The sequence below is a fragment of the Oncorhynchus gorbuscha genome, linkage group LG11, assembly GCF_021184085.1.
Source record: "Oncorhynchus gorbuscha isolate QuinsamMale2020 ecotype Even-year linkage group LG11, OgorEven_v1.0, whole genome shotgun sequence".
Classification (NCBI taxonomy): Eukaryota; Metazoa; Chordata; class Actinopteri; order Salmoniformes; family Salmonidae; genus Oncorhynchus; species Oncorhynchus gorbuscha.
In genome coordinates this window covers 43,892,605-44,036,783 of record NC_060183.1, presented here as the reverse complement: position 1 = coordinate 44,036,783, position 144,179 = coordinate 43,892,605, and the positions used below count along the sequence as shown (strand labels likewise).

Below are 144,179 nucleotides of genomic sequence, written 5' to 3'. Positions count from 1 at the left end.
CAGGACAGCAACAGTTTAGGCTACATGCAACGTCACGTCTTCATTTCGGGGCCTGCCGACCCACTATTGCTTATGTTCAGTACAGCTATATGACATCGTAGCATGGGATCTAGATTACACAATGAAAATAAATCATATCAGAACAGCCACTAAGCTCTACTAAGACTTGAATTTCCATTTGGACAATTCACATAACCCGCCCAATAGTCAAGCTATATAAGATTACATCAGTATAAACAGTGTGGTACTGCCTGTAATAAATGTATTTCCCATAACCATGTCCTCAGTCACAGGTCATTGTTAGCAGCAGGAGTGAGCAGTTACCTCACCGACGCTCCAAAATCTATTGGCCTATTAGAGAGGCGTTGAGGACCATGGGAAATGGAGTCCGTACTGCAGAGACAATCCAATACAACAAGAGTTCATACATGTTTGAGGTAATCGGTCTAAGCCCTGTGCAGAATCACTGATCTACAAATCATTTTGCACCTCAACTATCAGCTCCCTCTGTGATCAAGATTAGTGCAGTGTTTTGCTCAGACCGAGCTCTTTGGACACACTGATTATTTATAATTTAATGGTAGACTTCACAGTTTATATACGGGTAGAGACCATATACCGTCTATGGAAGACTGTCCACAGGCCACAGCATAAGACCAGAGACCTTCGGATATGGAGTCAATTTCTATTGTAGAGAAGTATTGCCCTCTAGTGGTGAAAAGTGACATACACTGGTCTCAATACACTAATGTATGCATTTCATTGGCACCGAGCCCTAACCAATACAATATTGGTCTTAACCAATAACGTAAATAACGCAGAGACGTATATAAACCCTGGATTTCTGACGCTATTTATGGGCCACTGACAGGCTTTGAAGCCACCAGTCGGACATATTGCCTCACCGCAGAAGGCGCAGATCTCCATAAGAATGAAAGGAATTCTACAGTATTTTAAATAAATGTTAAGGACAAAATTACAAGTATTTCTTTTGCTGTTTTGTAGTAGGGACCGTAACATTAGTAATATCCATAACATTTCATACATACGTTTAGCTCACACAATTTTAAAGTGTGCATTAAGGTGGCTGTAGTAGAATAAATGTGGTAAAAATAAATATAAACATGAATGCATTTCTAGAGCTTCCAAAATATTTCCCACAATGGCGGGTCCAATGTAATTTACACCCTCATGGCAGCTACTGTTCTACTGGTACTGGTCTGCTGGTTGTTGCTGATGCATGTCTAAATGACTAAACTTCTACCACCATCATCATTCACAAATCACTTTTTATGCCAAATAACTACTCATGTGATTAAGATTGGTGAATTTGTGCAGTGCCTTGCTGGTTGGGGCGGAGACTGACGAGCAGTTTCAATGGGAACGGGGTGTCAAACGTGATTTCTTGACCTAAATCTCCTAACCCGCTACAACAACAAAAAAAGAGAGTAACTTCTGATCATAGCTGTACTCCTCTAGTCAGAACCTTGAAGAGGCCAGTGAGCAACGGCATGAAGAGCAGTACTTCCTGTCACATGGACAAACCGTCTGCTAAGTAGACAACATATGAACAAAACATTTCATCGTAACCTCTCAAAGAAACAAAAGCAAGTTCAGTCAAACATTTTTTTGTTCCCTTTTATAACATCTGGACCATTGAATTGGTGACAAACTGATGTTTTATGGTAAACTTAAAAGCTAGTTCCACAGAGTAAAGTGCAACATAGGCAAAAAAAAGAAGAAGAAATATAAAATAAACATTTCGCCACACCTGAACCTTGATGCTTTAAGTGTTTTTTTTATAATTTTGTTGCTTTTGGGGTTGATTTTTTTCTGTTACATATTTTAGTGAGGGGAAGGAGTGAGATGAAAAGGGTTAACAATCAGACCACAAGTTGAGCATTTACCAAATAGTTTTCAAAACACTTGATCATCTTTATACAGAGGTCTGCACCAGCACTTCTGTGTACAAATTGAGTATAACATTTCCATCTAGATCTTTCTTTCCATTGTATTGGTTTTGTTCCCTCTTTAACAAGCTGCTCTCTTGGGCCCAATTCCGGCATTTTTATAATTTAAGAATTCAGTAGAAAGTTAGTAACAGCCACAAGCTGACACCCAGAGGTGACCAACTTGCCTGATTCACGACACAGTCCTGTTGCCAGGGAGAAGTGGAGCTGAGATATATCGCCCCAGGAGGAGGGGGGCTAGAAGGATGTGTGTACGTGTGTGGGGGCATTTTCAGGAGATTGGGTAAGAGCAGAGAGGGGTGTAGGGGGGTTGGAGGGGGAGGGGGAGGAGGGAGTAGATAGAGGAGGCCGGGGGGTGTGGGATAGGAAGAGGGAGTCACACGTTTGCGTTCTCAGTCCACAGGTCGTTTTTCTCCATGTTTCTTTGTAAACTCTTCTGCGTTCTTAAAGAATTTTTTACGGTCCTTAGAGTATTCCTCTGCTAGGTCTGCCCTGAGAGGATGCTCTGGCTGGGGGTCGTTGACCAGCGCAATCAGGGACTGGATCACTGCAGGGAGACAAGCAGAACAGAAGAGGAGACTAAGAATTATGTAAAAATGGAGGATGACGTCATGTAGACCAGGTGAAACAGATGAGAAAGACATTGAAATCCATAACCACGTAGAGGGTGCAGGATGGAAACCTCTCCAGCCAAATAGACAGGAGCCTCCGAGGGAAAGGAGACTGGAGGGTTAGGGTACAAGGCGGCATTTCAATGAGAAATTACAAAGAACTGCAATAATAACTACTACTTAAAAAGTTATGAGAAGGAACCACTGTCTATTGTCTTTGTCTGAGTGTGCGTGCGTCTTTCCGCCGTACCTTGGTCAGTTTTAGTGGCTGGTTTCCAGTTCTCTGCGCTGATCACAGGCAGACACACCTGTCCCTTCTCGTCGATGTTGGGGTGGTAGATCTTGGTCTTGAACGTGATCTTGGGGGGCTTGAAGGGGTACTCTGCTGGGAAGATGATCTCGATTCTGAAAGCACCTTTATCGTATGGAGGGTTGTCCTTTTAGAGGGGAGAGAGACAATGACGTTTAGTTAAAAGGTGAGCTGATGTCCTACTGAAGATGCCATAGCAACAAAGGAATTGCAATATCGCGGAGAGTGCCTTGGTCCTCCTTGTTATTATGGTCATGTTCATGTCTGTCCAGAGACAAGAGTAGTAAATGGTGACTTACTGGAACAATGAGGCCTTGCCAAGTCAAAATATTTGATTCATCCACTTGAATGTTACGAAAATTTTTCATTCCAGACTTGCGGATTTCATCAAGTTCCTGAAAAAGAGGATGAATACATCATGAGCAAGTTCCCCTGTACAGTTAGTTAATCATAACCATTACAGGAAGCAGAAAGGTTTTTTATCAAACAAGAGATAAAGAACTGATAAAACATGTTTCTGTGTTGGCTGAGTCCTAGTAACCACTAAACAACATGTGCCCTATAGGTCAAAAACAACAGAATGACTACAGACACAAAAACACAGGGTGACATACAGAACTAGAAACAAACGGGGCGACATACGGAACTACTCACACAGGGTGGCAGGTAGCCTAGCGGTTAGGGCATTGGGCCTGTAACCGAAAGGTCGCTGGTTTGAATACCCGAGCCGACAAGGCACTAAACCCTAATTTACCCCAAATTTCAGTGAATTAAAAAAAAATGTTTTATTGTCATACAAATAAAAGACTGGATGACTAAAAATACTAGGGATTAACATATATGTTAACATATCAATTGCCAGTCTCATCCTTGGAACCAATCAGCCACACCCCTTCTCAACCAGGAAGTGATCCAGTGCATTCTCACACTGATCTCACTACAGAACACTGCATTCTGCCCACCAGAGGACTGATTCATAAATCCCACCTTTCACTGGAAATCATGAGATTGGGGGTATTGTTATAGTGACAATGACCTTACAGTTAACACACCCATACATATTAGAATTAAACATGTGCACAGCTTCCTGATTTCATGTATTATCAAATCAGAGCGCAAATGTAGCCTTATTCTATGTTGCTCTGGATAAGACCACTGCTACAGGATTACAATGCAAACGACTGTCAAACTAAGATGTGTGGAGTTCAAAACATTGTATTTATTCTGGTTGACTTGATGGGGACTGTTTACTAGGAGTACTTATCCTAGGCTGGGTCAAATGGTGGCTGACAAATGCAAGGGAAAAGATAAATGCCAATTATGATAAGGCCGGGTTGTTGACACAGTGTTGAGAACATGATTTAAACCCGAGATCGAATGAATGAAATTAAACTAAGTTAACTAGCTAGCTTAACGGTACTTGGCAGCCGCATGCTCAATTTCACTTTCGATTCACTAGACTACTCAAAACAATTCAAAGCTAAGAAACCAAATCACAGGAAGTGGGTTTGGCTGTTTACCGGTAGCTACATCATAACGTTAGCAAGATTGTATATACATCGGGTTAACGTTAGCTGGTCAGCTTCCTCGCCTCGGTTTCACATTGAGAAAATAAACTTGCTAGGTAACACTAACCCGAATTGCTAACTCGCTAGCTAGCGCAACGAACCACACTGCTAACGACCTATGTAACAGTTGTGCGTAGCTAGCTAGCACCATTAACTCCCTGCTAAATTAGTATTAAGCTAGCTACAATACGTAGCTAGCTACAATACGTAGCTAGCTAAAGTTTTTGTGCCGAAGATCAAAAATGTTCAAGCGCGATTATCACCCAACTGATGACACCATACTGAATTGAATCTTAATTTATAATGACACATGGTTAACCTTGTTAATCAATTTAGATTAACAAAACGTTGAAATCGAATCTAGCCTATTAATATGCCGGTGCTAACATGACCAAAAAACAACTGCTAGCTGGTTAGCTTAGCATACTAACGTCATTTTCCGCCTACCGAGTTTCATGAGGTTTCTGACACTGTGAGGCTAAATAAAACAAATTTAACGACACATTTAATTTTATCTGAGCTTTGGGAGTCCGAATGTTTTACTTTCTTTAACCTAACAAGATAAAATCCTAATTGGATTGATCAGGAAATATACCTTGTGCAGCCTCCTGCTCGCCGCCATCGTGGAATTACTGTCTGTACCCAGAATACACAGCGATATCCAAATGTTGGCTCTTACTGTCTCCTCTGTACAGTATGTACGCACGCACTCTTTCCGAATGAAAAACAACACTGTACTTGGAGTGCACGGCTACTTTGATTTTAGTATATTTATCCGGAAGTCATTTTGTCAAATGAGAGTATTCGTCCATTTATTTAGGCTATTTTGGGAGAATCCTAAACATGGTCCACAATTTCTCACTTGATTGAAATAGTAAAAGGGTATTCATCTGAGGCAATATAACATCTGAAAACACACTGGTAGCAGGTTGATGTTGAAATAAAAAGATAAGATCATGACGTTACAATGGTTTCAATGCCATGCCCCCTGGTGAGCCTAATCAATAACACATTCTGAAGCTACAAGAATACCAATGTGCTGGAGTTTATTTTTCAAATCTGTTTATGCACCAGGAACAATATAAGGTGTACAAATAATCAAACGTTTTGCTTTATAGCTATTGAATAGCCTACTACCATGATATGTTATACTGTAGGTTCAATACCTAAAAGTTGCTTGGCAGATTTAAACTGAAGTAGATGTTATAAAAGTGTATACTGTGTCCTCTAGAGGGAATACTTGTCCATGTGGAACATGTAATCAGTTAAATCTAATCTAATTTGTGTTTACTGTAATGAGTTATGTTACCAGCAAAACTATTGTATCAGATTACAGACACTTTTGAAAAACTAGATGATTACTTCTTGGATTACTTTTAAAATCAGAAAGGTATTTTTGCAGAAAATAAAATACATTATGACACCTTTCCGTTTTATCAATGACATTCAATTCAGCATTGGAAAAAGGTGGAAGTTCATGTTGGCTCCATCTGCTTTATCTGATGAAAGTAATCAGATTATGTTACTGAGTTTGGGTAATCCAAAAGTTATGTTACTAATTACGATTTTGGACAGGTAACTAGTAACTAACAGAGACGCGGGAAGTTGTTCTTGATAAATCCTTCTCATGTTATTGATTACATTTAGAAAGTAACACACACACACACACACACAGTACGTGACAGTATTTAAAGATTAAGTGGCACGTCTCCTCTTTTCACCTCGTCTTGCTGTGACCCACTCTTCATACGGATAGATGGAGAGAGGTGTCCATTAGTTACAATGAGTTGTCTAATTTATTTATCTTTCTGCTCCTTGTCACTTGTATAAGCATTACAGTTGAACTCATAATCAGAATGCATTTATTAACAATGGCTTTTAAACCACAACTTTTCCATGATTTATTAACCCTGTCAATTTCTTGTCAAAATGTTTCTTTAAAATGTATATTTAAGAGGTCCACTAATTTGGGTGCTCTTTTTATCTCACACGAAATGTCATATTGACAGTCAAATATTGGCAACGTAATCATTATTGGCACAGTCATAATCAATAAGACATGTCTAGGGATGAAATAATACTGAGCCTTCATGTCAGCAAGCTGTAAGACATGAAAGAATTGAAGTCCATTCTCTGACAGAGACATTATGTAAGCCAGTGGTTCCCAACCTTCAGAGTACCCCTGAAGTTCCCCCTCACGTGCGTTTTACCAGGGGAGGCAGGGTAGCCTGGTGGTTAGAGTGTTGGACTAGTAACCGGAAGGTTGCAAGTTCAAACCCCTGAGCTGACGAGGTACAAAATCTGTCATTCTGCCCCAGAACACTGTTCCTAGGCAGTCATTGAAAATAAGAATTTGTTCTCAATGGACTTGCCTTGTTAAATAAAGGTAAAATAAAAATAAATAAAATACCAGTAAACCTATGGTCTCATGAGTCTTCTCAAGTACCCCTGGTTGGGAAACACTGATGTAACATATTATCAGCCTGCACCACACCCTTTATTCACCAGTGCTTTAACTCATCAAGGAGCTATGCTTGACTTGGATGCCGGTACTGTTTACATTTAGGTGCAGGAGCTCCACAATACTTTTGAGCTAATATTCTATAAAGAGGAACAGGAGCTCAAGCAGTAGAACATTTGAGGTGCCAAGACTCAGCTCCGGTGAGCTCCTGCCCAAGTCAAGCACCCTCAAGGAGCCTGTTTCAACAAGCAAAGGATATTTCAGTTCGTACAATGCCAGGGGGCAGGGGCCCATACATACAGTGTGGCAGAGGCAGTTGTTATCTTTGTCGATTCTGGTCAACTTATCCGGCTTGTATCCTGGTTGTTCAGGTTAAACTGACACACAAAACTTTTTCCCTTGGGCACATCTGTGCATCAGCAGCTGGTCTGGCAGGGCTAAGGAGAGGCTTTTCTCCTCTCTCCCCTTTCAGTTTGCTTTTATTTAAATTTGGGTCAAGGGGTTAGGGTTCCATTACCATTCACCTGTCTGCAGGAAATTATGCTGGCAGCACAATCACAGATTTATTTTTGTCAAAATAAGAGTCCCCCTACAAATAAATGCTAATCTTTGTGGATGTCATTGTTTTGCACTCCAGTGCAATAGAACTGTTTTTTTTACAGCATGGCAACAATCTTTAAAAAAAGATGTATGGATAATTTGCCATACTTTTATATTTATAACAGCATTTCTTTAGAAAGTTTACACCAGTATGTAGTATGTTGAAAGCTAGTGTGTAGGCTACATGTATATGCAAAGAAATACACTTAATAAAATATAAATATATTTAGGCAATTCTCTATGTCCAGTATGAAGGAATTTAGAGGTAGTTTTGCGAGCCAATGCTGACTAACATTAAGGCAATGACTGGGGGTCTATGGGTATCTGCTAGTCCCACAGCATGCTCGCAGATCGCGCAATGACTGGAAGTCCAGGGGTAACGCTAGTTGGCATCTTTTTTCAAACTGCACGCAGATGTACAATTGGTATCCACAAGTTCATCTGACACTGGGGGAGTAAAGAATCCCTTTAAACATTCTGTCAGATACGGAGTTAACTATCTAGCTACTTAGTCGTTTCATTTCTACTTGCCATCAAAACCATTTCAACAGCAGAATATCAGAAAAATACTTATCTTACTCTTGAAATATATAATATTACAAAAGCAGAAGGTAATTATAGTGCAACTTAACTCTGATCGCGTCTGGCTAAGAACTGACAAAAAAATATCCTCAGTAAGACTTGATGACAAGCTATTTTGAATAGTGAATGAAAATCATTAAACATTTGGAGAGATGAGGTTATCTGACAGCAACGATATAATAATATAAATGTATGTAACTAAAGTAATTTGATCAATTGTAACTGAGTACAAAGTAAGTTACTTGAGTAAGAGTACAGCCCACAGAAAGTAACTAAACAAGTACTCGTTCCTCCAAAAATTACTTAAGTACATGTAAAGACTTGTAGGGCGTTTTACTACCCACCTCTGATTGTGGCCTATGGAATGGGTGTGGTAAAAGGCCAGCAACACTCCATATTATTCAGTGCCGTATGAAATTACACAATATATAGATTCTACAGAACCTACGGAGTACCCCCAACCCCACTTTTATATCGGCACGTTTTTTTCACTATAAACCCAACATTGTCAACATTCTAGCCTGAACATTGTATTTTTCAATGGTGGTGTCAATGGTGGTGGTCTTAAAATTCCTTCGTGCAGTTCTTATAAGCACAATAAAAATCTAAATTGATTCAAATGTATTGTAAAACTGGTTGTTTGGCTCCTGGATGCTGATTGGAGAACATCTTTTTAGCCTGCAGCTGATTTAAAAAGGGCTTTATAAATACATTTGATTGATTGATTGGACAAGCAGCGTTCCAAGCCGCGCTGTATTGGCCGTCACAGGCACACCTATGCCTGCTATCAGTTACATCTGAGAAGAATCACTTTAATTTTGCTGTCCGAACCACCGCTTGTATTTATTTCAACTCACACATTATTTCCCCTTGCTTCCAACCGAGCATTTCGTTTGGTAAAGCTAGGGTTAACACATGCCTTGCAGTCTGCCTGTACTACCTGAAAAACAATGTTTCACTTTTAAAGGTGCTACACATGGGATTTATTTTTCATTGTAATTTAAGAAAATGGCCATAGTATATCTGGCGCTAATAGAGCTCTCCAATTTCTAGTCCTAAAACCCGGAAATAAGTTACCTCTGGTTTGTTCAGCCATCCCCATGGGAAAAATGAACCGGGAAAGAATAGGGTTTTGGAATAAACGCGAAAACAAGGTCTGAGGTTAACACAGGTTTAGGAGATTTTATACGTTTTGTTCTATGAGATAATAGCAGTCAGTTAACATAACTTGTATTAATCATAAAGCCTTTATGTGATTTGTTTTTTTATTATTACATAAATTCTTCAAAATTCACAAAGTGCCGTAAAGCTGTTGAATATGAGCTCATAGAACAAAACGTGCAAGACCTCCTAAGCCTGTGTTTACTACAGAGCACATTTTCAGTGTTTATCCAAAAACCCTGCAGAAATTATAATATTTTTCCACATAGGCTTCGTCCGACGAACCATGACGGAGTTAGTGCCTACAAAAAGACGCCATTATTATTTATCTATGTATATGTAGCTGACCACGCCATGACAATTATGTACGCGCTTCTATGTTGCAGAAGTCAGCATGTTGTTGTGACTCTGGATGGCCAGATTGCTAGCAAGAATGACAAGAAACTGCCATGTGGGAAATGTTATTTGGCTCCTTTCAGCTTGTTCATGATACCATCTATTGTTTTGACTGTTGGGTTTTGTTGCTAAGCAACCGACAATTTCCTTTCGTATCTTCTTTTTTATTGTATTTTTATTGTTGTTTTATTTACAAACAAATATCAACAAACAAAAGAGGAATAGTTACATGCAAACAAGCATACATACAAACTATTGACATTGCCACGATTCATAAACAAACCAATCATATTCATACCAACAAGTGAACGACAGTGTTTCACCGTATTACTTACCCGCCAGTGTTGTGATTGGCTGTGATATTGCTCTTGATTTCTCCGACTGGAGCCGTATCTGTTGTCATTCTGGGAAAGCTGTTCTGACTTTGTGGCTGGGCTATCTAGTGGAAATCGCCAAATCGTGGAAATCATTTCCTGGTTGCTAAAATTTACACCGTTCGCTCAATTTTCGTTTATGTGAAAAACAAGCACTTAATAATGTAGGGGATCATTGTATCATCTAAATCACCATCGAAAATATATTTTCAATAACAAAAAAATTGGTTTATAGAGCTGTACAAAAGAAAAAGTATTGTTCCACCAGCTTCGAACAACAGTTTTGGTCCATCCAGTTTCAAACAGCTGAGCCTAAAAATAATATTTTTTGTTATTGAAAATATATTTCACAGCGATTTAGATTGGTAGAATGATTCACTATACCAGGGGTACTCAATAGCTATTTGAGAAGGTCTAGTCACACAAATGTTTTAGGTGGCAAAGGTCCGAATGGATAACATAGTAACAAACCCCCACTCACACACCTCTTGTTTCTCGAAGAGAAAATTGTGCATTTTCAAAGCTAATTCTAGACATTTTGCATTGCAGCAGTTTTTTCTTCTTCTGTTTTAAGCGAATTTCCTGCAATTCTACACATTGTTCCATGTCTTATGTGTGTTTATATGATACCAGGGATTGAAGCCCGTCCGTATTGACTCCGTTATGGGTCCAGATCCTGTCTGCCAGTTGAGTATGGGGGCCCTACACTATTCAATGCTTATTTTCTCACATAAACTGAAATTGACAAACAGTGTTAAGCAGGGGTAGGCAACTGTCTGCCCTGCCCCCCTTAGGTTAGTCTCCAGACCAGAAGGGGTCTCAATTTACTGTGCAATTTCAACATTTGTTTGTCCACTCAATTGGGGAATGGTAAATTAGTCTATTGGCCAGCTATCTAAACTTGTAGTTAGCATTGTCCAATTACTGACAGGGGTGGGAATTGCATGAAATTAGTTATAGAACTGACCCACGGTATGCAGACCCACGAGCCACTGCGGCCCCACATGATGAGTTCCGTTTTTTTTTGTGGGCCCCACCTTCCAATATTTTGAAATTCAGGCGTTTATTTTGAAGGTTTCCTCATTACCATAGAAAAGTGACGTCATCGCTAGTACTGCTAGCAGAATAGTAGTGGGGGAGTGCGAACTGAGGGTAGTGAGGTAGGAGAGAGGATGGTAAATTAAAAACGCGATCATCGATGAATTAAGGTAAATCTATATTTATTTTTTTCAGTTCCTCGCATGTTTTGTGATGCAACTTGGTGTGTGTAGTCGTGTTCAAGGAGTTTGCACTACGTTGTTTGAAGAAATACCAGAAACACCTAACATTTGGCTCGTAGCATATGCCCAGAGGGGTCTCCCAGTGTGTAGCCAAAGTCAGAGCTAGTATTACCAGCTTGGCAACCACCTCAATACCTGCACTCATTTTAACCCGTGGATTGCTGCCTTTGGTTTATTTTTCACATCTTTGGAATAAGATAAATAACTTTATGATGTAATAAACTTATAATAAACAAAAATATGAACTGAAATCTGATGCAGGGCAGGCGCAGCAATGTAGGTTAATTGAATAAAAGGCATTGTTTGATTCCTTCCTTCGCCCTACCCCTTCAGCGCGTAGACCATTATCTCTTTTGTGGTAGACGAGTATCGCCCATTTAATGTTTTTTTCCCCTCTTATTTCTCTCAACTGTGTGTCATTGAATCAGATATTTTAAATCATGGGATAGAAACACTGGTTTTACAATCGCTTGTGTGATGATGGATACTGCAGTGAATTTAAATGTTTCTCCAATATGTGAGTGGCAGCATAATGTCAGGCTTTCGCAACATTATAAACGATACTAATGATTTGACGTTTTACTGCGCAGGTTAGACCAAAATTCATCAGAATTAAAACGAAATAGTGTAAATAGCTCAAATAAAAGCATGGTTATGGGGATTTTGTTATTCAATTGTTTATTGTGGTTTTTCAAATTCATTTTCTGATATCTGCCACAATCTCTTAGAATATTTCCTGCTGTTTAATTTCAATTCGTCATAATGATTTGATTCCTGAAAAATATATCATAAAGCATCATGGTTGTTTACATCAGGTAGTACAACTGTCTTATCCTAACACAAAATAGGCCTACGGTTATTTTACTCCAATGTTTGTTTTGTTGCCATTTCAGTCTGTAAACAAACAATGTCTGGGAATATGTTTAAAACGGTGATGTTAAATCAATTTTATGCTTGGTCTTTGAGTTTTAGTGGTTACATTTCCTCAGCCACATCCCTCAGTTTTATACCAAGTGGTAGGGATGCTGTTTGTTTGAAACACAAACTCAGGATTGTGGCTGTAAAAACCTACTATCCTTTTTTTGGTTTAACCAAATGAACACAAACATGGACGAAACAAAGTTCCCTTCCCATAATATCTGGAAAATCTATGTATAAAACAATTCTTACACCTAATTATGTTAGGAGTTCGCATGTGTTTAGTAATAATTAAGTTAGCTAGTTAGGAGGGATCATGCGTGATGGACTAACCTTGGGGTGGCCTTTCCAGGAACACTGTGGGAACCTGGATCAGTAAGAGTCACACTGGGGACATCGTTTTGAGCCAGGTTAATAACTCTGTGGCTAACAGGGTTCTCGCTAATCTGTGACCTGATCTGCTCAGGCCAACTCTACTCCGTATTGGCACTCTGGTAGGAAGGTTATTGGTAACTCCACTTTGTATGTAAAGGACGAAAAGCGAGTTATTCGCTGGCTCAAGTGGGGATACAGGCTGAGGACAGAGTAAGTTTCACACATCCCCCATGTGCTGTACTTACTGTGGCAGTCTCATTTCAGGTATCGGTGATTAATGCAATCAAGCCCCCTCCCTTCTCACTCACCAGGTGGCCCGAAGGTGGAGTGGAACATAACATTAACATGACACGAACCACTATGAACCAGAACGTCAGTTTCTGGTTATAATAAACTTTGTCAACATTAACACTGAGGACGTTTGATGATCAGAGGCTGGTCATATTTAGAAAATGTCAACAATGTATGCTCACATTGTCTTGCTCACTTCAAATACCTCTCTCTACCTCTAGTGTGTGTGTGTGTGGGTTTTAGCCCAGCAATTAAACGTTGACCCTGCTGCTATCTTAGACCAGGTCTCTCTTGCAAAATAAATTTTTATCTCAATGAGACTAACCTCAGGTTATGTTGAATCGATTGGCTTTGGTACTGATTAGGATTAGACCCCTGGTAGTTTTCTGGGACAAGGGTGGCTGACTTCAGGTCTAAACAAATCTCCTGTAGAAAACAGTGTATTTGAGTTAACGAGCATTAAGGAGAGTATATAAAGTGGGCCGGCTCAGATGATCAATATTCTGCAGGTTTTTACCAGAGGGCCAAGCTGCTTTTGCTCTGACATGCCTAAAACCCAGCTAAATGACCAGATCTTGTGAATTACTGACAGTGATCTCTGCCAGGACGTCAAGATGAAACACTGGACAAATGAACAGGACACAGGCTAACACAACACAGGAAATAACAGAAAACAGGTTAGAACAGACACAGGCTAGGCTCGAACACAGGCCAAACCAGAACACAAGACTAGAACAGTTAGAGAACAATGTAGGTTAACTGAACCTACATTGAAATGTAGTAGTCTTCTTAAATAGGCATGCTGATCAGAAGCTAGCAGGGCAAACTCATTGATGCTGTAGGTCAGGCGCCCTCTCCGAACCAGACCACCTGGTTATATGGCCTGCTCTCTGTTCTCTTTCTTCCAGACTGTGGTTACAGCCTGTTTTATGTAAGTCTATGGTTCTCCCTTTTGAAGCGATGAGGTTGTTTTTGAGCAGGCAGGGGAGGAGGGGGGGCAGAAGGGGCCTGTAAGGTCCATAAAAGGACCCTCAGCATCTTATCACCATCGGTGTGTTGTGCAGTCGTTAGATAGACAGATTACCCAAACGTCTCTTTTTTTCCCTGTGTGTATTTTAGGAGGGGGGGGGGGGGGGGGGCGTGGGTTGTGTGATACTGCATCGATGTATGGCAAGACAGATGGGATGTGTTGTTATCAGTAGTACTATTTCTAACTTTCTATCTCCCTGGTTTAAAAGCAAAAATTACCCCCGGGGTGCTGCCACTTGTACAGATGTAGGGCAACAGATTGGTGGAGATGGAGGATCAGAACTGAAGAGTAGTTCGGTCTTAACTTTTGCCGAAGCTCAGTACCTTCATTAGAACTACTGTAAAATGGTCCAATCCAATTGAAAATGAGGGTGGCTGGCATTTCAATCATAGAAATAGAATGGACCCAACCCATCAGATCACTTCAATTTAGTTGGTACAAGTAGTGTCCCCTGCTAAGACAGTATGCTCTGATACTTTTTGTGTAGGTTCGCGTCCCATACACAACATTCTTTTTTGATTTTCTAATTTAAAAAATCTCCTACCGGTGCTAGTGTCAAATAACACATATGTGACGAAGTGGATGACTATAATAATGCATCCAAAATGTTGTACATTTTAAGTGTACACGTCTATTTAATAAACATGATTATTAGCCGTTTTTTTGTCCACGAGCTGGGAGAAAGACGTTGTTCCTCATTAATTGTGTTCTTAATCTTCATTTTCAAGGTGTTGGCTGCACTTCCCTTTGCAACACACTAACAACACACTGGCAGCTTCATTAAATAGTATCAGCAAAATACCAGTCTCAACGTCAACAGTGAAGAGGCGACTCCGGGATGCTGGCCTGTAAATAAAAAGCCATATCTCAGACTGGCCAATAAAAAGAAAAGATTAAGATGGGCAAAATAACAGACACTGGACAGAGGAACTCTGCCTAGAAGGCCAGCATCGTGGAGTCGCCTCTTCGCTGTTGACGTTGAGACTGGTATTTTGCGGGTACTATTTAATGAAGCTGCCATTTGAGGACTTGTGAGGCGTCTATTTCTCAAACTAGACACTCTAATGTACTTGTCCTCTTGCTCAGTTGTGCACGGGGGCCTCCCACTCCTCTTTCTATTCTGGTTAGAGCCAGTTTTCGCTGTTCTGTGAAGGGAGTAGTACACAGCGTTGTACGAGATCTTCAGTTTCTTGGCAATTTCTCGCATTGGAATAGCCATCATTTCTCAGAACAAGAATAGACTGACGAGTTTCAGAAGGAAGTTCTTTGTTTCTGGCCATTTTGAGCCTGTAATCGAACCCATGAATGCTGATGCTCCAGATACTCAACTAGTCTAAAGAAGGCTAGTTTTATTGCTTCTTTAATCAGAACAACAGTTTTCAGCTGTGCTAACGTAATTGCAAAAAGGTTTTCTAATGATCAATTAGCCTTTTAAAATGATAAACTTGGATTAGTTAACACAACGTGCCATTGGAACACAGGAGTGATGGTTGCTGATAATGGGCCTATGTAGATATTCCATTTTAAAAAATCAGCCGTTTCCAGCTACAATAGTCATTTACAACAACAACAATGTCTACACTGTATTTCTGATCAATTTAAGTTATTTTAATGGACAGAAAATGTGCTTTTCTTTCAAAAACAAGGACATTTCTAAGTGACCCCAAACTTCTGAACAGTAGTGTGTGTGTATGTATGTATGTATGTATGTATGTATGTATGTATGTATGTATGTATGTATGTATGTATGTATGTATGTATGTATGTATGTATGTATGTATGTATGTATGTATGTATGTGTGTGTGTGTGTGTGTGTGTGTGTGTGTGTGTGTGTGTGTGTGTGTGTGTGTGTGTGTGTGTGTGTGTGTGTGTGTGTGTGTGTGTGTGTGTGTGTGTGTGTGTGTGTATATATATATATTTATATATATATATATATATATATATATATATATATATATATATATATATATATATATATATATGTATGTCCATGCTAAAAATGTGTTGTAAGGCTGTGATTTCTGGCCAAACCCATGGAAAAGGCGTCTTAGAAAACATCTAGCAGAAAAATTCTTAGAAGGTATCAAAACACAATAATGTTGAAGTCAAGACCCCTGCCAACTAATATTAATATTTAGTTTTCCAGAAATTAGTTTCCTTCTGTAAGTTTAAGAAATATTGCCTCGTGTCTTGTCAATCTGTTACCAAAATCCCACATCTTTATGATATTTTATCCCGCGTGAGGAGGGAGGAAGGTTCAAAGAAGTGAAGGCAGACCTATCAGTTAGTTATAGTGTTTTTACTGATCATTTGGTTTATGATTCATTAAAAGGCCAGTGCAGTTATTTCCTGTTTTAAAAAAAGACATTTCCACACTATGAGGTCAAAATAGCACTCTGAAATTGTGAAAATAATGCCCCTGAAATACTGGGAATTTCAGTCTGTTCTGGTGGGGTGGAACTTTTGGCCCACATCATGGTGTAGGTACGCTGGCATGTGCATGTATTGCTTTATGCTTTGATAATGAACAGACTGATAGATCTCATTCCTCAGAATCTAATGCTGCCAGAGGAGCTACAATGCGCTTATCCTTCTCCGCTTGCTAGTATGTTGTTTGGGCTTATGTGAAGAAACCACTGCGATGGTTGCAGGGAGAGCAGAGAGGTGTTAAGTATGTGGCCATTTGTGGGCGATCCTGGGCATTGCAAGAATTTCAGGAACACATTTAGGCCAGCAGGACTTTAAATTAGTCTAGGAATATCAGTGGTTGGATTCTTTGAGTTCTCAGAACGGAGTAACTGACCTCTCCCTATTTCCTCCTCCCTCCCATGTGTGTTAACCAAAGTGTGTGTGAGATGGAGCAGCAAAACCATTTCAAGCAGCTGTTGCTGCAGCTCAACCAGCAGCGAGCCAAAGGGTACCTGTGTGATGTTATCATCGTGGTGGAGAATGCGCTGTTCCGCGCCCATAAGAACGTCCTGGCGGCCAGCAGCGTCTACTTCAAGTCGCTGGTCCCCCACGATAACCTGATCAACCTGGACACGGAGATGGTCAGCCCCTCCGTCTTCAGACAGGTGGGTCACCTGACAGGCAGCATCTCACTGACCGTAGGCACATATACACAGATATATTTGCATTGGACTCTGTCATTCATCAATTTAGATTCCACATCAATCGTTGAAAGCTCAGCTGTTTTATTTGTATTCTGATATCAACTTGCTGTGAAACAAATTGCTCATTGGAAAAATATAAATATTTCACTCGCTACCCCCCCTACCCCCTCTCCTCTAGGTATTGGACTTCATCTATACAGGTCGTCTGTCCAGTTCTGACTCTGTCAGTGACCACAGTGTCTCGTCCCTCCTGACCGCCGCCTCCTACCTCCAGCTGACCGAACTAGCTGCTCTCTGTCGGAAGAAGCTCAAACACAACGGACAGACCCCCTCCAGCTCCAACAAGTTGACCATCTCCTCCACCTCCCCAACCCCCAATGGACACACCCCTGGCCCCCTCCGCCTCTCCTCCACCCCCTCAGAGCAACCCCCAGCCACCATAACAACCATTCAGGGTCCAGGAAGGGCAACCTGAGGAGCCAGAGATGGGGCCAGGAGGGGAGGCTGAGAGAGGATCTCTCCGAGGAGGAGGTGTTTATTTCGGGCTCGCGGTGTGCTTCCCTCAGCCCCTCTGGAGGAAGTCGGGTTAATGGGCTGGCTCTAGGACTGGACCTGTCCAAGAGGAGTCCATCAGGAAGCACCGCCACAGAGGAAGTGTCCCCCAGCAGTCTCCCCCAAAGCTCCTCCCCCCACTCCTCATCTGTTTCTCCCACTCCTCCCACCAAGGCAGAGCCTAGGGAGAACCAGAGGCAGCTTCCAAATACCTCCACAGACCTCTTGCCTAGGGCCCCTTGCAAGAGACCCCGACCCCACAGAGAAGCCACCAACCTGGGAGAGACAGGCAAGGCACTGCACAAGGGCCTAGTGAAGAAACCAGGGGCCCCAGGGCACGAAAAGCTGGTCAGAGGGGATAGAGTGACCCCAGAGCTGGAGGATGGGGAGGTGGATGGAGAGGAGAATGGCCAGGACCAGAGTGAAGAGAGTGGGCACAGTGGGAGTGAGGGAGGAGGAGGAGGAGCTGGAGGTAAGAGAAATGGGAACACCAACTATATCTACCGTCAGCCCCAGCCAGGGTTTGAGCCAGGCGTGGGGGACAATCTGTACGTCTGCATCCCCTGTGGGAAAGGCTTCCCCAGCTCCGAGCAGCTTAACGCCCACGTCGACACACACACCCAGGATGAAATCTACCTCGAAGAAGAGGAGGAAGAAGAGGAGGGTGGTGGATACCGGAAGGATGAAGACCCCGACATCTATGCATCACGGGGGGTGGAGCCTGGCGATGACGAACCTCGGCATCGTTGCACAGTCTGCAGTAAGACCTGCAAGGACGCGGTGTCGCTACGGGAACACGAGAAGAGCCATTGGCTGAACCGGCCGTTCCCCTGTAACATCTGTGGCAAGTTGTTCACCCAGCGAGGCACCATGACCCGCCACATGAGGAGCCACCTGGGCCTCAAGCCCTTCGCCTGCGAGGAGTGCGGCATGCGCTTCACACGCCAGTACCGCCTCGCCGAGCACATGCGGGTCCACTCGGGGGAGAAGCCCTACGAGTGCCAGCTGTGTGGCGGAAAGTTCACCCAGCAACGCAACCTCCTCAGCCATCTAAAGATGCACACCTCGCCCTCATAGAGGACACTTCACCATGGTTACTGCAGCTGGAACACAGCTATCTGGGCTCTATTAGTCTGTCTGCCTCATCTTCAGATGCTATCTGCTGTTGATGTTACCCATAGTACCTCCTCACCCTTGTAAACACACCTGGGTTCTACCTCAACTTCAGAAACTCACCTTGAAATGAATGACCCCACCTTTATAACCACTCCTCCTGAGTAACTCTGCTCCTTTACTTTATCTCAACCTCTTAACAACCTTCACCCATACCTCAAATCAACCATCACCCATACCTCAACCTCATAACAACCATCACCCATACCTCAACCTCATAACTACCATCACCCATACCTCAACATCATATCAACCATCACCCGTACCTCAACAACTGAACAACCATCACCCATAGCCTCACCCATGACAACTGTTCCTCTGACTTGCCTCAACCCCATCTTACTAATACCAACCATTATGTCATTGTCAGAACCCCATCTTACTAATACCAACCATTACATCACCCTCAGAACCCCATCTTACTAATACCAACCATTACATCACCCTCAGAACCCCATTTTACTAATACCAACCATTACATCACCCTCAGAACCCCATCTTACTAATACCAACCATTACATCACCCTCAGAACCCCATCTTACTAATACCAACCATTACTTCACCCTCAGAACCCCATCTTACTAATACCAACCATTACATCACCCTCAGAACCCCATCTTACTAATACCAACCATTACATCACCCTCAGAACCCCATCTTACTAATACCAACCATTACATCACCCTCAGAACCCCATCTTACTAATACCAACCATTACATCACCCTCAGAACCCCATCTTACTAATACCAACCATTACATCACCCTCAGAACCCCATCTTACTAATACCAACCATTACTTCACCCTCAGAACCCCATCTTACTAATACCAACCATTACGTCACCCTCAGAATCTCATTTTACTAATACCAACCATTACTTCACCCTCAGAACCCCATCTTACTAATACCAACCATTACATCACCCTCAGAACCCCATCATAAAATCCACATAGCCAGCCAGCCAGCCAGATGTACTGGCCATCTCAGGGTTAACACACCACACCTCGCCATCTGCCAAAGACTCCTTCCCATCCCAGGTGGCTCAAATGTGTTTTGATGATAGCTTTTAGCATCCAACCAAACTAGTCCTCAGTTCTGTGCCTCCAGGCTGCTGTAGCTGTCTCTCGCTGGTCAATGTGTGACCTCAATGCCTCTACTACCTCATTATAAGACACATACTGGACCCCAGGCATGACTGGCTAACAGTCAGTAGTAATACTTTGTTCTCCAGCTAGATGGAACAGGTTAGTCAGCCTACCCTCTGTGTATATAATAATACATTTTCACCTCCACATACACAGCCTGTTTGAAACTTGCCGTTATTAGAAATTGATCAGGGGTATTCTTAACGCAATGATGTTTACTTTACTGTTGGTTTACAGGTCAGGGTTTGTATTTTATGTGAAGTCTTGAAAAAGACAAACTTGGGGGGGTTAAATGTTTTGAGAACTTATTGCTACGCTTTTGTGAATGTTTAAACTGGGTATTTCTACTTTGGGCCTGGGAGGGGTGGGGATATTTTCTGTGAGGCATCATACTCTGGTGGTACTGTTGTGTTTTGTGTGTAGCGTTTTTTTTTCCTTTAAAGGGCTGGTCTACTGAGACAGGTGGCCAGTATCCCTGTATTAAGTTTGCTTTTGGTTTTCAACAAGTTCCTCCTATCTCTTAAAGAGATTCTCCGGTACTTTTGTATACTTTTTTGGCTAGTAGTTCTAAAAGTCATGCTCAATAGCCAAAAGTGGTCGCTGAAAAATGCTTACTACGTCACTGTATGTGCAGATATGCTCACCACGTCATTGCTCTCTTGCTCTGCTGTGTGTGCATCCTGCAAGCTGTCACTCAAATGGCGAGGGACTGAAGCTCATTGGCTAGAACTCGAATTGCAAGCGGGCTGGCCCACATGGGAGAAAATGTAGGGAAAATGGCACAGCACAGTTTCCAGAAAAACAGTCGCGTTTCAAACTAGGGATTTCGTGGCAAATTGAGGTAAAATAGTATTTCTGCTCATAGATTATGCATGCATGAACTACATATTGACACGTCCAGTCCAAAGCTGGAGATTTAAAAAACGCTTAGCCAAAGTTCCAGAGCATGTCTTTAATGCTGTGAGGAGAGCATAGCTTTCTGGACAGTGTATTACTAGTGTATAAGAGCTGAAAGAGCTGAAACTGCTACGAGATTGTATATTGACATCCAAAGAGAACGAATACAAAACCAACAAACTTAACAACCAAAGTCTTTCAGTGTCAAAGTGAAGTTGTACCCATGTTATTATGTCTACGGTATAGTCCACTCCTAGTTCCACACAAACAGCCATGTGGTTGGAATTACCAATGTTGACTGGACCAACCTCCACTTTATGGTCTTACATTATCTTTACTCTGTCCTCAGGAGGACGACATTTACATGTCATTTCAGACCAAAAATCGAAGACTGTTGTATGACTCTGTTTTGGACTATTATTTCAATCCTCTTTCCTCCATGTTTATCGCTCAATTGTTGAAAGAAAGTCATTTCTTACACCAGAAACATGTCTATTACTCGTCAACTCAGGAACCATCGCTGTCAGGGTCTGGCATCTATACAGTCCATATCAACACTCTCTCTGGTTGTTTTGGTTGAGGCCTTTAGAATGTAATATGTCGACAAGTGAAATGAAAGAGGGCCGAGAGAAACATGTTTGAGCCGTGACGGGGATACTTCTGACTCATATCCCCAGGGAGTGTTTGTTGTGTTGTCAAACAGTCTGCACTGTCAAATGTCTGTGCGGAAAGCATAAACACTAGCTTCCTACACAAGAGATTTTTCTTTTACAGGGAGAGGGTGGTGATTATCTTCTTTCAAATAACCGCGTGATGAAGTATCAATTTGACTATTTTAGCTCTTGGGTGTTATATCAGCATGCATTTGGTCAACAAAACCTTTATCTCGTAAGATTGTTCTACTTGTCTGTTGCTGTCCCTCTGTTTAGGAAGTTGTTGCAGAAACGTAGTGTTGATGTCTATTGATTATTCACGAATGTGCGTATTAGTTGCATCCTGTTTTAAGCCTCTTTATGATAACTCAGTGGATGATAGCCATGGGCTTTGCTACTTTGTTCCTGCTCACCCAGAAAAGAATATGTTAAGTAGCTGCACCGTCAGCGTCTCCGCTGCTGAACGCGAGCGGATTGACTAGCGAGGAAACGAGCGGTGTTGCGCTAGCTTAGTTCATTCAATTCATCAGTTCTTGATCTGTCCTCGGCTGCTAATGATGTGATAATAGCCTCCTCGTCAGTTCACCAATGACGACGAGGCATATTGAATGAATGGTAGACCTGAACTGAGAAGGAAGATTGACTAATTAAGTCAAGGATGGAGATCTGAAACAAGCTCGTATAGGGGCGGCAGGTAGCCTAGTGGTTCGAGTGTTGAGCCAGTAACCGAAAGGTTGCTGGATCGAATCCCCCGAGCTGACGAGGTAAAAATCAGTCATTCTGCCCTTGAACAAGGCAGTTAACCCACAGTTAACCCGCCTGAACAAGACCGTTAACCCACTGTTCATTGTAAATAAGAATTTGTTCTTAACTGACTTGCCTTGTTAAATAAAGGTTACATTTAAAAAATATATAGGCCTTGTTCAGGTGTTCCATGATTATTCCATTTACAGTAGACTAGGTCTACTACATTGCATCTAGTAATTGAACTAGGCCTATTCAGAATTTGATGCCCCCCCCTCCCCCCCCAAAAAACCTAGGACACCAACTTACATTTTCACTATACTATCCATATAATGACAGCTAATAGAATAATCATTACCCCTAAATTGAACCTATTAGAAATGTTACAAAGTAATTGAGAACCACTCAAAATTCAGTCAGGATCAACTACTGCGTTGGCTACATTGTATTGATATAATTGAATTCTCTAAGTTTCAGAAAATTGCAGTTTTTCAAAAAAGCTAAACGCTCCAACTTTCAGATGGGGTCACCTCCCCCTTACCTGACCTTAGGCCTACATTAACACCTCCTTGTCAGAAAATTCTAGGGAGATCCCTGGTTTGTAAATTAAACTTCTTAGCCAAAACCAAGCACCGATGAGTCTATAGCCCACCATTCGTACTGAGGCAGTCTTCTGCCAACGTCATAATCAGGCAACAAAAAAAAAAAGGTACATTTGTCTCGGATCTGAGCGTGGTGTCGTGGGGTCCCGGGGCATCGCTGTCTCGCTGAAGTGTAACTCGTAAAGATTCTTCAAGGTCGGCAGGTAATATATGCCATTTATCAGACGCTTTTATCTAAAGCGACTTACAGTCATGTGTGCATACATTCTACGTATGGGTGGTCCCGGGGATCGAACCCACTACCCTGGCGTTACAAGCGCCATGCTCTACCAACTGAGCTACAGAAGCTACAGAAGGACCAGGTCTGGGCTAAGTTAACCCCAAACAACTTGATGACTACATTGTGAGAGTGCCATAGTACGATATCTTTGGTGAAATGTCCCTTTTTAAAACATGAAATAGCCATAAACCACGTCAAGCTCCGAGCCCAAGACACTGGAGACGGGGGGGATCTAATGTACTGCTCCTGAGGCGTTTGATGTGTTTTATACCACTTTTATCCCAAAGTAAGAAGAATACAAAGATGACATGTTATTACTGTGCTGCATTGTTTTGTTTTGTTTTTTGAGAATGTGATCTGTGTTTTATTGTCATGTCATCTGTTTTATATGCTAGTTTATCCATTGGAATGGGAACCCCAACTCGTGGTAGACACTATGTATTGTATCCTACAGAAAGCATTGTTTTTTTTCCCAAAGCAACTTCTGTTGAAGGCTGGTATTGTTACTAGTACAGAGATGCTTCTTGTTTAATCTCTACCAGAAAACCAAAGGTGTCTATGGCAGCTTTAATATGTACGTAGTAGTCACACATGACACTACAAATCCAAACCAAGCCACGAATGAATCCACCCAAAAGCAATGTAATTCCTAAGACTACTGGGCTAAAACCATGTCAAAGCTGCATCTATGTATTAATTTACTTATGTCTGTTTTTGTAGAACAAGTTTCTCTGTTCTACAAAATATTTGCTCAATTATATTTTCTGTCTTAATTGAACATGCTTGCAGACAACTCCAAAGTTGTTTTAATTCCTCAGTTTGTGTTCAGGAGTTTCTTTATCCGTGTGGCTCACACACTGCACCGTCACTTGATTCAGAATCCACTGGTCAACCTACAGTCTTAATGTACAGATATGGGAATGTAATCTAATAACAATATTTTAATTAAACTTGATTAGAAAGAACTGAATGATTCTTTTGTTTTTTTTGTGTGGTGTGTCGGGGGGCTTCACTGGTCACTGGTGGATATTATGGGGGAGGGGATGGGTTCAGACTCGGGAGGGGGGCTGTTCCAGTTGGGCATGGTTGAAGAGTCGAGTGTGGGGAGGGGCATGGGGCAACGTCTACCATCTGTAGGACGGCCTATTGTGCCCAAGTCAAATAGGCTTTCCTTCAATCCTTCAACAGACTGACTCCTTCTGTCTCTCTCTCTGCCCCCCTCCTAGTTTTCAGTTATCACAACGGTGAGGATTGGAATTGGAGAATTGGTCTGAAGATAGTTGTACACTCCAAAGCTTCAATAGACATTTTCAGTGGGAAGCATAGCAGTCCTTTTGGTCATAGCCTGCCTGTGTTTGTCTGTGTATGTGGTAACCTGTACACCCCACTTACTCCCCCAACACACTTAAACACACACCCTAGCCCCTGGGGGAGCGGAGCGGTTGATAATGTGAGGCCCATGTAAAGCCCCTCCCCTCCTGGTGTCACATGCCAGTTGACCCTTAAAGGGGTCAAGGTCCAACACAATAGACTGCATTTTTATTCAACCCCCTCCCTCCTCCCTCCCTATGTCCTCCTTTCATGGCCACCGCACCCAAATATGGCAGCAGGCAGGGATACATAATTAGATGCGTTTCAATCTGAGGGTGGACGTGAAGGGATTTGCATTTTGGAGGGGCAGGTTGAAGGTGGACTGGTGTTGCTGATTCCAGAGATGAGCAGTTAAGGCCTGCCCGAGCCAGTGTTCATTTTGACACTCATTTTTTGTTGCTGTTGATTTAGTCTATTCTTAGTCATTTTGACTCAAATATAATGAAGTCTTAGTCACATTTTTGTTATTTGGATTATGATTTGGTTTAGTTATTGTCAAAATGACACAAACAGTGGGCCTTTTTTAGTCCACTAAATGCCTTTTCATTTTAGTCACATTTTAGTCACATCACATTTGTATTGCTTCATTTTACCTTTAGTAAACATAAATCACTCACTTTCAAACATACATAGCCTTGTCCTACCAACACATTTGTCTGCATAACCTCCTCATTTCTTCCCAACAGCAGAACTATGACAAACATATATAAGAATATATAAGAGTAATCTGACCATGTCAATTCCTTATCAGCATACATAGATATTGCACAATACACACAAAACAGACACACAAAAGTGCAGAACGAGCGAGAGTAGCACAATCATTAGATGGTGCCCAAAGTATTGGTAAGTAGTATGGGTTGCACCTCCATCACTAGGTCGCGTCCTTGCCATTGTTATCACTGTTCCACAGCCACATTTGTGTCCAAAAGCAGAACAGGGGCTAATGACTGTTTCGTCCAGTGATGTCATCTAGTTACTAAACCTTGAGTCCGAATCGAGTCCCAAGTCCACTGTGCTCAAGTCCAAGGCAGAGTCACCAATGATTGAGTCACAAGTCGAGTCCCAGTGCTCGAGTCTTGGTCAAAGTGCTCAAGCCTGAGTCACTGGGTCCCCATTAACTTGCGGTCTCTCCTTCACTGCAGCCGAGGTGAGTAAGACATTTAAACGTGTTAACCCTCGCAAGGCTGCAGGCCCAGACGGCATCCCCAGCCGCGCCCTCAGAGCATGTGCAGACCAGCTGGCCGGTGTGTTTACGGACATATTCAATCAATCCCTATACCAGTCTGCTGTTCCCACATGCTTCAAGAGGGCCACCATTGTTCCTGTTCCCAAGAAAGCTAAGGTAACTGAGCTAAACGACTACCGCCCCGTAGCACTCACTTCCGTCATCATGAAGTGCTTTGAGAGACTAGTCAAGGACCATATCACCTCCACCCTACCTGACACCCTAGACCCACTCCAATTCGCTTACCGCCCAAATAGGTCCACAGACGATGCAATCTCAACCACACTGCACACTGCCCTAACCCACCTGGACAAGAGGAATACCTATGTGAGAATGCTGTTCATCGACTACAGCTCGGCATTCAACACCATAGTACCCTCCAAGCTCGTCATCAAGCTCGAGACACTGGGTCTCGACCCCGCCCTGTGCAACTGGGTACTGGACTTCCTGACAGGCCGCCCCCAGGTGGTGAGGGTAGGCAACAACATCTCCCCGCTGATCCTCAACACGGGGGCCCCACAAGGGTGCGTTCTGAGCCCTCTCCTGTACTCCCTGTTCACCCACGACTGCATGGCCACGCACGCCTCCAACTCAATCATCAAGTTTGCGGACGACACAACAGTGGTAGGCTTGATTACCAACAACGACGAGACGGCCTACAGGGAGGAGGTGAGGGCCCTCGGAGTGTGGTGTCAGGAAAATAACCTCACACTCAACGTCAACAAAACTAAGGAGATGATTGTGGACTTCAGGAAACAGCAGAGGGAACACCCCCCTATCCACATTGATGGAACAGTAGTGGAGAGGGTAGCAAGTTTTAAGTTCCTCGGCATACACATCACAGACAAACTGAATTGGTCCACTCACACTGACAGCGTCGTGAAGAAGGCGCAGCAGCGCCTCTTCAACCTCAGGAGGCTGAAGAAATTCGGCTTGTCACCAAAAGCACTCACAAACTTCTACAGATGCACAATCGAGAGCATCCTGGCGGGCTGTATCACCGCCTGGTACGGCAACTGCTCCGCCCTCAACCGTAAGGCTCTCCAGAGGGTAGTGAGGTCTGCACAACGCATCACCGGGGGCAAACTACCTGCCCTCCAGGACACCTACACCACCCGATGTTACAGGAAGGCCATAAAGATCATCAAGGACATCAACCACCCGAACCACTGCCTGTTCACCCCGCTATCATCCAGAAGGCGAGGTCAGTACAGGTGCATCAAAGCTGGGACCGAGAGACTGAAAAACAGCTTCTATCTCAAGGCCATTAGACTGTTAAACAACCACCACTAACATTGAGTGGCTGCTGCCAACACACTGTCATTGATACTGACCCAATTATTAAAGCCACTTTAATAATGGGAATTGATGGGAAATGATGTAAATATATCACTAGCCACTTTAAACAATGCTACCTTATATAATGTTACTTACCCTACATTATTCATCTCATATGCATACGTATATACTGTACTCTACATCATCGACTGCATCCTTATGTAATACATGTATCACTAGCCACTTTAACTATTCCACTTTGTTTACTTTGTCTACATACTCATCTCATATGTATATACTGTACTCGATACCATCTACTGTATGCTGCTCTGTACCATCACTCATTCATATATCCTTATGTACATGTTCCTTATCCCCTTACACTGTGTATAAGACAGTAGTTTTGGAATTGTTAGTTAGATTACTTGTTGGTTATCACTGCATTGTCGGAACTAGAAGCACAAGCATTTCGCTACACTCACATTAACATCTGCTAACCATGTGTATGTGACAAATAAAAATTTGATTTGATTTGATTTGAACTTCAAATAAAAGGATTTACATAGTCCGATATAGTGTAGTGGCAAGAGGAATTTAGTCAATAAATTGTTTGCTATCCCTTTTCCTTTCTTTCTGTGCCATATAGACTACTGGCAATGTTACCAGTGCCACGTTCAGTTGCTAAATGTTCTGAACATTGCAGATGGAAATACCATGAATAGAGCAGATGTTTCTTATTCAACATGTCAGAGAGGCATGTTTGTTCTACCTAGCATATTTCTATCTGAACGTTCCAAAACGTTGTGTCCTGCTGAACCCGCCCCAGGTTGTATTTTTTTATATTTTTTATCATTGATTTATTTTTCTTTGTTTTTCCCCAGGTTGTTACCTCATTAGCTACATAGGCAATATATATCATGACTGAACAAGGTGTAGCCTAAACAAATGGTTAATGGTACATCTGCAAGTAGTCTAGTTTTACAGATTGGTCTCATAGAGTAGACGTAACATAGTAAATGTAAATCCAGACACTCTTTTAGAGTGATATGTTAAGTTTAGTATGGTTACGTAAGACAGATGGTTACTTAAGGCAAAAAATGAAAATAGGGCAGTTGGTCGGGTTGGAGGGGTGGACATATAACGCGAGTTCAAATCTCATCAAAGACAACTTTAGCATTTGAGCTAATTAGCAACTTTTCAACTGCTACTACAACTTTTTATCTACTTTGCAACTACTTAGCATGTTAGCTAACCCTTACCCTAACCCCTAGCTTACCTAACATTAGCCAGCTAGCTAACGTTAGCTACCTAGCAAGAAATCATAACATAAAAAAGTTTAGCAAATTGGTAACGTATTGTACATTTTGCTCATTCGTAACATATAGCACGTTTTTCAAATATGTAACATATAATATGAATTGTAATTCGTAACATTAACTACCAAATGGGCAATGGACATCCACAAACGAATACATACTATATGACACGTAACATATCATACTAAATGTGTTTCTGATTTTACGTACAAAATAATATGACATGCTCTGACACCAGGTTGCAGCACATTATAATTTACCATACACTGCAGTCCCATGCATCCCCAGTACATTTGTAGTTCAGTCTAAATTCTGCTATTGCAGTCCTTGGCCTTTCTATATAGCCTGCAATGTTTCCAAATATTCGATTTTGAGCTGGCATTGGACGTGGGAACCGGAGAACCCATTTTCTCTCATTTGGGATGATATTTCTTCAGAAATATATTTATTTCTATACATGCCAATTTTATTAAGAGCTGGACACGGTATTGGGCTTTGGCAACTGACCACAGTGCAAATAGGCACTTGGTTTCTAATTCAACTGGCCAGTGTCATTTTTTTGAGAGGGCGGGACAAACATGACGTTGGCCAAATTCATACGCATCGTTGTCTGGACTCATTTACACTTCAAGGATGTCCTTACAAGATGTGTCTTCGACTAACTCTGAAGTTGGTCAAGAAAATCTAATCACAGTCAGATCCCAATGTGTGTTTTGATTATCTACTCCTGTCGACAAAGTCTAATCTCTCCCTGCCAGTCATCTCATCAGGTCACCACGATTAAGGCCGATTAAATAACAGAGCTCATTGTTCATTTTTTTATGTGTGTTCTAGAGATGGGATGTGATCCTAGCTGACAATGGGCATGACTTTGTCTACATATCATCCATAAACCATTAGCATACAGAGCAAGAAAGCAGCAGATGCTATGAGTTTTCGTCCACTGCTCTCTCCATCCTTCTGTTTCTGTCTCCATCCTTTTGTTGCCTTCTGAGGCTTCCATCCACCCTAACCCCAGATGCCCGACTCGACCAACCCCCCTTTGTCCTTTAGTGGTGGGCCTGGGTACCGAGGGGGGGGGGGGGGGGGTGGCAGAGGTCCTTTAAGTCCCCGGGGCCAGCTGTGATGTTCAGAGACCCCCCCTCCCCAACACAACACACACGTCTTTGTGCCCACAACTATAGAGTGAGCGGTCATTACTTTTACATAACATCCTTAAACGCCTTACTTTAAGTAGCTCAGAAACAAGCTTAACTGTCAAACCAACAGGGCTCTTAGTGACCAAAACAAAGACGAAATCGGGCCACTGTTAATTTCGTCAACAAAAATTGTGGCTAAAATATTAGTCATTTTTCAGTGGCAATTGAATGGACTATAAGTGAGTAAATAGACCCAGAAAATACATAACTAAACGCAAATGAGTTTTCATTTCAGTTGACTAAAACAAGACGAGACAATTGTGCACCTCCCATAGTTTGTTCTGGACTTGGGAACTGTGAAGAGACATCTAGTGGCATGTCTTGTGGGGTATGTATGGTGTCCCAGCAGTGTGCCAGTGGTTCAAACAGACAGCTCGGTGCATTCAACATGTCAATGTTGAACCTGTCAACCTCTCACAAATACAAGTAGTGATGAAGTCAATCACTCCTCCACTTTGAGCCAGGAGAGATTGACTTGCATATTATCAATATTAGCTCACCGTGTACATCCAAGGGCAAGTCGTGCTGCTCTGTTCCCAGCAAGTCGTGCTGCAAAGTCCCTCTTTGTGGCACCTGACTAAACGACTGAACAGTAGACCAGGTGCGACAAAACTAGGGCCTGTAGGACCTGCCTTGTTGATTGTGCTGTTAAGAATGCAGGGCAGCGCTTAATTATAGAAAGACCTTTCCCCATCCTCATAACTGTTGTATCAATATGTTTTGACCATGACTTGCTCAATTTCCACATTATTTATTACAAGATTTAGTTGAGTTTAGTGAAAGATTTGTCCCAAATACCATGCTTTTAGTTTTTTAAATATTTAGGACTCATTTATTCCTTGCCATCCATTCTGAAACTAACTGCAGTTCTTTGTTAAGTGTTGCTGTCATTTCAGTCACTGTGGTAACTGACGTGTGTAGTGTTGAGTCATCCGCATACATAGATACACTGGCTTTACTCAAAGGGAATTCCTGATTCTACCTGGATTATGTTGGAGAGGCTTCCATTAAAGAACACCCTCTGTGTTCTGTTAGACAGGTAACTCTTTATCCACAATATAGCAGGGGTGTAAAGCTATAACACATACAGTATCAGTCAAAAGTTTGGACACACCTACTCATTCCAGGGTTTTTCTTTATTTTTACTATTTTCTACATTGTAGAATAATAGTGAAGACAACAACACTCTGAAATAACACATATGGAATCATGTAGCAACCAAAAAAGTGTTAAACAAATGAAAATATATTTTGTATTCTTCAAAACTACTTCAAAGTAGTTTGCCTTGATGACCGTATGGCACACTCTTGGCAGCTTTGCACACTCCCAAGACACCTTGAGTTGAACCAGCACCTCTCCCAAGTACATTTTGATCTGTTCCTTAGCTACCCTTTGCCTGGTTAAGAAACACAAGATGCTTTATTTACATTTACATTTAAGTCATTTAGCAGACACTCTTATCCAGAGCGACTTACGAAACTAAAAACAATAGCAGTATTGAGTTTAATATAAAAACAACAGTTTAGCTATGTTTTCCTCTCTGTTGAGTATCGAGAAGTAGGCTGACTTTGAACTGGTAGGCCAAATTTGGCTAATTCCACCTGTACCTTTAGATCTAGCCAGAATTAACCTGGGTAACTGAGCGGTTGGTGAATAGTCTATTTCAGTTGATATGTCTGATATGAAAATTATACATTGAGTGCCTCCCGAGTGGCGCAGCAGTCTAAGTAAGGCACTGCATCGTAGTGTTGCTTTGTCACTACAGCCTTGGGTTCGAACCCAGGCTGTGGCTGGGAGTCCCATGGGGCGTGGTTAGAGGAGGGTTTGGCTGAGGGGGCTTTACTCTGCTCATCGCGCTCTATCCTTGATAGTTCCAACTGTGCCACTGGCTTTAATTCCAGTTTGTCTACACATTAATAGTTGACATTTTGAATTCACATCTCCACCACCAACCAAAAATCTAAGTTAAAGTATAGGATCAAATCAAACTTTATCTAACATTTGTTTTGATTTGATTTAGTCCTATTCTTTAACTTAGATTTGTGATTGAGGTTGAGACATATCAATTATTAATGTGTAGACAAACTAGAAATAAAGCCGGACTAAGTCAATGGCACAGATGGAACTATCCAAGCAGAAGATAAATCTCTTTGCGTTGACAACCAAATACAATTCAATATCACTTTCGAAATACAATAAATAGCCTTCTAACTTGGAGATTCATGTCTCCAACCCAACAAAAATAAAAGTTAAAGGGCCAACCTCATAGTGTGAATATATATATATATATAAAACACAAAAAATCTACTTTTTGACTGCACTGGGCCTTTAAAGAATGGGATTAAGCCAGTGTCTCAGATTTAACTATCCAAGCAGTAGATACTGTACATCTCCTTTAAATGTTAATATTTAAAGAAACTCTCAAAACATACTGTCCAACTGTATACATGAATACCATTGCTTTACAATAAACATATTTGAAACAAAATGTTGATATTTGTTTGCGTTGTCAACCAAACACAAATTAACATAACTTTAGGCTGTTTACTATATTACAAAAGTTAAGGCTATCTTACAAACTCATGTAACATTCAACATTAAAATGAGAAACAAGTCAGTGACCATTGTTAGTCACAGCCTTTCAAAGTGTGTTGCATTATGAGGATAAAAATTGTCTAACTAGCACCTACATTGTGATCAAAGGTCACATTGTTTTGACTACAGTCGACTGCAAGTTTCTGCAGTTGCTCGTCACCAACTTCACCCTGCAGCCATCGCCTGCACTGTGGGAGGCTCTGTCAGTTGCTCGTCACCAACTTCCCCCTGCAGCCATCGCCTGCACTGTGGGAGGCTCTGTCAGTTTCTCGTCACCAACTTCACCCTGCAGCCATCGCCTGCACTGTGGGAGGCTCTGTCAGTTGCTCGTCACCAACTTCACCCTGCAGCCATCGCCTGCACTGTGGGAGGCTCTGTCAGTTGCTCGTCACCAACTTCACCCTGCAGCCATCGCCTGCACTGTGGGAGGCTCTGAGCAACTCTGTCAGTTGCTCGTCACCAACTTCACCCTGCAGCCATCGCCTGTCAGTTGTGTGTTTTTGTTTGACCCACCTGAACGTGAGCAGAGACTTAACCTAATGTTGCTAGAGTAAAATAACCACCTGAAACTGGCTCTCTTTCCATTTCCCCTGAAAACCAGAACATCCGGTTGTTGGGGATTTGGGCAGAGGCTTCCAAAGACGTGACTGAAACAGGAACCAACTTTGCTGCAATTCATGTATACAGTGGATATGTACAAATGAATGTGATATTTGAGTCTCTCTCTCACCAATTGAGTGTACATTAGACTGGGAAAACAAACAAAATTATTGCTTGATGATCTTCTGAACTTCCCAATATCTTTCAGTCAGTTTAAGTCATACAAACCTTACTTCCTTCAGCTTGAAATACGGGCCAAAGTACTGTCAGACTGATTTGTAATAGACTCTCAGAGCACCAATTTTAAAAAGTCAACATTGGCTGTTGAGTGCATCACTTCTTTTTTTTTACATGATGTGATCGCACATTTATTTATATATCAAAATGGGTTTGCGGTCCGAAAAAGTTTGGGAACCCCTGTTTTAGATATTTGAAAGCATCGTGATAACAAATTGTAAATGTAACCAATATAGGTGGTAATCTTATTGACCAACGTCTCAACCAAACGTTATCCAACTATCCACGGTGAAATTACGTGGTGTGCCCAGCGGGAAGTAATCTTCTCTGATAAGCTGACTGGTAGAGAGAATATAGGTTTAGAGGTAGAACAGGAGGCCCTGCCTTCAGTGCCCTGGACCCAACCCACTGATCTCATACTGAGAGGTTTAATTTAATCCCCGTTTCGTGACCGAATTAAAGCAAATGGTGTTAACAAACCATTAGCTTTTCTTCAATATTTTTGACCAGCTCCGTGATATTCTGCACCGTTCCTCCGCAGGACAGCAGCACTACATCTCTGAATAGCAAGTGGCTTAAACGATCTATTCAATATTGATGGGAAATGTAATGAACGATTGAATTGCAACTAAAATTCCATGAAAACGATAGAATGTTAAAGTAACTAAATATGTAAGCTATAGCCGCCTATACATAGGTAAATAGTGGTTTCTTCCCTTTCTCTCTCTGGCACCAAAACCACATAGGCAGGATATGTGAACGCATATATCCTGCCTAGTGTCGAGCGCTGTTGAGTTGTGTCTTTTTTTTTGTGCTATTGAGCTTCAGATAAGAAATGACCGAGGATGTGGTTTTGGTGTGACATATTTTAGGATTACCAGGCTACAGCATATGCAATTATATTCAGTTATTATTATGTAAAATACTAACTAATCATTATTTGATCTTGCAAGACATTGATTCAGCTTTGATCTAACTTTACTAAACCAACACCATTGTGAGAAGTGATACTCTTATATTTGTAATAATAATAAGTGATTAGTAGAACTATTAGGCGTAGAAAACAGAATGATGAGGGTTATTTTAAGCGATTTGAGCGCCCTTTGAATTATGGCACTGGACAGCACCTTGACGTATCGTTCCGGATTCCACTGCGCAATAGGCGGTCAGTGTTTTTTGGCAGACAGGCGGTGAATTTGGATCCTAGATTTCATTGGTGTGACGATAAGGGTCATGCGGTGGATCAGTTTGTTTACATACGTAATAGAGGTGGTAAGGTTTCTGTAAGCACTCGGACAGAAGGGCGGGTCACGAGTCCCACCCCAAGTCCATAACGAACTGTTTGGAGAACAGCCGTTTTAGAAACTCCTGGTAGAATTGTCTGTCTTTGGCGTTTCTTGTTTCATCGGATTTGTCCTGCTTGAAGTGGTCAAGCGTCCAACAGACGGTACTCAGAACACGCCTTTAGTTATTAATTATTCCCACCACCGCCAGAGAGAGAAAGGGAAGAAACCACTATTTACATATGTATAGGCTGCTATAGCTTACATATTTAGTGACTTTAACATTCTATAGTTTTCATGGAATTTTAGTTGCAATTAAATCATTCATTACATTTCCCATCTATATTTTTACCAGCTCCGTGATATTCTGCACCATTCCTCCGCAGGACAACAGCACCACATCTCTGTATAGCAAGTGGCTTAAACTATCTCCCAAAGAAAGCATCCGAGCAAGCGAAACAGCGCCCCTCTGTTTTACTATATGTAGCCCATGTACACACACTGAGACAGATGGGCGTTGTTTCGCTCGTTCAGATGCTTTATCTGAGATTGATGTGTCTTTTGGTCGGCACGAGTCTCCTCCAAATAAAGTATCTGTATTTCAATATTTTATTTGAATGAGGAAATGGCAGGGCGGGCCATGGCCCCTATAAGGCCTGCCCATAACGCCGGTCCTGGGTTGAGGTCTGTCATAACAAGAGCCTATTATTCCGGGAGATAAAGAACCAAGCGGGTTAATTGGTCCTTAGCCTTGCCCTCTCTCAGGTCGAAGATTTGATTTGATTTATTAGGATCCCCATTAGCCGACACTAATGGCGTCAGCTAGTCTTACTGGGGTCTAACGAAAAATACATTACGGACAAAATACTTTATAATAAAAAGATTAAGGTGTAGTGTGTGTATCTATCAGTTACACATACATGTCAGTACATACACATGCTTTGTTTTTTAATCTAGGCTTTCTGTTCACTTGTGCTATATAAAGATGGGAGTTCCATGAACTCACTGCTTTGTATAATACTGTACGTTTCCTTGAAGTCGTTCTGGACCTGGGGACTATGAAAAGACCCCTGGTGGCATGTCTGGTGTAAGTTGAACAATTTGGAATTTCCAAGAAGTGACAGTCAGTCTTTCCTCAACTCTTAGCCAAGAGAAACTGTTCTGGGCCAGCTGCAGCTTAACTAGATCTTTCTTTGCAGCACTTGACCTTATGACTGGACAATAATCAAGATCAGATAGAACTACAGCCTGCAGGACTTGATTTGTGGAGTGTGGTGTCAAAAAAGCAGAGCATCTCTTTATTACGGACAGACCTCTCCCCATCTTTACAACCATTGAATCTGTTTTGACCATGACAGTTTACAATCTAAGGTAACGCCAAGTAATTTAGTCTCCTCAACTTGTTCAACAGCCACACCATTCATTACCAGAGTCAGCTGAGGTCTAGAATTTAGGGAACGATTTGTACCAAATACAATGCTCTTAGTTGTAGTTTATTACTGGCCACCTAAGATGCTTGTGGCAGGCAGTAATCTGGTGGATCTGAGATCAACCAACTGATTCCTCGAGACTACATGCCGTTTAATCTAATTCACCCACTTTACCCCCACACAGATCAGCACGTGGGGCAGAAAGGCCTGATTTAGAGCCGCATGGGGCAGGAAGGCACAGTAGGCCTTGGTAACGTTGGTAACCAATAGTCTAAAAGGTAAGCACTGGAGCATCTGAGGACCTATTTTAATACTAGTGGGCTTCCCCCCCCCCCTTCAGCCCAGCACACCACGAAATGATGTTTGAAGTCATCAATTTAAAAAATGTTACATAGGCCAGTTGGCAGGGGATGGGAGCAAATGCTTGGAAACAGAGTCGCCGCTGCCTGAAAATCCTCATCGTTGTTTCTCTTTTGGACAAGTGCAAAATGTTTAAGTGCAGTAGAGTAGCACCTGTTCTGGCAAGGATAATCCCACACCCAGGTCTTAATGATAACGTTTCAAAACCGCAGAAGTAGATCAAATGACACAGACATCAAGTGTTTGTAGCTGCAACTGGGGTTTATGTCTCAGTACTCGATCACAATTATACATTGGGGGGGGGGGGTGTAATGTGCTCTCTACTAAGATTCTAGAAACATGCACACACACACACAGAGAGAGATTGATATGGTAGAACTTAGACCGGTAACCACAAAAAAAAGGTGCAGACAGTGGCTGACAACAGAGGACAGTAGAAAACAGACATTAAATCAAATGACAATAGTCCAATTAAAAGACTACAGCAATGGACTCAGGCGTGTACAACTAGGGGTTAATAATGTAACAGCTCTTATTGGTCTGAAATGCAAACAAACATACAGCCCTCTGTAATTTCCTTCATATTACAAATCTGTAATACATACATAGGTTATTTCATCTTATACATCCAAGTAAAATACCCTTACGTTAATTATAACATATCCATTCAGAACAAATATAATACATACCATTCTAAACTAAAATGATAAACAGATGCAAGATTCATTATCTTTACAGACTATCAAGTAAAACATCTTCATAAAGACAGAACATTTAGTACAGCAGGGTTTTTGAAGGGATAATGACAGCAATCTCATATGTTGACACACATTAAGACGGTAACATCTTGCATAACGTCAGAGGAGAGTAGTTATGTAATTACACTTCTGTTTGTGCCAAGGATTAGAGAAATGGCTTTTTGGGTCTTCATAGTTATCATTATCATCACTACCATCATCATAATACTAAACCCAAATCCTGGAGATTCAAGAAGAGGGTCAAAGGTGAAAATCTTTTTGTACAGAAAGAGGAATGTCTCCAAATAGAAATCACACACGTTTAAGACAGCTAACTAAATCCATGTAAGATGTTAATACTAGTAAAGGTCTGGTCTTAAGACATGCAGAGTTAGTAGGTTAGTAGGTAAACAAACAACATTGGTTTATCCTAAACTGGACCCAACCACCTTGGAGCTGATACACACGCACACACACTGAGTGTGGTACAGCTAACCTTGTGGGGACACAATTCAGTCCCATTCAAAATCCTATTTTTCCTAACCCCTACTCTTAACCCAAAAACCTAACCTTAACCCTAAAACTACCCCTAGCTCCTAACCCCCCTAGAAATAGCATTAGACCTTGTGGGGACTAACAAAATGTCCCCAGTTTGTCAAATATTTGTTTGATTACTATTCTTGTGGGGACTACTATGCTTGTGGGGAAAACTGGACCCCACAAGAATAGTTAAACAAGTCCACCCACACACACACACACACACACACACACACACACACTGTTATTGATTCAAGACAGATATAGTCACCAGCGCCACCATTAGAAATGTCCCCCGAGAGAAGATCTACTCTTATCGCTTTTGACTACTAAAACACACACACACAGCATTAGTATATGATTGATATGTGGTATGTATTATGACCGTGATATTTGCTGATTGTATTGGAGTTCAGTAACCGGTTGTGTGATTGCCTTTTGCAGGAATCGACTGGTTGGTTGGTTGGTTAGTTGATTGATAGGTTAGTGTGAATTCTCCAGTCTGGTGTAACAACTCTTGATCAGGGTCCAATCAGGTGGGTGAAATACAATGATCTATAAAGTGCGCAAGATGCTTGATGCTAGCTAGCTGAAGAGAATGACTTTGTACAGGACAACCTCTGACCTTACAAACAGGATAAAAAGCAGAGGTTACTGCATATATAGGGAATAAGGACTCATATCAGACAGGTCCAAGTATGTGATAATACTGCAGCAGGTCTTTAGTATGGGATCTGGTTCTGATAATACTGCAGCATATCGTAGGTCTTGCTCCTGAATAAAGACAGAGCACAGACAGTTAGCATGTGTATAGACAGTTAGTTAGCATGTACAGTTGAAGTAAGAAGTTTACATACACCTTAGCCAAATACATTTAAACTCAGTTTTTCACAATTCCTGACATTTAATCCTAGTACAAATTCCCTGTCTTAGGTCAGTTAGGATCACCACCTAATTTTAAGAATGGGTAATGTCAGAATAATAGTAGAGAGAATGATTTATTTAATATTTTACTTCTTTCATCACATTCCCAGTGGGTCAGAAGTTTACATACACTCAATTAGTATTTGGTAGCATTGCCTTTAAAATGTTTAACTTGGGTCAAATGTTTCAGGTAGCCTTCCAAAAGCTTCCTACAATAAGTTGGGTGAATTTTGGCCCATTTCTCCTGACAGAGCGGGTGTAACGGAGTCAGGTTTATAGGCCTCCTTGCTCGCACACACCTTTTCAGGTCTGCCCACACATTTTCTATAGGATTGAGGTTAGGGCTTTGTGATGGCCACTCCAATACCTTGACTTCGTTGTCCTTAAGCCATTTTGCCACAACTTTGGAAGTATGCTTGGGGTCATTGTCCATTTGGAAGACCCATTTGCAACCAAGCTTTAACTTCCTGACTGATGTCTTGAGTTGTTGCTCCAATATATCCACATATTTTTCTTGCCCCATGATGCCATCTATTTTGTGAAGTGCACCAGTCCCTCCTGCAGCAAAGCACCCCCACAACATGATGCTAACACCCCCATGCTTCACGGTTGGGATGGTGTTCTTCAGCTTGCAAGCCTCCCCTTTTTCCTCCAAACATAACGATGGTCATTATGGCCAAACAGTTCTATTTTTGGTTCATCAGACAGAGGATATTTCTCCAAAAAGTACGATCTTTGTCCCCATGTGCAGTTGCAAACCGTAGTCTGGATTTTTAGTGGGTGTTTTGGAGCAATGGCTTCATCCTTGCTGAACGGCCTTACAGGTTATGTCGATATAGGACTCGCTTTACTGTGGATATAGATACCCGTTTCCTCCAGCATCTTCACAAGGTCCTTTGCTGTTGTTCTGGGATTGATTTGCACTTTTCGCACCAAAGTACGTTCATCTCTAAGAGACAGAACACGTCTCCTTCCTGAGCGGTATGACAGCTGTGTGGTCCCATGGTGTTTATACTTGTGTACTGTTGTACTTCTGAACGTGGTACCTTCAGGCATTTGGAAATTGCGCCCAAGGATGAACCAGACTTGTGATGTCAAGCAAAGAGGCACGGAGTTTGAAGGTAGGTCCTGAAATACATCCATAAGTACACCTCCAATTGACTCAAATGATGTCAATTGACCCATCAGAAGCTTCTAAAGCCATGGCATCATTTTCTGGAATTTTCCAAGCTGTTTAAAGGCACAGTCAACTTAGTGTATGTAAACTTCTGACACACTGGAATTGTGATACAGTGAATTATAAGTGAAATAATCTGTCTGTAAACAATTGTTGGAAAAATTACTTAGGACATCTACTTTGTGCATGACACAACAGACTTGCCAAAACTATAGTTTGTTATCAAGAAATTTGTGGAGTGGCTGAAAAACGAGTTTTAATGACTCCAACCTAAGTGAATGTAAACTTCCGACTTCAACTGTATAAGCATGTGTATGCAGACAGTCAAGCATGTACAGTGCATTCGGGAAAAGCTTTCAGACCCCTAGACTTTTTCCAAATGTTGTTGTTACAGCCTTATTCTAAAATAGATTAAATGAATATGTTCCTCATCAATATACACAGAATACCCCATAATGACAAAGCAAAACAAATATATATATATATATTTTTAAATCAAAATGTATTAAAAACAAATAACAGAAATACCTTATTTACATAAGTATTCAGACCCTTTGCTATGAGACTCAAAATTGAGTTCAGGTGCATCCTGTTTCGATTGGTCATCCTTGAGATGTTTCTACAACTTGGTGTTCCACCTGTGGTCAATTCAATTGATTGGACATGATTTGGAAAGGCACACACCTGTCAATATAAGATCCCACAGTTGACAGTGCAAAAAGAGCAAAAAACAAGCCATGAGCTCAAAAGGAATTGTCCGTAGAGCCACGAGATAGGATTGTGTCAAGGTACAGTAAGGGAACCAACAAATATTTGCAGCATTCAAGGTCCCCAAGAACACGGTGGCCTTTATCATTCTGAAATTATAAACGTTTGGAACCACCAGGACTCTTCCTAGACCTGGCCGACCAGCCAAAGTGAGCAATCAGGGGAGAAGAGCCTTGGTCAGGGAGGTGACCAAGAACCCGATGGTCAATCTGACAGAGCTCCAGAGTTCCTCTGTGGAGATAGGAGAACCTTCCAGAAGGACAACCATCTCTGCAGCACTCCATCAAATCAGGTCTTTATGGTAGAGTGGCCAGACGGAAACCACTCCTTAATAAAAGGCCCATGAGAGCCCGCTTGGAGTTTGCCAAACAAAAGGCACCTAAAGACTCTCAGACCATGAGAAACAAGATTATCTGGTCTGATGAAACCAATATTTAACCATTTGGCCTGAATGCCAAGCTTCACATCTGGAGGAAACCTGGCACCGTCCCTACGGTGAAGCATGGTAATGGCAGCATCATGCTGTAGGCATGTTTTTCAGCGGCAGGGACTGGGAGTCTAGTCAGGATCGAGGGAAAGATTAACGGAGCAAAGTACAGAGAAATCCTTGATGAAAACCTGCTCCAGAGCACTCAGGACCTCAGACTGCGGCAAAGGTTCACCTTCCAACAGGACAACGACCCTAAGCACACAGCGGCTTCGGGACAAGTCTCTGAATAACTTGAATGGGCCTGCCAGAGCCCAGACTTGAACCCGATCGAACATCTCCGGAGAGACCTGAAAAAAGCTGTGCAGATACGCTCCCCATCCAACCTGACAGAGCTTGAGAGGATCTGCAGAGAAGTATGGGAGAAACTCCCCAAATACAGGCGTGCCAAGCTTGTAGCGTCATACACAAGAAGACTCAAGGCTGTAATCGCTGCCAAAGGTGCTTCAACAAAGTACTGAGTAAACGGTCTGAATACTTATGTAAATGTGATAGTTTATTTTTTATATATTTGAAAACAAAACAATTTTTTTTGTTGATTTTTCATTGAGGTATTGTGTGTAGATTGATGAGGGAAAAAAAATATTTAATCCATTTTATAATGGTTGTAACATAACACAATGTGGAAAGAGTCAAGGGGTCTGAATACTTTCCGAATGCACTGTATAGCATCTGTATACAGTTAGTTAGCATGTATAAATAAGCATGTATAGCATTTGTATATAGACTGTTAGCCAGCATGTATAGGATGTGTATATAGACAGTTAGCATGTATATAGATATTTCTGGTTATTGAGATGGGGTTATAGGAGTGAGGAAAGGCGCTAGAGACTGGAAAGGGACAGGGCCATAGAGTGAGGGAAGGCGCTAGAGACTGGAAAGGGACAGGGCCATAGATTGAGGGAAGGCACTAGACTGGAAAGGGACAAGGCCTCTGGTGTTACCTGCTGCTGAGGAAGCAGCTCTGGATGACCTTGATGATGTAAGCAGCCGCCTCCTTCTCACTCATACTGGGGTTGAACCGCTGCCTGTGAACCCAAACACACATGTTCAGAAATGGTCAAAAGAGACTTTGCAAAAATGTAATCTATGCACCCATGTGGTTTATTGATGTATTGACTTGAGCAGTTTGATGGTCTGTCCTCTGAAGCATGGTAGTCCAGTGTCCAGCATCAAAGTGACCAGAGACACCACCGCATCCATGTAGGGCCTAACGCAGAGGAGAAAAAAAAAATCTGATTAACCCAAAAGAACGACAGTTTAGATGCAAATAAGATTGAGACACACCCACTCTTACCTGACGGCCAGGTACCCCCTGACACACATCTCCATGAACCATTTGAAGGGAGTGGCTTCCATCTTGCCTCCCATGATCATCACCATCTCATCAGTCAGCTTGATGTCCGGCTCCCAGCCCAGGTTACCACCAGGAGAACTCTCAAACATGAAGCCAAAGTCTGAAAGTAGATTTTTTTGTTTTTGTTAGACAACTAATATACAGTGGGGGACTAAAATGATTGACACCCTTGACAAAGATGAGCAGTAAATGACTGTATAAAATAAATAACTCAAATACTGAGCTGTATTGAATGTAAAAAAACATTTGGAAAATTGTATTTTATACTAACACAATTACTCAGAGAAATAGATTTAGTTTAAACAAGTAATATTAGGTTTTCCTAAAAAAAGATAGGAGTCTAAATTATTTACTTTCCCACTCACCATTACAGGAGGTTAGCAGGTCTTGGGGGTATGATCTGTGACCCTTTCTCACTCATTATTCACAATTAATTCAGGATTATCCATAATCTTGGTAGCATCCACATTAATTTAGAAATGTTAAGAAACATTATGTTCTTATTTACAATAAAAGTGACTCCAAAATGACACAATACATGATTTACCATTCATTTCGATTGGGCACAAAATAAATCAGAGAAACAACCTAAACGAACCGCAAATGCGTCCAACAAATATTAAACTTTTGACTACTTTATTTATAAGAATCTTTAGCGGTTCTAACTTGAAATATACTTATTCCAGTCACGATATTAGAACTTATTGATTTCGTCACATGTACATGTTAAAATTATATTGGTGTTAGGGGTCAATGAAGAGTGAATAGGAACTTTGGGAATGGAAATTTACTGTGAGAGAAAAGGAAAACAGTATACGACCCCGGTCTGTTGAGTAAAGGTGAACAGGATGTCACTGATAAACGTCATGGAGAAGTGACAGGAAAAAGAGGAACTGCTACCAGACTGTTTGACCAGAGCAACAGTTGGGCAACACAGAAGAAGTTCCAAGAAGTTGTAATCCTACTCTCGTCATGACATATAAATGGTTGGTTGATCATGTGCAAAAGTGTGCTTGTAGCTGAGGCACGCAGTGGGTTGAATTAAATTGGTCTGCGCTTTCACCAGTCGTTTGTACAATCATTTTGGCCCCTACCTTTTTGATAACATTTTCTCTGTTTCTCTGAGAAATTGTATTAGTATAAAATAATTTCCCCCTTTTTTGCCTACAATATACCTCAGTATTTTAATTATTTATTTTATTAATATGGCTCATCTTTATCAAAAGGTGTCCATCATTTCAGACCCAACTGTAAATTAAATGAATATCTTTATTGTCCCAAAGATAAATAATGTGTCCCTTGCTATATTAAATGAATGATTGTGTGGGTGAGGTTAAGGGTGACTGATTGTGTACCAATACGGACTATGTTATGGATGATTTTGTACCTATGTGGATGAGGTGTCCCTTGCTGTCCAGCATGATGTTCCCGTTGTGTCTATCTTTGATTTGCAGCAGAAAGAGCAGCAGGCTGTAGGCTGCCATACTACGGATGAAGTTGTACCTCGCCTAGAAAGTGTGGGCGACGGAGAGAGAGAATAGGTTGCGCCTTCTGTGCACAATGTTGGTGAGGTGATGTATATTAAGGCAACTGTTCCATTTTAATGACAAGAGACATACAGTGCCTTCAGAGAGTATTCAGACTTATTCCACATTTTGTTGGGTTACAGCCTGAATTCAAAATCGATTAAATATAATTTTTTCTCTCACCCATCGACACACAATACCCCATAATGACAAAGTGAAAACATGTTTTTAGACATTTTAGCAAATGTATTGAAACTAAATACAGAAATCTCATTTACAGCTGTGAGTCTTTCTAGGAAAGTCTCTAAGAGCATTCCACACCTGGATTGTGCAACATTTTCCCATTATTATAAAAAAATAATATTCATGCTCTGTCAACTTGGTTGTTGATCATTATCAATGCTAGACAACCATTTTCAGGTCTTGCCATAGATTTTCAAGTAGATTGATGTTAAAACTAACTCGACCACTCAGGAACATTCACCGTCTTCATGGTAAGCAATTCCAGTGTAGATTTGGCCTTGTGTTTTAGGTTATTGTCCTGCTGAAAGATCTCCCAGTGTCTGGAGGAAAGCATACCAACCAGGTTTTCCTCTAGGATTCTGTTTCTTTGTTTATCCTGAAAAACTCCAGTTCTTAACAATTACACAAGCATATTCATGACATGATGCAGCCAAAACTATGCTTGAAAATATGGAGAGTGGTACTCAGTAATATATTTGGAGCAAATCCAATACAACACTTTGTATTCAAGATAAAAAGTGAATTGCTTTACAAAATATTTTGCAGTATTACTTTAGTGCCTTGTTGCAAACAGGATGCATGTTTGGAATATTTGTATTCTGTACAGGCTTCTTTCTTGTCAATCTGTCATTTAGGTTAGTATTGTGGAGTAACTACAATGTTGTTGATCCATCCTTAGTTTTCTCCTATCACAGCCAAACTCTGTTTTAAAGTCACCATTGGCCTCACGGTTAAATCCCTGTGTGGTTTACTTCCTCTCTGACAAATTAGTTAGGAAGGATGCCTGTATCTTTCTAGTGTCTGGGTGTATTGAATCCATGCAACTTATTATGTGATTTGTTAAGGAAATGTTTACTCCTGAACATATATAGGCTTGCCATAACAAAGGGGTCGAAGACTTATTGACTGAAGAGATTTCAGCTTTTCATTTTTTATTAATTAGTAAAAATCTCAAAAACACAAATTCTACTTTGACAATATTGGCTATTGTGTGTAGGCCAGTGACAAAATAAAATCTAAACGGTCCTTCTGTAGCTGGTGGGTTCAATGGGTTCAATCCCCGGGACCACCCATACGTAGAATGTATGCACACATGACTGTAAGTCGCTTTGGATAAAAGCGTCTGCTAAATGGCATATATTATTATTATATTAAACATAATCCATTTTAATTCAGGCTGTAACAACAAAATGTGGAAAAAGTTAAGACCTGTGAATACCTTCTGAAGGCACTGTAAGTATATGTCCAAATACGTGAAAAAATACCACAGTGGGTCAGGTCAGGGATGAAGGTTCAGGGGTTGGGGGACAGTCATCTCACCTTCTGAAAGGCCAGAGTGGACTCATCTCCGTACTGGTTCCTGAAATAGTCGTACATCCCAAAGTCAGTCTGTCTGCCCAGCTGGTCACGGGACTTACAGTCGGGAATACACTCGATCACACCACACTGGACACCGAGACAGATACAAGGAAACCATTACTGTGATGCTACACAGCACAGAGTAACAAGACAACGGGTAAGGTCTAAGGGCTGGGGTGTAGACCACAACCAACTTGTGAGCAAAACATTTTAGCGTCCCCCCTCTTGACAGCGGAAAGTAAAAATTGAAGTTTTAGAGCAGATTTCTGAGATTCTACACATTTTAACAGAGAAGATTTGACAAATGTACAACTCATTTCATGCAATTCTACTCATTTTGCCATGGGGCAGAGAGAAGATTTAGCAAGTTTCTAACTCATTTCATGCTAATCGAAAAATGTTGATATGGGGCAGAGAGAATAATTCACATTTTATTGGGCACATACACATGGTTAGCAGATGTTAATGCGAGTGTAGCGAAATGCTTGTTTATATAACTGGCCAAGACTAACTTACCAATAAAAAAAAATCTTAGCTGACATGCTGATGCACGACAAAATGTTGAAATTGCACCTGGTGTATTCCACTATTCTAACTCTGAACAGTAAGTTGAGATAGCTACAGGGTAAAAACGGTCTCAACTTACTGTTCGGAGTTAGAATAGTGGAATACACCAGGTGCAATTTCGAAATTGATCCGTGGGCCTGCAAAAAGGGGTGTAGAGGGTATTCTTACCCCGGGGGCAGTAGCAACCACTCTGTAGGGAAACACAAACAGGTCCAGTCCCACCAGCTGGAAGATGTTCTTAAACAGACCAATGATCTGGAGAGCCAGCATGTCCTGGAGGGACAAAGAGAGAGGAGGTAAAGAAAAGGAGGTATGGAGAGAATACAATTATCAGAAAATGCTGATGACATTTTGTGCTGTTTATAAAGTGCTGAGTATGTAAAATATGCGTGTGGTGTGTGTGTGTCGTACCTGTCTGCAGTCGTCGCCCACTTTAAAGATGGCAGCTTGCCAGACGATCCTGCGAGCTACTTCTTCGCTGTCCTCCCCGTCCTGAGAGTCTGACTGACAACGCAGACCCTCCTTCTCCAGTTCACTGACCCCACAACGCTTCACCTTGAATTTAGCTAGGTACGGGGCCTTGGCAGCACTGGGGGAGACCAGAGACAGCAGTCGGATATACAGTGCATTCAGAAAGTATTCAAACCCCTTCCATTTTTCCACATTTTGTTACGTTACAGCCTAATTCTAAAATGGATTCAATTAATTATTTTCCTCACCAATCTACACACAAAACCTCATAATGACAAAGCGAAAACAGGTTTTACGAAATGTATTAAAAAAACTGAAATAGCTTATTTACATAAGTATTCAGACCCTTTGCTATGAGACTCAAAATTGAGCTCAGGTGCATCCTGTTTCGATTGATCATCCTTGAGATGTTTCTGCAACTTGCTTGGAGTCCAGCTGTGGTAAATTCAATTGATTGGACAAGATTTGGAAAGGCACACACCTGTCTATATAAGGTCCCACAGTTGACAGTGCATGTCAGTGCAAAAACCTGGCCATGAGGTCGAAGGAATTGTCTGTAGAACTCAGAGACAGGATTGTGTTGAGGCACAGATCTGGGGAAGGGTACCAAAAAATGTCTGCAGTATTGAAGGTCCCCAAGAACACAGTTGCCTCCATCTTTTCTAAATGGAAGAAGTTTGGAACCACCAAGACTCTTTCTAGTGCTGGCCACCCAGCCAAACTGAGCAATCGGGGGAGAAGGGCCTCGGTGAGGGAGGTGACCAAGTACCCGATGGTCAATCTGACAGAGCTCCAGCGTTCCTTTGTGGAGATGGGAGAACCTTCAAGAAGGACAACCATCTCTGCAGCACTCCAACAATCAGGCCTTTATGGTAGAGTGGCCAGACGGAAGCAACTCCTCAGTAAAAAGCACATGACAGCCCGCTTGGAGGTTTTCCAAAGGGCACCGAAAGGACTCTGACAATGAGAAACAAGATTCTCTGGTCTGATGAAACCTAGATTGAACTCTTTGGCCTGAATGCCAAGCGTCACGTCTGAAGGAAACCTGGCACCATCCCTACGGTGAAGCATGGTGGTGGCAGCATCATGTTGTGGGGATGTTTTTCAGTGGCAGGGACTCTGAGACTAGTCAGGATCGAGGGAAAGATGAACAGAGCAAAGTACAGAGAGATCCTTGATGAAAACCTGCTCCAGAGCGCTCAGGACCTCAGAATGGGGCAAAGGTTCATCTTCCAACAGGACAACGACCCTAAGTACTCAGCCAAGACAACGCAGGAGTGGTTTCAGGACAAGTCTCTGAATGTTCTTGAGTGTAGCGTCATACCCAAGAAGACTCGATGCTGTAATCGCTGCCAAAGGTGCTTCAACAAAGTACTGAGTAAAGGGTCTGAATATCTATGTGAATGTGATATTGCAGTTATGTTTAAAAACCTGTTTTAGCTTTGTCATTATGGGGTATCATGTGTAGATTGATGAGGGGGGAAAAAACAATTTCATCCATTTTAAAATAAAGATGTAACGTAACAAAATGTGGAAAAAGTCAAAGGGTCAGAATACTTTCCAAATGCACTATACACATCCTGTGAGATAGGAAAATAAACCTTTCTTGAAATAGCCGAAGAAAGGAATAGATATCCACATACCATTGAATGCTCCTGTGTACTTTATTGCAACGTTTCAACTGGAAGGTCTTTGTCAGGCATAAAAATCATCAATTAAATCAATCGAATGAATTAAATCAATTCGTCAGTACCTTTGCATGGGTGTTCCAGACTTGTAGTCGATGTCTAGTACGATGGCCTCTGGGTTACTGGGCAGATAGCAGCCTGGAGGATGGCCACCGGTAGAGGACAGACATACAACGGTCAGACACACACATACCTTACACTACTGCTTCCACGTAGCTCAATCACAGATATCGGAATCAACTGCTTACAGAGGTCGAAACACCTTGGGTAAAACTATTCATACATTTACAATACACCTCACTGTAATCGAACACGCACCCGCACAGACATAGGTATTTCATCATTTGGGAAAAAGTCCGTCCTCCACCCTCAGTCCTCTGTGATCCGGAAACCGACAAGTGGTTGAGAGGTCAAGGAGAAGTCAATTTGTTAGTAGGCGAACGGGAAAGTGTCCTCCCCTCGAGGAGGATAGTCATGTGTATCCTACCTGAGCCCTTCGCGGAAGAGTTGAAAAAAATCTACCACACCCTTTGAAACCAGCTTTTGAAAGCATGCACACGTTTAAAGACAACATACTATTTATTGTTTTATCTATAAAATGTCTTGCAGAAGTAACTTCACTTGTTTTTCATCACTTCACACATTGTTTTTGTCATTTGCCTGATGACGCGCGGGTGGAGAGGGAGTCTCGTTTCATACAAGGTCATTTTTCACACAGGTTCCCTCTCCTCGCCTCAATTACCTTTGACCTGTTTTTTTGTGTTTTTGTTTTTGAATAAAAAATAAATACATTTAAAATGGAGGAGAGAGAGGACACAGGAGTTGAGCAAATCCAATTAAGGAAAGGCTGTTGTACCACAGATGTGTCATAGCTGTTGTTACCTGGCTGGACTTTGATGTCAGACAGAGCCTTGAGACAGGCCCTCTTCCTCTCATCTCCCTTTGGGGTGGGCCTGAAAAACACCAACACTTCAATGTCCAAAAACTGAACTGGTTAAAAGTAGTGGACTATATAAGGATGGGTGTTCGTCTCACTTAATGATTGCAGATACGTTGGTGATTTTGTCAAAGAAGTCAAACTCTCTCTGGAAGAAGTCTTTAGCTGCACCAGACTGAGCACCTATTATCTCCTCAACCATCTCCTCCAACAGATCCCCGATGTCAGCTACACGGAGAAACAGAGAGAGAGAGAGAGACGGTGACAGAGAGAGAGACAGAGGGGGAGAGAGAAAGGAGTGGTAAGAGTGAGTGTGTACATATGCGCGCGTGTGTATAAGTCACGACCAACATTATTGATAAAGATGAGAAAATAAAAGACTGTATAAAATCAATTATAAAAACACTGAGCTACAGTGTATTTTATGTTCTAAAATGTTATGTTCTTATTCTATACTAATACAATTGTCTTGCTGGAAGATCCACTTGTAAACAAGCATTAGCCTCCTGTCAGAGGCAACCAGGTTTTTGGCTAAAATGTCCTGGTACTTGGTAAAGTTCATGATACTGTTGACCTTAACAAAGGCCTCAGGACCAGTGGAAGAAAAATAGCCCCGTAACATCAAAGAACCATCACCATATTTTACAATAGGTATGGGGTTATTTTCTGCATATGCATCCTTCTACCAACACCAAAGGGTGCCAATAATTTTGGTCGTGACTATGTGTGTGTGTGTGTGTGTGTGTGTGTGTGTGTCTCTCACGGTCTTTGTGGTGTGCCTCCTCGTCCAGGTAGATGTTCGTCTTCATATTCCAGATGAACTGGTGGGCCAACAGCTGAGACTTCTGGGCCGCCCACAGGATGTACTCTCTCACATAGCCCATCTGCCAATCAACACAAGCTTGTTATCTTTCACACCACACACAGGATAATGTAGAAACACAGCAGCTAGTTAGTAGTGTCACTCACCTTGTCATAGCGCAGGGCCTGAACTATTTGAGGAATGTAAAACAGGATGGCATCCTAGAGAAGAAACAAATACATTAGGATAAGTGACAGTATAAAATGTGTGTGTGTGTGTGTGTGTGTGTGTGTGTGTGTGTGTGTGTGTGTGTGTGTGTGTGTGTGTGTGTGTGTGTGTGTGTTTCGTACCGGAGGAAACGACCGTAGTACTTTGACCCCGTACTGAGCGGTGAGGGGATGCGGGGGGTACATGGAGGAGAAGTAGGACAGGCCGGTGGGAGGGTCAGCAGGAGCCCAACACAGGATATGACTCAGCTCTGGAGAGTCTGCATCAATGGTGTGCCACGTCACCAGGAACTAGAAAACACACAATTATTTATTTTGTTGAATGACAAAAAAACCATTCAATTAGAAACACTACCACTTTTGAACCTGAACTTCGTGGCTCTGACATAAAAATAAAAAAACACGTTCTTCAACAAACATCTTTGAGGTATGATGAGCATTGGCCACTCCTGTGTAGCAGATGACTGCCGAACTACAGGTTGACTCACCTTGACGGCCTCAGGTACGTCACTGACCGCTCCAGGGTCCAGCCTCACCAGCCGAGTCACCTCAGCCACGATCGCATCGTTCTTAAACCTAAATACACACACACGCGAGGGTTAGTACTAACATGACACGATCGCATCGTTCTTAAACCTAAACACACACACGCGAGAGGGTTAGCACTAACATGCCACGATCGCATAGTTCTTAAACCTAAACACACACACGCGAGAGGGTTAGCACTAACATGCCACGATCGCAACGTTCTTCAACCTGACAACAACAGTTATTATTCAGGTGGAACCAATCTAAAGCTTTCCACGTTTCCCCTACAAGTGTCTGTGTGAGACTGTGTGTGTTTACCTGGCAGGTAGCTGCATAGCCAGATAAGGAGCTATACTCCAGGCCAGGTTGACGTTGTCTTTCCACTGTTTCTCACTGAGGCTGATGTACTTGGACCTCCAGTTGGCGATGCTGGTCTCCACGGACTGTTCTGTAGCGATGGCCAACTCCTGGGTGCACAGAGGGTTGTACCAGGTAGTCAACCGCTCAATCTCACTGGCCTAGAGGAGGGGGGGGAGAGGACGTCAGTCCTAGCAACAAAGTGGACGGTCAGAATGTAGGACTAACAGCAAATGAATAGCAAGGAGGGAGAGTCAAAGGGAATGTTTCTGTCCGAACAGAAACCTTCCACAGTAAAAATCCCCACTGTTGCTCTCACCAGTAAGGCCAGCAGCAGGGTCCGACGCTTCATGTAGTACTTATGGAGCTGAGTCCCTCTGTTACTCTTCTTAGACATGCCTGGGGACAGGAAGGACATGGTCAGATCTCGCCGCGTGTGTGTGGGCGCATTGCGTCTGTCTGTCTTGTGTGTGTGTGTTGTGTTGTGTTACCTGACTTCTTGGAGGCGGTGGACATGCCAGAGGACAGAGGGTAGGTGTTGATCCAGCCACTCTGGCCACTCTGCTGGGAGCGGGAGCTGGAGTCATGAGACATGGTGCTCCTGGGGTCCTGGGCCGTCATCACAGACAGACTATTCAAAGACGGGTCCTGGTTGTCTACACACACACACACACAGGCAGGCATACAGTGCTTTCAGAAGGTATTCACACCCCTTTACTCTTTCCACAGTTCGTTGTGTTACAAAGTGGGATTCAAATAGATGTCATTATTTTGTTAATGATCTACACAAAATACTCTGTCATGTCAAAGTAGAAGAACAATTCTAGCATTTGTAAAAAAATAAATAATTACAAATAAAACATTATTACATCTTGATTAGATAAGTATTCAACCCCGAAAGTCAATACATGTTAAAATCACATTTGGCAGCGACTACAGTTGAGTCGTTCTGGGCAAGCCTCTAAGAGCTTTGCATACCTGCATTGGACAATATTTGCACATTGTTCTTTTGAAAATTCTTCAAGCTCAGTAAAGTTGGTTGTTGATCATTGCTAGACAGCCCTTTTCAAGTCTTGCCATAGATTTTCAAGCCAATTGAAAGTAAACGCTGTAACTCGGCCACCCAGGAACATTCCATGTCATTTTGGTAAGCAACTCCAGTGTAGACTTGGCCTTGTGTTTTAGGTTATTGTCCTGCTGAAAGGTGAATTTGTCTCCCAGTGTCTGGTGAAATGCAGACTGAACCAGGTTTTCCTCTAGGATTTTGCTTGTGCTTAGCTCTATTCCGTTTCTTTTGATCCAGAAAAGAACTCCCTAGTCCTTGCCGATGACAAGCATAACCATAACATGATGCGGCCACCACCATGCTTTAAAATATGAAGAGTGGAACTCAGTGATGTGTTGTGTTGGATTTGCCCCAAACATAACACTTTGTATTCAGGACAAAAAGTAAAGTTCTTTGCCACATTTTTTGCAGTTTTACTTTAGTGCCTTATCCACAATATTACCCTAATCTGTCAATTAGGTTAGTATTGTGGAGTAACTACAGTGTCGTTGACCCATCCTCAGTTCTATCATAGCTATTAAACTTTTTAACTGTTTTAAAGTCACCTTTGACCTCATGGTGAAATCCCTGAGTGGTTTCCTTCCTCTCCAGCAACTGAGTTAGGAAGGACGCCTTTATCTTTGTATTGACTGGGTGTATTCATACAACATCCAAAGTGCTCAAAAGGGATATTCAAAGACGGTAAAAATACAATTCAAACATCTACCAATAGGTGCCCTTCATTGTGAAGCATTGAAAAACCTCCTTGGTCTTTGTGGTTGAATCTTCACTGCTTGACTGAGGGACCTTTCAGATAATTGTATGTGTGGGGTACAGAGATGAGGTAGTCATTTAAAAAATCATGTTAAACTATTACACAGTAAGTCCATGTCACTTATTATGTGACTTGTTAAGCAAATGTTTGCTCCTGAACTAATTTTGGCTTGCCGTAACAAAGGGGTTGAATACTTATTGACTGAAGACATTTCAGCTTTTCATTTTAAATTAATTTGTAAACATTTCTAAAAACATCATACTCCTTTGACATAGGGTATTGTGTGTAAACCAGTGACAATTTTTACATTTTTTAAAAATTCATTTGAATTTAATTCATTTTAAATTCAGGCTATAACAACAAAATGTGGAAAAAGTCAAGGGATGTCAATAATTTCTGAATACACTGTAGGTAGGGATAAAGTACACACACACACACACACACACACACACACACACACACACACACACACACACACACACACACACACACACACACACACACACACACACACACACACACTTTCTATCCCTTATTACATTTGCATTTGCATTTAAGTCATTTAGCAGACGCGGGCCCTGGGGTTTTCCGACTGTAATCTACTTCCCAATTTAACACTCTCTATCCATATCTCTTTGTCCCTCCCTCTTTCCACTACAAACTCAACTATCTCCTGCTGCAATTATCTATGTCCATCTAACGCCTAATTCCTTCACATTCTCTAGCTACATCTTTCTCCATCCCTCAATGCATTCATCTAAAACAACATTGGCATGCATCCCTCACCACTCAATGCATTCATCTAAAACAACATTGGCATGCATCCCTCTCTCTACCACTCAATGCATTCATCTAAAACAACATTGGCATGCATTCATCTAAAACAACATTGGCATGCATCCCTCTCTACCACTCAATGCATTCATCTAAAACAACATTGGCATGCATCCCTCTCTCTACCACTCAATGCATCCCTCTTGGCTCTCCCTCTCTCTACCACTCAATGCATTCATCTAAAACAACATTGGCATGCATCCCTCTCTCTACCACTCAATGCATTCATCTAAAACAACATTGGCATGCATCCCTCTCTCTACCACTCAATGCATTCATCTAAAACAACATGCATTCATCAATGCAAAAAACAACATTGGCATGCATCCCTCTCTACCACTCAATGCATTCATCTAAAACAACATTGGCATGCATCCCTCTCTCTACCACTCAATGCATTCATCTAAAACAACATTGGCATGCATCCCTCTCTCTACCACTCAATGCATTCATCTAAAACAACATTGGCATGCATCCCTCTCTACCACTCAATGCATTCATCTAAAACAACATTGGCATGCATCCCTCTCTCTACCACTCAATGCATTCATCTAAAACAACATTGGCATGCATCCCTCTCTACCACTCAATGCATTCATTCCTAAATCCACACGGACATGCATCACCATCCATGGACAAGACATCGTGAAATATAAATGAGGCGACGAGCATCGTCTCAGCATTCGATGGAGAGGAAGGAGCTTTTGAAGAGCGATATGATGAGCTTTATAACGTTAGTCCTGTATTATATGAGATGACCATGCGTTGGTCCCACAGGCAGTGGTAGAATTTACCCCTAACCGCTGATACAGTCAGACATTATTTCACCCACCTGATGGTAAAGGGTTACCATTGAGGGTAGAGTAATCTGATTCTAGATCTGTGGTTAGGGCTAGTTTCTACCCGGCGCGATCCGATGTGTTATGAAGTGAGATCATGTTGTTCTTGGGGTCGCCAGGGACGGACAGGAGGAAGGAGCGGTGTGGGTGGTGGAGAAGAAATACGGCTCTCAAATTTCTCAATTTGTTTGTTTTCTTTTTGTTGACAAATTGACAAATCGAGCTGAGGGGCGGATCGGCATGATATAATGTGTAGAATAATAATAATAAATAATCAATCATGCATTTTATCAGAGGTGGCAAATCTGCGCCTTGCTCCGCAGCAGACAAATAGATGGATAGAGTAAAATAGATATAAAGAAAGAGACCGAAAGAAAAAGAGAGCGAGAAAGGAGAGAAAGGAGAGAAAGAGAAAGAAAAAGAGCGAGAAAGAGAGAAAGGAGAGAAAGAAAAAGAGAGAGAGAAAGAAAGAAAAAGAGAGAAAGAAATAGATAGACAAAGAGAGACAGAAAGAAAGAAATAGATAGAGAAAGAGAGACAGAAATAAATAGAGTGAGATCCTACAGACTATAAAGATTTATCGATCTATGAGCAACGTAGCAAGGAGCCTGATCAGGCGTCAGATTTGACCTGTGTAAAAACATGCTCTTGTAGTCTTGCAATGCTGTTGTTAATCAGCCGGTGTTTCCACCGCTGTAGGCTTACTTAGCATCGATATCGGAGAAGTGCTGGACACGATTAGTGATCCGAATATCCCGGCAGAGAGGGTGCTGGGGGTGGGCACGGCGCCTAGCTCACCGGGAGGAACCAGCTGGCACGCCGCCAGGTACTTCTTGTCCGACAGGATGCTGGCGTAGAAACGAATCATGAAGCTGATGTCCTCGCGCAGACGCTTGTCCCCCTGAGTAGGGAACTTAGGAGGGGCACTAGAGAGGGAGGGGGGGGAAAGAGAATGAGGGAAGTATACAATTAATTAAACAAGAAAATCCTGACCTCTGGATCATTGGCCCTTTTGGGCCAATGACACGTGTTACGAACAACAACATTCTGCATAATAAATACCTTTTTTACATTAGTATTATAATTTTAGCTTACGGCACCTGGTATTCATAGGCGGTCTCCCATCCCAGTACTAATCAGGCCCGACCCTGAACAGGTGTTCAACAGGTGGTATGGCCACAAGCGTATTTCCTCCCTGCTCCAAAACCGCCATAAAAAAGCCAGACTACAGTTTGCAACTGCACATGGGGACAAAGATCATACCTTTTGGAGAAATGTCCTCTGGTCTGATTAAACAAAAATAGTAGTGTTTGGCCATAATGACCATCGTTATGTTTGGAGGAAAAAGGGGGAGGCTTGCAAGCCGTGAAGCACAGCGGTGGCAGATTCATGTTGTGGAGGTGCTTGGCTGCAGGAAGGACTGGTGTACTTCACAAAATAGATGGCAGGAAAATTATGTGGAAATATTGAAGCAACATCTCAAGACATCAGTCAGGAAGTTAAAGCTTGGGTCTTCCAAATGGACAATGACCCCAAGCATACTTCCAAAGTTGTGGCAAAAGAGCTTAAGGACAACAAAGCCAAGGTATTGGAGTAGCCATCACAAAGCCCTGACCTCAATCTTATAGAACATTTGTGGACAGAACTGAAAAAGCTTGTGCGAGCAAGGAGGCCTACAAATCTGACTCAGTTGCACCAGCTCTGTCAGGAGGAATGGGCCAAAATTCACCCAACTTATTGTGGGAAGCTTGTGAAAGGCTACCCAAAACGTTTGACCCAAGTTAAACAATTTAAAGGCAATGCTACCAAATACTAATTTAGTGTATGTAAACTTCTGACCCACTGGGAATGTGATGAAATAAGTAAAATATTAAATAAATCATTCTCTCTACTATTATTCTGACATTTCACATTCTTAAAATAAAGTGGTGATCCTAACGGACCTAAGACAGGGAATTTTTGCTAGGATTAAATGTCAGGAATTGTAAAAAACTGAGTTCATATTTATTTGTCTAAGGTGTATTTAAACTTCCGACTTCAACTGTAAGTAGTACTTTAAAGTATTTTTTACTTAAGTACTTTACACAACCGATTGGGAATGAATACAAACGTATCATCAGCAGCATAGTGCCCTGTTTCTTCTCCGCTTTCCTGGTAGCCATGTGTGGAATGTCATTGACCTATTGACCTTATAGTCTATAACCACAGCACAATAATGCACAATCCTCACGCTTGCCGTTTAACCACCACCAGCTATAATAACCTCAAAACCCATCATTGGAACTCCTTTCCCTGCATAGGGCTACCTGGCATCACATCATCTGGCTTTCGAGGATCCTCCCTCGGAGAGGAAACTATTTATTAAAATGTCATATCGCATATTGTTGAGTCAACATGACGCTCTCTCCTTGTGGTAATGATACTGATTTAGAGAGGGAAAGTTATCGCCCATGTTAGTAGTGAAGGACTATGGAGTAGAGCCTACTGTGTGTGTGTGTGTGTGTGTGTGTACCTGAAGTAGTCGAAGGCGGTGGAGTAGAACTTCCTGTGTGTGTGTGTGTACCTGAAGTAGTCAAAGGCGGTGGAGTAGAACTTCCTGTGTGTGTGTGTGTGTGTACCTGAAGTAGTCGAAGGCGGTGGAGTAGAACTTCCTGTGTGTGTGTACCTGAAGTAGTCGAAGGCGGTGGAGTAGAACTTCCTGTGTGTGTGTGTGTACCTGAAGTAGTCGAAGGCGGTGAAGTAGAACTTCCTGTGTGTGTGTGTTTGTGTGTGTATCTGAAGTAGTCGAAGGCGGTGGAGTAGATCTTCCTGTGTGTGTGTGTGTGTGTACCTGAAGTAGTCGAAGGCGGTGGAGTAGATCTTCTCTCGGAGGACATTTCTGATGGTGGTGTTGGTGACTACGTCAGAATGGAGCAGTGCTAGACCCAGAGTTAGGAGCCTACACACACACAGAGAGAGATTACCTCAATGAATTTGCTCTGAATCAGAAACTGGATCTTGTGTGTGTGTGTGTGTGTGTGTGTGTGTGTGTGTGTGTGTGTGTGTGTGTGTGTGTGTGTGTGTGTGTGTGTGTGTGTGTGTGTGTGTGTGTGTACCTAAAGCGAGGTCCGATGGCGGCTACGTGGCGGTTGAGGCTGCTCTTGGCCCCGCCTACATTGAGGGAGAGCGAGCGTTGTAATAGGCTCCCGAATATCTCCACCTGGTCTTCACTGGAATATTTAGCTATTTCAAACCTCTGAACCAGAAACTGGAGAGAGAAAGAGGGAGAGAGAGAAGGAGAAAGTAGAAGACGAGTTGGAGGGGAAGGGGGGGGGCATGGAATGAAAACACATAGGACTCATGCAGTGAATTCCACTTACTCTAGTATTTTAAGCGAACTGGATTGAACTCACACACACACACACACACACACACACACACACACACACACACACACACACACACACACACACACACACACACACACACACACACACACACACACACACACACACACACACACACACACACACACACACCTCTATCCAAATGCAGTGAGGGGTGACGTCGGGGGGACAGGGAACAGGCTGACTCTCCTCTGAGGCTGCTAGGGGATCAGCCTCCACCTGAGCATCAGAGAACAAGCCCATCTTCAGCTCCACTGTCATCTGCCACGCCCCCGCCATCTCACGCATGAACTACAGACAGAGAGAGAGAGAGAATACCCGTGTTAGTGTGGGTTTGAATCCGGGTCCCGCCACTATTTTCACAGAAATACACAATGTTACTTCAACTCCAGCAATAGATGTCTCCAACATGCTTACCGGGACCTCCACTCCAGTACGAGCAGCCAGCAGCCATTCCCAGCAGGCGATGGCAGTCTCCATGCCGTGCTCTGTAAACATCTTCAGAGGAGACCAACACAGGTGGTGCAGCAGCTGAGGATCACACTCTTTCACAGAGAGAGAGAGACAACACAAGCCTTCAATATAATGAGACAGAGACAGAAAGTATGTAGACATCATAATGGACCGATACGTTTTCAAATAGCTGCCCTTTCTCTGGCCCGCTAAAGACTTCTGATGAACAAATTGATCTGGACAAAAATATGCGCAGCCCTTCAGCTTAATTTTGAAAGCCCCGATGTAGCCGGAAATGATTACCCGACCCTGGGCTACATGGTGCCTTCATTCCCTTCCAAACCAAAGTCAACTCGTCAGCACACAAACCTTTAGTGCTGATAAGCAGAGCAGCCAGTTTGAACATGTTCTCAGTGAAGGCCTCAGGGTTCTGAGTGTCAAGGGCCTCTGTCATCTGTTTGACCATCAGGGTGGACAGGTCTGACTGGCTACGCACCGCCTCAATGAAATGAATCATACCTGCCACCTGGAGGGAGAAACACACACGCAATGTCGATGTGAACCGCAACATCGTTCTGTTGACTCAGCCGAAGAAATATGAGGTCTATGAAGAAGTGAGTGTCCGGTCCAGAACTGTAGTAGTGTCTCTCTGTACCTCTCCAGCATAGCGATTCCTCAGGTTGAGTGAGGCCATGAAGTTGGAGTAGTCTTTCTTCACACAGGCTGGCCTCTCTGTCAGCTGAGTGATCTGGAGGGGAGGAAGGGACTTGGTTAGTGTGTGTGGACACGTTTTACTATACTTGTGAGTACCAGAAGTCCTACAACTCTGAGAAGTCAGGATATTTTGCCAGTCCTCACTTGTAAAAAGGCTATTTTAGGCTTAGGGTTAGGGTTAGGGGTTAGGTTTAGGGTTAGAATTAGGGTTAGGGGTTAGGTTTAGGGTTAGAGTTATGGAAAATAAATTTTTTAATGGAAATACATTTTTAGGTGTGTGTGTGTTCTCACCCCTAGCGTAGTGCTCTGTCTGTTGTAGCCAGCGAAGTGCAGGATGCTCTCTGTAGCCATGGCCAGGCCAGTGTGCTGGGACAGACCTGACACCCAGTTCTGATGCTTGTTCAGGTACTCCTGGAGATGGAGAAGAACATCAAAAACAGGGAATGAAGACAAGACTCATCTAAAACCTTCACTTCTTCAAAAAAAGCCATTTAGAACCTCTTCATGAACAATGATTTGACAGAACATCTGCAATGCGTTTCCATCTGCTTTTCCTTTACAAAATGTGTGTGTGTGTGTGTGTGTGTGTGTGTGTGTGTGTGTAGCTCACCTGTAGGTGTGACTTGGTGACAGAGGGGGCCCACTTCATGGCTTCCTTCAGGATCTCCCCACAGCGAGCAGCAAAGTCCTTCACTATGCTCTACAACCACATAGAAACGTCAATGCAACATTCAGAAAACACACACACACCAAACACCCATTCCTACCTCTCTGGCCTCGTACGTGTCTGGTACAGTGATCCTGTAGGGCGTGTCCGGGATGTCGTAGTACGGCTGGTCCTTATGGATGTCCTATACACAAAGCAGGGGCACAAGTCAATACATTGAGGGATCACAGAGAATAACAATTGGCAGGTGGATACCAGAGAGCATGTGTGCGCACCGCGCCGAGGGAGAGGGAGAGGGTCTGCAGGATGTCCAGCATCGTCTTCAGTACGCGGCCACTCCACAGCAGGTGGGGGAACGTTTCGGCCAGACCTGACAGGTATTTGTCGGCCACCCTACGGATCCTCTTGTGGATGTGGTTGAAGTTGACCAATAGGAACTGAGCGTGGCGCTCCAACTCCTCCTCGTGGGCTTTAGTCTTCGGCTGGGGAGAGAAACACAGGAGAGAGCAACGGTTAAACCAACCCACCAATCATTGGAGAGGACATGCTTCACAGACGGTCAGGTGTCCTTGACTTTCAGATGCTCTTGAGTCTCTCCGTTTTGATTGAATCTGACGACGGTCGGTCCTCAAATATTCGTTGTCCGACTCCATGGCTCGTGTTGGGTGTTTAAGTGTTATCCGACAACCTTACCTTCTCAGCCATCATCTGTAGGAAGACCTCAAACACTTTGTCCCCAACGGCTATCACACACTGCATCATCCCTGGAGACAAAGAGAGGAGACATTCATTATATCACTGTCTAAATCATGTGGAATAAACAGCAAATACATTTGTAATAAATGTGTAATAGCGGTCTAATACATGAGTAATACCTATGTAATACCTGTGTATTAACTGCAATGACTGTGTAATGCAGCTTACCAGACTTGTCCTTCTGGATGGCTCTGTCCTCAAAGTAGCGGAACATCACCTGGAAACGGTCAGAGTCTAGAGCACGCAGCATCCTGGTGAGAGAAGAGGGGAGAGATGGATTGGAAACGGTCAGAGTCTAGAGCACGCAGCATCCTGGTGAGAGAAGAGGGGAGAGATGGATTGGAAACGGTCAGAGTCTAGAGCACGCAGCATCCTGGTGAGAGAAGAGGGGAGAGATGGATTGGAAATGGTCAGAGTCTAGAGCACGCAGAATCCTGGTGAGAGAAGAGGGGAGAGATGGATTGGTAACGGTCAGAGTAGAGCACGCAGCATCCTGGTGAGAGAAGAGGGGAGAGATGGATTGGAAACGGTCAGAGTCTAGAGCACGCAGCATCCTGGTGAGAGAAGAGGGGAGAGATGGATTGGAAATGGTCAGAGTCTAGAGCACGCAGAATCCTGGTGAGAGAAGAGGGGAGAGATGGATTGGAAATGGTCAGAGTCTAGAGCACGCAGAATCCTGGTGAGAGAAGAGGGGAGAGATGGATTGGTAACGGTCAGAGTAGAGCACGCAGCATCCTGGTGAGAGAAGAGGGGAGAGATGGATTGGAAACGGTCAGAGTCTAGAGCACGCAGCATCCTGGTGAGAGAAGAGGGGAGAGATGGATTGGAAACGGTCAGAGTCTAGAGCACGCAGCATCCTGGTGAGAGAAGAGGGGAGAGATGGATTGGAAACGGTCAGTCTAGAGCACGCAGCATCCTGGTGAGAGAAGAGGGGAGAGATGGATTGGAAACGGTCAGAGTCTAGAGCACGCAGCATCCTGGTGAGAGAAGAGGGGAGAGATGGATTGGAAACGGTCAGAGTCTAGAGCACGCAGCATCCTGGTGAGAGAAGAGGGGAGAGATGGATTGGAAATGGTCAGAGTCTAGAGCACGCAGAATCCTGGTGAGAGAAGAGGGGAGAGATGGATTGGTAACGGTCAGAGTAGAGCACGCAGCATCCTGGTGAGAGAAGAGGGGAGAGATGGATTGGAAACGGTCAGAGTCTAGAGCACGCAGCATCCTGGTGAGAGAAGAGGGGAGAGATGGATTGGAAATGGTCAGAGTCTAGAGCACGCAGAATCCTGGTGAGAGAAGAGGGGAGAGATGGATTGGAAATGGTCAGAGTCTAGAGCACGCAGAATCCTGGTGAGAGAAGAGGGGAGAGATGGATTGGTAACGGTCAGAGTAGAGCACGCAGCATCCTGGTGAGAGAAGAGGGGAGAGATGGATTGGAAACGGTCAGAGTCTAGAGCACGCAGCATCCTGGTGAGAGAAGAGGGGAGAGATGGATTGGAAACGGTCAGAGTCTAGAGCACGCAGCATCCTGGTGAGAGAAGAGGGGAGAGATGGATTGGAAACGGTCAGTCTAGAGCACGCAGCATCCTGGTGAGAGAAGAGGGGAGAGATGGATTGGAAACGGTCAGAGTCTAGAGCACGCAGCATCCTGGTGAGAGAAGAGGGGAGAGATGGATTGGAAACGGTCAGAGTCTAGAGCACGCAGCATCCTGGTGAGAGAAGAGGGGAGAGATTACCTCATGTACTCCAGCCTGTAGACAGAGAGTAGGTAGGTCGACATGGCGAAGTCTAGTTTGTTGATGAGAGCAGACACCTCAGGAGGAGGATCTAGCAGGTTTATAATGGTGCTTCTCAGGTCATTCAGCTCCGCCTGAAAAAACACACACACACACAAAACCAGGGAACGTCAGCCAAGTGTGTGTGTGTGTTTGTAGTAGGATGTGTGTGTATGTCTGTACACAATCTGTATGTGTGTGTGTGGTTGCGTTTCATACTGCGGTGACAGTGTCGTTCTTCAGGGCAGAGTTGTACTGTAGTTCAGAGCGTAGAGGTTCTCCACTGGGGAAAGTGAGGAGGGGAGACTTGGTGGCGATCTCACACACTCCCTCATACCACTCCTCTGGCCACAGACCTGCAGAACACACAAAACCCTTAATAAACCTATGCACTTTTACACAGCAGAATGACTGTTAGCCTGATAAACTCACTTTAATCTTACCATCAGATGGGTATAGGCCACCATTTAAACCACGTCGAGTCAATTCTATAGATTTTACACCAATCCTGGTGGTTTACTGTAGTATATGTTTATATAATCTTAAACAGCCACCTGATCCCTCAACAGCGAAGCCCATCACCACAGAGTAGAGCCAGAAGTCTCTGAACAGCTTCTGCAGGCGAGGCTTCGCCTCCTTGATGGGCGGCAGACGCTTTGTCAGCTACACAGAGAAAGGAGACCCAGATCAATACGGAGTGTGGAGATGAAGCAGTGCTGCACAGACACTCGAGACAAATACTGCACAAACTGTGGAAAATACAAAATGTATAGAGGCAACCCACATACCACGGCAATAACAGGAATCAGTACGCCAAGGTTTCCTGCACTGCTTGACGCCTGGAAATAAATAAACGAGAGCTAAACAATGTCAACGCAAAACAACTAACACAAGCCTGTTGTCAAGGAACCTTGTAGTCTGGCCTAAGTTATGGTTACTGTGTAAATGGAGTGTACCTTCAGTGCGGGGCCCTTGTCCGAGGCCCTCTCGCTGGCCCTCTTGCCCTCCAGTCCAAGCTGGACGAACAGCTCCAGTAGGTTGACCAGCAGCTCATCTACCATCTGCTCTGAGGCCAGGTTAGCTGCTATGTTTGCTAACGCATTGATCACCGCCAGGGAACAGTGTCTGAAACACACATGAGATTAGCATAGGCGTTTTTAGTATAGTGGGTCATGGAGCTGGCTATGTGCAGTGAGTAGGGGTTCGGCAGTGGGGGACTGTGGGGAACAGGGAAGGCCTGAGGATTTAAACAAAATGTCTGTCTTTTTTACAATAATTTTAATGATCTTCTGATTTCATCTCTTCAGTTTGAGTCAGTAAGTGAGTGGGTTAATACTGAAGACAAAAAAAATATCCCATCAGGATTTTGCTTTGGTGGTCTCTGGGTAGAACAATCTAACGAGTTCAGCCAGCCATTGGCTAGGCCTTCAGAAGCTGGACAGGAGGCCTTTTGCATTGTTCTGATTGGGTGGGGCCTACTGGAGTGAATGGGCTGCTTATTCTTTAACATTATTTGATGCTGTGTGTGACTTCTGTCGTCTGTCTATCAGCCGTGTCTATGTATTTGACTAAAACTGGAGTGCAACAGGTATTACGGTCGCTGTCCTTTCAGCACAACGAGCCTGTCACATTTGATGTGACACTGTTGTTGTCTCTATTGGTGACAGTGGTGTTAGGCTATCATAGGTTGTGTAAGCAGTAACCACGTTTACACGCACATCAATATCCCGTTATTATTTTTTGGAGTTGACGCATATAGACATAATTAAAAACAGTATTAACCCCTCCACACTCATTTTCAGCAACGACTTGGGGAATAGTTACAGGGGAGTGGAGGCGGGATGAATGAGCCAATTAGAAACGGGGGATGATTAAGTGACCATGATGGTATGAGAGCCAGATTGGGAATTTAGCCAGGACACCGGGGTTAACACCCTTACTCTTATGATAAGTGCCATGGAATCTTTTAGTGACCACAAAGAGTCAGGACACCCGTTTTAACGTCCCATCCGAAAGACGGCACCCTAGAAATCATATCCCATTTACCATAACCTGGAAAAGCTTGTATACAGGTCATGAGATAGCTGGGATATGTTGATCTTAGACGGGATACTGTGGCATGTAAACATCTTATTCTGTTTACCGTTGTTTTTCGCAGTCTGCTCAGTTTCACATATCACGGGTGTTGTGTGATGCTGTTCTCACCGGATTGTCAAATCCCTTCAGAAAGTAGGCTACCTGTGCAGTTCCATCTACCATAATACATCTATACTAATTGGTTTTGCTGATACTCTGCAGGCTACTGGACGATATAGCCTACTGCTGTGTTTCCCAAACTCGGTCCTGGGGACACCAAGAGGTGCACGTTTTGGTTTTTGTTGGGAGTACTACACGGCTGTAATGCTAGGGCAAAAACCAAAACGTGCACCGAGTTAGGGAGATGCTGACCTACTGGGTTATGCTACTTTCACACCTAATTTAAATACGTTTTTTTGCTTAGAATTTCCAACATTTGGTAGGCCATTTATTTGTCAACTACAGTTACATGCAGATTCTCTTCGGTCATAACTTGTTGCCCCAGAAGTCTAAATAAAGCAGTGCTCACCAGAACGTCTTACATCAATAGAATGAATGCATTAGTAATCTAGCTGACACCAGTAAAGTTGTCGGTTTCGTTTAGGAAACCAGGGAGAAAAGTCAATAACTCCACAACAGAGGAAAGAATGGACCTGTGCAAAATGTCAACAGTTTGACCGGTTTTAAGGAAATGAGAAGCTGAGAAAGTCGATGAAACACGTTTCTGATAAGACAGTTCAGTTCGTCTTGGGTGCATATTTTATGTGGTTGAAATACTGTCTGCTTGCTTAACAGTGTCCAAGACAACACGACACCCACATTCGCATTTTCTCAAGAGACGCTGAAATAAAGCATATTTCTCCACTCCTGTTCCCGAGACAAAATCAACATTTGGTGTATCATTTTACTGCAAGAAATGCATAATTCTGCAGGAGTTAATATTATATTACACTACATGTGAGAGGTTATAGACCTACAGTCAGTGTCCAGATGTCAGTTACGATTCCATTTAAACCTGATGATCTTAAATGAGGAATGTTCTGTTTATTCATGGTTACAGGGATACTAGTGAGCGGGATATCAAAAGTGCATGTAAACAGCTTATCCCGAATAAGACCTTAAGCGGGATATGAGCTACTATCCGAAATACTGTGCGCATGTAGACGTGGTCAATGATTTTTTTTGTTTTGCCGGTCACATTATTTTATGCTGTGTGTCACATGTCGTGTCCGTGCCGGTTCTGACTCTGTGTGCGGCAGCCCGAAGCACGGCCAGGCCTGTTTGATTCATTCATGATGTCATCAAAAAGCGTCGCTCCTCCTTCACTACAATGGATCAACTACAGAAGATACTACAGAAGATGTTTTGTTTGTTTGATACAACGTATTGGAAGATTTCTGGTCCCTCGGAAGCCCTAGCTCCTATAGTCATGATTGGCTACTGAGGATAGGATAGGGGGCAAAGGTTTAGGGGCTGAGGACACCTGTATCCGTGGTCCTTGTAGTCCTTGGTGGAGTAGACCATTGAGGAGGCCTTCACACTGATCTGCTGGAACAGGTTCCACACCTCCTGGTAGATATATTGCTGTGAGGTGAGAGAAAACAATGCGTTTGCTGAGGGATGTATTGCAAAGGGGAGAGAGGGAAGAAGGAATGAGTATAAAAGGACAAGATCGAGTGTGTGAGCGCCTCACATTCCCAGTGATGACCATGCATCCCAGCTGATCTATAATGAGTACGTCTAGCTGTGAAGGCGGCTGGCAGAACTTCTGCTGTAGGATCTGCAGGATGGGCTCCATGACGCGGGGCGTGTCCCTCAGAGCCACCGCGATGTGACCCAGGGCTCTGATGGTGTGGTCTGGGATCAAGTGGGCCTCTCTGGGTGGGGGGAGAGACATACGGTTGGTCAGAGGGGCTGCCAGTCATTGCCACGGAGATGGGGATTGGTTAGAGCTCCTATCAATCACTGCAGGACAGTCTTTCTAGGCAGGTCACCTGAGGTTCACCAGCTAACATTGAGAGTTATTTCATAAGTAAAGTAAGAGGTGATGTTGGGGTCAGATAGACTTACTTGTCGTTCTCTTGAGAGATGTAGAGACGGTTGGACAGGCTGGCTAGGAAAGCCTCCACTATAACACTGTCCATAGTCAGACCAGCCTTCAGACAGCTGAGAGAAGGGAAAGAAACAGACCGCATATTTGGTGACAGCGGCGAATGAAAGGCGCGAACGTTGCTTATATTTCTCTTCTCTGAAAACAAAAGTCTTTCCTCACCTGCAGATGTTGTCTATGGAGATGTCTCGGAGCTGTTCGTACATGGAGGGCTGGCTCTTCTTATTGGCGTGAGCACTGAACGTAGACTGGGAGTGCTCATTGGTCACGTGGATCTTGACCTCACCTGTCCCTGTGGTGTACTGGCTGTGGTACTTGTACAACTTGACCAGGACAGGAGAGGGGACCACCAGGAAGTCTCTGAGAGACATGGTGACAGAGTGGGCCACCACCGGGAACCGCTCACACAGACGACCCAGACCCTACACACAAACACACCCAGGATCCTTCTTATTAGGTATGATTGATACTCGTATTATGGCATTCTCATCAACACAATATTGTGAAGACAGACAAAAACAGGAAGCGACTCGGAGGGAACCACTGTCGGCATTTCAGAACCCACCTGTAGACAGCAGATGAGCAGGGGCATGTGAGCGATGATAACTTTACTGGACGTCTTGGACTGCAGCTTCTCCGACAGCTTGGTACACAGGTTCTCAGCTCCTGATCAAAGCAAAACGCATGAACAACAGTCGGTTTGTGTCCATTCCAAATGAATGACCCAATTTCCCCCCCCCCCGCTTTTCAAGGCATGCGCACGGGGGGGGGGGGGTCTTACCCTGCTCCTCAGTGACGGCCCAGACCATGAGGTCGACGCAGGCAGCGTTCGCCTGGCAGCGTAGCTTCAGAGGACTCAGCTCACTGTGGAGGTGATCTACATCATGTAGGATCCTCTGCAGCTCTGACTGGCTACTACTGAACTGCTCCAGGACAAAGTCATGAACTTCCTTCACGTAGCCCGTCTGCAGGTCTGGGAACACCGCCACACCAACATCAACAACACGCTCGTGGAACAGTCAGAAACACGTGCAGCAAACAGTCTGCTGAACTGATTCTGAACAATAGCAAATCAGGTCATATCAATAGGCTTTCTGTATATTAGAGATGGGTTGGGTTAGGTTAAAGGTTAGGGTCAGGTTAAAGGTTAGGGTCAATCTGCCGTTCAAACAACAACACTGGTGTTGCTCAACAGCTGAGGGACTGGACTGGAGAAATGTAACCACGCTCAAATTCACAAATTGATTTCATGCATGAAATCAAAATGATAATTGTAACCATGTTTTGAGGCTACATAGTGTTTGCTTACAACCAACTTATCTTTTGAGTTCTGATGGGGTACGACAGTTGAGTTCAGGAGGCACTTATAAGATATGGGTACATATCATTCATGTATACGTCCAAAAATGGATGTAGCAACTGCAGATTTCTCCCCTTTAAAAAGGTTCGGGTGAGAGACCAGTGGGGTTGTTACCTTTCAGGTTATACAGCGTGTCTCTGAGCATCTTGAAGATGGTCACATACAGAGGATCACTGAAGGTCCTGTAGTGCAGGTGCATCCCTGGGTTCAACTACAGGGAGAGAACACAACAAACATGATGTAACATCGATCTTGAGGGCTCCACAGGAAAGTGCTTTCATTCAAATAGAGGGGAAATGAACCTACGTCCAGAAGTTCCTGCAAGGTGTCATCCAGTGTTTTCAGAAAGGATTCAGCGACAAACTGCTCAACCTGCACAAGACAAACAGAACACTTCGAAATTAATTCTGAAAAACGATTCCACAGTTCTATCCAACCCGATTCCACAGTTCTATTCCAATTCTACAGTTCTATCCAACCCGATTCTACACATGTACTGACCATGTTGAGGAGCTGGCGCAGAATGTCCAGAGGGACGTCAAACTCTCCCTGGGCACTGCCCGTGAACAGAGGAGACACAGAGAAACTAGAACTGATGGTGGAAAAGTAATAGTCTGGGTCCACAGCACTACCATCAGGGAGATAGGAGCCTGGGGGGAAAGAAAGAGATAGAGAGAGGAAGGGAGGGTGACAGAGAGAGGGAATAGAGAGAGGGAATAGAGAGAGGAAGGGAGGGTGACAGAGAGAGGGAATAGAGAGAGGAAGGGAGGGTGACAGAGAGAGGGAATAGAGAGAGGAAGGGAGGGTGACAGAGAGAGGGAATAGAGAGAGGAAGGGAGGGTGACAGAGAGAGGGAATAGAGAGAGGGAATAGAGAGAGGAAGGGAGGGTGACAGAGAGGGGGAATAGAGAGAGGAAGGGAGGGTGACAGAGAGGGGGAATAGAGAGAGGAAGGGAGGGTGACAGAGAGGGGGGATAGAGAGAGGAAGGGAGGGTGAGAGGGGGATAGAGAGAGGAAGGGAGGGTGAGAGGGGGATAGAGAGAGGAAGGGAGGGTGACAGAGAGGGGGATGGAGAGAGGAAGGGAGGGTGACAGAGATGGGGATGGAGAGAGGAAGGGAGGGTGACAGAGATGGGGATGGGAGAGGATGGAGAGACAGAGAGGGGGATGGAGGGAAGGGAGGGTGTCCATAGAGGGGGATAGAGAGAGGAAGGGAGGGTGACAGAGGGGGATAGAGAGAGGAAGGGAGGGTGACAGAGAGGGATAGAGAGAGGGGAGGGTGACAGAGGGGGGATAGAGAGAGGGAGGGTGAGAGGGGGGATAGAGGGAGGGAGGGTGAGAGGGGGATAGAGGGAGGGAGGGTGAGAGGGGGATAGAGGGAGGGAGGGTGAGAGGGGGATAGAGGGAGGGTGAGAGGGGGGATAGAGAGAGGGATATATATATAATGAGAAAAGTATCAGTCAAAAAGTGAGACGTGGGCTACTAAATCAACTGAAATACTTCCGAAATACACTGCTCAAAAAAAATAAAGGGAACAATTAAACAACACAATGTAACTCCAAGTCAATCACACTTCTGTGAAATCAAACTGTCCACTTAGGAAGAAACACTGATTGACAATACATTTCACATGCTGTTGTGCAAATGGAATAGACAACAGGTGGAAATTATAGGCAATTAGCAAGACACCCCCAATAAAGGAGTGGTTCTGCTTGTGGCGACCACAGACCACTTCTCAGTTCCTATGCTTCCTGGCTGATGTTTTGGTCACTTTTGAATGCTGGCGGTGCTTTCACTCTAATGGTAGCATGAGACGGAGTCTACAACCCACACAAGTGGCTCAGGTAGTGCAGCTCATCCAGGATGGCACATCAATGCGAGCTGTGGCAAGAAGGCTTGCTGTGTCTGTCAGCGTAGTATCCAGAGCATGGAGGCGCTACCAGGAGACAGGCCAGTACATCAGGAGACGTGGAGGAGGCCGTAGGAGGGCAACAACCCAGCAGCAGGACCGCTACCTCCGCCTTTGTGCAAGGAGGAGCACTGCCAGAGCCCTGCAAAATGACCTCCAGCAGGCCACAAATGTGCATGTGTCTGCTCAAACGGTCAGAAACAGACTCCATGAGGGTGGTATGAGGGCCCGACGTCCACAGGTGGGGGTTGTGCTTTACAGCCCAACACTGTGCAGGAAGTTTGGCATTTACCAGAGAACACCAAGATTGGCAAATTCACCACTGGTGCCCTGTACTCTTCACAGATGTAAGCAGGTTCACACTGAGCACATGTGACAGAAGTTACAGAGTCTGGAGACACCGTGGAGAACGTTCTGCTGCCTGCAACATCCTCCAGCATGAGCGGTTTGGCAGTGGGTCAGTCATGGTGTGGGGTGGCATTTCTTTGGGGGGCCGCACAGCCCTCCATGTGCTCGCCAGAGGTAGCCTGACTGCCATTAGGTACCGAGATGAGATCCTCAGACCCTTTGTGAGACCATATGCTGGTGCGGTTGGCCCTGGGTTCCTCCTAATGCAAGACCTCATGTGGCTGAAGTGTGTCAGCAGTTCCTGCAAGAGGAAGGCATTGATGCTATGGACTGGCCCGCCCGTTCCCCAGACCTGAATCCAATTGAGCACATTTGGCACATCATGTCTCGCTCCATCCACCAACGCCACATTGCACCACAGACTGTCCAGGAGTCCTCATCAGGAGCATGCCCATGTGTTGTAGGGAGGTCATACAGGCACGTGGAGGCCACACACACTACTGACTCATTTTGACTTGTTTTAAGGACATTACATCAAAGTTGGATCAGCCTATAGTGTGGTTTTCCACTTTCATTTTGAGTGTGTGACTCCATATCCAGATCTCCATGGTTTGATAAATTTGATTTCCATTGATAATTTTTGTGTGATTTTGTTGTCAACACATTCAACTATGTAAAGAAAAAAGTATTTAAGAATATTTCATAGGATGTGTTATTTTAGTGTTCCCTTTATTTTTTGAGCAGTGTATATTGCTTTTCTTATATTTCCTCACCTTCAAAGTACTGTGCAGAGGGATCAACTGGGCAGCTGAGGGTCAGTCCTGCTCGCTCTGGACTGGCCTACAGAAGAAAATAACATGTTCAGACATTTCAAATACGAGACTCCCTTGACCTCTAGTGGCAGGGTATGGTAGTACAGACGTATTCTCTGTACTGAAATAGAAATAGTAACAGAGGAGCCCTTGCGTCTCATGGTGTCTCCCTGACACACAATGAGCAGTAATGGCAGTACTATGGTGAAGCAGTAGTGATGGTAGTAGTGTTGGTATAGTATGGTAATAGTACCTGCTGTGATATGCTGGACACTGAGCTTCCTTTGCGCCTGATGGTGTCTCCCTGACAAACTGTGAGCAGCGAGGCCGGCATGATGGAGCGGAAGTCGTTGAAGGAGCGCCGTCGCGTCGGGTCAGCCTCCTCGGCACCGGACAGCAGCGGGGCTCCCGCTCGCGGGAATAGCTTGGACAGCAGGGGCTCCTCTGTGTTGCTATAGCGACCGAAGGCCCGGGCCACGCCCAACAGGCAGGGCACAGTGTACCGGCACAGGTATTCTAGGGAGGAAGGGAGAGGGGTGAGAGAAAGAGACAGACAGGTGAACAGCTGCATTTTTCATTCTATGCTCTTTCTGTGTCCATCTACGTATATCACAACGTTTGTGAGGAGGACAAGAGAAATGAACTCAATAACTAACCTGGAACTAACATTTTCCTAAAACACTGTTGAAAGAGAAATGGTGACATAGAGAACATGCTGGTACCTTTATCATGGCTCTCCGGGTCCAGGCAGATGTCCAGCAGGACCTGCATTATGTCCATGATGGCCTCCAGGATCTGTCCTCGCAAGGTGTTGTCTCGCTGGGCAACGTCAGATAGAAGAGTGCCCAGACAGAAGCAGAAGTTCTCTGCTACCGGCAGGATCTCTGTCGGACAAGAAGATAGACCATCAACCAGTCAGACAGGATGAATTCATACTGAATGCCGTGAGACAGACAAAACGCTTGCATCTCTTTCCTTACCAAGTCCCTTGCTTCCAGAGCTTTCTTCGATCCATTGAACTCTGGGAAGTCCCTTCAGCAGCCCCAACAGGTAGGGGATGATAGCGTCTTTGTGCTGCAATAAAAACATAAAAATTGCAAAACACTCGAGGAAAAGCCACTAAACAGCTAAGGGGGTCACACAGGGTGCTGAGATAGGAGCCAGTTATTGGTCTGACAGGGTCAGGGACTCAAGGAACATCCGTCCCATATAAAGCATTATAGAAACGCAACAATTAACAGAGTAGGCCTAGCTGCTTCAGTTCAATCTACCTGTAGGTCCGACTCGACCAGGAAGATGCCCAGAGCTATGACCGCATCCCTCCTTCTCTCGTCCAGCTGGAACACCCCTCTGAAATCTACTGGACACATGCATTGTAGCTTCTGGACCTGAAACAGAGATGAACGGCAAACATGTGGCTTGTATTTTGCTAACTAGTCAGTCCATCAGTCCTAACCGCCACAAATATATACTATCTTGCCCTATATCGCAAGGTCAAATCCTGGATGCTGATTGGTTAAAACAGCATTCCAGACGGTGTCTATTCCACATGTTACCACCGGCTAAAGCTACAACGTTAAAATGCCTATTTACTCTGTTCCATCTGACTGTGCAATCCACTTTCTCATCAGCCCAGTCAGGCAATTTATATACTCTTGATCACCACTACAGTGGGGCAAAAAAGTACTTAGTCAGCCACCAATTGTGCAAGTTCTCCCACTTAAAAAGATGAGTGTCACGCCTTGATCATTGTATTTTGTGTTTTTGTTATATGTTTGGGTAGGCCAGGGTGTGACATGGGTTTATATGTTGTTTTCGTATTGGGGTTTGTATTATTTGGGATCGTGGCTGATTAGGGGTGTTGTTAGGCTTGGCTGCCTGAGGCGATTCTCAATCAGAGTCAGGTGCTTATCGTTGTCTCTGATTGGGAACCGTATTTAGGGAGCCATAGTTTCGCTTTGTATTTTGTGGGTGATTGTTCCTGTCTCTGTGTAGTATTCACCAGATAGGCTGTAATTAGTTTCACGTTCCGTTTGTTGTTTTCGTCTTTCAGTTATTTCATGTACCGCGATTCTTTCATTAAAGTCATGAGTAACCAACACGCTGCATTTCGGTCCGACTCTCTTCTTTCAACAGACGAACGCCGTTACAGAGAGGCCTGTAATTTTCATCATAGGTACACTTCAACTATGACAGGCAAAATGAGAAGAAAAATCCAGAAAATCACCTTGTAGGATTTTTAATGAATTTATTTGCAAAGCATCTAAACATTCTCACATTTCTTTTAGACTAACATTTCATTTTCAACAGCAGAGATTTGTATAAACCTAGCTGTCTGTCTGTCCGACATCTGCAACATTGTTTCAATATTCAAATTTATATCCAGCTGTCCCATAGTAATGAACGAGTCTGGATGAGACAGACAGGCAGCTTTTCTCAGGCAGTCGAAATCATGAATCAGCATAATTTGTATGGATATATACAAAGAAATATCAACAGAAAACAGGTAGAATGAAAAGAGCACATTTTCTATGCCAGATGTAATTTCACATGATTAGCTCATTCTTACAGATGTATCCAAATAAATGTCAGCAGCAGTTACATTACAAAGCACGCTCATCCGTTTTTAGTGTAATTATGGCAAAAGATTATAAAAATGTATATTATTTGGCTGGTAGAATTGTTTTTCTTCTACGTGCCACATTGGCTGGTGGACCAAAAGGTTGGTTTCAGGCTGTAAACTAAATCTGTTTTGCAATTAAAGCTTGAGTTTTTAAATAAAATATGCTCTGAGAAAAACATTGTCAGGCAAGGCATATAGCTAATATGCTGTGATAATGTACAAGTCCTGTCTACTTCACAAACCTGCACAAAGCTCTGTCTGGTTGGAAGGGGTGCGTTGCCGCACAACTATTTTCACGTCTCTCCAAGTCCGGACTCTGGCTGAGCAACTTCAGAAGTGACACTTTGCATTCAGGCCAACGACTTCAATCTTGGATTCATCAGACCAGAGAATCCTGTTTCTCATGGTCTGAGAGTCTTTAGGTGCCTTTTACTGAAGTGTAGCTTCTGTCTGGTCACTACCATAAAGGCCTGATTGGTGAAGCGCTGCAGAGATGGTTGTCCTTCTGGAAGGTTCTCTCATCTCCACAGAGGAACTCTAGAGCTCTGGCAGTGACCATCGGGTTTTTTAGATTTTATTTTCCCTTTATTTAACTTGGCAAGTCAGTTTTCAATGGTGGCCTAGGAACTGCCTTGTTCAGGTGCAGAATGACAGATTTGTACCTTGTCAGCTCTGGGATTCGAACTTGCAACATTTCGGTTACTAGCCCAACCCTCTCCCTGACCAAGGCCCTTCTCCCCTGATTGCTCCATTTGGCCGGGCGGCCAGCTCTAGGAAGAGTCTTGGTGGTTCCAAACTTCCTACATTTAAGAATGATGGAGGCCACTGTGTTCTTGAGGACCTTCAATGCTACAGGCATTTTTTGGTACCTTTCCCCAGTTCTGTGCCTTGACGGACAATTCCTTCAACCTCATGGCTTGGTTTTTGCTCTGACATGCACTGTCAACTGTGGGACCTTATATAGACAGGTGTGCGCCTTTCCAAATCATGTCCAATCAATAGAATTTACCACATGTGGACTCCAAGCAAGTTGTAGAAACATCTCAAGGATGATCAATGGAAACAAAATGCACCTGCGCTCAATTGAGTCTCATAGCAAAGGGTCTGAATACTTATGTAAATAAGGAATTTTCATATTTTATATTTAATAAATTTGCAAACATTTCCAAAAATCTGTTTTCACTTTGCCATTATTGGGTATTTTGTGTCGATTACTGAAATTTATTTATTTTAATTCATTTTAGAATAAGGCTGTAACGTAACAAAATGTGGAAAAAGTGAAGGGGTCTGAATACTTTCCTATGGCACTGTATGCATGAAATGCTCTGATGCATGTAGTGCTCATGTCTCTGACACCTGAACCGTGATGTGGACAATTATTGTTTTAGGAAAGTAAAAACCCCCCCAAAGTATGCTACATATCGAAAAACAAGGAATGGTGTTTTGGTCATTTTTTATATGCTGTTTTTAAGGACACGTAAATGTGTCTCATTTGGCCAATATCACTTGTTTATTGATGGCCCTGGCTGCCCCAGTTCAGAATCCAATGGATACGGATGTCCGGTAAATTTCTCAAATTGTCTGGTAAATTAAAATCTTCCCGGTCACATTGTTCAGAAACTCTGGTGTGGGGTACAGAGATGAGGTCGTCATTCAAAAAATCCTGTTAAACACCATTATTGCACACAGAGTGAGTTCATGCAACTTGTGGCTTGTAAAGCACATTTTTACTCCTGAACTTATTTAGGCTTGCCATAACAAAGAGACAACTTATTGACCCAAGAGATTTAAGCTTTTCATTTTTAATACATTTGTAAAAATGTAGCCCACAGCCCCAATACCCCACCAGTCATACAGGAAGGATACTAACCTTGTCGCTGCAGATTGCCCAGAATGACCAGTTAGCTGTGTAAACTCGTCAGGCCCCAGAACTACAACCACCACTGGCTACTGGTCAGGCCCCAGAACTACAACCACCACTGGCTACTGGTCAGGCCCCAGAACTACAACCACCACTGGCTACTGGTCAGGCCCCAGAACTACAACCACCACTGGCTACTGGTCAGGCCCCAGAACTACAACCACCACTGGCTACTGGTCAGGCCCCAGAACTACAACCACCACTGGCTACTGGTCAGGCCCCAGAACGACAACCAACACTGGCTACTGGTCAGGCCCCAGAACGACAACCACCACTGGCTACTGGTCAGGCCCCAGAACTACAACCACCACTGGCTACTGGTCAGGCCCCAGAACTACAACCACCACTGACTACTGGTCAGGCCCCAGAACTACAACCACCACTGGCTACTGGTCAGGCCCCAGAACGACAACCACCACTGGCTACTGGTCAGGCCCCAGAACTACAACCACCACTGGCTACTGGTCAGGCCCCAGAACTACAACCCTCACTGACTACTGGTCAGGCCCCAGAACAACCACCACTGGCTACAACCACCACTGGCTACTGGTCAGGCCCCAGAACTACAACCACCACTGGCTACTGGTCAGAACTACAACCACCACTGGCTACTGGTCAGGCCCCAGAACTACAACCACCACTGGCTACTGGTCAGGCCCCAGAACGGTCACAACCACCACTGGCTACTGGTCAGGCCCCAGAACTACAACCACCACTGGCTACTGGTCAGGCCCCAGAACTACAACCACCACTGGCTACTGGTCAGGCCCCAGAACTACAACCACCACTGGCTACTGGTCAGGCCCCAGAACTACAACCACCACTGGCTACTGGTCAGGCCCCAGAACTACAACCACCACTGGCTACTGGTCAACCACCACTGGCCCAGGCCCCAGAACTACAACCACCACTGGCTACTGGTCAGGCCCCAGAACTACAACCACCACTGGCTACTGGTCAGGCCCCAGAACTACAACCACCACTGGCTACTGGTCAGGCCCCAGAACTACAACCACCACTGACTACATTGTCTCCTCATCCTTTAAGGACACACTCATGACCTGGTCAGCTCAAAGACTTTGAATCAACCTTGCACAATTAGTTTTATCGGGAAAAGAGCTGTATTTATACACTACTAGAGTAGCTGCCTGTTATATTACGATTGCTTTCCTGTAACTTGGTTATGCTAATGTGTGCTTGTTACTATATTTTGGTGGAATTGCCCACATATTGAAAAACTAGTTGGCTTCGGCTATTCAAACAATAATTCAAACAAGAATAAAACAATACAAAATGAACAAGGGCTACTTATATTCAAACCAACAGTCTTTATAGGCTTTATAGGCATGTACACAATTCTAAACAAAAATGCTCAATTAACTAAATTCCTATTTACAGGTGGTTTAACCTCCAGCAACTGTTATAACGGCAGCCATATTGGATTTGAAGCAAAAAATAAAAGGTAATCTGTGATTGTCCCTTTGACTTAATTGCAAGACTAGGGGCTATAGATACAAAATCACTTAATGAACCTTGGACCCAAAAAGTTCTTATTTCTATGTCTGAGCCCACTTGTTTTCAGTAGAGCCTATTACAATAGCCACAACATCAACATATTTCCAACTGTATGCATTATTTCCAGGCATGACCATACAGCACTGAATGAGTGCAAAAAGTTTACATTTACCATAATGAGTTTATATTTCCGCCTATTGTATCTGTCTGTTTACAGGTATAATGCTATTTATCTGTGTAGGGCAGACAGCTGGCTACATGTATAACAAATTTGAGCAATATCAGAGCTTGTAATTTTGGGTTACATAAGTTTGTGGCCACTCCCCCCTCCAGCCTGGCATTATTCTGCACTGTTTGAGTTAAGGGGTGGTGCCATCAATTTAACCACTTTTGCAGTAAAACATTTTTACACAACCATCCATTTCATAGATGGGAGATATGGTTGTGTTTTGTTACACCTTGCCACTATTGATGACTTCCAGTTTTTTAATAGAGTTTGGCTGACAGTTCCTCCCACGCAGATTTCCTGCCAACCGCTGAATAATTAGCCACGCAATACAACACACCCCAAATCATGTTGTTGGTTTTATATGACTGTGATATGTGAAATAAGGCAAATTATGTTTGTTGAAATCATAAACCGTATGGTTGAAATAAATCATTCAGCACATTCAAGTAAATAGTAAATCAATCAATGACCAATGTTGACAAATAAATGGGGGCGTTAACTCATTTGACAGGTTTGACAGCTAGCTTGATAACTAATGGCTATACTAACTTCCTCATTCTGATGGAATGACAATCGACCATATCATCGACAGACAGCTATAGGCGTACCTAGCAAATTGTTTGCTAGTTATTAAACTAGGTTGTCAGTATGGGCTAGTTCGTTTTGCAAGGCACGGTGCTCCGGGTAGGCGGAGTTTGGTCATCTTAGACCTTTCCATTGGTCCTTAAATGCAATCTTCATCCTCCTGGGCACCGGGTCATGTAAAACGAACTAGCCCAATGTGTACAACTGCCTTGTTTTGCTGTATCGTGTTCCGATGTGGAATGACAAGCCAAAGCAAGGGCCTTGTTTGAGAATGAATGACTAACATAGCTAGCTAAGTTAATAAACTGTTTCTCCAACAGCTGTGTAGCTTATGGAAAACGAGTAGCTAGCTAGTAGCTGGTCTCGATAGCATCGCACATCACTATGAGTTAGCCATGTACATATAGCAACAAGGTACACACGTAATGTTAACCGAACCTAATAGCCAACTTAGCTAGCATTAGCTCACTAATGCTTTTAAATCATTCAGACTCACCTTATCTATAGGCGCAGGGCGGTGTGCGGCCAAAGAGCGCGCCAAGGACAAGACAGTATTGAAATAAAACCCTCTGGTTCCTGTTGCTTTCGCAGACATTTTTATAATTCAACACAAACAGGTAGTAAGAACATTTTACAGCGCTTACCACTGCGAAGAGGGCAAGCTAACTAGGTAGCGGACACCAACAACTACGGCGAGCACGTGAGTTCATACGGCGCAGTACAAGGTCATTAGAAAAATGCGTTAATGGTAAGCAGTGATCAAGGTTTTGAAGTCAAACAATTTGAGAACTCGAATGTTTCCCAAATTATGTCTGCTGAGAACCAGAAATTGAAGAATTATATAAGATTAATTAAGTGTCAAATGTTCCAGTTGGGTTGACAATGAATAGGGGATTATAAACAATAGGTTTGAAGGCTCATGTGGTCACACAAACATCTTGATGTGGGAGGATGCAGCTTTAGGACCTTGACGATAACTACTCCTGTTATCTTATTCTATGGTATAATGGTCTGCAAACAATACTTCAGTTGTAAGATGCCCAAAACACTTTAAAAATCACCGCAAAACAGACTCAATCATCTTATATACAATCCTTTACACTCTTTAATGCACACATGGCATATTCAAAATCCCAAACGCAAATGTTACAAAAGTCTCTCAGGCAGTACAATCTGCAATGGCTGTGCATGGTCTTTCAATAAAGCATGCTTACATAAGATCTTGTCTTTTAGCATAAAAAATAGATGGAGACCATGACAGTGGCAAATGTATTGTTTCATTAAAAATGTCTATTAGATTTTGCAAAAGGATACATCTAGACATCTTAAATAAAAATTGGTGTCCCCACCCCCTCCACTAACACTACCAAGAAAATATGTGTGAACTAATTGTAAATCCAAGGGCATTTATACCTACTTGATAACTGCCAGGTAACATTACCAGGCAATATCTCATCACATTGAATTACTCAAGGCTGCATTACAAAGATGATCTGGTAAGCTATACTGTCAACTAGTACCAGTAGATTTGATAAACATCTCAGCAAGGCATCATTACAATGTGTTACTGTCTATATCAAATGAACACTTTAAAAACAATGATTAGGTGTTATTGTATCATACTGTAACTCGGTGAGGAAAAACTGACCCAGCTAAGACATGCAACATGAATCATTTCAATTTTAGACATTAGTAGCACTAGAGATGTTACACCAGATTTCTAAAACCATCATAAACTACATTTGCAGGCACAAACAATCATTATGTAAATATATTTCTGATGTTTCACATTTACAACTGCAAAGTCCCTCACCATCTCAATCTTGGCCAGTTTTTATGTCATTCACTTGAAAAGTTTTGGTTCATTCTGCAGAATGTCTGAGTATACTGTACAACATCTCTGTAGTCGACAGACACCAAAAAAACATAGAAATCCTATTAAAAATACTATTTAATTAGGATTCTCATTCTTAATTCTATGCCAAAACAGGGCTATGACAACCATAGAATAAGAATGGGTTGTAATTCAAAACTGAGTTCTTATTTTAACAATTAATATTATACTACTACATACAGTGCTGTGAAAAAGTATTTGCTCCCTTTCTAATTTTACTGAATGTTATCAGGTCTTCAACCAAAACCTAATACAAGGTAAAGGGAACCTGAGTGAACAAATAACAACAATCACTTACTTATTTCATGAACAAAATGATGCTGCAACACTGAATGCCCCTCTGTGAAAAAGTAATTGCCCCCTTACACGCAATAACTGGTTGTGCCAGCTGCAATGACTTCAACCAAACATTTCCTGTAGATCTTGATCAGTCTCTCACGTCGCTGTGGAGGAATTTTGGCCCACTCTTCCATGCAGAACTTCTTTAACCTCTATGGGATCGGTGTCCCTAAACTGGGACAGTTGTTGCTAACGTGAGCTAATGTGACTAGAATGACAACAGCCAACTTTCCAGGACATAGACATGTCTTATATGGGCAGAAAACTTACATTATTGTAAATCTAACTGCAGTGTCCAATTTACAGTAGCTATTACAGTAAAAAAAAATAGCATGCTATTTATTGAGTGCACAACAACAAAACACTTATCACAGCAACTGGTTTGATACATTCACCTCTGACGGTAAATAAATGTACTTACATTCAGTAATCTTGCTCTGATTTGTCATACGGAAGGTCCAAGAGATAAAATGTAGCATAGTTTTGTTTGATAAAATACATTTTTATAATAAAATGTTGGAACTGGGTTCTACAGTTTGAACCCCTGCTGCCTCTGGTGGCCAGAATCTAAATGACACCTAGACTCCTATGATTGACCGTTGGTGTAAGGTTCTTACTGCGGAATGACTGATTTGGTTTTTGCTAGGCATATACAGACCCATGACCTCCAAAAAAATTGACAAGTTTGCCATAAAGCACCTGGAAGATCGTCAAGACTCTTGGAAGCAGGGCCAGTCCTTGCTGTTCTGCCGCCCTAGGCAAGACCAAAAAATGCTGCCCCTCTCAAAATTAGAAGTCCCAGTAAGCAAAATGTTAAATAAATAAAATAAGTATATATTTTTTGTTATTTGTAAACTCACGGTCCCTTTTGGTTGAAGATCTGATAACATTCAGTATTAAAATATGCAAAAATAGAGAAACTCAGAAAGGGGGCAAATACTTTTTCAAGGCACTGTACATATAGTAGCGCTCTACCATAAAGATATCTCTGAATATAATGATATATAAGGCATTGTGTTGCAATTGCACTCAGGTATGTAAAGCAGCTACATTTCAGACCTGCATTAAACCTGGAAAACAACACCCATGTGACACGTGAACAGGCATGTCTGTTGTAGTGCTATCATGTGTATGAACGACGGCCTCCACATCTCTACCAGACCCATTTCACTGGGTCACACCATTGTGTTAAAATATACAACATGGTCTTTGGAGTTAAAAGCCTTTGATCCTCCTCTCTCATTTCAAGTTTTTTCCTCTGATTTACATCACATTATATTGGGTTTTAGCCATAAGTATTGTTTCATCTTTAATCAATGTACAACATAAGATGTCAATAATAGCAATTAGTGAACTGAAGCACTGTCAGTCTAAGACACTGCTCTGGAATGATACAGTGTTCCCATTATTCCAGTCATATAGGCCAAATCCCTCACCCTACCCATGTGCCCTTGCTCACTCCCCCCTGTGGATATAAAGAAGAACAGAGGATGTAGGTATAAACAATATGATAGTAGTATCCCCAATAGGATCATAGGCGAAGTGCACTCATCCCCAGATTGTTTGCTTTAGTCAGTTGGAATGAAATGCAGCCATGATAAGTGTAAACAATGGCAGGGGACAGAGACCAACTTTTTTGTAATGAAATATAACTAGCCATATCAGATCTGTAAGGAGGTAGCAAGTCATGGATAACCTAAGGATAGGGCAGAGGGATTGGGTTTGGAATCAGGCCATAGCCCCGCCCTGCCGGGGGTTCTCCACTCCGCTGGTTGTCACGGAAACGTGATCTCAGTCAGTCTTCCAGACTTTGTTAAGGACCTTCACCACTTCCTCGTAGATTATGAAGACGATGGCTACGTCCATACACACCCTGCCCAGCCTGGGGACTGTACCCTTATAGAACCTGGGGAGAGAGGAAATAATGAAGGAAGGAGGCAAAGAGCAGACAGGATCAATACAATTATATCTGATACAAATCAATGAAAATGAGACAGGAGGTCAAAGTTAGTGTGTGCAGAGACACTTACGCTTTAGGTCCCTCATGCTTCATGATCTTGACGGCACAGTCCAGGGTGCTTTTGTACTTGTGAGCCTCCAGACCCTGTTAGAGAGAGAGGCAGGGTTTAACTAACAAAACAATAGTATAGTAAAAAAAAGTATAGTAAAGGAGACTCAATTCACTGCAAGTGACCAGGTCATTAATAATGGTGGTGTGTACCTGCATCCTGGTTTTGATGACATCCAGAGGAGTGTTTCCAAACACACTGACAGCTCCAGCGAAGGCTCCGAATGCTCCCGTGACCAGAGGGTTAATGGCCTTGTTAGGATCTTCACCTAGGGAACAGAGAGAGAGACAGAGCAGTGAGACACTCTGGATAAACACACACACACACACACACAGGAGAGAAGGGTTCAAACTCAGTTGATCACACACACACACCTTTGTACCAGTTCCTTAGAGATGTCATGACGTAGAAGCGGATGGCCTGGTTGGATCCCTGTTTCAGTACCGTGGCTGTCAGACCCTGGTACGTCCCCCTCAGGCCTAGAGGAGACATAGATAACACAACACATCAACACACAGGTCGGGCTGCCTTCTGAGAATTCGTAGGCGAGCAAGTGAAACTACACTGCCATCCGTTATAATTGGCAAACATGCAATTATTGTAAAAAAAAGATGACCTACGAGCAAGATTAAACTACCAATGGGACATTAAACTGTATTATCTTATGTTTCACAGAGTCGTGGCTGAACGACGACATGAAAATCATACAGCTGGTGGGTTTTACGCTGTATCGAAAGGATAGAACAGCAGCCTCTGGTAAGACAAGGAGTGGCTGCCTATGTATATTTGTAAACAACAGCTTTTGCACAATATCTGAGGAAGTCTCAAAATTTTGCTCGCCTGAGGTAGAGTATCTCATGAGAAGCTGTAGACCACACTATCTACCTAGAGTTTCTCTGTATTTTCCGCAGCGGTCTGCATACCACCATACCACCGATGCTGGAACTAAGACTGCACTCAATGAGCTGTATGCCGCCATAAGCAAACAGGAAACGCTCATCCAGGTGACGCTCCTAGTGACCAGGGACTTCAATGCAGGGAAACCTAAATCCATTTGACCAAATTTCCACTAGCATGTTAAATGTGCAACCAGAGGAATACAATCATTCTATCATTCAACCTACAGTAGCAGCCAATGTGCACACGTGGCTACATGCAGCTCTTGCTTTGATCTCAAAACAAGCTCATCTACTCACGGCCGTTCATGCTGTAAACACAGTCCAGTTTAAAGTAAATTGCACAGATCCATATATGGCTATGGTCTATTTGCATATATGCCTACTGCAGCTCTGATTGTTTATGCCACACCGGTCTGTTTAGAGTACGGGCCGAGTCGTGCATGTCAATGCAATAGAATCCTACTCCGATGCGTTCTGCCTACAACAAAATCTCTTGTATTGTTTGTTTTGTTTTCGTATGTTGCATTGAAAGTGGCTAATTTTGCATTGATTTAATCACAATTGCCACAGTAAAGGAAAACATTGATAAGGTTAACAGGGCAAACTCTAGAACAGTGGTCACAAAACTTTTCCTTGTCAAGATCACTTTGAGTCAAAACGCAAGCCAAGATCTACCGCTCAGATTTCTTTTTAAACATGACTTAAAGAAACATAAGCCTGTGCATCATTAACCAATTAAAAACAGTACTGTAGCAATGAGGTTTGTGCAGTAAGCTGTAGGCCCAATAAATTGTCACCACATATTGGCTTTGCTTGAATTGCCCTGCCAATGAATTGCTGTTCGGGCCATTTTTTGGAGGTAGGCTATATGATCACACCGGTAATAGATCCTTTGATGTATTACTTGTGAGTCACAGCTGAGTGAGCATACATTTAAATAATTCACTTTTTATTTTACTGGGCTGATGGTGCCTGCATCTAATGGTCAGTTTCAGTGCAGAGAGAACGCAGCAGACTGATGGTCCCCCTCTCAACATCCCTCCGCTGACACTGACCAAAAAGGTCAACAGTCTTCCAGATGATGGCGAAACTCGAGTCGCACCACATCATTTTTTGCCTCATACACAAATTCAAGTTGTTACTCCTATGAACAGAGAAAGTGAAATATTCTTTGAGCCGCTAATAATAACAACAACGCAAGCCTATAGATACATTTTCCTACTCATTCATTTCTGCTGCAGTGCTTGTTGTAGCGATGAGTTGAAATAGGAAGAACGCATATTTTATGGCTTATAAAAGTGTTGAATACAAAGTGTTGACAGTGCTGAAAAAGAACTTAAACATGAACACACTCATAAAAACAGCAGCTCTTTGCTGTATTCGTTGACAGCCTCTCTCTAGTCACGGTTTTAAACGTTTTGAAATCTCACAGTATCAACTTTGTTGTAGCCTTTCATGCCTGTGACGACACTGTAATCTCAGATTACCAGCAGTAGGCCTATAGAGCACTTGATTAGCTCTCCGGGCCCACCGGGAAGGCAGAGTTTGTACCTTCAGACACATGAAATGGTTCAAAATGGCAACAGTTCACCTGATTCGGGTGCGCCTACAAACAGCCCCAGACAACAAAAATAACTAAGAACAGGAATAGCTTTATGTTTTTTTTTTTACAGAAATGTTTGCCGATCGACTAGGAATGCCTTGGAGATCGACTGGTTGGTGACCACTGCTCTAGACAGTTGAGTGAAGTTCAATCTCATGCTTCTCTCTGTGGGCTGATATTTATTCTGTGCAGCAGTCTCGGGGGAACATTGGGTGGCAGTAAACACACAGTGTCTGTCTCATTTCCATACCTTCTGTTCTGACGATCTCCCTGACTCCATGGAAGAATCCCCGGTACTTTGGGTTGGCTGACGATTGGTCATGGATAAACTTTACCTGAAATGACAAGAGGACAACACAGATTCAAGTTATATGCAGACCTTTGTTTTTTCAAACTAGTAACGTCACACACCGATACATGCAGATAACGGTTTAAGATTTCCTTAAGTCATTTAAGACACACACACCTTGACCGTCTCCATGGGGCAGACCACCACCACAGCCTCAGCCACTCCAGCCCCCAGCCCACAGAGAAGACCCCGGGTACTGTCCAGCTTCCCACTCTCATCACGCATCTTATTACTGAGGAACTCAAACACACCAAACCTGATAGAGAGAGAGAGGATGTCAGGGACATATTGAAAATGGACCGAGACAGAGGATGAGGCAGAGAGGGACAGTGTGATGTGTGTGTGTGTGTGTGTGTGTGTACCTGACAGCTGCTTTGGGTATGGAGCCATAGAGCAGTGAGCTGAGCCCTCTGTATAGACCTCTCACCCCATGACCGTCTACAGTCTGCTTCACACAGTCAACTACAGGGAGGGTAAGGAAGAGACGGAGAGAGAATCAGAATGAGAGAGGACACAAACATACACAGTCAACTGCAGATATTTCAAATCACTTTTGAGTTGTTTTTTTTGCATGGTGTGTTGTGCATGTTACCTGTGGGACGTTCAACGGTATTTTAGCAAATAACTTTGTGCATTGTACAGGTACAGGAAACTGTTAGTGAGAGTCATGGTGCTAGCAGCTACAGTTAAGTCCAGGAGAGTGAACTCTCAGTACTGACTGACATGTTGTTTCAGACAGACTCCAGGTCAAAGTTCAGTGACTCTGAACATACAGATAACACAGCTAGGCTGAACACACACACACACACACACACACAGAGGAAGCTCTGAAATTCTCAGTAAAGGCGCTGGCACTCACCAGCAGTGTAGTGGTGTGGGGGCTGTGCTTCGGCAAAGTGGGTCTGATTATATCCTGCCTGGTTGGCCCTGTCCGGGGGTATAGTCGGACAGGGCCACAGTGTCTCCCGACCCCTCCTGTTTCAGCCTTCAGCAATTATGCTGCAATAGTTTGTGTCGGGGAGGCTAGGGTCAGTCTGTTATATCTGGAGTATTTCTCCATCCAGTGTGAATTTAAGAGTTCTCTCTCAAAAGCCAACTGACAATTACTCCTGAGGTGCTGACCTGTTGCACCCTCTACCACACTGTGATTATTATTAGACCCTGCTGGTCATCTATGAACATTTGAACATCTTGGCCATGTACTGTTATAATCTCCACCCGGCACAGTCAGAAGAGGTCTGGCCACCCCTCAGAGCCTGGTTCCTCCCTTTCTAGGGAGTTTTTCCTATCCACTGTGCTTCTACATCGGCATTGCTTGCCGTTTGGGGTTTTAGGCTGGGTTTCTGTATAGAACTTTGCGACATCGGCTGATGTAAAAAGGGCTTTATAAATAACTTTGATTGATAGAGCCGTTGTTTTAATACACAAACATTTCCACTTTGGACCTCTCCTATTGATTTACAGATCCCTTGCTCAAGGCTTTTTATTAAGCTGACATGTAAGGACTACTGTAAAGGCCTCATGCAAACAGCTGCTGACACCCACAGAGTATTCAAAAGCATGTTGTGTCTCAACAATGGCGGGCACAACACAAAAACCTCAGATGACGTAAATAAAATATGGTCTAAGCTATAAAATATCCGAATATGAGAAGAGTCTAAGTTAATGCGTTTTTGGATAATTGACAATTCCTATTTAGAAAAATAAATGATTAAAACAGTTTGACAACCCTGTTTGTTTTAGCTTTTAAATTATAACAAACTCAACCGTTTATATTTTGCAGTGATGAAGACATGGATGTTTCATGGTAGGGTGGGCTATGCAAAATGGGTCAACTGAATGTTTTGGCATTCGGGTCCAAAAAGTCACTTTAACCTTCTTCCATGGGTAAACATGTATGGAAAGTTTTTGTTTAAAACAAATGAGATGCTGTCAAAAAAACAAATGAGTTCCCTCTCTTGTTTAGAGGAAACTGTTGGCAAGATGTATCAGTGCACCAGGTCTGGAACCAAGACGATCCTTAAACTTCTTAGGGCTGAGATCCCGCTAACGGGATCGATATGACAACAGCCAGTGAAAGTGCAGGGCGCCAAATTCAAAACAACAGAAATCCCATAATTAAAATTCCTCATACATAGAAGTATTTCACACCATTTTAAAGATATACTTCTTTTTAATCCCACCACAGTGTCGGATTTCAAATAGGCTTTACGGCGAAAGCACCAAACGATTATGTTAGGTCAGAGCCAAGTCACAGAAAAACACAGCCATTTTCCAGCCAAAGAGGAGTCACAAAAATCAAAAATAGCAATAGAATTAATCACTAACCTTCGATGATCTTCATCAGATGACACTCATAGGACTTCATGTTACACAATACATGTATGTTTTCTTCGATAAAGTTCATATTTATATATTTTTTAAATCACAGTATACATTGGCGCGTTACGTTCAGTAGTTCCAAAAACATCTGGTGATTTTGCAGAGAGCCACATCAATTTACAGAAATTCTCATAATAAATGTTGATGAAAATACAAGTGTTATGCATGGAACTTTAGATACACTTCTCCTTAATGTAACCGCTGTCAGATTTCAAAAAAGCTTTACGGAGAAAGCAAACCATGCAATAATCTGAGTACGGAGCTCAGAGACCAAAGAAGCCAAAAAGACATTCGCCATATTGTGCAGTCAGAGGTCAGAAATAACATTATAAATATTCACTTACCTTTGATGATCTTCATCAGAATGCACTCCCAGGAATCCCAGTTCCACAATAAATGTTTGTTTCGTTCGATAATGTCCATCATTTATGTCCAAATAGCTACTTTTAGTTAGTGCGTTCTGTAAACAAATCCAAAACTCACGAAGCACGTTCACTAGTTGCAGTCGAAAAGTCAAAAAGTTCCGTTACAGTCTGTAGAAACATGTCAAACGATGTATAGAATCAATCTTTAGGATGTTTTTAACATAAATCTTCAATAAATATTCCAACCGGAAAATTCCTGTCTTCAAAAAAGCAATGGAACGCGAGCTAACTCTGCCACAAGCTCATGACGTTCCTTCGTGTGAATCTGCCAGACCACTGACTCAAAGAGCCCTTATGAGCCCCTCCTTTACAGTAGAAGCCTCAAACAAGTTTCTAAAGACTGTTGACATCTAGTGGAAGCCTTAGGAAGTGCAACATGACCAACATCCCACTAGATCTTCAATAGGGAATGAGTTGAAAAACGACCAACCTCAGATTTCCCACTTCCTGGTTGGATTTTTTCTCAAGTTTTTGCCTGCCATATGATTTCTGTTATACTCACAGACATCATTCAAATAATTTTAGAAACTTCAGAGTGTTTTCTGTCCAAATATACTAATAATATGCAGATATTAGCAACTGGGACTGAGTAGCAGGCAGTTTACTCTGGGCACCTTATTCATCCAAGCTACTCAATAATGCCCCCAGCCATAAGAAGTTAACAGCTTCTACCCCCAAGCCATGAGACTGCAAACAAGACAGAAAATTAGCTAATCAAACAGCTACTAGGACTACCTGCATTGACCCTTTTTTGCACTAACTCTATGCACACACACTGGACTCTACCCACGCATACTAAAACTGACAACTCAATACACACACTACATACACCCACATGCATACGGATGCCACACACACACACACACACACGCTTTAACACTCACCACATACAGTATACTGCTGCAACCTAGTCACTTTACCCCTACTATGTACAGTACCAGTCAAAGGTTTGGACACCTACGCATTGAAGAGTTTATTTATTTGTGCCATTTTTTACATTCTGGAATAATAGTGAAGACAACAAAGCTATTAAATAACACATATGGAATCAAGTAGTAATCAAACAAGTGTTCAACAAATCAAAATATACTACAACATTCTGCAGCAATACGACATTCCATCTGGTTTGCACTCAGTGGGATAATCAATTGTTTTTCAACAGGACAATGACCCAACACACCTCCAGGCTGTGTAAGGGCTATTTGACCAAGAAGGAGAGTGATGGAGTGCTGCATCAGATGACCTGGCCTACAATCACCCGACTTCATCCCAACTGAGATGGTTTGGGATGAGTTGGACCGCAGAGTGAAAGAAAAGCAGCCAACAAGTGCTCAGCATGTGGGAACTCCATCAAGACTGTTGGAAAGCATTCATCATGATGCTGGTTGAGAGAATGTCAAGAGTGTGCAAAGTTGTCATCAAGGCACTTTAAAGAATTTAAAATCTATTTTGATTTGTTTAACACTTTTTTGGTTACTACATTATTCCATAGGTGTTATTTCATAGTTTTGGTGTCTTCACTATTATTCTATAATGTCGAAAATAGTAAAAATAAAGAAAAACCCTTGAATGAGTAGGTGTGTCCTAAATTTTGACTGGTACTGTACATACTACCTCAATTACCTCGTACCCATGCACATCGACTCGGTACTGGAACTCCCTGTATATAGCCAAAAAATGTTTAACTTATTATTTTTATTCATTGAATTTATTCCTTGTGTCACTTGCTATTTAAATGAATACAATCTTTAACTCTGCATTGTTGGAAAAGGACCCGTAAGTATGCATTTCACTATTAGTCTACACCTGTTGAAGCATGTAGCATGTGACAAATAACACTTGATTTGAGATACCCACCGATGCCTTTATATCTGGGAGGGTTGGCCTTCTCATCCAACTGCAGCTGAGTCTTCACATACTCTGTAGGGAATGTAATACAGATCTCTATTCCTCCAGCAATACCACCTAGAGAGAGAAAGGGAGAGACAGAAAAGTGATGGTCGTTAGGCGGATCTCTATTCCCCCTGCTCCATCTGGAACAACAGTTCAAGTTCAGTTAAAGGCTTGTGTCTTCTCTGCTGGCTGAATAGATGGCATCATTTTATGTATAATGTTATTACTACGTTCACAAATAAAATATCATCAGGGTCTCAAAAACAGATGTATTTTTTAAGTCCTCTTAATCAGTTTCTCTGTAACTGTAGTTTTATCGGTAACCTCCTGGTTCCACCTTAACAGCCGGAGCTCCACACATCTGCAGTTGAACGGCTAACAGAAAAGAGGGCTCTGATTGGCTGAGCTGGGATTCTGTCCACAGGATACGCCCATCTGCTCTGATCAGTGGGGGTGTGATTCCACTGACAGAGAGAGTTAAGACGTCAGCATGTTTCAGTTCGGAACTCAGCTAGCCGAACGAGTGTGCTCGCATTACTCCCTTAAAATACCTTTGCTTGAAAAACGAGAAAAAGTACTGCTTGTCCATTTTGAGACGCCGTAGCCAGTATACACTTAATATATAACTAATCTAAGAGAACTCAAGAAATCTATCATTTATTTTTGACGTGTTTGCCGAATAGATCTTTCGCGCAATTTTGCATCTAACTAAGATGTTTGGTGAATGAAAACGAGTCGTCTCTCGTTGAATAACAACAGAAACTTTATTGAAGAATCCCTACTGTTAACTAATCACCGATGAAGGGGCGTAAGACTTAGACTTCGGCCTCCAGAAAAAAAGTGGTGAGCCCGAACAGCCGAAAAACTCTCACCAAAGTCCATACGAACAAAGACGTCACAAAATATGCACGAACTCTACTGAAACTGTTTCGGATGAGAAGCATGTGGACGCCTCTCTCACACAGAGTCGTCATAAACCGATAGAGTTTGTTGCTGGCAACAAACAACCGTTGGGTCAAGGGGCAACTCCATAAGAGCTGAGCAAACTGTCTTCCGAGTCCTCAAACAGTTATGTGATAACATAGCATGCTCAACCACAGATCTCTAACCAGTTAACTGAACAATCCCCACTTGAAAATCTGTTTGATTTGAAGTGGGGAAATCTGACCCTAATGTGTGTGTGGGAAACGTCCTGGTTGAGTCTAAACATCAACCCCATGCTGATGCTCCTGAAAGAGACATTTGTTGAGGCTCTGGACTTCAGCATGCCTTTCACCTCACCACACAAGCATGCAGGGTGGTCAGTCCCACACAGGAATGGTCATGCAACACTTCATTATCCACAAGCACACACACAATTAGTCCCTCTTAGTAGTGGCATGTGGGTAAAATATATATATATATTTATTTTAATCCGCCCCCCCCAAAGCCATATTACAACCTACACTACATGACAAAATATGTGGACACCTGCTCGCCGAACATCTCATTCCATAATCATGGGCATTAATATGGAGTTGTTTCCCCTTTTGCTGCTATAACAGCATCCACTCTTCTGAAAGGCTTTCCACTAGATGTTGGAACATTGCTGCGGGGACTTGCTTCCATTCAGCCACAAGAGCATTAGTGAGGTCGGGCACTGATGTTGGACGATTAGGCCTGGCTTGCAGTCGGCGTTCCAATTCATCTCAAAAGTGTTCGATAGGGTTGAGGTCAGAGCTCTGTGCAGCTTAGTCAAGTTCTTCCACACCGATCTCGACAAACCATTTCTGTATGGACCTCGCTTTGTAAACAGGAAAGGGCCTTCCCCAAACTGTTGCCACAAATTGTGAAGCACAGAATCATCTAGAATGTCAATGTATGCTGTAGCGTTAAGATTTCCCTTCACTGAATCTACGGGGCTTTGCCAGAACCATGAACAAATAGCCCCAGACCATTATTCCTCCTCCACCAAACTTTACAGTTGGCACTATGCATTGGGGCAGGTAGTTTTCCCATGGCGTTTGCCAATCCAAGATTAATCCGTCAGACTGCCAGATGGTTTAGCGTGATTCGTCACTCCAGAGAGCGCGCTTCCACTGCTCCAGAGTCTAATGGCAGCGAGCTTTACACCACTCCAGCCAACGCTTGGCATTGCACATGGTGATCTTAGGCTTGTGTGCGGCTGCTCGGCCATGGATACCCATTTTATAAAGCTCCAGAGGAACAGTTCTTGTGCCGACGTTACTTCCAGAGGAAATTTGGAACTCGGTCGTGAGTGCTGCAACCGAGGACAGGCTATTTTTACACGCGTCAGCATTCGGCAGTCCCATTCTGTGAGCTTGTGTGGCCTACCACTTCGCAGCTGAGCCGTTGTTACTCCGAGACATTTCCACTTCACAATAACTGACTTGTTGGAAAGGTGGCATCCTATTAAGGTGCCACGTTGAAAGTCACGGAGCTCTTCAGTAAGGACATTCTACTGGCAATGTCTATGGAGACTGCATGGCGGTGTCCTCTTTCTATATACCTGTCAGCAACAGGTGTGGCTGAAATAGCTGAATTCTCTCATTTTAAGGGGTGTCCACATACACTATATATGCAAAAGTATGTGTTGAGAGAGAATCTTACGTTGTTTGCTCTATAACCTGTTAGGCCTATATATCACGGTCGCAAGGCATAGGAACGAAGGCTAAGGAAATAAGACACAGTGTTAGAATAAATTCAACCACACCTTTGTTTCATCACAAAACTGGAGTGCAACCTCTGTCTGTTGAAGTCCACAAAGCATATTGCATGTAACAAATAGCTACATGACCTACAGCACCCTAACCCTAGACATCCAGATTGCCTCCCACAATTTCCAAATGTTCCAGTTTAACAATTCTGCATGTAACAGAAAACTTTAGTTTGGCATAGAGGAACTGTCACTTCCTTAACCGTTTGAATAAAAAACAAACTAGTACCTAGCAAGATGGAGATACGTGGTTCTTTTTAATGAGTGCATTTCGCTAGTTTACATAAACTAGCTTCACCTAAAACCACTTTCTGGCATGTGTACCTCATGATTTGTTGGGAGAGTTGTCTGTCTGAAGTGGGCCCAGCCCAGAATTATTTTTCTTCCCCTTTTCAAAAAACTGCCTAAAAGATTGTTTTTTTCTCACAAGTAGGCTCATGTTCATTATCTTGTTATTACACAATAGGCTACAAATTCTGCCCAGTGCCTGTCATAAACGCTAGATGTTTTATAATTAGACATGTCCAATTGTTTCCTCATAACAGGCCAGTCATTCATTCCCTACTCTACTATTCTAAGGAAGCAGTGAAGGAAGCAGGTGTCAGCTGAATTATAAAAAGGCACACAACCTGAGAGATAAGAAGCAAGTCAAACGACTGCATGTTTCGCAAGATACCCTCATCTACCCAGATTAAGTTGTGTTGAGTGCCATAATAATGCTCAACAACATTACTAATTCGTTTTACAGCACATTTTATTAGGTCTCAGAGTGCTTTGCATTCTATGGGGTGGTAATCAAGTTCAAAAAGTGGACGGAAGAGTGATCATTGAAGGTAAATTATAACCCCCCCCGACCCGCCAGCATGCTCCCCCGGTCTGGTGAAAGGGTGTTGTAAACCAGCTGCATGTGTGCCGTGTGTGAAGCAGTGTGTCTGTGCAGGAGTGTGTGCGTGTGTGTACAGTGTGGGCAGGAGTGTGTGTGTGTGTGTACTCTCTGAACTGCAGAAGTGTGTGCAGTTTGTGCTGTGTCATCATGGCTCATGGATTCAGGCACACAACACTGTACTGCACTGCAGGCCTCAGCCCCCTGTCAAGCACTCACACTACTGGGTGAATCTCACTGGTAGTGTAATAGGTTCCCTGTCATCTCCTTTCCTTCATCTGGTTTGATTGTGAAAGCACTTCCTGGTAGACCCATCATATTGCTCTCATCTATCCTGTGAGCGCAAATGAGTAGGCCCCGTTAGCTTACAATTTACTCCAGGTGAAAGCGTAGTTGCTTGACAAGGATAGGCTGATAGACATGGGAAAACAGGCCTGAAACATGTGCCAGAGAACTGAGACAGACAAATGGTTTCTATCACCTGATAGGAGAGTATAGTTCTACTATATCAAGGAATTGGAATGGATCAGTGTTCACTTGTTACTCTTGCAAGAAGCAAGACACAGAAGCAATTTACGCAAACAAACGAGTTATCAACCATGAATGCCCTCAATAATGCGGCGCCATGCATTGTCCCAAAAGAGACAAACTAAGTAGCGCAACTGCATTCAAGGATGCACGTGCAGAAACGGTTCCATCTAAGGACCTTACTCGTCAGGCTGCATGCAAACCTTGACACGCCTTACTAGGGCTACAAACCTCTACACAGCTGTGGAACACAAGGACATGGTTGGCTTGGATTTTGTACCTCTGTAGCCTAGCTTTACAGTGTCTGGCACATCCCACTCAGTGCTGTGAGAGGTGTCTGCCAAACTCCCATTCATAAGCCATGATGACCACACTCTGCTGGACTAAGGGAAAGGGGGCTTTGGTATGATCATGGGGTCAGGAATTACCAGAGAAAAGGACCATGACACATCTAATTAACTCTACACACCCTGGAACTGACGACTAGAGCAAAGCATGTGTCCTTGTAGAACAGGAGTGATCTGTCCAGACAAAGAAAACAACCATGATTTGGAGGATTTTAACAAAATGTTAATCATAGAATGGTCCTTTGGAGGAAGGATTGTTGACACATTTTAATCTAACAGCATAATTGAGAAATAACCTGTTATTAACCTAAGTTTTAGCCATACCAAAGCCTCCATAATATTTTGTGTGTAGATGCTACAAAGCAAACAAGATTGTCATATGAAGCTTTACGGCTTGCTCTGTAATAGTAGTTCTTACATTAATTTGAGTGTTTCAAAATATAAAACATGAATATTGGAAAATAAACCATAATTGAGTCAGCAAATCTTTCAATACATTGTCATAGTAGGCAATGTAACCAATCACAGCCCTCCTTTTATCATTGCCCACTCTGGAACTTTAATATGCCCATAGACCAGCGTTTCCCAAACTCGGTCATGGGGACACATTTTGTTTTTTGCCCTAGCCCTACCCAGCTAATTCAAATAATCAAAGCTGGATGATGACTTGAATCAGCTGTGTAGTGCTAGGGCAAAAACCAAAATGTGCACCCCTTGGGGTCCCCATGACCGAGTTTGGGAAACGCTGCCAAAAAGTATATTATGTTCAACAATATATTTTTTTAAATTGCCAAGTCAAATATTTTATATATTCATGTTTATTTTACTATACTAATACTATACATTTATCTAAGGACGTTTCTTTTGAAATCAGTATACTACTCATATTACAGAGCAAGCGGTAAAGCTTCATGACACACATTTTAGCTTTGTTGCGCCAATATGGAGTCTTAAAGGAGGCCCGGGTATGGCCAAAATGTAATAAATATGCCAACTTTTATTAATTATTTCTTTATTATGCTTTTAGATACAAATGTCAAATATATGTCAACAATCCTTCTTCCAAAGCACCATGCTATGGAATACATTTTGTGAAAATCACCCAAATCATGGTATTTTTTGTCTGGGTTTCAAGAGGAATAACAGATCGCTCACACAGACAAGTTGAATCAAAGGTTACAAGGGCAAATTGATAGTTCAACAGATGCAGCCAGTCCTCCTGAACTATAGTCGAAATGAGGTGTGCACTTTGGGAGTGCATAATTTGAAGACAATCCAGGCATAGATAGACATTGCAGACTATTTTTTTCTTCCAAACAATTGAATACTACCTTGTATTCCTAAAGTCTCATATGCAATTCAATAATTATCATATTGCAGCTCCATGTGTGCGAGCACACACACACACACACACACACACACACACACACACACACACACACACACACACACACACACACACACACACACACACACACACACACACACACACACACACACACACACACACACACACACACACACACACACACACGGCAGGCTGCAGATTCATGCCACTCCTCAAGTTCCACAGTGCATGAAGACAGTACATCGCACTCAAAGGGTGACTAGTTACTTTTGAATCACAAACCTCCCCCATCAGTCACAAAAAACAAGGCATATGACCAGATACACAATATCTCATGCCAAAGCACATTGGATACTTACTTGCCACTGGTGCCGTTTTAGAGGCGGTTTGGACACCCTGTCGAGCACAGCACATAATTGTGTTGCTATATTGTGATCAAATGTGCCTTACTCCCTAGCAACGGACACGTAGTTCATAAAGAAATTAAGAAAAAAGGCTGAATAGATTAGTAGACTTAAATAATGATTTACTACACTAACAAAGTTCACGTTGCCTCCCATGGCAAGCTCTATACAGTAGGCAGGCAATGGTGTTGAAATATCTTGCTACAAACTGACTGCCACTACAAAAGTAAAAAGTCCTGTATAATATATAGTATTGTCAGTGACAATGATTGGCATTGTTACAACGTAACAGGATGCTATAATGAACGCTGCCTGAATTGTGAAGCAATATCAGCAGCCTACACAAGGAAAGATGAATGAATGTATCCTTACCTGCTAGAATTGCTTTGCCAGGGTGGGTGAGTTTGGCTTTTCCTGCCTGGGCGGCAGCGGCCAAACAGTGGGGTCTGTGGAATGGACTCACAAATGTGGGATTCCTGGACATATTGGCAACAATCGCCCCCCCCCCCCAAACAACCAAGAACTTGTTCACTTCTAGGACGACACTCTTTATCCCTCCCGATCGTCAGCCTCCGTGCACTCCGGCGCTTTGTGCACAAATTGCGCCTCGATCACACCTACAGCGTATTGATGTGCGATCACTTACAAAGGCGATGCTGATAATTGAAAACCGCACAGCTCAAAAGCTAATGTGTCCTCCACTTTTGACAGTTGAAGTTCACTCGTGCATTGCAAGTGTTCACAGGGCGGGGCTTTCACCCTTCAACGTAAAAAGAGAACGTCTCCATATTTTTCACAAACAAACCAGATTTAAGGTGGAACGGGAAATTCCCTCAGCTGCTTTGATTGGCCTAGTAGTTCACTGTGCCATAGTCCAGACAGAGTAACTGCAGCCTCCCCTAAATAAATATATCAGTCAGTAGTCTCGTGTTATTCATAGCGGCCCCATAGCCCTTGTTGGCCTCAACCACCACATTTATAAAACGTTTCCGACATTGACCTCTTCAAACAACCTGTACATTTCTTAGGGTGGCCTGGTATGTAGGTATAAACAAAAATATGTGACCCTCACATTGGGCTTTAAAAAACAATATATATATATATATATATATATATATATATATATATATTATTTAACTAGGAAAGTCAGTTTAGAACAAATTATTATTTACAATGACGGCCTACAATGACTCCAAATCAGTTACTATAGTGACGCCTATTGTTCTGAGATGCAGTGCCTTAGACCGCTGCGCCACTCGGGAGCTTTACACAAATTATTGGCAGCCTTCTACACTGACACGTCATTGGACCCTATATTAGGTAAGCTTACTACCCCCCCCCCCCCCCCCCATTTATGTAGCCTACAACAACAGTAGTGACGACTTCTTATCTTTCTTATCCTATTATTTCACTAAACAATGCTATTTTCGTCATAGGCTGCGCAGTCGCTAGTGGCCACTATGGATCTCAGTGGATTCGGTTTCCACTAGTTACCATGACCACAAAGTCAAAGATGGCTATATCACAGATACACAATTGTTCTATAAATGTGAAGGATCCGCTTAGCGTTTCCACTCACTAACAAATATGGTAGGGAGAGGAAGCCCACTGGCCGGCAGTGGGAGAATACGGAACGAGATGGACTTAGGCCGGAATTCTGCACATTTTCACATCGATGAAACATTTGATCTCAATAAAGTTCTGTTCCAAAAACTATAATATGGTATGAACAGAGTGGACTACGTTTTGTATACTTTACCCTTTGCAAAAGTTTTTTTTAAATCTCGTTGTTTAGGAGTGCAAATGCGTACTTCACAGAAGAGGCGTACCCTAAAGACATCTGCAGTTGATGCGGCTGACCAAATAAATTGTAGGTTGCAAAATGTCTGAAGATTGCAAAAGAGCCAGTGTCCCTCCCAAGCCCTTTGAGATGCAATTTTACTATGAATAAATTTAATTCACTGAATATATTGCTTTATTGGCAAATGCTGGAATGAATTTGACAAATGATGTAGCTAAAACATTCTGCTGCAGTCATTCATGCCATCGCCCCGGTGAATTGCGCATGCTCATTGTGTCTCCTTCACTGTGCCCTACGGTGAATCGCGCATGCTCATTGTGTCTCCTTCACTGTCCCCTATCTTTGCCAAGCAGATTCTTCATGCTAGTTGGTGGGAGAGAACTAAAGTACGCTAGCTTTGACAGGGTGAAGGAAGAACAGTGCTCAGACGCTTCACAACATAACATCGGTATGAACAATCTAGCTAATATAAAGCATAACGGTTTATTTGTTATAATGCTGTTTATTGCATGCAATAATCATGGAAAATGCATGTCACTAACTAGCGCGTTTGTCCAAGGTTAGCCACTGCACCAACTAAGTCGCTCTGGATAAGAGCGTCTGCTAAATGACTTAAATGTAAATGTAACTAGCCGGCTACAAGGGACTATTCCAATGTCCATCTGTTGAGTAATGTGGTTGGCTAGCAAGCTAACTAGATAGTTCAGAGCACTGGCTAGTGCACTAGCAACTGTTACATAATGTTTGCCAATGTCGTACCGTCTAAACCCAAGTATAATTTTGTGTTAACTCAATATATAAATTATTACATTAATGATTTAACATACGAATTACTTAGATGTTGGCTAGTTGTCTAATTTACTGATGAAGTCAAGCCACCCCAACGCAGATGTAACTAGTTACCTAGCCTAGCCAGCATTCCAATTAGGACAATTTGGCTAGCCTTGCTAAAGACCACTCTCCAAACTGTCCTTTGTCCGAAATTGACGGTGCACAATACATGTTAAACCCGATATTAGGGCACAAAGGTATTATTTTATGCCGATGGCCCTCACCTTCAAGATACTAGCTTTCAGCTAAAGCTAGCTAACGTTAGCTATCATTGACTGCTCATTTTGAAAGATAATCCACTGTTCCTATAATAACTGACTTGGCTAGTTAAAGGTAAAATAAAAAAAATCAGGAGTGGATTAACCAGTCTCATTGTTAGGTCGTTGGCAGGATAATACAATTGTATAGCGTTGAACATTAGCTAACTAGAATAGTAAATTATATTTTTTCAATATTATAAATACATTGACTTATTAGTTACCTGATCATTAATGAATAGAAATGCTTTGCGACATTTAAAATTATCTCAAAATAAACATGAATAGAAATGTGTCTGTAAAATCAACTAGTTAGCCATCGACAAAATGTTGTAATGAATAATGTGGCTATTTAGCAAATTGAGGTGACTAAACTGCTTGAAGTAACATTGGATTATAATCTGTCATGGTCAAAACTAGAGATTAAACGATACGATCATTTCATATCACGATTATAGTGACAAATTATCAATTGGCTATTATCGCGGTATTGTTCAAATGTGCTGGAAATGTTCAAAGTACTGATATACACAATGAAATAATTTCACCAAGTGTTATATTGAAAACCAACAAGTACAATTAGCAGAACTATGCACTTTGCATAAACATTAAAATAATAACATTAAAGATGGCACCATGTGGCCATGAGGTAAATTTCTTATGCAGGTTTAAATGAACACAACCTTAAGTAAGCAAATGGGATAAACAACAAATAAAATTTGTGTGCATAAACATTTAAAATAATAACATTAAATATGGCTGCACGCCCACTCTGTAAACAAGGGAATAGCAAATGTATTATTAGTGTTACATTATAATAATTATTATTACACACGGTCGAAATTCTGTGTTGCATTTGAGTATATGCAATGACCCATGCACAAATGACATAAATACAATTGAGTCTTAAGTGATAGTAATTGCAATGAGCCCAACAATTGACATAAATACAGGAGTCTTGTATAAGAGTCTAGTGTTTCTCCTGTTGGAACACTTTTACAACCAAGTCGACAACTGCCGGATTTTAAATGAACAAAATATGTTGGTTGGGTGACTAAACGACAACGTGTTATCCTGTACAATGGACGAATAGTGTGCAAGACACACGTCGCATACAGCAGCAGAACAACGTGCAGTGTTTTTACAAAAGTAGGTAACACTGAAAGCTTCAGTTTACATTATTGACAAGCTATTTGCAAGTTAGACAGACAAAGCATGACATTTTCCCCCATTACGAAGTCCCCACATGCGTTGAGCTAGACGTTAAATTACCTTTCATTCGCAATAAAGTAACGTTAATGGGTGTTGGTTACGAAGATGACTCATGAGATTTGAAGTGTTGCCCCCTTTCGCAGCGTTTTTTTGTCGTTGCATGTTCTGCAGACAGTGACCATCTTCGATTAAACTTCCTTCAGCACTCTTGTAAAACTCAAAATACGACCACACTTCAGATGTTGACCTCTTATTAGAAGGCTGAAAAATCTCCCGATCGCTGTCACTGCCTTCCGCCATGTTTCCACACAAAATAAATCCCATGCTGCGCCTGCGTTCGACTGTTGCTAACTTTCGTTGATGCTGGACAGTATTTACCGTACGTTTTAACGATAATAAAAATTAGAAACAGTAATACTAACCGTTGGGAATTGTATCGTGAAACCGGTAACAGTTTCATCCCTAGTCAAAACATGTTGATACAACAGTACCTAAAATGGGGAGAAGTCTGTCCATAATAAAGCGCTGCTCTGCCTTCTGTTCGGTTCTAAATGTTCAGAGTAAATAACTCATGGAAACTAGAGAAGGTCAACCAAGTTGAATTCTTCTCAAGGGGTCGTTACAGCTGTAATTCAGACAAAGACAGGTTCCTACCATCACAAGTATATATTCTCCACTTCAGACACCCCCCTTCTCTCCAATCCTTACATTTTATGGTTCCACAGGAAGAGGGTAATGTTGTACTGTTTTATGTGTGATGTATGTACCTTAATGTGTTTGGAACCCAGGAAGAGTAGCTGCTAGGATCCTTAATAAACACAAATACACTTGTTTTCTTAGTTTGGTTTTGTGATGCCTGCAAATATTGTTAAAATATGTGTCTATACCCAGTCCTGTCAAGCCATAACAAGGGTCTAGGTCTGCAAATACTGCAGCCTGTTCTGTCAAGAAAATGCATACCACCTCTGACTTTTCCGAATCAGTCCTGAGGGAATCGTGTCGGCTGTTTGCAATATTCTAGAAAATCACACTCCACTGACTAACCACCTGATCTATGTGAACTGAGTCAAATATTGCAGTGGGACACAGGCCTACATATGTTGAATGTCCTGTCTTCTCTCTTCTTCAGGTGCAATGGCTGTTCCTCCTTCATATTCAGACCTGGGCAAGACTGCCAAGGACATATTCAGCAAGGGCTATGGTGAGTTAATGGTAAAAATGTTTGCACACCTGAACAGTAAGGCTAAGGAGGAGAAGCCACAATTCCACACAAAACACATGACCGCCAGGGAGTTGGCTAAAGCAGTGAAGAACAGATCAAGTTACTGTTCATAGCCTGGTCTTGCCAGAATTTGAAATGCAGAAGTCAACTGGGAATCAGTCAATGTGATGTAATACATTTTAAAATTGCACTTGGCTGGCGAGGTTATGGTTTGTTAGAAAGCAAAGCAAACAATATGTGTAATTGAATGCATCATAAACCAATTGTCATTCGTGCTTTCTCAGAAGTCTTTGACTATATGGCGGCCATATGTGTTTTATGACTCTACGAGTCTGCTCAGATGTAACATTAACTCATCAACCTCTTGTTTAACCATCCAGGCTTCGGCATTGTGAAGCTGGACCTGAAGACCAAGTCTCAGAGTGGAGTGGTGAGTCTTCTGTTACTGTCCTTTTCCCCTTTACTTTCTCCTCTGTCCCACCTGCTCTGCTCTGCCTCACTTTCTCCTCTGTCCCACCTGCTCTGCTCTACCTCACTTTATCCTCTGTCCTACCTGCTCTGCTCTACCTCACTTTCTCCTCTGTCCCACCTGCTCTGCTCTGCCTCACTTTCTCCGCTGTCCCACCTGCTCTGCTCTGCCTCACTTTCTCCGCTGTCCCACCTGCTCTGCTCTACCTCACTTTCTCCTCTGTCCTACCTGCTCTGCTCTACCTCACTTTATCCTCTGTCCTACCTGCTCTGCTCTGCCTCACTTTATCCTCTGTCCTACCTGCTCTGCTCTGCCTCACTTTATCCTCTGTCCTACCTGCTCTGCTCTGCTCTGCCTCAGCTTCTCTCTCTAATCCTGTCTATGGTTCTGTAATAACACAACCATTCTATAGGTTGTGTGTAAGGCCTGGTGTGTAAGACTGTGTGTGTGTGTCTCCCTATCTGCCATCCTAACCCCTGCTCTGTCCCGCTGCCTCCTGGATTGCTCTCTACTGTAGATGGTAAGACTCTCTCCCACAGTGTACTGATGTCTGTACTATATACAGCATGATCCGTGATATGTTTTATTTCACCTTTTATTTAACCAGGTAGGCAAGTTGAGAACAAGTTCTCATTTACAACTGCGACCTGGCCAAGATAAAGCAAAGCAGTTCGACACGAACAACAACACAGAGTTACACATGGAGTAAAACAAACATACAGTCAATAATACAGTAGAAAAATGAGTCTATATATAATGTGAGCAAATGAGGTGAGATAAGGGAGGTAAAGGCAAAAAAAGGCCATGGTGGCGAAGTAAATACAATATAGCAAGTAAAAAAATATATATATGTGATATGTGCTGGGAGATTCAGACGGTCTGATCTCACTGTTAAAATTATGTCCCGCTGATGGTAATGTCGGTCTGTTTGCATCTTCATCACTGTCCAGTGAATATTATTATTATTTTTGTCTCCATCCAACTGATCTATCCGTCCTCTCTCCCAGGGATCCAGTCACCCACCATCCTTACCTTGCATCCCTGATTTTCTTGACCTTTATTTTCCTCGCATACTTTTCTTCTCACCTGTAATGTTGTGTCTCTCCTCACATAATGCATGATTCTGTCAGGATGTCTTCTGCAGTCAGCACAAAACTGCCCGTTTCAACGATCTGCTCTTCTAGATTCTTCTTCTCTTTTTCCCGTTCTCTCACTCGCACACTCATTACTCATTCCCTCAGTCCTTTCAAACTCTTTGACCTCAACTCTCTCTCCCCTCACACCGTCGCTTGTCTCACACATTGTCCCACTCTCTTTTTGTTTCCTCTCTCTCACCCTCTCAGGAGTTCAACACATCAGGTTCCAGTAACACAGACACGGGGAAGGCTGCAGGTAACCTGGAGACCAAGTACAAGATGAAGGAGCTGGGCCTGAGCTTCAACCAGAAGTGGAACACCGACAACACCCTGGCTACAGAGGTCACTGTGGAGGACCAGCTGGCTCAGGGACTCAAGGTGGCCCTGGACACATCCTTCGTACCAAACACGGGGTGAGAGAGAGACGTCAATCTGATATGTATGGACAAAACATTAAGAACGCCTGCTCTTTCCATGACGTAGACTAACCAGGTGAATCAAGGTGAAGGCTATGATCTCTTATTAATGTCACTTGTTAAATCCACTTCAATCAGTGTGAATTAAGTGGAAGAGACAGGTTAAATAAGTATTTTTAAGCCTTGAGACAATCGACACATGGATTGTTTATGTGTGCCATTCAGAGGGTGAATGGGCAAGATAAAAGATTGAGGTGCCTTTCAACAAGGTATGGTTGTAAGTGCCAGCCGCACTGGTTTGAGTGTGTCAAGAACTGCAGCGCTGCTGGGTTTTTCACACTCAACAGTTTCCTGTGTGTATCAAGAATGGTCCATCACCTAAAGGACATCCAGCTAACTTGATACAACCGTGGGAAGCGTTGGATACAACATGGGCCAGCATCCGTGGGGAGCACGTTCGACAGCTTTTAGAGTCCATGCCCTGAATTGAGGCTGTTCTGAGGGCAAAAGGGGGTGCAACTCAATATTGGGAAGGTGTTCCTAATGTTTGGTGTACTCAGTGTATATATGCCATTTACAGGTGTTAACGTTTTAGGTGGGCAATAAAAAATCTCAGGGGAGGGGATAATATTGCCTAATAAAGTAGCATGTCAATTCGATGAAATAAATTCCCAAATAATGTTGTGCATTCTATGCGCGATAAATATTTCTCAATTTTTGGGGGGGCACTGAGCAAATGACAGGTCTGCTGAGTGCAAACCTGAACATTGTGAAAATTCTGTGCCACTTCTAGGGCGCACGTTTACTGTGAAAGCAGGATGTACCCGCTTTAAGTTAGTTTTAACAGTGGTCAAGTAGGCTACTGTGGCTATTTGATCATAATGGGGAAAAACAATGGAGAAAATGCATTGCATAAAATTTTCTCATGGAAATAGCTGTTCTATAATTTAGCCTACAGTAGCAGCCAATGTGGGGTGTTCAATGTAGTTCTACATACCATGAGACTTGTCCTTCAGACAATGAGGTGACTGAAAATGCTGTTGTGGTGTTAGATGCAAAAAAATACTTTCCAAAATAAAATGCTACATTATTCCCATACCATTATTACTGAGAATCAGACAAATCATGCTACTCCCCTATTGCTGTCTACAAATTATCTACAGTACCAGTCAAAAGTTTGGACACACCTACCCATTCCAGAGTTTTTCTAAATTTTTACTGTTTCCTATATTGTACAATAATAGCGAAGACATCTAAACTATGAAATAACACATATGGAATCATGTAGTAACCAAAAAAGTGTTAAACAAATCCAAATATATTTGAGATTCTTCGGGGTAGCCACCCTTTGCCTTGATGACAGTTTTGCACACTCTTGGCACTCTCTCATTCTCTTTGATAATGATTAATTATTACAATAATGGAGCTGGTCAACGACCTACCGTAGGGGATACGTTGAGAGCCCAATGATTCTGAATTGGGGCTTGCCTTATATAGCCCAACCTGGTTACATTTCCATAATCCACCACAACTGTCTCAATGTGGGCGGCAGGGTAGCCTAGTGGTTAGAGGTTTGGACTAGTAACTGAAAGGTTGCAAGTTCAAATCCCCGAGCTGACAAGGTACAAATCTGTCGTTCTGCCCCTGAACAGGCAGTTAACCCACTGTTCCTAGGCCGTCATTGAAAATAAGAATTTGTTCTTAACTGACTTGCCTAGTTAAATAAAGGAAAAATATATATAAAAAATATGCCGAACCAACCCATATCTACTAGATGAGGTGGCCATATATTCTGAGTCCTCCTGTCGAGGTATCCTGCGAGACCTAAGTTTATTCTGAGAAAGAGGATAAGGAGAGACTGTTCGGAATAGAGATACCTCGTTCTGAACGTGCAAGTTTCAGAGTACAGAGGGTGGGGGGTAAGAACACGAGATGTGCACAGCCGTGGTGAATTAGGTACAGAGTTATGTGAAAACAGCAACTTGCACAACCAGAGTAACACTCCTATCATTTATATAAGCCTTTAAGGTAATGCGAAGACCATTTTTCTTCTCTCACAAACGTTGATGGAGTATACTAACGGGGAAAGTTCTAGAAAGTTGAGTGAAGTTCAATCTCGTGCTTCTATGCGCAGGCTGATATTTCTTCTGTAAAGCAGTCCCGGGGGTACGTTGGTCCCAGCTTTCCATCGCAACCACATTTATATCGCTACTCCTACAATTGCGCGTGGCATCGTAAAAAAAAAAAACTAAGCACTTACAACCAGAGTTTCAAGCATTATTTAGACCAGTGTTTCCTATCGGGTAGGGGGTGATTTTATTTGTCCCTCCAAGTGTTACGTTACAGCCTTTTTCTAAAACGGATTCAATCGTTTTTCCCCCTCATAAATCTACACACAATACCCCATAATGACAAAGCAAAAAAGTTTTATTTTTTTATTTAGCTCTACGGACAATTAGTTCAACCTCGTGGCTTGCTTTTTGCTCTGACATGCACTGTCAACTGTGGGATCTTTATATAGACAGGTGTGTGCCTTTCCAAATCATGTCCAATCAATTTCATTTTTCACTGGTGGACTCCAATCAAGTTGTAGAAACATCACCAGAACTGAGCTTTTCAGTCCTTCTACATAAAAATGATGGGGGACCCCTTTAGTGATGGTAAATTCATCAGGGACCCCCTCATAATCAGAACACAACTCAAGTGACATAAATATAGCATACAAGGAGTTCTAATAGTGCATGGCCAGGCGAACCCAACTCTCGGGTCCCTCGGAAGAAATATTTAAAGGCCCATCTCTTGGCAAATTTCCTGCTTTTTCAACACATTTTGTAATGAGGCAGAGAGAGCATTGCAGTTTTAAAGCTTAAATTACAGTGCATTTATGTTGAAAAGAAAATCACTTTTGGGGAATCCAAGAAGTATTGAGTTGAAAAATGTATAATTGGTGGAGTAGTGTGGAGACCAATATCCCTGTGAGCCTGCCAGGCACATGTTCCATGGATCCCTTGGCCAAAATTATATATGAAGAGACTTGCCCACGGACCTCCTGCAATACCCTCCTTTGAAAACCCCTGTCCTAAACAAGGGGACTGTAATTGGTCAAACTTTAATTTAATACATGCCCAAAATTACCTAAAAGCATGATGTTCATGACGTTTTTACATGAAAGGCGAGGTTAACTAAAATATGACCTGACGAAAAGATATGAAAGGATTTGGGATTTATTTATTGACGATGCTATCACCTTTTTTAGAAAATCAAGGATCAGATATGACAGGATATTTGTTGGCTGTCTAATTGGCTCTTTCTGTTCTCCATCTGTACTCAGCAAGAAGAGTGGCAAGCTGAAGACTGGCTACAAGCGTGACTTCCTTAATGTGGGCTGTGATGTTGACTTCGAGGGTCCCATAATCCACGCAGCAGCCGTGGTGGGCTATGACGGCTGGCTTGCCGGGTACCAGATGGCCTTCGATATGGCCAAGTCCAAACTGGCCCAGAACAACTTCGCCCTGGGATACAAGGCTGGAGACTTCCAGCTCCACACCAACGTGTGAGTATCTCAGTGCAGTGGGTCATGACTAAAAACGCTGGTTTTGTTTTTGTGAATCACCATAAATGTAGAAATGTGTTAGATGATACAAGTTTGGTAACTGTTGCCCTGTGTCTCTCTAATAGAAAATGAATCCATAGAATGGCTTAGAACCTCATGTTAAGTCAAAATGACACGACAAGATTCCAGTTGAACGTTTACTCAGCCGTATTAGCGCAGTACATGGTTGCCATTGCACTTAGGCCGTGTTCATCAACGAGACTCCTGCGCAGGCGCACTAATAAGGGTGATAGCGCCGTAATAACAGAAATATCGGGCGACTTAAAACATGAACGTAACACCTCTAACCCTAGCAATTTGACTGGTTAACTCATGGGTCCACCCATAATGCCACCATTGACATGAATGGGGAAGGCCCGCTCTATGGATTCTTTCTCAGTAATAATGTCATGGAGCAGGGAGGTATTCATTCATTTTAGGATGGTTTCTTACTGTATCTTGCCCCCTCTCTCTTTCAGGAACAATGGAGAGAGGTTGTCTAGGAGTGTGAACTAGTGCTTGATTTGGGCATGTCTATCTGTTCTCTCTCTCCTCTTTCAGTAATGATGGGACTGAGTTTGGAGGTTCTATCTACCAGAAGGTGGATGACAAGCTGGAGACGGCGGTCACTCTGGCCTGGACGGCCGGCAGCAACAACACACGCTTCGGCATCGCAGCCAAATACGCCCTGGACAAAGATGCTTCCCTGTCTGTGAGTAACACACACAAGCACTCTGTCTATCTTTGTCTCAACCCAGGCTCTTGCTGTAGCCCCACCCCAAGCAGGGATGAAGCTCTTTGCAATTCATTCAGATTTGCTCACCAGAACACGTTCAATGACTGCCTGTGTCTCCCCCTGCAGGCCAAAGTGAACAACGCCAGCCTGATTGGAGTCGGCTACACCCAGACCCTCAGGCCAGGTGATCTAATGACTGATTGATTTGATTTCAATTCATGATATCCTCTGAGCAAGGTCTCTGAGCACAACTGTCATTTTAGGTCGAGCTATACTGCTTTACATCTCCAGTAAATTCCTCTCCTCTGTAGGTGTGAAGGTGACTCTGTCGGCCCTGATCGACGGGAAGAACTTCAACACCGGCGGCCACAAAGTGGGCCTGGGCTTCGAGCTGGAGGCATAGAGCGGCAGGGAACAAGACCCAACAACCAAGAGAAGAGCCCAGAACCAATCACCCCCATTCCCAACCCCACACACCCTACCACAGCCCTTATCCAAAACAATCATCCTGTAGACACTCCATTCCCACCTCTCTCTCACACACCACAGTCCCTTTACACTCACACACGTCGAGTGTTTTGGCAGTAATGGTCAAACCTGTGGCCGTCTTGTCCATCTTGTCTAAAGTGGCTAAAATACATGAATGGAGAGACTGAGAGGCATTCTGTAATGTCATGGCCGTTATAGTCTAGCCTTTTGGTTTAGTTGGTTAGTTATCACTACTGGTCATCTAGTTTGAAATGGAGTGTTTCAGTCTGAGTGCATAAAGGCAAGCACTGGGGATGGATACCTCCCCTTTTAGCTGACGTTGTACAGAAACACTGGCTAAGTTTTTTTGTAAATCTTCTGACTGGTTACTGAAGCGGCACTAATATTTCAGTAGGAGTTTGGCTGAGTAGTCTTCGGTAAACGTGTCGCTCGGCGTGAACTTACGTTTATTTTCCCCTTCGTATTTCATTGTAAGCATGTCTGAATGAATACCGGGTGTAGGACAGGAGGCTTAGTAAGGATGGAAGCCGGATGCATTTGAAGCCCGGTGTTCTCTTGGTTTAAAAAGAATGCCGTCTGTTTCTTTTGTATTGGTTCGAGTATAAAATGTTTCGGTGTATTTTGGTTGTGCTGTGTTCAGTTGTGGACCATGTTGTCCGTTAAACCCAGTGTGATCGTAGGATGTTTGTGATTTTGGATGGGCACAACTTCAATTGTATGCCACTTCAGCCAATTTTCTTTCAATTCCTGACTTGACCGAACTGAGATTTTAAGTGAGCCCAACCCTGAGAGGGAACCAACCATTTCACCACCGCTACAGTCTGCTGTTACTGTAACTACACTGAAGACGGGAGTCTGCAGGAGAGTTTAAGGAAGATTCTACATTACGCATACAGCGCTACAAACAGAAGGACCTATTAGGATTATTGTCGGCTGAATGCAGTTCTACATGTCCCAAAACGCAATATTTCTTCATCTCCTTGTCTTTGCTCTGAGGCCACTCGTCTTTAGAGGACAGCTGGTAGGTGAAAGCAATATGGTGAAATCTTCCCAGTAGGTGAGAAAATATGTCATTTCTACAGTGTTGCTTATATCTAACTACTCTTAAGATCTGTGGTCACATGAAGAGGGATGTGGATGTTGTTGCTCATGCTGCTTTAGACTTACACTCCTTCCTGGCTGTCATTGGTGCCCCTGGGAGCCAAACGACCCTCCCTGTATGTCCCACTCTCTGTACATAGTATACATATTCTCCTCCCGAGTTTCAACACTCGTACCTGCTAAATGACTTAAATGTAAATGTACGGTGAGACAACATTTGAAGGGATGCTGTTGTGTAGGCTCGGTCCCTCCTTTACCAAGTCATAAACCATGACTCCATGTATCTTTGTTTTCTTTCCAATTTTGTCATAATTATGAATCTTTTTGAATTGGTTGTGTTCAAGACACAGCATCTCGTTTTTTCCCCCCAACCTCAAGTAATGGAATTCTAATTAAAAAAAGCTTGTCTTGATGTCTTTTATTTCTCAATGTTATTTTGAGAATATTTGTGGTCCATTTAACACTTTAGTGAGAATAGTAGTGATAAGAGGGTTGAGATTTTAGATAACAATGTGATGAGTAGAGGCACGGTGTTTCTGAGATTGTACCATTACCAACCTGCTTATTCCAGTATTTGGTTCAGTTGGAATAATTTGCATATGTATTTTTTTATCTACAAATATTTCTGGGGGCTTCAGAACAAGCGTTATGTCCCAAACCCCTTGGTCGCTGTCAATCAGATAGCTGAATAATTCAGAAAGCATGATGCAGTTTAATCAATTTAGTATGTTAACAAAATACAACTACTTCATCACATTTTCCTGTGCTGCTCTTGGCCCTGTCTTTGTCATTGCCGCAACCAGACTCATTTGGTACGAATCCTAATATCTTCCTCTATTGCGGTGTTATTCAACTCTTACACTACGAGGTCTGGAGCTTGCTGGTTTTTTGTTTAGCCCTGATAAGTAATTTCACACATCTGTCTCAGGTCTAAATCAGTTCCTGATTAGAAGGGAACAATGAACACATGAAGTGGAACTGGCTTCGGGGTCCAGATTTGAGTTTGAAGGCTCTATTGGGAGCGGGGTCTGTGTATTACTGTCAGTAGTTTGCCTAACAGCATCGTGGGAGAATGAGCAGTGGTGCTTCACCATGACCACAACTCCTGATTTGGACTCCTCTCCAGATGTGCAGGCTATGATATTATCCCTACCTATCCCATCTCATACCTAAATGGTAATTATCTAGTAACCAAGGGGCTCGTTCCGGATGGTGCTAAGTTACAGAACATAGAAAAGACTATTATCTGACATGATTAGCCTTCATCGTGGAGATACTCCTCATTCTCAGACATACGACAATGTTTTTTCCCCAATGGTGGGTTCTGGCGAGTAACTTGGGCTTTGTTTGCTTGATGGATCACAAGAAACACAAAGTCTTTAGGCTCCAAAAGACTGGGCCAAAACAGTTATTGGAACTGACACTGTCCAGTAGTATCTTTTCTCAGGACACGTCTTTCTCGGTCCCTGTCTTCTGTCATCTCAACATCCCTCTGTAGGTCTCTCATAGGAGGTTGACCTTCGCCACAACCTGTTTACAGCCTGTCCGGGCATACACCCGGCCCCATACCACGGGGTAGTACTCTATCTCCCCTGCCAGCCTCTCAATGTTGGTACGGTCTGGGTAGAACCCCTCCCTCATCATCTCATCCAGGAAGCACTCTGTCACGTGACCTTTCTCCAGCAGGGTCAGAGGTATGAGTTCAGCTTCTGCCCACAGTGGGTGGAGCATCTCCAGAGTGTTCCGCAACAACGGGGTCAGCTCCTTGACGAAGTTGCCATGGTACTCAGACACGGTCATCATGGAGTCGCTGGAGGAGTTGTGCAGCAGGTGCTTAGTGATGTGATTGTGTCCTTGGTTGCTAAGGAACAGGTAGACCGCGTTAAGGTATTCGTTGGAGAGTTTTGATTGCACCAGATCCCGCAGCGCATCAAGCAGCTCTGGGTGAAGGTGCTCTGCTTCGTCAAAGATGAATACTGGAATTTTCTCCTCCTCCTCTGCTCTCAGCACCGTCTCAGACACTAAGATCGTCAGCGCTCGGGCGCATCGCCAGGCGTCATCCTCCAGGGGGCAGTGGTGCAACACAAAGTACTGGAGAACCAGGGGCTCCCCCACTACTGAGCGGAAGTGCCCAGCTAGGAGTCTCCCTACGTGGCTCTTCCCCACGCCGCTGGTTCCATGTAAGGAGAGGACCAGGGGTTTATTGTGGACGTAGGTAGAGAGGTAGTCTCTGAGTTGGGCTAACAGAGCCTCCATTGCCCCCTGCTGGCCAAACACCTCCCTGCATAGAGTCTTCTCTAATCCCTCCAGGTCATACCTCAGGACATGGTCGTCAAGGTTTTCTATGGCATTATACACCTGTATGGAGGGATAAAGTACAGAATGAGACATTAAAACACAGACAAAGAGGAAGTTGAAGATCAACCTCACACACATACACATTACCTGGAGGAAGAGGATGGTGCAGAGGAGGAAGAGGCAGTTCTTTGCTCGGCTGTGTTCCTTTATGACAGGGGCCCTGCACCCCCCTCCACTGGGGAACATGACCCGTCGCGATCTCTTCTTCTTCTTCCTCTTTTGGAGGAGCGAGGAGAAGGTCGTGGTGGTGCTGGAGGGGGTCAACCCCTCAAAGGTGAAGATTTTGGGGCTGGTGCGAACAGGGGCCCCAGTGAAGAGACCAGCCCCTACCACTGGCCCTACTACACCCAGCCCGGCTAACTCCAGCCGTCGTTTCTTCATGGTCAGGTATTTCTGTCTAATGCGAACCACAGCACGTAGAGAGGATGAGAACTGGTAGAAACTCTCAGCGCCTGTCCACGACCCCCTCCTTTCACTCTCTCCTTCGCTTTCTCCTTTCTCTTCGCCCATCTCTCCGTCTGTCTGGGACCCAGACAGTCTGTCAGAAACATCTTGGTCGCCCATCTGAGAGAGAGAGAGGCTTTAATCATTCAATTACAGTCACAGTGAATTACGATCCGTTTTCTTTTTTTAAGAGGGCGGAAAAGATACCTCGCCAAGGGATGCCAACTATTGAAGAATGTACTTATAGATGCATTTAACATGCTATATGATACCACTAATGTATCGGTTATGGTGTTAGATTTACTATAGTCGTAAAGTTACATGGAAAAACCCAGAGGGTTACAGCTTAGCCACTGAAACTGAATTACTTCTTAAACCGTCTATAATAACTTGCCTGTCACTGAACAAATAGACCGGTAAAAAATATCCAATATTACACATGCTCAGATATGTCAGTATCAGATAGTACCTGGTCAAATGACCTGGGTATCTAATTGTGTCAATATATTTGACAAATATCCTTGTTGAGGTATTGCAACTCAACAAGGATATTGTGTCATCCTTTCAGGCCGTAAATTTATGTGCAAACAGTCGCATCTGACTGTAGTCAAACTTGGCGTGTAGTGCTATCCTCAGCCATTTCCTCTATTCAGATATAGGCTCAGATCCTAAGAAGTAGCAGACCGTGAGAACTCATTTCACGTAATGTGACTCAACATATGAACAATTATCTACGAAGGTTTCAGAGCATTTTTTTCTGCTGATTGACAGATAACGATTACGGGAATAGAAGTGAAGCCATTAACCCTATTTCGCAGTTGCGGAAAGAGTTCTGAGGCAAGATTTCAGCCCACACCAAAACTTCCTGATAAGGAGATCAGAGACTAGAACGTTCTCCAATAGAACATACTTTTTTCAGCATCCCAAAACACACAAATTACTACAATCATGTTTTGGCCTGTGTCTCGAGAGAAAGTGCTTGGAGGCCTATAGTCCACTACTGGTTGTGCAGCACCTTGTGTGGCTGATTAAGTTCATTCTCTGCCACAATATAGTAATAACACGTTATATCAAATCATTATAGTGCATTTATTTAATCATTACAAATTGTTGTAGTTTTACAGAAACAGACAACTATTATGACAAGGGGTTAATTACAGGCACTTGGTCCTCACATATTTTTCAGATGTTCCAGCTGAAATAGGAAACCTCTACTCTCCACCAAACAAGCAGAGGTTTTTCCACACAGTGGATCGCACAATGATGTTCACTCAAAGTTAGACATCATTACTTACTTTAGTTTATTGTGTGTTATGATGGCCTCCTGAGTGACGCAGTGGTCTGAGCGTTATTATAGTCCCGTTTCATACCCGGGCTGTGCCATAACCGGCCGTGGCCAGGAGTACCAAAGGACGGTGCACAATTGGCCCAGCGTCGTATAGGAGAGTTTGGCCAGGGGGGGTTTACTTGGCTCATCGCGCCCTTGCAGCTCCTTGTGGATGGCCGGGTGCCTGTAGGCTGACCCGGTCGCCAGTTGAAAGGCATTTCCTCCCTCAGATTGGTGCGGCTGGCTTCCGGGTTAAACTGGCGGGTGTTAAGGGGCACGGTTAGGTCGGTGGATCACATGACTCCACCTTCGCCTCTCCGAGCCCGTTGGGGAGTTGCAGCGATGAGACATTATCAAAAAGGGTGGTAAAATTAAAATACAAAAATAAAGTGCGTTATGATGTGAACAAAACATATTTTGAGAGAGAATGAGGTCATGAATTAAACTAATTTGCTTACTCTAAAGTGCATTCATAAAGTATTCAGACCTGTCAACTTTTTCCACATTTCGTTACATTACAGCTTTATTTTAAAATTGATTAAATAAAAGAAATCCTCATCAATCTACACACAATACCCTATAATGGCAAAGCAAAAACGGGTTTTTAGAATTTAGCAAATGTATTAAAAAATAAAATATAGAAATACCTTATTTACATACAGTTGAAGTCTGAAGTTTACATACCTTAGCCAAATACATTTAAACTCCGTTTTTCACAATTCCTGACATTTAATCCTACTAAAGATTCCCTATTTTAGGTCAGTTAGGATCACCAGTTTTATTTTAAGAATGTGAAATGTCAGAATAATAGCAGAGAGAATTATTTATTCCAGCTTTTAACACATTCCCAGTGGGTCAGGCATTTACATACACTCAATTAGTATTTGGTAGCATTGCCTTTAAATTGTTTAACTTGAGTCAAATGTTTCGGGTAGCCTTCCACAAGCTTCCCACAATAAGTTGGGAGAATTTTGTCCCATTCCTCCTGACAGCTGGTGTAACGGAGTCAGGTTTGTAGGCCTCCTTGCTCGCACACGCTTTTTCAGTTCTGCCCACAAATGTTCTATAGGATTGAGGTCAGGGCTATGTGATGGCCACTCCAATACCTTGACTTTGTTGTCCTTAAGCCATTTTGATACAACTTTGGAAGCATGATTGGGGTCATTGTCCATTTGGAAGAACCATTTGCGACCAAGCTTTAACTTCCTGACTGATGTCTTGAGATGTTGCTTCAGTAAATCCACATCATTTTTACTTCCTCATGATTCCATCTATTTTGTGAAGTGCACCAGTCCCTTCTGTAGCAAAGCACCCCCACAACATGATGCTGCCACCCCCGTGCTTCACGGTTGGGATGGTGTTCTTCGGCTTGCAAGCATCCCCCTTTTTCATTTTTGGTTCATCAGACCAGAGGATATTTCTCTAAAAGGTATGATCTTTGTCCCCATGTGCAGTTGAAAACCGTTGGTCTGGCTTTTGATGGCGGTTTTGGAGCAGTGGCTTCTTCCTTGCTGAGCGGCCTTTCAGGTTATGTCGATATAGGACTCGTTTTACTGTGGATATAGAAGTGTTTGTACGGGTTTCCTCCAGCATCTTCACAAGATCCTTTGCTGTTGTTCTGGGATTGATTTGCATTTTTCGCATCAAAGTCCATTCATCTCTAGGAGACAGAACGCGTCTCCTTCCTGAGTGGTATGGAGGCTGCGTGGTCCCATGGTTTTTATACTTGCGTACTATTGTTTGTACAGATGAACGTGGTACCTTCATGCGTTTGGAAATTGCTGAACCAGACTTGTGGAGGTCTACAATTTTTTTTCCTGAAGTCTTGGCTGATTTCTTTTGATTTTCCACGATGTCAAACAAAAAGGCACTGAGTTTGAAGGTAGGCTAATTGACATCATTGTATTTCAAGGTCTATCAGAAGCTTGCTTCTAAAGCCATGACATCTTTTTCTGGAATTTTCCAAGCTGTTTGAAGGCACAGTCAACTTAGTGTATGTAAACTTCTGACCCACTGGAATTGTGATACAGTGAATTATAAGACAAATAATCTGTCTGTAAACAATTGTTGGATAAACTGTTGTGTCATGCACAAAGTAGATGTCCTAACTGACTTGCCAAAACTATAGTTTGTTAACAGGAAATGCGTGGAGTGGTTGTAAAACGAGTTTCAATGACTCCAACCTAAGTGTATGTAAACTTCCAACTTCAACTGTATGTATTGCAAATTCGTTACATATTGCACAAATTGCAATTCATAACATATCATTAGAATTTTAATTCTTAACATATCATACGAAATAGATGATTGACATCAACAAACAAATACATACCCAGCAATTTCTCCAGTGTTTTTTCAACATTGAGAGTGTGTCAAACTCAAAACTCGTCCAGTGTCTATAGGAGTCCACACTTTTCACTATTAAATTAACACACTGCATAGAGTAAACCATTCTTCTGCCTTGACTTTCCGGTGAATTGTAGTGACCACTCATGACGCTATTTGTTCGTTAAATAAAGTCCCCGTGTGCAATCTAAGTGTCACATGATCTGTCACATGATCTCAGTATATATATATACGCCTGTTCTGAAAGGCCCCAGAGTCTGCAACACCACTAAGCAAGGGGCACCACCAAGCACCATGAAGACCAAGGAGCTCTCCAAACAGGTCAGGGACAAAGTTGTGGAGAAGTGCAGATCAGGGTTGGGTTATAAAAAAATATCAGAAACTTTGAACATCCCACAGAACACCATTCAATCAATTATTTAAAAAATGAAATATGACACCACAACAAACCTCCCAAGAGAGGTCCGCCCACCAAAACTCACGGACCAGGCAAGGAGAACAACAATCAGAGAGTCATCAAAGAGACCAAAGACAACCCTGAAGGAGCTGCAAAAGCCCCACAGCGGAGATTGGAGTATCTGTCCATAGGACCACTTGAAGCCGTACACTCCACAGAGCTGGGCTTTACAGAAGATTGGCCAGAAAAAAGCCATTGCTTAAAGATAAAAATAAGCAAACACATTTAGTATTTGCCAAAAGGCATGTGGGAGACTCCCCAAACATATGGAAGAAGGTACTCTGGTCAGATGAGGCTAAATTGAGCTTTTTGGCCATCAAGGAAAACGCTATGTCTGGCGCAAACCCAACACCTCTCATCACCCCGAGAATACCATCCCACAGTGAAGCATGGTCGTGGCAGCATCATGCTGTGGGGATGTTTTTCATCGGCAGGGACTGGGAAACTGGTCAGAATTGAAGGAATGATGGATGGCGCTAAATACAGGGACATTCTTGAGGGAAACCTGTTTCAGTCTTCCAGAAATTTGAGACGGGGAGGGAGATTCACCTTCAATGGCCCTAAGCATACTGCTAAAGCAACACTTGAGTGGTTTAAGGGGAAACAGTTAAATGTCTTGGAATGGCCTAGTCAAAGCCCAGACCTCAATCCAATTGAAAATCTGTGGTATGACTTCAAGATTGCTTTGCCTTGAAGGAGCTGGTTATGCATGCTCAAGTTTTGTATTTTGTCTTGTTTGTTTCACAATAAAAAATATTTTGCAAAGTGATAGGCATGTAGTGTAAATCAAATGATATGGACCCGCCCAAAAAATCTATTTTAATTCCAGGTTGTAAGGCAAAAGAATAGGAAAAATGCCAAGGAGGGTAAATACTTTCGCAAGCCACTGTAAACTGAAACAGACTTTTAAATAACGGGGGCAATAAGTAACAGATTGGATTAGTTTAGAAAAATCTATGTTATGTATAAATTAATGTTCATGCAAAAACATCCATATTGAAACATCCATACAATTCCAAAAATCTACCTGTAATAGAGCATGCTGAGAAATGTGATAATGATGGGCGTGGTTTACCTTTAACACTGGTTATTAACACCAACACTAGGGTTGTTTTACACCAATGAGTGCTATTTTAACACTTATAGAGTTCATTTAACACCTGAATCAACACTAGAAATGTTACACTGAAAAATCAACACTAGGTTACACCGGCCAATTTGCTGCGTACCATACAAAACATAACATATCATACTAAATGGAGGGAGATTTACTTTTGATATGTTACGTCTACCCCCGAGTCCAGGTTGCCTTCACATGTACAGGTAGCGAGCGGCCTAAGAGGTGATGTCTCCATTCCACACATTGTACAGCAGGGCTCTCTAACCTTGTTCCTGGAGACCTACCCTCCTGTAGGTTTTCGCCCCCCAGTTGTAACTTACCTAATTCAGTTTATCAACGAGCTAATTATTAGAATCAGGTGTGCTAGATTAGGGTTGGAGTGAAAATCAACAGGAGGTAGCTCTCCAGGAACAGCTTTGGAGAGCCCTGTTCTAGAGCCTTTCCCTGGCTGCATTCCAGAAGCTTTCTGTCCCTCTCCCAGACCCTCGCTGCTCTCTGCTGACTACATTTCCTTCCTAGCTCACACACACACACACTGAAATAGAGAGTAGCATAAATGTTCCTCTGTGTCTTGTGTAACATATAGGTTTTCTTGTGTAAGGCAGAAACCAGAAGTTTGTGGCTTGTTTTTTGAATTATTCTAAAACACACTAGATCTCACTTCACACTTCACAACCTGTTTCCATTGCTGAATATAGATTTTCAAGTTCTGGTTCGGTGGTTTAGGTGGAAGCTTTTCTAACCCTGATAGTGAGTGTGTGTGTGTGTGTGTGTGTGTGTGTGTGTGTGTGTGTGTGTGTGTGTGTGTGTGTGTGTGTGTGTGTGTGTGTGTGTGTGTGTGTGTGTGTGTGTGTGTGTGTGTGTGTGTGTGTGTGTGTGTGTGTGTGTGTGTGTGTGTGTGAAGCTGGCCAGAGGCCTAGAAACACAGCTGCAAATACCTCACCCAGAAAACCGTGTAAGCAATGAAGGGGAGAAATAGGAGAGGGAAGAGGAGGAGAATAGAATGCAGAAAGAGAAATTCTGGAAAACCAGTCTGCTTACCTTGAACGTATAGGTAATACCAAGCCTCCTATAGACTGAGTTCTTCACTAGGCTCGCTCCATGAGTTTTGTGGGGAGAGAACAGTAAACTCCTTCTGTGGAACTCTATCACTGGATAGTGAGCTGGTTTCAGATCAACTACAACTACGATACCACTCCTATCTCTCTATCTCACCCTCCCAATTCCTGCTTCTGGCCTTTGCAGACTCCTCCTCTTCCTTCCTATTTTTCTCTTGTTCTCTCTCTTTCACCTTCTCTTTCACTCGCTCTCTCTCTTTTTGTCTTTCCACCCACTATCTCCCCCCTTCGGCTCTTCCATTCATGTTGTTGAGATGAGACTGAAAATCAGGCTATTGTGACTCTCCTCCTAGTCATGCACCTAATGACCTTTACTCCCAGCCTGCAGTCATGGATAACTTTGTTTAATTAATTTATTTACTTTGTTAGAGGTCCTCTGCTGGGTGGTGGGATAAATGTTTGCATATTTTATGTTATTTGCCTCACAGCAAATATGAGAAGAGGAGACCGACACCCAAGCAGTGGGGAAACTATTAGGGCCTTCATAACGTAAGATCTATGTGAACGTGATGATTGGTAGCCAAGAGCTCAAGGAGAGAATTTGTCATATAATAACAAATCGTAACAATAATGGAGTATATGACATAGATAGTTGGTAGCAGAGAGCCCATGGAAAGAAGGTGAATATTACGCCGGGTGTCGTTTTGCATGTTTAAGTCACGAGTCAGTCAGTGACCATGTTCTTATGAATGGTTGTCATGGTTGTGAACAAGGACTACCTTTAAGACAATATGGGCTCTCCCCTTGAGTTATTTTCTGCTATTGTAAGTCGTATATGTGTAAATAAAACGATAACAAAAACGTCACAGGATTAGGTTCCCTCCAAATCCATTTCATACAATAGGTTACATTCCACAAAAGTTTGAGTTTTTGTCCTATGATTGAAATAGCTTTGCACTAGCCCCAGGCAACATACCTTTTAACACCACGCCTATTGTCTACCTCTCCTCATCCTTCAGAATGTCTCTGTGTTAATGTCCCAAATAAACATGATGCTGCTAAAGAGAACAATTCAGGAAACAAAGTGATATTAATTGCTGAGAGGGTGTGAGTGTCTTATTAGCGAGTTTGGGGTAGTAGTAGAATGTCTGTGTGTTATTAAAGGCCCAATGCAGCCATTTATTTATTTATCTCAATGTCAAATCATTTCTGAGTAACAAATGTAGTACTTTACTATGATTGTTTTCAGTCAGAATGGTGAAAAGAAACAGAAATAGCTTCTTACCAAGAGCAATTGTTCTCGCAAGAATTTGCTAAGACTGTCTGGGAAACCTGAAAACAGCTGTTACTGGCAGAGAGGTTTGGAACTCTCTTTCTTGTTGGTCTATTAATGGTGACGTCACCAGGCAGGCCAAAACGCCATCCCACAGAAACAGGCTGAAATTTCAGGCGGTCTTTTCAGACAGCTCTTACACTAAAAGGGCAATATCACCATTTTCACAATTTCACAGTATTATTCCAAACTCATAGTATGGGGAAATAAGTAAAACACAGAAAAATCAAATTTTTGACTGCACTGGGCCTTTAATGAGTGCATGTTAATGAGTTTAGGCTTGGTGTGGTCGTTTTGAAACAGGAAAAGGGTCAGTGTGTTTTATGTGTAGATTAAGAATATTGCAAATCTCTTTTTTTGTAAGTAACCACTGAGTTAACCTTGTCTTGCCTTCACTATAATATCTTAAGGATCAGAGAGAAGGTTAATCTCCTTCAAGGTTGGGGTCAATTTAGTCTTCAATTCAGGAAGTGAGTTATAATGATATTGAAATATCTTCCTAGAAAATGTACCACACTCTGTATATATATATATATACACTGTACGTGTCTGTCACATGGAAATAACCACAACCCAAGCTACTGTAGCATTGTTCTCTCACTGGCAAATCTCATAGTTCTGGGCTTGACTCTATGACTCACAGTTTATAGTTTACTTTCTTTAACCTTACAGCTTAATTTACCATCTTTTCGTTCCCTTTACACAGAAGTCACACAGAAGTGACTGGGCAGACTGTGTGGGTGGTAAATAAAGTATCATTTAAAAGGAGGCCCTTTCTAGGAAGTCTTAATTTTGACAATCATGAACCTTTGAGGATCTTGTAAAACAACACTGTTACAAATGCACGGAGGCTTGTTGTGCAATTAAACTGAACATCTTTACTTCAGACCAACATGTTAGCCACTCATACAAACTCGTTTGACACCCACCAGTGGCGGTCGATGCCGTTTAAGATGAGATGAGGTCATTTTTTTAATGATCATGGCTTTATTTCTATTACAGCATATTGGATGACTGACATTCATATTCCATTCATCCAGTTCAAGGCAACATCGATAGGTTTAGGCTACTACATGATACTAACATTTCCCCTATAACCATCATGAGGTTGCTACAACCTAGCCTATGAATGAAAGTTCACAACATATGTGCGCAGGTCGAAGGAAATTTGAGTAATCAAGGCGACAAACATTGACACATTCAATACCACCTTGCACACACTTGCCTGCATCTAACTGATATAGGGTGTACTCATTAGTCCAACAATTGCAAATGAGAGTTTCTATTGGACAAATTCAGGTATGTTTATCTCCATTTTGTTACGTTTGCTTCCGTTTAAGAATATATATTTTTTGACAGAATCGGTGGAATGAATACACCATGATCACACGCAAACACAGGTCACTTTCATAGCAGCCACATACAAACAACATGATCCCTGTGATCGTTGTATAATTCCTTCTCCCATCTACGCTCTCTCCTCCTCTCACCATTTCCCTTCGCTTGTGGACTTCAGTGCACAACACATCAGCTGTCTGTGACCAGGCAAAAAAAAATGTTCAAACCTTCATATCATAACCGCTAACCGCTACACACAGCCTAACTCGTTGTCACAATATTAGCTAACGTCATAGTCAACGTAGCTACTAGAACTAATTAGTTAGTAAACCTAAGCAGTTTAGCAGTTACACTGGTGGGCCCCAGTGGCAATAAATGTATAAAACCAAAAGCTTACCTTGACTTGGAAAAGTTCCAGTGTTGAATAGCCATAGCCAGCAAGCTACCTTAAATAGCATCCCTCTCTGTTTCAGCCAGGTGTTTGATTAGGCTAAATTTGCTAGCTGCATTCACTAGTTACATAAGGGAAAATATAACGAAATAGCTCTCTCTTTCTTTCTTGCTTCTCCTTAATTTCTGAAGAAATGTATTGGTTCAAAACTTTTCAATTATTGTCTTTCTCTCTCTTTGAGTCAACTACTCACCACAGTTTTGAAAAAAAAATGTTTCTTCAGAAATGAAGGAGAAGCAAGAAAGAGAGAGCGGGTTGTCATTTTTTTCCAGTTTCACATACTTAGCTACCAAATACAGCTAGCTAGTTTAGCCTACTCAAACACACTGCTCAAACACAGGGATGTTATGTTAGCTAGCTGGCTATGACTATCCAACACATCATTGGAACTCTTCCAGGTCAAGGTACGCTTTTGGTTTTTACTCATTTATTGCCACCGGGAACCGCCATTGTAAGTGCTAAACTGCTTACTGACTGCACACTGTAACAATACTGCATGACTGTAGCGAGTTTACTAACGTGTTAGTTCTATTAGCTATGTTGACTATGACGTTACTTTAGCTAATATGTTGACAACGATGTAGGCTGTGTGTAGCATGATATGGTTTGGCTTGGAAAGATTTTTTCACCTGGTCACATACAGCTGATATGTACAGTTTCATTAAACAGTACAAGCAAAACACCAATCTCAGCGTCAACAGTGAAGAGGTGACTCTGGGATGCTGGCCTTCTCGGCAGAGTTCCGCTGTCCAGTGTCTGTGTTATTTTTCCCCTCTTAATATTTTCTTCTTGTTGGCCAGTCTCCAGCATCCCGGAGTCGCCTCTTCACTGTTGACGTTGAGAAGGGAGTTTTGTGGGTACTATTTAATGAAACTGCCAGTTGAGGGCTTGTGAGGTGTCTGTTTCTCAAACTAGACACTCAAATGTACTAATCCTCTTGCTCAGTTGTGCACTGGGGCCTCCCACTCCTCTTTCTATTCTGGTTAGAGCCAGTTTGCGCTGTTCTGTGAAGGGAGTAGTACACAGCGCTGTACGAGATCTTCAGTTTCTTGGCAATTTCTCGCATGGAATAGCCTTAATTTCTCAGAACTAGAATAGACTGATGAGTTTCAGAAGAAAGTTCTTTGTTTCTGAACATTTTGAGCCTGTAATCAAACCCACAAATGCTGATGCTCCAGATACTCAACTAGTCAAAAGGGCAGTTTTATTGCTTCTTTAATCAGAACAACAGTTTTCAGCTGAGGTAACATAATTTCCAAAGGGTTTTCAATGTTTGAGTGTTTCAGTGTGTGTATCAATTAGCCTTTTAAACTGACAAACTTAGATTAGCTAACACAACGTGCCATTGGAACACAGGAGTGATGGTTTCTGATAATGGTCCTCTGTATGCCCATGTAGATATTCCATTAAAAAATCTGTCGTTTCCAGCTACAATAGTCATTTACAACATTAACAATGTCTACACTGTATCTCTGATCAATTTTATGTTATTTTTATGGGGAAAAAGTGCTTTTCTTTCAAAAACAAGGACATTTCTAATTGACCCCAACATTTTGAATGGTAGTGTACAACTGGAAGGATTGAAAGCAGCCAGCTACCATATACAACTGGAAGGATTGAAACCAGCAAGTGATTCCATGGTACAGGTTGACATAGCCGTGGGAAGTAGTTTGGGGATGGGGGTGCTGGAAACTTTTGCCTGCACTGCAGATGGCTATATACAGGACTATTAAAGGCAAAGTGCCCACATTTTGTTTAAAAAAATAAATATATATATAATTATAAAAAATATATATATATATATTACAGCACCCTCAGCACCCCTACTTCCCGACGCTATGCAGGTTGATCTCCGGGTTTGGGGAGAAATGGAGATGGTGAAGGTAAACTAAACTCAGCCATCCTCATCGCCAAATGTTACAAATGCACAGAGGCTTGTTTTGCAATTAAACTGATTGTCTTTACTTCAGATCAGCATGTTAGAAACTCGTACAAACTCGTGTGACACACACATCGGTGCATGCACACCGTGCACACCACACATTCTTAAACTTTAATATATAAAATATTGGACAAAACGTGTTGAATAAAAAATCCAGACAGGTGACCTGTTTGCGACCTTTTTGACCTTTTGCGATAACTTGAAACTAAGATATCTCAGCAATGGTAAGTCATATCCTCATAAAATAGTGTTTTGTGTTCTGACATGAACTTATAAAAATGGGGTCTTATTCTCAAATTATCCTATGTATTTACACTACATGAACAAAAGTATGCGGACACCTTATCGTCGAACATCTCATTCCAAAATCATGGGCATTAATATGGAGTTGGTTCCCCCTTTTTCTGCTATAACATCCTCCACTCTCCTGGGAAGGTTTTACCTCTAGATGCTGGAACATTGATGTAGAGACTTTCTTCTATTCAACTACAAGAGAAGTAGGAGTTCCAATTCATCCCAACGGTGTTCGATGGGGTTGAGGTCAGGGCTCTGTGCAGGCCAGTCAAGTTCTTCCACACCAATCTCGACAAACTATTTCTGTATGGACCTTGCTTTGTGCACGGGGGCATTGTCATTCTGAAACAGGAATGGACCTTCCCCAAACTGCTGCCACAAAGTTGGAAGCAGAATCGTCTAGAATGTCATTGTATGCTGTAGCGTTAAGATTTCCCTTCACTGGAACTAAGGGGCCTAGCCCGAACCATGATAAACAGCCCAAGACCATTATTCCTTCTTCACCAAACTTTACAGTTGGCACTATGCATTGGGGCAGATTGCGTTATCCTGGCAGCTCTTGCAAGGCAGACATTATACAAACTGACTTGTTGGAAAGTTGGCACCCTATGATGGTGCCACGTTGAAAGTCACAGAGCTTTTCAGTCAGGCCATTTAACTGACAATGTTTGTCTATGGAGATTGCATGGCTGTGTGCTCAATTTGATATACCTGTCAGCAACGGCTGTGGCTGAAATAGGCGCATCCACTAATATGAAGGGGTGTCCACATACTTTTGTATATATAGTGTATTACTGTGACAGTCAGATACTGCACTGACAGAGACAAAATAACTTGATCACTCAGGTTCCTTCCTTCCTTCCTTCCTTCCTTCCTTCCTTCCTTCCTTCTCTCTCTCTCTCTCTCTCTCTTGCACTCGTTCTTGCTCTCTCCTCCAGCAGTGTATTTCACACCCCACTTTCCAGTCCTCCACCAATCAAACACACACACATCATCTTGGTAAGTCTTCAGAGAGTGTGTACCAGTGATGTTGAACTATTAATTGTGTCATGGCTGCTTGTAGTGATGTACACACTCGCAGGGTGTGTGTGTATATGTACACGGTCCAAACAGAGGATGAAAGGCTGATGACTCAGAAGAACACAGAGCAGAAGATCAAGACTGGGGATTGTGATGATGTGTGTGTGATGTAATGGTGGTGTAAATGGTAACAGAAAAAGGTGACTGGCTGGCTGGTTGTCTCACTCTCTCTCTCGATGCATGAAATAAAACAGTGTTTGTTGGAAGAGAAATCCTTCTCACAACCTTATCACATTACAAAGGAGAGGGGAGAGGAGAGGATAAGACAGGATGAGAGGGAGGAGGAGAGGATAAGAGGATGAGAGGGGAGAGGATAAGACAAGATGAGAGGGGAGGGGAGAGGATAAGACAGGATGAGAGGGGAGAGGATAAGACAAGATGAGAGGGGAGAGGAGAGGATAAGACAGGATGAGAGGGGAGAGGATAAGACAGGATGAGAGGGGAGAGGATAAGACAAGATGAGAGGGGAGAGGAGAGGATAAGACAGGATGAGAGGGGAGAGGATAAGACAGGATGAGAGGGGAGAGGATAAGACAAGATGAGAGGGGAGAGGAGAGGATAAGACAGGATGAGAGGGGAGAGGATAAGACAAGATGATAAGACAGGATGAGAGGGGAGAGGATAAGACAGGATGAGAGGGGAGAGGAGAGGATAAGACAGGATGAGAGGGGAGAGGATAAGACAAGATGAGAGGGGAGAGGAGAGGATAAGACAGGATGAGAGGGGAGAGGATAAGACAGGATGAGAGGGGAGAGGATAAGACAAGATGAGAGGGGAGAGGAGAGGAGAGGATAAGACAGGATGAGAGGGGAGAGGAGAGGATAAGACAGGATGAGAGGGGAGAGGATAAGACAAGATGAGAGGGGAGAGGAGAGGATAAGACAGGATGAGAGGGGAGAGGATAAGACAGGATGAGAGGGGAGAGGATAAGACAAGATGAGAGGGGAGAGGAGAGGAGAGGATGAGAGGGGAGAGGATAAGACAAGATGAGAGGGGAGAGGAGAGGATAAGACAGGATGAGAGGGGAGAGGATAAGACAAGATGAGAGGGGAGAGGATAAGACAGGATGAGAGGGGAGAGGATAAGACAGGACGAGAGGGGAGAGGATAAGACAGGATGAGAGGGGAGAGGAGAGGAGAGGATAAGACAGGATGAGAGGGGAGAGGAGAGGATAAGACAGGATGAGAGGGGAGAGGATAAGACAAGATGAGAGGGGAGAGGAGAGGATAAGACAGGATGAGAGGGGAGAGGATAAGACAGGATGAGAGGGGAGAGGATACGACAGGACGAGAGGGGAGAGGATAAGACAAGATGAGAGGGGAGAGGAGAGGATAAGACAGGATGAGAGGGGAGAGGAGAGGATAAGACAGGATGAGAGGGGAGAGGATAAGACAAGATGAGAGGGGAGAGGAGAGGATAAGACAGGATGAGAGGGGAGAGGATAAGACAGGATGAGAGGGGAGAGGATAAGACAAGATGAGAGGGGAGAGGAGAGGAGAGGATGAGAGGGGAGAGGATAAGACAAGATGAGAGGGGAGAGGAGAGGATAAGACAGGATGAGAGGGGAGAGGATAAGACAAGATGAGAGGGGAGAGGATAAGACAGGATGAGAGGGGAGAGGATAAGACAGGACGAGAGGGGAGAGGATAAGACAGGATGAGAGGGGAGAGGAGAGGATAAGACAGGATGAGAGGGGAGAGGATAAGACAGGATGAGAGGGGAGAGGATAAGACAGGATGAGAGGGGAGAGGATAAGACAAGATGAGAGGGGAGAGGATAAGACAGGATGAGAGGGGAGAGGATAAGACAAGATGAGAGGGGAGAGGAGAGGATAAGACAAGATGAGAGGGGAGAGGAGAGGATAAGACAGGATGAGAGGGGAGAGGATAAGACAAGATGAGAGGGGAGAGGATAAGACAAGATGAGAGGGGAGAGGAGAGGATAAGACAGGATGAGAGGATAAGACAAGATGAGAGGGGAGAGGATAAGACAGGATGAGAGGGGAGAGGATAAGACAAGATGAGATGGGAGAGGATAAGACAGGATGAAAGGGGAGAGGATAAGACAGGATGAGAGGGGAGAGGATGACAGGATGAGAGGGGAGAGGATAAGACAGGATGAGAGAGGAGAGGATAAGACAGGATGAGAGGGGAGAGGATAAGACACGATGAGAGGGGAGAGGAGAGGATAAGACAGGATGAGAGGGGAGAGGATAGGAGAGGATAAGACAGGATGAGAGGGGAGAGGAGAGATGGTGAAGTGTGATTCATCACTCCAGAGACTGCATTTCCACTGCTCCAGAGTCCAATGACTTCGAGCTTTACACCACTCTAGCTGATGCTTGGCATTGTGCATGTTGATCTTAGGCTTGTGTGCCTGCGGCTGCTTGGCCATGGAAACCCATTTAATTAAGCTCCCGACGAACAGTTATTGCCCTGAGATGGCTTCCAGAGACAGTTTAGAACTCGGTAGTGAGTTCTGCAACTGAGGACAGACGCTTTTTACATCGCAGCTGAGACGTTGTGGTTCCTAGTAGTTTCCTCTTCACAATAACAGCTCTTACAGTTGACCGGGGGGCAGCTCTAGCAAGGCAGAAACTTGACAAAACGTGACAGTGGCGTGATAAAAGTCACTGAGCTCTTCAGTAAGGCCATTCAACTGCCAATGTTTGTGTATGGAGATGGGATGGCTGTGTGCTCGATTTGATACACCTGTCAGCAACGGGTGTGGATGAAATAGCCAAATCCACTCATTTGAATGAGTATAGAAAACATTAAGAACTCTTGCTCTTTCCATGACAGACTGACCAGGTGAAAGATATGATCCTTTGTTGATGTCACTTGTTAAATCCACTTCAAATCAGTGTAGATGAAGGGGAGACGGGTTAAAGAAGGGTGTTTAAACCTTGAGACATGGATTGCGTATGTGTGCAAGACAAGATGAGCAAGACAAAATATCTAAGTGCCTTTGAACGGGGTATGGTCGTAGGTGCCAGGCACACCGGTTTGTGTGTCAAGAACTGCAACACTGCCGGGTTTTTCACACTCGACAGTTTACCTTGCATGTCAGGAATGGTCCACCATCCAAAGGACATCCAGCCAACTTGACAAAACTGAGGGAAGCATTGGAGTGGAATGCGTGACACCTTGTAGCGTCCGTGCAACAAATTGAGGCTGTTCTGAGGGCAAAAATGGATGCAACTCAATATTAGGAGAGTGTTCCTAATGTTTTGTATGCTCAGTGTGTGGAAGATAGTGCTGCTCTATTGTCCAAGTCAAATTTCCCCTCAGGGACAATAAAGTATATCATATCATATATCGTGTTCTTCTCTATAACATGGAATACAAAGTATGACACCAGAACCAACGTTTCATTTAGTTCCCTAACAACCTACTTAAAGCAACAGCATTCAATACTCAACTGAGCTGGAACTGCACATTACTGAACACACACCCTCACCCAGAGTACAAATAGTAAGATCATTTATTGAGAGCTTTAACAACATGAATACAAAACACAGTGAAAACTTAAACTGCTAAAATAAAAGGTGGTATGCAGCTGTGTACCGTTTGAATGTCTATGTTGACCTGGACACCATGCTTTTAACAATGTTGATGCTAAACTAGTGGAAAGCTGTGCCTGAACAGAACATACTGGAAGGCTTTTAGCAATGCAACACAAACAAACAGGAACGTAAACAAGGAACACAAACAGCTCATAATGGTCAGTATAGAGGCAAGAGTGCTTTTTCATGCTTGCCCGAGGTGGGTTGTTAGTGAAGAATATGGTGATCGCATACATATAGGTAGGTGCATGGAAACAGGAGTGAAACTGATGTCGACTGTATTTGTAGAGTATTGTACTGCATTACAGGGATTTACATAAATCTGCTAGGCACTTGTTTGAAGATTCTTATTACTTGCCCCAAATGTTTTTATTTGCTATTTACATGCAGAAGTGCCATGAATTGCCTGCATTTCCCCTACACATAGGGGAGGAATCAAAGATCAGTACTGGGATTTTTTTGTATTTTCAAAAAATACGAGGCTAGCTAAACTTGCCTGATTATAAATACGATAAATTGTCTGTCTTTCACTTAAACAAAATCGGGAGGAACCAGAAAGATCTGTTTTAGGCTACTGGAATTATTTGCAGTTTGGTTATTTTCACACAACATCAACAAACAAACATAATTCACCTGCCCAATGGGGAAACCTCAGTGCAGGCTCAACTTGCGTGACTGCTAAAGTCACTTGCCCAAGGAAATAGGGCAACCCTTGATGTCAAACCCTGGTATTATATATTCTAGATTGTACAGATGCACATCTCAGTTGTGTAGGAATGCCAAAGCATCAGCCACATAATCCTGTGCCACTCTATAGGTCTGACACAGGTCATTCGTAAATTGAGAAATTAAAAACAGTTCAACACTTGACTTAAATCTCAGATCTTCAGTTCTGACACGTTAAAATGTTTCAAAATGACGAAATAAAAACCCAGCAGAAACCCCATTCTCACGATAGGACTGAGTCATGACATTTCATGAGATCAGATGAATCAGATGTTGGACAAAACAAATGACAAAAGTGCGGAGAACCAGCTGGTAGTGAACTTCCCACTGATCCAGAACACCTTCTAAACAACTCATGTAAACTGTAGTAACACACATACCTGTACATACAAAAATTGACTGATTTTAAATTTGGAAAAGCCTGCATATTCAAACATGAGAGGTATTTTCTTTCTCTCTCTCTATCATTACTGTCCGGTTTACTCACGTCCTTATTCCCATGAATCTCTCCTCCTTTAAGGACGTAAACAAGCAGGTCAACCCCAAAAATGTATGTAACGAGGAAGAAGAGCAAACCTCTTTCAAATCAATCATTTTTTTTAATTCAGCAAAGTGGGCGCCTTAAAGCAGAGATATACACATAACGTCTGACCTCTTCATCTACAAATAGTGTCTAAGGAGCCAGGGTTCTTTTGCAAAGCACAAACACAGGCACACACGAAGGCACAAAAACGCACGCACGCACTCTCACACTTCAATAATGTCATTTTTGTGGGTCACTTCCGGCATCCCTTCCTCTCTCCACTTCCTAGTTGTGTCCGCTCTACTTCCCCCTTTTGGACCGCCCCCTGCGGCCTCTGCCAATGGCGGAGGGTCCTGGGGCGGGAGTGGCTGCTGCGCCGATGTTGATGCTTCCTTCCTGTATCTCAGTCCTGGTCTCTGGAGGAAGACCTTCTATCTGCTGCTGAGTCTCCAGGTAAAACATGACATCTCTCAGCTGCTCCTGGAGCTCGGCTATCACCCCGTCCTTACGCTCGCCTGGAGGAGGGAGATTGGATGGACTTGTCATTTAGATAATATCGTCATTCATTACACTCCCAGATAAAGATTATGTCCACAAAGTAGGGCTCTAGTCTCCCTCTGACTCACCCGTCTCTCTCGCCTTGCGTTCCTCCTCGGCCAGCTGGGCCTGTAGTTGAACCTGATTGGCTCTCAGACAGCGGTTCATTTCCTGTTCCTCCTTCAGCTCATGACCAAGCTTTGTCACACGGGTCGACAGCTGACCACACCTGGGGGGGGGGCACGACATACAGCATGAATATGTACCTACCACCTACAGGTAGATGGTGCTACCAAGACACACAGATTCTCAATAACAACTTCTCTCCTTTCTCCCTACTACTTTATAGAGAGAATGATGATGTGCAGCATGACTATGTACCTGCAATCCACGAGCAGATTCTAAAATCCTACTGTGTCAGGATGATTGACAGCTGCAGTGTGAGAGGCGCCACCTACTTCTTGTCCATGCTCTGCTTGTCCTTGGCCAGCTCTCCCAGCCGACGCTCCAGGTTATCACAGCGATCGATGGTCTCCTTAAACTTGGCCTTCATGTTGTTGATCTAAAACACACACAGGGCATGAGCGTACGCACACACCAAGCATACATGAACCACACATTCAGCTGGGCAGATGCGTACACACACACACACTCCGAACACATGTCCACACTGTATCGGGCACTTAGGTGAATGGACAGATAGACATGCAGCATTGATTCCTACCTCCTCCGCTGTGTCCTTCTCCAGGTGAACTATCTTATTCTCCCAGTAAATGCGCTGGGACTCCAGTTGACTCGTTAGCAGGTAAGAATACTGCAGGAAGAGGAAAGATCATTCTGGGGGAGACAAATCTTCTTTAACACGTGTGTTAACTAACAATAGGTCACACTTTTTGTGCCACATTATAGAACACATCAAACTGTGAGTTGATGTCATTACCTTAGAATGAAAAACAGGGTGTCACACGCACAAACTTGTTTTACGATCCTTGTGGGATTCCCGTTCAAAATCCTATTTTCCCCTAACACTTAACCTAACCCCTAAACCAGTGGTTCTCAAACTAGAGGTTGCCTGATATGACTAGTGTAGTTGAAGGAAAATTACCAAAATTATACACCAAAAGAAAATATTATATCGTCTTAGTATCTCAAAATCATTGTAATGTGGTTAACCTTAAAAATCTAAATGAAAACTATTCAGCGTGCCCTTAGATCAGGGAAAAAGGCTCGACTCATTCCCATGATGAAAGGCTAGACCCGCTAGGATATGAAACCACACACCATTACAGAGGCTTTGATATTACCGGCCTCAATTGATATGGTGAAAACAATATGTGGGGAGGCAGAGGCACAGAAAATCACATCGATATCTTTGTCAGATATCACTGTTAAACTAGGAACTGATGCTATTGATAGCAAGCAAGAAATAACTGACTGAACGACTCAAACTCCCCAGCTTACGTTCGCCAAATGAACGTTAGCTTTGAGGGCCGAGATGCCCATGCATTGACTTTTGTTCGGGGGATGCTATTCACCAGGACATATTGTTCTGTCTCAGCATGAAATAGGGCACAGAGGATGATCAGTGTTTTGCATGGCCATATTGACGAATACTGAATCCATGGGATCAAATGGTGGGCTTTTTCACAGATGGAGCTCCATCTATGGCGGGAAGGCGGGCAGGCCCGTGTCTCCCTCTGCCATATGGACGCATTGTATGAGGCACCGAGAGCAACTGGCGGGAAAAAAGCCGAGCACAGAACTCGGAGATACACTGCAGCAGGTGACTTTGATTTGTAAACTAAGAATTCTTATTAGAGTCTTTCAAAAGCGAACCGTGCCCCCTTCCCTCGGCTGTGCAGGTTTCCAACAGAAAACAGCATCAGTAAGTGTCCCACACCAGTGTTGACTGCTCACCTCCAATGCTTGGTAGAGCACTTTGGGAACCTACTTTCCAATCCGTTTGACTGTGATCCTGGCTCAGACGACATGGCGGTAAGTGAAATCGAACAGCTGATCGAGTTGTCATTGTGACTGAATGCTGCAGACAACGCATTCACGGGTCACCATGGAGGAGTTTTGGTTCCTGACTCAAAGTGAATACCCAGCCATCTCCCTTAGAGTTTCTCCGGTAACAGTAACTGTCAGCCACGCCCCCTGACTTCGAGAAGCTCTGACTCGACATGCATCAAGCACACCCACCTCAATAGTGGTGGTGAGATAAGAGAAATTATGTCAGACTCATTTGAAATTGACTGTCATAGCCCCACATTAAAAGTACGTGATGGTGATTTGAGAAGACCATCAGAAATACTGTTCAATTGACTGCCATAGTCCCCCCAAAAAAGTTAACATTGGCTGTTGATTACATACTTTTTTCCCCACATGGTTGTGTTCGCAAGAATTTTCAGATAACAAAATGGGGTCGTGGGCCCCCCCAAAAAGTTTGGCCCACCTAAAATAGCCTTTTTCCTTGTGGGAACCGGCAAAATGCCCCCCCCTGACCGATATTTCCTTGTTTTACTGTCCTTGTGAGGACTTCTCGTCCCCACAAGGGTATTAAAACCAGAAGCACACACACACACACACACCTCTAATTGCAGAGCGTCTATCTTCTCCTCATGGCAGGTTTCTCCTTCACACCCGTACTGAACCATCTTCCCATCAGTCTTACTGGCCACCAGCCTGTGAACATAGTTATCTACAACACGCACAATCAGTTAAGCACCTTTGCAATGCTACACACAGCGTTTTATACACATTGGCGTTTAAAAACACAGAAGTCTGAACTCCCCACAGTCTGCTGTACCTCCAGCATAGTCCCAAACACGGTGGTTAGTGAGCTGCATGGCGTACGTGTGTTGCGTCTCTTCAAAGTGTTTGTAGGCATGACGACTGACGTAGCGACCACAGCCAATATGACCACAGATCAGACAGATCCACAGGTTCTGGAGAGGGAGGGGCGTAGGAGGGAAAACGTGAACCAGGGGGAGGGGCGTAGGAGGGAAACCATGAACCAGGGGGAGGGGCGTAAGAGGGAAACCATGAACCAGGGGGAGGGGCGTAGGAGGGAAAACATGAACCGTGCAATTTTTTTTTTACACCAATAGCAACTGTAAATGACAGGAGTACCTTTAGAGGTATGTAAATGTATGTCATTTTAGTATGTAAATAAGGTTTACTTCCTGTACGCCACATTCAAAGCACTTGTTCTCCTCTACAGGCTCTGGGGTCTGGCAGTACCGACACACAGGACACCTGGAACAGAACAGTCAACACCTTTAAACACACGTCAAAACTACCAGCTACCACTTTTTTTTGTCTCCATGCTAAAACACAATGCCATATTGTTCAAATGTGGTGTCAAAAAAGGACCCATTCAAAACACAGAGATAAAGCAGCAGCACATGACGGTGATTCACTGGCCAGAGAGAGAGGAAGGATGGAGAAAGAAACACAAGGCCATGTTGTGAGTAGGGCCGGGATGATACCAGTGTCGCGATACTCGTTAGTATCCCGGCAAGGAAACAAAACACGAAAACAGCCCTAATGTTGGAAACAAACGTCATTATGTTGCGTTTTAATTTTTGCCATGGAAAAAAAATAATGCGATACTGGTATCGTCCCGGCCCTAGTTGCGAGTTGAATCAGGCCCAATTACTCACGAGGCGTCCTCCCAGCGTTGCAGACACAGGCTGTGGAAGCTGTGGTTACAGAGTGTGGTGAGAACCCCGTTCACTGACTCGTCCATCCTCTCCAGACACACGGTACACTTAGGAAGCTCTGTCAGCTCCATCACTGGAAGACTGGCGCCCTGAAGGTGGGAGGGAGGGAAAGGTTATTATAATCCATATCCTGCAGGTACACTGCTAAGACAGTCTTTAAATGGACTAGTGTACATACGGCACCTGCTCAGACTTGATGACCTCGGCTCTCTCCACATAGACCAGCTGGCAGACTGCGTCCTCTATGGAGTTGAACGTACGGCCATTACACGCTGTGTAGAAACTATCTGCGTCAGCCTGGAAGGGGGGGTGTAGTAGAGAGAAAGGTGTGAGAGAGACCCGAGTAAATAATTACACAGTTCATAAGCAGACCTTAAATGACAACAAACGCAGTGTTCTATGATCATACTCATCTCACCTGGCTACTGAACTTAATCAGCACCATGTACTGGTTAGGGGTGGGGTCTCGTATGATCTTCATGTGCTCCATGACATCATAAAAAGGTGCCACAAACTTCATGAGGTCGTGACTGGTCATGGTGGAGGGGACGGTCAGGATACACAGCATGGCACTGCGACGCACGTCCTCCGTCAGGGATGTCATCTTGCTGCGAGGGGACAGACAGTGGAAACCAAATTGTCTCAATACCAGTGAGATACCTCGTCAATAAATCATATCTTTGGTATACTGTAGTCAAAGGGTAGACTATGTATGCATGTACACTGAGCAAAAAAAATATAAAAACGCAACAACTTCAAAGATTTTACTGAGTTACATTTAAAAATCTGTCAATTTAAGTAAATTCATTAGGCTCTAATGTATGGATTTCACATGACTGGGAATACAGATATGCAACTGTTATACACACTGCTCAAAAAAATAAAGGGAACAATTAAACAACACAATGTAACTCCAAGTCAATCACACTTCTGTGAAATCAAACTGTCCACTTAGGAAGCAACACTGATTGACAATACATTTCACATGCTGTTGTGCAAATGGAATAGACAACAAGTGGAAATTATAGGCATTTAGCAAGACACCCCCAATAAAGGAGTGGTTCTGTAGGTGGGGACCACAGACCACTTCTCAGTTCCTATGCTTCCTGGCTGATGTTTTGGTCACTTTTGAATGCTGGCGGTGCTTTCACTCTAGTGGTAGCATGAGACCGGTAGCATGAGACAGTCTACAACCCACACAAGTGGCTCAGGTAGTGCAGCTCATCCAGGATGGCACATCAATGCGAGATGTGGCAAGAAGGTGTCTGTGTCTGTCAGCGTAGTGTCCAGAGCATGGAGGCGCTACCAGGAGACAGGCCAGTACATCAGGAGACGTGGAGGAGGCCGTAGGAGGGCAACGACCCAGCAGCAGGACCGCAACCTCCGCCTTTGTGCAAGGAGGAGCAGGAGGAGCACTGCCAGAGCCCTGCAAAATGACCTCCAGCAGGCCATATTCTATGGATTACATTTTGTTAAAATCCTCCAAGTCCTGGTCTTTATTGGTCTAGGTTTCGTGAGAAATATAAAGGCAACAATTTCAAAGATTTGACTGAGTTACCGTTCATATAAGGAAATCTGTCAAATGAAATAAGCGCGGCACATCTCCTTCTCATAGAATTGATCAGGCTGTTGAATGTTGTCCCACTCCTCTTCAATGGCTGTAGGAAGTTGCTGGATATTGGTGGTAACTGGAACACGCCATCAATCCAGAGCATTCCAAACATGCTCAATGGGTGACAAGCATGGTGAGAATGCAGGCCATGGAAGAACTGGGACATTTTCAGCATCCAGGAATTGTGTACAGATCTATATGGGGCCGTGCATTACCATGCTGAAACATGAGGTGATGAATGGCACGACAATGGGCCTCAGGATCTTTCCGGCTATCTCTGTGCATTCAAATTGCCATCGATAAAATACAATTGTGTTCGTTGTTTGTAGCTTACGCCTGCCCATACCATAACCCCACCATGGCCCAACTCAGCAAACCGCTCGCTCACACAACTACCCAGTACAGTTGAAAACGGTATTCATCCTTGAAGAGCACACTTCTCCAGTGTGCCAGTCGCCATCGAAGGGGAGTATTTGCCCACTGAAGTTGGTTATGACACGCCAAACTGCAGTCAGTTCAAGACCCTGGTGAGGACGACGAGCACGCAGATGGTTTCTGAGATGGTTTCTGCCAGCGTGTGCAGAAATTATTTTGTTGTGCAAACCCTCAATTTCATCAGCTGTCCGGCTGGCTGGTCTCGGACAATCCCACGGGTGAAAAAGCCGGTTGTGGAGGTTCTGGGCTGGCGTGGTTACACGTGGTCTGCGGTTGTGAAGCCGGTTAGATGTACTGCCAACTTCTCTAAAACGACGGAGGCAGATTATGGTAGAGAAATTGAGATTAACTTCTCTGGCAACAACTCTGGTGGACATTCCTGCAGTCATCATTCCAATTGCACGCTCCCTCAAAACTTGAGACATCTTTCGCATTTTGTTGTGTATCAAAACTGCACATTCTAGAGTGGCCTTTTATTGTCCCCAGCAAAAAATGCACCTGTGTAATGATCATGCTGTTTAATCAGCTTATTGATATGCCACACCTGTCAGGTGTATGGATTATCTTGGCAAAGGACAAAGGCCCACTAACAGGGATGCAAACTAATTTGATCACAAAATTTGAGCGAAATAAGCTTTTATGGAACATTTCTGGGATCTTCTATTTCAGCTCATGAAACATGGGAGCAACACCTTACATGTTGCGTTTATATTTTTGTTTAGTATGTATGCATGTATACACAGTGCATTTAAAAAAATACAGTGACATAAGTGTTCAGCTCTGAGACTCAAAATTGAGCTCTGGTCCATCGTGTTTCTATTGCTCATCCTTTAGATGTTTTTACAACTTGATTGGAGTCCACCTGTGGTCAATTCAATTGACTGGACATTATTTGGAAAGGCACACACACACCTCCACCAATCAGGCCTTTATTGTAGAGTGACCAGATGGAAGCCACTCTTCAGTAAAAGGCAAATGACAGCCCATTTGGAGTTCGCCAAAAGGCACCTAAAGGACTCTCAGACCATGAGAAACAAGAATCTCTGGTCTGATGAAACCAAGATTGAACTCTTTGTCCTGAATGCCAAGCGTCACATCTGGAGGAAACCTGGTACCATGCCTACGGTGAAACATGGTGGCAGCATCATATTGTGGGGATGCTTTTCAGTGGCAAGGACTGGGAGACTAGTCAAGATTGAGGGAAAGATGAACAGAGCAAAGTACAGAGAGATCCTTGATGAAAACCTGCTCCAGAGCGCTCAGGACCTCAGAATGGGACGAAGGTTCACCTTCCAACAGGACAACAACTAAGTACACAGCCAAGACAACATAGAAGTGGATTCAGTACAAGTATCTGAATGTCCTTGAGTGGCCCAGCCAAGAGCCCGGACTTGAACCCGAATGAACATCTCTGCAAGGACCTGAAAATAGCTGTGCAGCGACGCTCCCCATCCAACCTGACACAGCTTGAAAGGATCTGCAGAGAAGAATGGGTGTGCCAAGCATATAGTGTCATACCCAAGAAGACTTGAGGCTGTAATCGCCGCCAAAGGTGCGTCAACAAAGTACTGAGTAAAGGGTCTGAATACTTATGTATAATAATGATGGTCATTATGGCCAAACATTTATATTTTTGTTTCATCAGACCAGTGGACATTTTTCCAAAAAGTATGATCTTTGTCCCCATGTGCAGTTGCAAACTGTAGTCTGGCTTTTTTTATGTTGGTTTTGGAGTAGTGGCTTTTTCATTGCTGAGCGTCCTTTCAGGTTATGTCGATATAGGACTTGTTTTACTGTGGATATAGATACTTTTGTGCCTGTTTCCTCTAGCATCATTACAAGGTCCTTTGCTGTTGTTCTGGGATTGATTTGAACTTTTCGCACCAAAGTACATTCATCTCTAGGAGACAGAAAGCGTCTCCTTCCTGAGCGGTATGACGGCTGCATGGTCCCATGGTGTTTATACTTGCGTACTACTGTTTGTACAGATGAACGTGGTACCTTCAGGCAAGGTTGAACCAGACTTTTGGAGGTCTACAATTTATTTTCTGAGGTCTTGACTGACTTCTTTTGATTTTCCCATGATGTCAAGCAAAGAGGCACTGAGTTTGAAGGTAGGCCTTGAAATACATCCACAGGTACACCTCCAATTGACTCAAATGATCTCAATTAGCATCTTTGAAGCTTCTAAAGCCATGACATAATTTTCTGGAATTTTCCAAGCTGTTTAAAAGGCACAGTCAACCTAATGCATGTAAACTTCTGACCCTCTGGAATTGTGATACAGTGAATTATAAGTGAAATAATCTGTCTGTAAACAATAGTTGGAAAAATGACTTGTGTCATGTGTAACCGATGTGAAATGGCTAGCTATTTAGCAGTGGTGCGCGCTAATAGCGTTTCAATTGGTGACATCGCTCGCTCTGAGACCTTGAATTAGTGGTTCCCCTTGTGGAGCGATGGATACCGATGTTTCGTGGGAGGCAGTTGTTGATGTGTGCAGAGGGTGCCTGGTTCAAACCCAGGTAGGGGCGAGGAGAGGGAAGGAAGCTATACTGTTACATTGATGCCGTTGACCCGGATCACTGGTTGCTGCGGAAAAGGAGGAGGTCAAAAGGGGGGTGAGTGTAACCAATGTGAAATGGCTAGCTAGTTAGCAGTGGTGCGCGCTAATAGCGTTTCAATCGGTGACGTCACTCGCTTTGAGACCTTGAAGTTGTGGTTCCCCTTGCTCTGCAAGGGCCGCGGCTTTTGTGGAGCGGTGGGTAACGATGCTTCGTGGGAGGCAGTTGTTGATGCGTGCAGAGGGTCCCTGGTTCAAGCCCAGGTAGGGGCGAGGAGAGGGACGAAGCTATACTGTTACACATGCACAAAGTAGATGTCCTAACTGACTTGCCAAAACTATAGTTTGTTAACAAGAAATTTGTGGAGTGGTTGAAAAACGAGTTTTAATGACTCCAACCTAAGTGTATGTAAAATTACGATTTCAACTGTATGTATGTATGCATGCATGCATGCATGTATGTATGTATACACACACGTGTATATATATACACACACACACACGACATTTAGCAGCCGCTTTTATCCGATGGGACTTAGTCATGCGTACATACATTTTACATATGGGTGGTCCTGAACCCACTATCCTGACATGGCCAGCGCCATGCTCTACCAACTGAGCTAGTCTACTAAATGACTGAAATATAAAGCCAAGGGTTTTCGACTGAGTGTTGCATATAGCAGTAGACACTCACTTGGTCTTGTAGAGGTGCATGATGCCGTGGACTATCTCCACTGAGGGGTTTCCACTGAAGAAGGAGATCTGGTCTGGAAGATGCTTGGAGGGCGAGTCTGGAGCCGTCTCTGTGCCATCGGCACTGTCCTCTGTAGTGCCCTCATTAGGGTCCCTCTCGTCTGGTTGATTCTCTAGAGGGCGGGCTCCTCCACCCTCCTCTCCCTCTGCCCCAGTCTGCTCAACCTTTCCTTTATCTACAGAGGAGAGATGAGGTTTAACTAGAGACTTCTGTTCCTTTGAAGACTGACAGACGGATATTTACAGCTGTATTTTCTTTATGAAATCTCAGAATGTCATAACACATCCCAACCCTTATTAAAAAAAACACTCAACATTTATTACAGCATTATTAAACCCCAACAATCAATAATACATTGGTGTGTGTACAGAATTGCATTAATTAAATATGTAATCCATATAGCTATACACCCTAATTTTTTACCAGGGTTGGGCGCGATGGTCTCGATGACCATGTCTCCCATGGCTCTGCTGCCGATGTGCTGGTGTAGGACTGCTGCTCTCTCCAGCTCTGTCTTCCCACTCAGAGAAAGCCTGGCTGAGCCCAGAGCTTTCTCCTGCAAATCCTCCTCTGACATATCCTCAGCTACAGGGGCAGAGAGGGGGACAGGTAGAAAGAGGGAGACTAGACAAACACAAAGCATCAACTTCTGGAACGATACAATAACTATTATCATCAAAACAGTGCGTGTATGTGTGTAGATAATTTGCCATAATGGCTGAGTCACTGAAGTTACTCGGAGCCAAATGTGTTCCAGAAAACGTAACCTGAGCAGGTCTCTACTCCTTGGAGGGGAGAGTGTCTTGCTCTGATGCTGAGGCTCAGAATATGAAATGTTTTAGCCTAGCTAGTTCTCATGCTCCTAGTCCTCATACTCCTGTGAGGAAGAGTGCAAAAAACAACATTTGTCACTGTGGACTAGCTAATTAACAGTTGCTAGCTAACTAGCTCCTGCTAGTATCTAGCAAGTTGGTGACGTCGATAGTAAATCTGAAATGATTAAACTCACCGGCGGTGTATTGGAAATTCCGTGGAGAGAGAGACTGGTCTGCGAGCTCCAGACGGATAACGACCAGTGATACACTCATGTGTTATGAAAGAATGACGATTCTTCTCTACGAAAAACCAAACCAAACCAAAACAAAGACTGTCTGACAGCTAGCAAGTTATACAGCTAACCTAGCCAGCAGCTACTTACGTGAGTATCTAAGTTAACAAGCCAAATGTCTGGTTAAAGAGGGGGATAAATTATGACGTTTAACGAAACACCAACATGACGACTTTTTAGCGATCACTCACATACCACTGAATTATCAAAATATATGTGTTTCAAGTATTCACCACTTAGCTTCGAAAATGGATCTGACCCCGTGGGGAACTTCTTCCGGGTTATTAAATTGACGTCATGATAAAAACTGTTTGCCTAGGTATAATAATAATAACTAAAGCAGCACTGGAACTGCGTCCAAGATGTCCGACCGTTGTTTTCAAATTAATCTACTCACGTTCACATACACCGATTCATGGTATCGACTAGTTACCACAGCCACAAAGTCCAAATTGGCCTATTTCGTTAAAATGAATGAAAACAACAATTAATTTAAAGTTAGGCATACGGTTATTAGTGTGGTTTGGTTTCAAATCGGATCTTAAGAAGATCAATTATTTCTTTGTGGCTGTGATTATGGATATACTGACAAGATACAAAGGGCGGCGCACAATTTGCCCAGCGTCGTCCGGGTTTGGCCGTCATTGTAAATAATAATTAGTTCTTATTAACTGATTTGCCTAGTTAAATAAGGACGACATAAACAAAATACATGTTTCTCCGCCCTATCAATGGAAGTCGTGGTCCACAAAGCGGCACGACGGGCTGCCTAGCCCCTGCCTATCCTTTCTTTGGATTGGTGGATACATCTTATTATAATTTTTTAAATATTCGACGAGGGTTGTTGACGCCTGTATTCAATGGAAAGATAGCCTTATAGTATGAATATTCATAGCCATCTCGAGACAACTCTGAAATCAAAACATTTTTTTCTCAAAGTTGCCGGCATGTCATGTGTCCTACGTATATCAATCAAATGTATTTATAAAGCCCATTTTCATCAGCCGATGTCACAAAGTGCTGTACAGAAACCCAGCCTAAAACCCCAAACAGCAAGCAATGCAGATGTAGAAGTGTGTGGCTAGGAACAACTCTATAGAAAGACAGGAACCTAGGAAGAGACCTAGAGAGGAACCAGGCTCTGAGGGGTGGCCAGTCCTCTTCTGACTGTGCTGGGTTGAGATTATAACAGTACATGGCCAAGATGTTCAAATATTCATAGATGACCAACAGGGTCAAATAATAATAATCCCAGTGGTTGTAGAGGGTGCAACAGGACCCAAGATCCACAGATAACGCTGTACAGTGCATATAAGTATGCCCCAATGCAATTCTGAAGTCTAAATACACACACAGTGCGATTTCAACAGATATGCACTTTTTTTGTGTCAAATTAACTAAATTCCAAAGTTGTTTAGCATTATATAGTCCAATTGTGGTACTGTTCTGGGCGATAGACTGAACCGAATCCGTTGGTATCCACTCGACTTTCACTGCGCAACAAATTGAATCAATTTGGGCACCAGGCGTGTCAATACACAACTGTGAACTCGGAAAAATAAAAGGTCAAATAATGACGTCAGTGATAATCAGGTTGGAAAGTCGGAGCTCTAGAAGAGGCCGGAGTTGGATGACTTTCATATCGATTTTTCCAGTCGGATTTAATCTTTTCCAATTTTTTTGAACGCTCGGAAGTCGGGGATTTCCAAGTTCCCAATTGTTTTGAAGGGGACATTAGTTCCACTATGAATCATAAAACCCGGAAATGGTTGCAATCTTTTTTTCACCATTCATTTTTCCATCAAGGATTTTAGAACTACTTTATCTAAGGTCTGTATTTCGTGTAGGCTTACCATGGCAATCTCAGACAAGGTAATTTGTATCAATAATTACCATAGCTAATTTTTGTGAGTAAATTGAGGCGAATATATTGATAAAACTGACCTTGTCCGAGAGAGAATTACACAGCGATCAAAAGTCACGCCAATGGAAGCCTACACCAAACGCACAATTAATTTCGATTTGTTGTAAAATATAAAAAATGAATGGTGGAAAAACCATTGCAACAATTTCCATGTTTTTATGGGTATTATGACATGTCCACTGTGGCGGACTATTGCCACGTTCAAAACAGCTGTGAACTAGTACAAGTACATTACTGGTAAGGACGGGAGTGGGGATCATTCCAAGTGATCTGCTGGAGTTTGGTTAAAGTGGCAATCTGCAGTTGATAAATCATTTTTTTATACATATAAAACATTGATATGTACCCATTTGATTCTTCAAGAATATATCTGCCTTGTTAGCTTTGTTCAACTGTCGTACCCCATTTGAACCCAAAATGTAAGCTTGTTTTGCACCAATGTTTTTAAACAAAGTAAACACAAACACTGTATAGCATCAACATGGTTAATCTATCATTTCGATATAACGAATGGCCGGTCTTTGCATTCTTAGCTCTCTCTGTGAATTTGAGTGGTTGCGTATCTTCAGCCCCATCCCTCAGCTTTTTAGCAAAACAGTGGCGGGGAATGTGCTTTATTGTTACAACTCCTGTTTGCCGCTTTAAGACGTCACGCTGCAACGCAGATCGGTAGATCACTAATATTGTGATCAATTACATTTTCTTGGAGACATTTTAAATTATAGTTCTGCTCTAATCTGAAATATTTTGTATCTCTAGAACAGGTGAGTCGGAGGGGTTTGATAGACCAAGGGCAAGAGTGATCCGATAATGGGGTCAGGTGCAGCAAAGAAAGACCTAGCAAAGCTGCAGCTGGCTCAAAACAAAGCAACACACCCTGCCCTGAACTGCACACACAGAACTAACATCATCAACATGCATGATAGTCTTTCGTGGTTGAGGAGAAATGTACAACTTCTCTTCTAATCTTTTTAAGAAACATTTGTGTGTTGAAAATGCCTAGTCACAGGTATAATCTATACACTTCAAACAGACATACAGTACATACCCCACAAGACACACCATTATGGGTTTCTTCACTGAGTTATGCGTCACTCAGTTATGTATAGAGAGAGGCATGTCATCGTGGAATGCTCTGCCACCAGAGGTTACTCAGGAAAAAGTTTCGCTTTAAAAAACAGATAAAAAACAACAACAAATTGTATCACAGCACCTCTCCTCTTTCCAAAGGTCTAATTTAACTGTATATAATATGAATATGTATGAAAAGTGTGTAAATAGTATATATTTTTCTCTTGGTGTCTTTCCAATATATAACTCTTATTTTGTATTATTGTTTTATGTATTTATAATTCATTTATTTATTGAATGTCCTTGTCTACAACTGTTCTGTATTTTGACATTAATTTGTACGTTTTATGTGGACCCCAAGAAGAGTTACTGCTGCATGTGCAGTAGCTAATGGGGATCCTAATAAACTAAAATAAACTCCTAGTGGCACAGCTTAACACAACAGTCACGTGTCATTGTGAACTGGATGAAAGAAATAACAGTCTGATATTTTCAAATGATAACATGTCAATATGGGCTAATGGCAGTTGACAGACATACTTAGACTGTATTGTAACATTTATTTTTCATAAACTGTTTTGAGTTTATTGAAAATTCAGTTGAATTCTACTGAAATCCTACTCCCGCTTTTAATTCCTGTCTGTCAGATTGGATTTTAACAGAAGAAGTAGCATGACTTTTGGTTAGTATTTTTTATTTTTGGTAGTTAGTAGGAATTTGTTTTGGGGGATATTTTACTACCCCGTACAGTAGGTGGCGGCAATACACTTTATGAGTGTAGTCTGCCAATAAACCTCAAAGAAGAAGAAAAATCCCTGCCTGTTTGACGCGACTGCGCATGCTCAGCCATATACCCTGGTAACCTCCAACATGGCGGCGAGAGGCCATGTGCAAGACCCTAACGACAGGAGACTCAGACCCATTTACGGTAACAATTCGCAGAAAAACAGCCAATCTCTGTCTGGTTAAATGTTTTGTCAGTGTTTATCGACGTACCGGAGAGGTCGTCTGGTCAGTACCTTGTGTCTGGGACTCGGTGGGCAGTACCGCGGCCCCCGAAGTCTTAGCCCCGTTCTCAATTCGCCTGCAGTGCTGAATGACAGTGCACCTTGAGTGGATGTCAGCACAATTCTGACAGCGCACAGCTGCAGACCGTTTGCCCACCAATAACGCACAATGAGACAGCTTTGCTTTAAACGAAACCCCAAAAGAGCTTCAACGATCAGTCTCTCTCACTCGTAAAGTTCAGGTCTCCTATATTTGACAGCTAGCTAGTTACCGGTAAGCTACCTAATAAGCTAGCTAGCCATGTTATTTAGTATGCAGAAACCGAGATGAATCTGAA

The 144,179-nt window shown here is 43.0% G+C and overlaps 7 protein-coding genes and 1 pseudogene across 13 annotated transcripts in view; 3 read left to right on the top strand and 5 right to left on the bottom strand.

Annotated features, from left to right (window-relative positions):
- Positions 1–1,117: 1,117 nt before the first annotated feature.
- Positions 1,118–10,121, bottom strand: LOC124048708 (ubiquitin-conjugating enzyme E2 L3). Of its 2 annotated transcripts, none has more exons than XM_046369738.1 (4): positions 9,995–10,121; positions 3,191–3,286; positions 2,832–3,018; positions 1,118–2,517 (listed from the first exon to the last, which is right to left on the bottom strand). In XM_046369738.1, exons 2-4 carry the CDS (start codon positions 3,257–3,259, stop codon positions 2,363–2,365), a joined length of 411 nt encoding a protein of 136 aa, XP_046225694.1. In that variant the 5' UTR covers positions 3,260–3,286; positions 9,995–10,121; the 3' UTR covers positions 1,118–2,362. The 2 variants fall into 2 exon arrangements, with proteins under 2 accessions (XP_046225694.1, XP_046225693.1); XM_046369737.1 differs by lacking the exon at positions 9,995–10,121 and adding an exon at positions 5,055–5,168.
- A 1,041-nt stretch (positions 10,122–11,162) lies between these two features.
- Positions 11,163–22,902, top strand: LOC124048706 (annotated as a pseudogene).
- Positions 22,903–36,233: 13,331 nt separating this feature from the next.
- On the bottom strand, positions 36,234–79,961 carry pi4kaa (phosphatidylinositol 4-kinase, catalytic, alpha a). 2 transcript variants are annotated; one of them, XM_046369733.1, is made up of 51 exons: positions 77,899–79,961; positions 71,801–71,917; positions 71,510–71,603; positions 71,252–71,413; positions 70,783–71,045; positions 70,491–70,557; positions 67,963–68,111; positions 67,768–67,833; positions 67,576–67,672; positions 66,883–67,074; positions 66,667–66,767; positions 66,264–66,523; positions 66,062–66,157; positions 65,685–65,868; positions 65,475–65,575; positions 62,872–63,040; positions 62,704–62,754; positions 62,470–62,578; positions 62,135–62,271; positions 61,877–62,010; positions 60,315–60,397; positions 60,084–60,154; positions 59,666–59,872; positions 59,491–59,574; positions 59,334–59,423; positions 59,015–59,134; positions 58,665–58,757; positions 58,379–58,535; positions 57,974–58,101; positions 57,689–57,847; positions 57,266–57,417; positions 57,001–57,108; positions 54,876–55,096; positions 51,169–51,333; positions 50,997–51,076; positions 50,639–50,838; positions 50,281–50,368; positions 49,916–50,083; positions 49,733–49,786; positions 49,527–49,647; positions 48,862–48,991; positions 48,709–48,779; positions 47,892–47,964; positions 46,079–46,256; positions 45,836–45,940; positions 45,062–45,187; positions 43,360–43,480; positions 41,913–42,072; positions 41,736–41,825; positions 41,560–41,643; positions 36,234–38,033 (listed from the first exon to the last, which is right to left on the bottom strand). In XM_046369733.1, the coding sequence occupies exons 1-51, from the start codon at positions 77,995–77,997 to the stop codon at positions 37,982–37,984; spliced, it is 6,387 nt and encodes a 2,128-aa protein (XP_046225689.1). In that variant the 5' UTR covers positions 77,998–79,961; the 3' UTR covers positions 36,234–37,981. The 2 variants fall into 2 exon arrangements, with proteins under 2 accessions (XP_046225689.1, XP_046225690.1); XM_046369734.1 differs by having other exon boundaries at positions 54,969–55,096.
- A 100-nt stretch (positions 79,962–80,061) lies between these two features.
- On the bottom strand, positions 80,062–96,374 carry slc25a1b (slc25a1 solute carrier family 25 member 1b). Its single transcript, XM_046369732.1, has 9 exons — positions 95,854–96,374; positions 89,220–89,327; positions 84,918–85,017; positions 84,673–84,811; positions 84,457–84,541; positions 82,079–82,183; positions 81,857–81,972; positions 81,666–81,739; positions 80,062–81,541 (listed from the first exon to the last, which is right to left on the bottom strand). Exons 1-9 carry the CDS (start codon positions 95,963–95,965, stop codon positions 81,427–81,429), a joined length of 954 nt encoding a protein of 317 aa, XP_046225688.1. The 5' UTR covers positions 95,966–96,374; the 3' UTR covers positions 80,062–81,426.
- Positions 96,375–97,576: 1,202 nt separating this feature from the next.
- On the top strand, positions 97,577–109,155 carry LOC124048702 (voltage-dependent anion-selective channel protein 2-like). Of its 2 annotated transcripts, XM_046369730.1 has the most exons (9): positions 97,577–97,730; positions 100,712–100,783; positions 101,185–101,234; positions 101,791–101,793; positions 102,617–102,822; positions 106,157–106,378; positions 106,979–107,129; positions 107,280–107,337; positions 107,465–109,155. In XM_046369730.1, exons 1-9 carry the CDS (start codon positions 97,643–97,645, stop codon positions 107,554–107,556), a joined length of 942 nt encoding a protein of 313 aa, XP_046225686.1. In that variant the 5' UTR covers positions 97,577–97,642; the 3' UTR covers positions 107,557–109,155. The 2 variants fall into 2 exon arrangements, with proteins under 2 accessions (XP_046225686.1, XP_046225687.1); XM_046369731.1 differs by lacking the exon at positions 101,791–101,793.
- Positions 109,156–109,435: 280 nt separating this feature from the next.
- Positions 109,436–118,051, bottom strand: tor4aa (torsin family 4, member Aa). Of its 2 annotated transcripts, none has more exons than XM_046369728.1 (3): positions 117,837–118,051; positions 111,189–111,665; positions 109,436–111,101 (listed from the first exon to the last, which is right to left on the bottom strand). In XM_046369728.1, the coding sequence occupies exons 2-3, from the start codon at positions 111,663–111,665 to the stop codon at positions 110,247–110,249; spliced, it is 1,332 nt and encodes a 443-aa protein (XP_046225684.1). In that variant the 5' UTR covers positions 117,837–118,051; the 3' UTR covers positions 109,436–110,246. The 2 variants fall into 2 exon arrangements, with proteins under 2 accessions (XP_046225684.1, XP_046225685.1); XM_046369729.1 differs by lacking the exon at positions 117,837–118,051 and adding an exon at positions 112,841–113,443.
- Positions 118,052–127,751: 9,700 nt separating this feature from the next.
- Positions 127,752–140,797, bottom strand: LOC124048699 (BRCA1 associated protein). Of its 3 annotated transcripts, XM_046369727.1 has the most exons (14): positions 139,741–140,796; positions 139,499–139,608; positions 139,155–139,316; positions 138,672–138,906; positions 133,786–133,975; positions 133,551–133,664; positions 133,308–133,456; positions 132,825–132,900; positions 132,452–132,590; positions 132,234–132,343; positions 130,367–130,456; positions 130,101–130,204; positions 129,732–129,871; positions 127,752–129,620 (listed from the first exon to the last, which is right to left on the bottom strand). In XM_046369727.1, exons 3-14 carry the CDS (start codon positions 139,306–139,308, stop codon positions 129,406–129,408), a joined length of 1,716 nt encoding a protein of 571 aa, XP_046225683.1. In that variant the 5' UTR covers positions 139,309–139,316; positions 139,499–139,608; positions 139,741–140,796; the 3' UTR covers positions 127,752–129,405. The 3 variants fall into 3 exon arrangements, with proteins under 3 accessions (XP_046225683.1, XP_046225682.1, XP_046225681.1); XM_046369726.1 differs by lacking the exon at positions 139,499–139,608 and having other exon boundaries at positions 139,741–140,797; XM_046369725.1 differs by having other exon boundaries at positions 139,155–139,608.
- Positions 140,798–143,635: 2,838 nt separating this feature from the next.
- The window catches only part of LOC124048697 (N-alpha-acetyltransferase 25, NatB auxiliary subunit-like), a 16,146-nt gene continuing 15,602 nt past the window's right edge, over positions 143,636–144,179 (top strand). The window contains exon 1 of the mRNA XM_046369722.1: positions 143,636–143,762. Coding sequence (XP_046225678.1) covers positions 143,705–143,762 — 58 coding nt within the window. The 5' untranslated portion in view covers positions 143,636–143,704. The remainder of the gene's footprint in view (positions 143,763–144,179) is intronic.

Excerpts from the sequence above, each read along its gene's own strand:
- LOC124048708 (XM_046369737.1), bottom strand. The coding sequence starts at position 5,081 with ATGGCGGCGAGCAGGAGGCTGCACAAG. Across the intron at positions 3,019-3,190 it reads GGCAAGGCCTCATTGTTCCA|GACAACCCTCCATACGATAA; the intron begins GTAAGTCACCAT and ends CCCCTCTAAAAG. Across the intron at positions 2,518-2,831 it reads AGCCACTAAAACTGACCAAG|TGATCCAGTCCCTGATTGCG; the intron begins GTACGGCGGAAA and ends GTCTCCCTGCAG.
- pi4kaa (XM_046369733.1), bottom strand. The coding sequence starts at position 77,997 with ATGTCTGCGAAAGCAACAGGAACCAGAGGGTTTTATTTCAATACTGTC. Across the intron at positions 68,112-70,490 it reads CTCTGCACAGTACTTTGAAG|GCTCCTATCTCCCTGATGGT; the intron begins GTGAGGAAATAT and ends CTTTCCCCCCAG. Across the intron at positions 62,579-62,703 it reads TGATTCCTGTTATTGCCGTG|CTGACAAAGCGTCTGCCGCC; the intron begins GTATGTGGGTTG and ends TTCTCTGTGTAG.
- tor4aa (XM_046369728.1), bottom strand. The coding sequence starts at position 111,665 with ATGGGCGACCAAGATGTTTCTGACAGACTGTCTGGGTCCCAGACAGAC. Across the intron at positions 111,102-111,188 it reads GCACCATCCTCTTCCTCCAG|GTGTATAATGCCATAGAAAA; the intron begins GTAATGTGTATG and ends CCCTCCATACAG.
- LOC124048699 (XM_046369725.1), bottom strand. The coding sequence starts at position 139,407 with ATGATAATAGTTATTGTATCGTTCCAGAAGTTGATGCTTTGTGTTTGT. Across the intron at positions 132,901-133,307 it reads CAACGCTGGGAGGACGCCTC|GTGTCCTGTGTGTCGGTACT; the intron begins GTGAGTAATTGG and ends GTTCTGTTCCAG. Across the intron at positions 130,205-130,366 it reads AGAAGGACACAGCGGAGGAG|ATCAACAACATGAAGGCCAA; the intron begins GTAGGAATCAAT and ends TGTGTGTTTTAG.
- slc25a1b (XM_046369732.1), bottom strand. The coding sequence starts at position 95,965 with ATGTCCAGGAATCCCACATTTGTGAGTCCATTCCACAGACCCCACTGT. Across the intron at positions 85,018-89,219 it reads TCCCAGATATAAAGGCATCG|TTGACTGTGTGAAGCAGACT; the intron begins GTGGGTATCTCA and ends CCCTCCCTGTAG. Across the intron at positions 81,973-82,078 it reads TCTAAGGAACTGGTACAAAG|GTGAAGATCCTAACAAGGCC; the intron begins GTGTGTGTGTGT and ends TCTGTTCCCTAG.
- LOC124048702 (XM_046369730.1), top strand. The coding sequence starts at position 97,643 with ATGCTAGTTGGTGGGAGAGAACTAAAGTACGCTAGCTTTGACAGGGTG. Across the intron at positions 102,823-106,156 it reads TCCTTCGTACCAAACACGGG|CAAGAAGAGTGGCAAGCTGA; the intron begins GTGAGAGAGAGA and ends ATCTGTACTCAG. Across the intron at positions 107,130-107,279 it reads ACAAAGATGCTTCCCTGTCT|GCCAAAGTGAACAACGCCAG; the intron begins GTGAGTAACACA and ends CTCCCCCTGCAG.